This window comes from Rhododendron vialii, chromosome 6a (genome assembly GCF_030253575.1).
Source record: "Rhododendron vialii isolate Sample 1 chromosome 6a, ASM3025357v1".
NCBI classification, from domain to species: domain Eukaryota; kingdom Viridiplantae; phylum Streptophyta; class Magnoliopsida; order Ericales; family Ericaceae; genus Rhododendron; species Rhododendron vialii.
In genome coordinates, this window is record NC_080562.1 from 35411185 (window position 1) to 35533080 (window position 121896).

The 121896-nt window shown below is 38.2% G+C and overlaps 12 protein-coding genes, 1 long non-coding RNA gene and 2 other non-coding genes across 30 annotated transcripts; 6 read left to right on the plus strand and 9 right to left on the minus strand.

The window, feature by feature from the left end:
• Nucleotides 1-800: 800 nt before the first annotated feature.
• On the minus strand, nt 801-3347 carry LOC131329865 (nitrile-specifier protein 5). Its single transcript, XM_058363270.1, has 2 exons — nt 3059-3347; nt 801-1764 (listed from the first exon to the last, which is right to left on the minus strand). The coding sequence occupies exons 1-2, from the start codon at nt 3086-3088 to the stop codon at nt 814-816; spliced, it is 981 nt and encodes a 326-aa protein (XP_058219253.1). The 5' UTR covers nt 3089-3347; the 3' UTR covers nt 801-813.
• Nucleotides 3348-6865: 3518 nt separating this feature from the next.
• LOC131330286 (nudix hydrolase 2-like) lies at nt 6866-11148 on the minus strand. 2 transcript variants are annotated; one of them, XM_058363820.1, is made up of 9 exons: nt 11024-11148; nt 8887-9120; nt 8595-8660; nt 8171-8308; nt 7985-8062; nt 7829-7879; nt 7686-7720; nt 7492-7600; nt 6866-7380 (listed from the first exon to the last, which is right to left on the minus strand). In XM_058363820.1, the coding sequence occupies exons 2-9, from the start codon at nt 9076-9078 to the stop codon at nt 7201-7203; spliced, it is 849 nt and encodes a 282-aa protein (XP_058219803.1). In that variant the 5' UTR covers nt 9079-9120; nt 11024-11148; the 3' UTR covers nt 6866-7200. The 2 variants fall into 2 exon arrangements, with proteins under 2 accessions (XP_058219803.1, XP_058219804.1); XM_058363821.1 differs by lacking the exon at nt 11024-11148 and adding an exon at nt 9274-9575.
• Nucleotides 11149-17498: 6350 nt separating this feature from the next.
• Nucleotides 17499-80998, plus strand: LOC131330398 (acetyl-CoA acetyltransferase 2). Of its 4 annotated transcripts, none has more exons than XM_058363964.1 (15): nt 65223-65306; nt 65828-65898; nt 66899-66997; nt 67103-67276; nt 67363-67468; nt 68662-68800; nt 69057-69134; nt 69230-69295; nt 69472-69557; nt 69987-70086; nt 70214-70324; nt 70422-70463; nt 70568-70654; nt 70976-71073; nt 80988-80998. In XM_058363964.1, exons 2-14 carry the CDS (start codon nt 65850-65852, stop codon nt 71063-71065), a joined length of 1227 nt encoding a protein of 408 aa, XP_058219947.1. In that variant the 5' UTR covers nt 65223-65306; nt 65828-65849; the 3' UTR covers nt 71066-71073; nt 80988-80998. The 4 variants fall into 4 exon arrangements, with proteins under 4 accessions (XP_058219948.1, XP_058219947.1, XP_058219944.1 ...); XM_058363961.1 differs by lacking the exon at nt 80988-80998 and adding an exon at nt 79849-80039 and having other exon boundaries at nt 70976-71081; XM_058363965.1 differs by lacking the exons at nt 65223-65306; nt 80988-80998 and adding an exon at nt 17499-17509 and having other exon boundaries at nt 70976-71513.
• LOC131330396 (NAD-dependent protein deacetylase SRT1-like) lies at nt 18272-30219 on the plus strand. Of its 4 annotated transcripts, XR_009201109.1 has the most exons (15): nt 18275-18493; nt 20389-20418; nt 20517-20609; nt 21314-21433; nt 22149-22249; nt 23008-23116; nt 23754-23833; nt 26239-26317; nt 26910-26963; nt 27324-27423; nt 28388-28470; nt 28667-28734; nt 29067-29169; nt 29634-30008; nt 30039-30219. XR_009201109.1 is itself a non-coding variant. In XM_058363958.1 (14 exons), exons 1-14 carry the CDS (start codon nt 18395-18397, stop codon nt 29925-29927), a joined length of 1413 nt encoding a protein of 470 aa, XP_058219941.1. In that variant the 5' UTR covers nt 18272-18394; the 3' UTR covers nt 29928-30219. The 4 variants fall into 4 exon arrangements, 3 of the variants coding, with proteins under 3 accessions (XP_058219941.1, XP_058219943.1, XP_058219942.1); XM_058363958.1 differs by having other exon boundaries at nt 18272-18493; nt 29634-30219; XM_058363959.1 differs by lacking the exon at nt 18275-18493 and adding an exon at nt 18586-18706 and having other exon boundaries at nt 29634-30219.
• LOC131331632 (small nucleolar RNA snoR100) lies at nt 21692-21799 on the plus strand. Its single transcript, XR_009201441.1, has one exon. It is a non-coding gene; the product is annotated as a small nucleolar RNA snoR100 (small nucleolar RNA).
• LOC131330395 (protein ACTIVITY OF BC1 COMPLEX KINASE 7, chloroplastic) lies at nt 32646-41552 on the plus strand. The gene is made up of 18 exons (XM_058363957.1): nt 32646-32834; nt 33640-34336; nt 34482-34625; nt 34779-34904; nt 35208-35295; nt 35433-35526; nt 36527-36620; nt 36812-36866; nt 36975-37066; nt 37185-37355; nt 37732-37788; nt 37907-37990; nt 38659-38743; nt 40267-40328; nt 40425-40499; nt 40689-40793; nt 40961-41102; nt 41220-41552. The coding sequence occupies exons 2-18, from the start codon at nt 33656-33658 to the stop codon at nt 41291-41293; spliced, it is 2229 nt and encodes a 742-aa protein (XP_058219940.1). The 5' UTR covers nt 32646-32834; nt 33640-33655; the 3' UTR covers nt 41294-41552.
• LOC131330394 (pentatricopeptide repeat-containing protein At5g61990, mitochondrial-like) lies at nt 41777-45717 on the minus strand. 2 transcript variants are annotated; one of them, XM_058363956.1, is made up of 2 exons: nt 42238-45717; nt 41777-42118 (listed from the first exon to the last, which is right to left on the minus strand). In XM_058363956.1, exon 1 carries the CDS (start codon nt 45544-45546, stop codon nt 42475-42477), a length of 3072 nt encoding a protein of 1023 aa, XP_058219939.1. In that variant the 5' UTR covers nt 45547-45717; the 3' UTR covers nt 41777-42118; nt 42238-42474. The 2 variants fall into 2 exon arrangements, with proteins under 2 accessions (XP_058219939.1, XP_058219938.1); XM_058363955.1 differs by having other exon boundaries at nt 41777-42127.
• LOC131328684 (uncharacterized mitochondrial protein AtMg00810-like) lies at nt 52953-53333 on the minus strand. Its single transcript, XM_058361599.1, has one exon. The coding sequence runs from the start codon at nt 53331-53333 to the stop codon at nt 52953-52955; it is 381 nt and encodes a 126-aa protein (XP_058217582.1).
• Nucleotides 55592-57817, minus strand: LOC131330399 (uncharacterized). The gene is made up of 4 exons (XR_009201110.1): nt 57620-57817; nt 57406-57507; nt 56167-56254; nt 55592-55973 (listed from the first exon to the last, which is right to left on the minus strand). It is a non-coding gene; the product is annotated as an uncharacterized LOC131330399 (long non-coding RNA).
• A 1721-nt stretch (nt 80999-82719) lies between the features above and the next one.
• On the plus strand, nt 82720-86348 carry LOC131330244 (protein NOI4). Its single transcript, XM_058363753.1, has 3 exons — nt 82720-82903; nt 84756-84938; nt 86004-86348. The coding sequence occupies exons 1-3, from the start codon at nt 82898-82900 to the stop codon at nt 86043-86045; spliced, it is 231 nt and encodes a 76-aa protein (XP_058219736.1). The 5' UTR covers nt 82720-82897; the 3' UTR covers nt 86046-86348.
• A 1795-nt stretch (nt 86349-88143) lies between these two features.
• Nucleotides 88144-88360, minus strand: LOC131331674 (small nucleolar RNA U3). Its single transcript, XR_009201476.1, has one exon. It is a non-coding gene; the product is annotated as a small nucleolar RNA U3 (small nucleolar RNA).
• Nucleotides 88361-89739: 1379 nt separating this feature from the next.
• LOC131329578 (uncharacterized) lies at nt 89740-95804 on the minus strand. 3 transcript variants are annotated; one of them, XM_058362786.1, is made up of 7 exons: nt 95200-95804; nt 93088-93411; nt 92950-92998; nt 92540-92843; nt 90781-90856; nt 90422-90653; nt 89740-90114 (listed from the first exon to the last, which is right to left on the minus strand). In XM_058362786.1, exons 1-6 carry the CDS (start codon nt 95578-95580, stop codon nt 90471-90473), a joined length of 1317 nt encoding a protein of 438 aa, XP_058218769.1. In that variant the 5' UTR covers nt 95581-95804; the 3' UTR covers nt 89740-90114; nt 90422-90470. The 3 variants fall into 3 exon arrangements, with proteins under 3 accessions (XP_058218769.1, XP_058218768.1, XP_058218767.1); XM_058362785.1 differs by having other exon boundaries at nt 92540-92849; nt 95200-95803; XM_058362784.1 differs by having other exon boundaries at nt 89740-90118; nt 92540-92849; nt 95200-95803.
• Nucleotides 95805-97437: 1633 nt separating this feature from the next.
• On the minus strand, nt 97438-103850 carry LOC131329838 (ribulose-1,5 bisphosphate carboxylase/oxygenase large subunit N-methyltransferase, chloroplastic). Of its 2 annotated transcripts, XM_058363234.1 has the most exons (13): nt 103411-103850; nt 101864-102027; nt 101669-101752; nt 101451-101508; nt 100574-100627; nt 99989-100060; nt 99812-99892; nt 99173-99345; nt 98916-99018; nt 98709-98840; nt 98382-98504; nt 98025-98107; nt 97438-97764 (listed from the first exon to the last, which is right to left on the minus strand). In XM_058363234.1, exons 1-13 carry the CDS (start codon nt 103813-103815, stop codon nt 97758-97760), a joined length of 1539 nt encoding a protein of 512 aa, XP_058219217.1. In that variant the 5' UTR covers nt 103816-103850; the 3' UTR covers nt 97438-97757. The 2 variants fall into 2 exon arrangements, with proteins under 2 accessions (XP_058219217.1, XP_058219218.1); XM_058363235.1 differs by lacking the exon at nt 97438-97764 and having other exon boundaries at nt 98021-98107.
• Nucleotides 103851-105553: 1703 nt separating this feature from the next.
• LOC131328786 (uncharacterized) lies at nt 105554-112911 on the plus strand. 3 transcript variants are annotated; one of them, XM_058361689.1, is made up of 7 exons: nt 105554-106082; nt 106704-106849; nt 107426-107594; nt 107851-107949; nt 109886-109968; nt 110089-110220; nt 110830-111357. In XM_058361689.1, coding segments are annotated over exons 1-7 (1071 nt in total). In that variant the 5' UTR covers nt 105554-105641; the 3' UTR covers nt 110831-111357. The 3 variants fall into 3 exon arrangements, with proteins under 3 accessions (XP_058217672.1, XP_058217670.1, XP_058217671.1); XM_058361687.1 differs by lacking the exon at nt 110830-111357 and adding an exon at nt 111769-112911 and having other exon boundaries at nt 105555-106082; XM_058361688.1 differs by having other exon boundaries at nt 105555-106082; nt 111085-111357.
• On the minus strand, nt 112601-120238 carry LOC131328785 (long chain acyl-CoA synthetase 8). 3 transcript variants are annotated; one of them, XM_058361686.1, is made up of 12 exons: nt 120131-120238; nt 118035-118636; nt 117871-117951; nt 117458-117730; nt 117215-117346; nt 116961-117134; nt 116604-116833; nt 115256-115373; nt 114200-114331; nt 113990-114124; nt 113666-113872; nt 112601-112913 (listed from the first exon to the last, which is right to left on the minus strand). In XM_058361686.1, exons 2-12 carry the CDS (start codon nt 118545-118547, stop codon nt 112749-112751), a joined length of 2160 nt encoding a protein of 719 aa, XP_058217669.1. In that variant the 5' UTR covers nt 118548-118636; nt 120131-120238; the 3' UTR covers nt 112601-112748. The 3 variants fall into 3 exon arrangements, 2 of the variants coding, with proteins under 2 accessions (XP_058217669.1, XP_058217668.1); XM_058361685.1 differs by lacking the exon at nt 120131-120238 and adding an exon at nt 119966-119989; XR_009200508.1 differs by having other exon boundaries at nt 112870-113488; nt 113570-113872.
• Between the last annotated feature and the right edge of the window lie 1658 nt (nt 120239-121896).

Here is a 121896-nt window from a genome sequence, read left to right on the forward strand (position 1 = left end):
TAAATTAGAGTCGGAAGCATTGCATGTGTTGCTTTTCACAAGCAAGTTTTTGAAAAAAAAAAATTAATTCTCCAAAGCTGTTTCTGAAAACTGGAAGTAAATATAGCCGCTCGTGAGTTTGTCTTTCTCTAAGATTTCAAGGCTTGACATTCAGATGGTCTATTTTCGTGTCATTCTGCTTCCCATCTACCGTCCCATCTTGAGTGAATCTGTGCTTTTGTCGTACAGCAGGCAATCTTGCATCATGCAAAAAGTGTCAAGGTTTTGGACTTAGTGGAGAAAACTAGCCCAAAATGGCTTCAAGAAATTGTTTAAACTCCTCAAAATTCATGCAGCATTTGATCAGGACTACATTATGAAGGGGTATGCACGCATATTCTATCCGAGTATTCGAATACAGATCGAATGACCTTCGGCTGAAAAGGTACCGCGAGTGATTCAGAGAGAAGAGTCATTGCAGGATCAAGAGATTCAAACCGACTTTGCATTGCCAAAATCAGCAAGTGAAACAAAAAGGCTTGGTGCTTGATAGAAATGCAAGAGGAAAGCATTGCAGCAGATCAGATGAGAGCAGTTGGAGAATCAATTTAGAGAAGCATTCAGTAGCTTTACAAAGTAAGCACAAAGCAGCACATTCATTCTTATTTGAGTAAAACACCTCTAAGTTTTAACGTGACGGTTACAATAATTCATAGCTAACATAAGGAGGCAAATACCACAATCACAAAGGTTATATACAGATAATCACCATTACTTCAGCAATCACAACCACTGTGGCATCCATCAAAATCCATAAACGACCATTTTTCCGTCTCAATTCAAGCAAGGAGTGAAAAAGAAAATGTCATCAAGCCTATCGTTACTAGGCGAGTTGCCACCATACACCAGCAACCCAAGTTGGCCATTTCGATTCCCTGGCGCGAATGCGCACCACCCACGTGGCCCCGGATGATCATCGCCGGAGTTTGACTGGTCATCCAATTTTGTCCACACTCCTGTCTCAGTATCCAACATGTAGAAATCGCTAGAGAATTTCCCCGCACCAAGGTGTCCTAGGTCACTAGGATCCACTTCCCCACCATACACGAATATATGCTTCCCAATCCCAACCGTTGAGCACACACTGCGCGCCGTTGGTTTTTCGCCGCTTGTCTCTACCTCGACCCACTTTTCATCAACCGGATCAAAGCAGTGGACATCATCAAGCTCCACACCTGAGAAACCATACACAATCCATATTTTCCCCTGAGCCACAGCTAGCCCAGGTCCACCTCTAGGCTTGCAGTTTTCCCCTGGAACTGGAAACTTGACCCAAATTTTCTCGACAACATCATAAGCCCATAAATCATTTAACCGCCCAGTAACACCACACCCACCAAATACATACACCCGCTTGTCATCTGCGGTGGTTGAGTGGTAGCTCCGGTCAGGAGGTCCTGTGTCCCCACTAGAGATAAGGGTCCACTTGTTTGAATTTGTGTCAAAAGAGTATAGCTCATTGAGCTCCTTGTGTGTAGCGTCTCTACCACCAAATACATAAATGATCTCACCAACGGCCGCCATTGAGACACCAACACGAGGTGGAGGGACATCACCGGTCACTTGAGCTACCGACCATGTTTGTTCATTTAGGTCAAACACGTGCAGATTATTATCTACTGGTACGCGTGGTTTGAACTCACCTCCAAAGGCATAAGCTTTTTGTCCAACAATGGTGATGGCATGTGAGCTTCTTGCTCCAGGTCCAGTTCCATTTTGATCAAGCTGCATAAAACCGATTTCGTGTGAGAATTACCATTTGGTTTTTTCTGGCCTTCTATCGAACTAGATGGTTGTAGACTCTGGTCACTGATCTATAAACCATTCATATAACTTCTTTCTGTTATATTCGTCGTACAATCAAGATAGTCCCCCATGGTAATCGGAAGCAAAGGTTGGTTCAACACTTGACAAAGTAGTATCAGAAAATGAAGGTCATTTTTTCCGAATGTCTAGACTTTTTCAAACTTAAAGATCTAGTTATAAAGACAAATAAATCATGCTCCAAACATTTAAAAATTTGGCTTATTTGTATCTGAATCAGTTGGATTTTTTGACTTGTATATTATGTTTGGATCTTGGATTTAGCAGTAGGGTAAGAGAAAAGTTTATGCTTTCCCCTCCTTTTCCGTTGGATTAAAAACTGAAAGAAATTTAGTACTAAATGTTTGTCAACAAAATTCATATCTTTGTTTAATTTTACCAAAAAAAAATCGATAGTTCTTACAATTCCCTCTCTGTGACAAATCCAACATTGAATCAACCAAAAGAGTTCACCAGAAGACAACATGATTTCCAAAGGGACAACATATGTGTTACAGTATCTTACATGTATGCAAATATGTCTCCAACAGTGTATGTGTGCTTCTATACAACAAATAAGTAATAACAGTGGTTGTTAGGAAGTCAAAATGGGTATTCTGATTAGAACAGGATCCTCTCCCGGTCCTGTCTGGATCAAATCTGGGTCTTTCCTGGGTCCGTTTTGATGATCGAGATGCAAGACCATATAGTTTCTCCTTTTCGAAACTATATTAAACGATATCCTATTAACATAAATTTTGGCGTGCCTAATGTCCTCAACTAATGTTCTCAACGAGGTCTAAAATATAAACGGTCCTGATCATTTGATCATTTAAAACGACTCAGTAAGGGCCCGAAAATGGCCCGGACAGCAGGAATGACTCAGGAAGAGCCCGAAAATGGCCCGGACAGCAGGACAGGACAGCCCAATCCCTTAAAGAGAAAGAGATCTAAAATATAAACGGTCCAGATCATACAAAGGACCAGGAAGGGCCCGAAAATGGCCCGGACAGAACGGTCCAGTCCCTTAAAGAGATTGGACAGGATACTGTTCCATTCTGATCTAGGGCTCAAGCAAACTAAGAAATCATAACCGCGAACAGAAAATGAAACAATTGAGGGGATCAGTCGGATTCTGCGAATATTTCAAGTAAAGATGTGGGCAAACAGAGGTTGGGATTCAAGTGCTTATACCAGAGGGAACAGAGAATCAAACCTTAACCCATTTGCCTTGCGCCAAAACCATGGCTGAATTGAAGTCTGATGGAAGATGACACTCTCACTCTCGGTGACTTTGGAGCCCAAGTTGGGTTTTTATTAGAGGATTTGCTATCTGGGTTCACTTTACTAGTAGCAATGCAGTTAATTTTTCTTGTTTTTGCCAAAGCTGGGGCAGGTTTGCTGTACTTATATAGTACTAATAACTGAGATTGGTTAACTAATGGAGTATTATCAAGAAGATGTGTCAGGTCCCTTGAAGGGGAGGGCATTTGCATGGTTTTTGCCAAAGCTGGGGCAGGTTTTCTCGGACTGATAGAGTAAGGGTAAATTAAACATAATCTGATAGTTTATTTTTGTAATTTTGCCAAAACTGTGGGCGGGTTTGTAGTATTTAATTGATTGATTAGCTAATGGTTACTTTTTTTTTATACTCCTATTAAGGATATATATATATATACGGGACGGTTCCAGGGACCCTTAAAAAAACCTCTAAAAAAAATTTCAAAATCTTAATCTCATAGTTCCCGATCAAATTTTGTTGATCCAAGCCGCTCAATATGTTCAGAACGTGATTTTGAAAGGTGTCTGCGAAAAATTGGCAAAAAAAAAAAAACCGAAAAGGGCTTGATTTGAGCAGTTTTTTATTGAACAGTTCAATAAAAAAGTTCGGATGAAACCCTTCCTAGTCATTTTTTTAGCTGATTTCTCGTGAGTACCCTTAAAATCACGTTCTGATTACATTGAGCGGCTTGAATCATCAAAATTCGATCGGAAACTTTGGAGGTTTTTTTTAGAGGTTTTTTTAGGAATCTTCGGAACCGCCCCGATATATATATATATATATATATATATATATATATATATATATATACACACACACACACACACACACACACACTCCAGATCAAGTCAGGACTCCCTGATATAAGCTTAGGTCCAGATCTGTAGAAGGTTTATGACCGGTCATAATTAACTTTTCTCCGAAAAAGTTTCATTAAAATCTGGACCATTAATTGAAAACACTTTCCAACGGCTGAGTGATGGTCCAAACCTAAGCTCTAGTCAGGTCGCCCCCAATAGGAACCAAACTGTATGTATATGTATGTATGTATGTATGTATGTATGTATGTATGTATATATATACATACAGTCCGGATCTCCTAAGGGATCCCGCATGGGCTTACCATGCGGGACTCCCATTTCCCGATCGAATTACGACGATCCGATTCGCTCAAAGTGATCATAACGTGATTTTAAAGGTACTCGCGAGAAATTAGCAAAAAAAATTATCGGAAAAGGCTTCATCCGAACAGTTTTTTATTGAACTGTTTAGTAAAAAACTGTTCGGATCAAGCCCTTCCCGATCATTTTTTTTGCTGATTTCTAGCGAGTACCCTTAAAATCACGTTCTGCACACTTTGAGTGGCTCGGATTGTTGCAATTCGATCGAGAAAGGGGAGTCCCGCACGGTAAGCCCGTGCAGGATCCCTCATTGGATCCCGAGTGTGTGTGTGTGTCAGATTCCATTGAGGAGATGGTATGGCATGGCTCGTGCCTTCTTTGTTTATTTGAAACAACAAAAATTTATTAAAAAACTTGATAAGAGTACATTAAGTGGGGGAGAGGGAAGAAGGACCTAACCAAAGGTTGAAAAATGGGCCAGGGCCCAAACACATGTAGAGCATAGCCTAAAAAATGGGCCAAGCCTTGCTTACGTGTAGAAGACGTAAAAAGTTTAGGGAAAATGACGGCCCAGGACGTGTTTTGATAATTAATATACACCGAGGATATTTTCAGCATTAACAAATGTTCTCAACATGTTCTTGACGGGTATTAATTATCAAAATACGTCCTGAACTGTCATTTTCCCTAAAGTTTAATTAAGTTTTACTAAATACTACTAGTATAAGGGTAATTTAAACATAATCTGCCAGTTCATTTTTGTAATTTGCCAAAACCGTGGGCTGGTTTGCAGTATTTAATTGATTGATTAAGCTAATGGTTACTTGTTTTTTATTAAGAAAATATATATACTATGTCAGATTCCATTGAAGGGGAGGGCATGGCATGGTTAGTGCCTTGCTTACCTGTAGAAGACTTCAAAATTTAATACTCCGTATTAAGTTTTGTGGTGTCTTTGTCTTCCTATGTATTTTACCTTTTTTAAATTAAGAAGATTATCGATGCAAAAAAATTAGGCTAATCAGATATACATACATGGCCACAAAGGCAGTGACGGCCAACTCGGTATTGATCAGATGATCCTACCACATTTTTTTTTTGGATAAAAAGCAAGATATTTGGTAGTTTATGGTCTTATCTTTTCAAAGAAAAAAAAATGATTTGATCAATGTCAACGAATGCCCAAGTAGTTTGATAGTATTTGGTATATTCTGAACTGACCTTCTATATGGCTTTCCATGTGGGCTGTGATTTCACAATTTTGTGAACAGTATGGTGTACAAAAGCTAGTAAAATTGTTGCATCCAAACACGTTATAAGTTTATTGGAAGTGTTGGACCTGGAGGCTCAATGAAGGCGGGCGCAGGGGCACTTATGTCAGTTCATCTGTTCCCCAAGTGGGTTTTCATCGGATCTATCAGTTGATCTAAAATACTAAGGTTGCTTCTGCGTTTCGAATCCATGACATGCATCCAGTTTATGAGCCAAGGTCCATTATGATGTGAAATATTAAACCCACACAGAGGCAAATAATATAAGTAATACAAACTGCACCGCTTGGACTAATTTTGGCCACCTACTTGGATATATAGGAGGATTAGACAAGACACAAGTCATGTACTAAATTCACGAGCAAGAGGAATCATCAAATCCATAGGGAAATTTTGATCTTGAAATTGCAAATAAAACAAAAAGTTCATATATAGCTGATGTATTCCTGAAAATATGATCAGTCTTCTTCTTCTTCTTCTTCTTCTTGTTCCAACTTCCTTCACTTTTCGTGCAGCAGAAGATGTCTATGTCTATGCCTATGTAACTGTGTTATAGGTCTCCGGGGTCCTTTCAAACGTGGAAAACAAGAACAAAGAGCAAGAAGCCGCTAATGACAGAAGGCGTGCGTTGTGCCCCCGAATAGTTGTTGTTGGGAAAAGTGGTGTAAGGCGTTGGAGGTGGATATTGGCAGCACTGAACAACCGTTGGCGGGCAATTGCCTCCATAAGCAGCTGCTGCTGGTGGTGGCGCACCGTATGATTGGAATCCTGGTGGTGGCGGTGGTGGAGCACCGTATGGTAGGTATCCTGGGGGTGGTGGCGGTGGAGCACCGTAAGATTGGTACACTGATGGCGGTGGGGGTTGAGGGTGGCACCACAAGTACTGCCAGAGTGTACCGTTGAAACAAGCATTCGGTGCAGAATTCCCACCACCATAAACTTCCTGTGCTTGTGCACGGTAAATAGTAGAGAGGAACAACCAAAGTGCTAGACCTACAAACTTCACCAGCAACATCTTCCTTGTAATGACAATTGATATATGGAGAGCCAAAGGGATGTAGATCTAAAAGAACATGGATGGGTGTTCTTATTTCTTAACCTTTGTTCCTACCATATGCATGTGTATTTTGGCCTTTTCGACTAAAATTCTGGTACAAACGCCACATCAAAAATAATGTGTCACAATGTGGCAATAGAAACAAGAGTAAGAGGTTGATGACTTGTTTGCACCAATCCAACATACAGACAATACACAAATTGATAGATGTATACAAGAAGATAGAAAAAGCAGCAAATGGATCTAAATTAGCTAGTGTCACAAACATTTCAAAACTCAGAAGGCACCAACAGATCATGAAATCAGCAGCTTTTATTATTTCCTGTTTTTCTGATAACTCATGTGTCTGAGCAAGTTTACGCGCACCTCAACTAATCCTGGGGACCATCCATTATAACATCGTCATTTTACTCAGTTATATGGCTGTCAACATTCATCTTCAAACTGCTGTGATACAAAATCTTGACAAAAAAGAAAATGAAAGGTTTTGGGCTGGCACTTCTTTGTGTAGACAAAAGTGGTTAAAGGGGTTCCCGGGCTAAGAGGTAACCACGGAAGCTTCCACCGAAAGAGTTGTTCTTGCAATTATTCTAGTGCTATAGCACAAGGTTTGCCACTCGTCCACTACTACAGATCCTTGTGGATGTACAAAAAGCTCCTTTTACTTGAAAAGCCTGTGGTTGTAGGCACGGCAGAGAAGCCGGAGTAGTTGTTATTTTTCTTCTCCAAGCATATGTCGGCAATGCTTTTGAATATCTCTTTTTTCTGGACAAATGGTTGGGCTGCATATTCGTCAAAGGGCATCCACTGAAATCCAGAGATCGAAACAAAAAACAAAATGGAATCACAGTTGAGTACCAAAGGAAATATTTGGTATCATCAAAGCCAACTTTTAAGCACTGGGGTTGCAGAAATTACTTTTGCTTCAGCAATCTCCGAGTCTTGTTTCTGGATATCGAAAGATAGAGCTCTTAGCATGCAAACAAAGAACAGATCTGACTTCCCAAAGAATGATTTGTGGCTTTGCCTGCAGTTAATCAAGTCAGATAAGTTTAGAAAGCACCCAAATTCTGAATGAGATTCGAGAGCGATATATCTTGCCCGCTTCTTACCTGAATGCAAGAACTTCCACAAATTCGGTCTCGACCTGAACCCAAAACCAATCAGTCTTTAGATATACAGTATTTTCCAAAACCACGAAAGCATGTTGCATTTCCTAGCTGTATAAATATAAAACTTTGCGATAGGAACTTACTCCTGCCTCTTCCTTCACTTCTCTGATAGCAGCAATACTGATGTCTTCACCCTGTGAGTAAAATCTTAATGGATGGTGACAATGATATAAACTGTACTTTTTTTGGTTTCAACGGAAGCCATTCAATCGATTATATACTGAAAAGCAAGGACTCACCTCATCGACGACACCAGTAGGAAATTTCCACACACCTGTGCCTTTGAATTTGCCACCATTTTCCTGGACTACCAGAACCTAACAAACAAAAAAAATCGCAACTTCAGAGGATGAACTTGTTTACTGATTTCTTGTCTAAGGTATACGAAAAAGGGATCATGAATATATGCATCTCCGAAGAAGTACCTCCCCCATGTCATTCATCACAAAAGCACCAATACCAACTCGATGGGACGCATTTGCAGGGAGAGTATCAGCAGTTTCAGCAATCCATTTCACAAGCATCAAGTATGATGGTTCTGCATGATGATACCTAAACCCTTGCTGACAAATCAGCACAGCAGGAAAAATAAATTTTCAGTTTATAATTCCAACTAACTGTAGAAACAGTAGAACATCAAAGTCAGTTTCTCAGGCCGAGAGGCCTTTGGCTCAACGGCATTGGGATTGCACTTCAAGTGCCAGGAGAAAAGAGGTCAGGAGTTCAACTTCTCTTTCAAGATGCTAATATAACTATTATAACAATACCGACTTTTGCTGATGAAAAAAAAAAAAGTTTCTCAAAAGACAGTGGACATTGCTGGTACAAATTTAATCCTATGGTTCCTACCTTAACTGCAGCTTCAACAAGATTTACACTTTCTATTGCCAGTTTAATCCAAATGCCCTTCTTTCCCTGCAAAATTCACAGAATCCTTATTCGAACTTGATAGGAATCAGCATACGGATAGAGCTACAAGGCCTACTCGGAATTATTTGCGCTTCCTGTTTTCTGTTTTTGTTTTAAGAAAATCATCAAATGGGAAACAAATACAGTCTTTTAATTCATCTACTGATCTTCCAGCATGAAACAATAGAATTTTCTGGTCAAAAAAACAGAAAAAGATTAAGGACAAAAAAACCTGCTGGATCCACAATGCTATTGAGGCTCTAAGCAGAGAAGCAAAGGCCTTAGAATCCATGGACTCCTTCAAGTCCACCATGACTCCTCCATAGGCATCCTCACTCGAATCGAGCAGTTGAATCTTCTCGAATCCAGATTCTGTTTCCATTTGTTTCCCATCCCACGACAAACTACTCGTTGGAGTTGACATGAAGCTGATAAGAGAAGAGACAGAAGCTCAATTCTTTGGACCCTGAAACCCAACAAGGCACAGAAAAAATATGGTAGAAAAACCTAGTTCATGTAAGTTGAAGTGTCACATGCAAGAGTATACACCAGAACCCTCTACAGAAACATCCCTCCCAACATATAAGAAAAGAGTAAAATCACTATATCATGCCCGCACCAGGTTTATTCTCATCGCAACACAACAAAAGGAGGAATATATTCTGTCTTCAGCAAGGCTATTTGCTGTTAAGGAATAGATTCAGTTGCCTTCTTAAATACTATACAGGTTAGAACAAAATCGTGTGGGAAGCATATACAAACAAGGAAGATTGGTCCCCCTATGCGCCGAATTTGATGACCTCAACTGTTCATCTTTTTCGGGCTCGCTTGGAAGATTGGATTATCCATGCGAGCAATCAAGTTGATAAAATATCAGCTGTATAGTCACCTAATCGAATCACGTTTAGTTTTAAAGGGTATGGACCGTCTATATTTTACTATCCACCATTCTTTCTCACTATAGGTTGTCAAATTCTTCCTTGTTCATATTGGTTATGCTGTATGAAAATGTGGGGTAGTAGTACATACTATTAATCCGAATAATAACCTTTGAGCCATGTGGTTAGGTTTACATAGCTATTATTTGGTTGTATGTCCATTCGGTATGGCAGGAGTGATTATTCAACACCCACTCCGATTTTGACGCTCTGGTTTGATCTGAAAACCAACATTGGAACGACTAGTCGACGACTAGAACTGAGTTGAAACGACCATCGGAGCATAGACCGGAATGACAATGGGATTCTGGGAACAAGACCAGAGTTGATTACACGCCTGAGAACGAAGGGACCAAGGACTAAGGGCTACAGTGACTCGCTAGAGGTGACGAGTCATTGTAGCAAAGGAGGAACTCGCAAGGACGAAGGAGAGGCACAGCTGGGAGTCGATTTTGGGAGGTTTGGCTCGGCAAAAGCTCCCATGGGAGGAACTGCCGAGGCGTGATCTAAAGTATACAAGTGCTTATTAGTACGACAGATAGATAAATAAATTTCTATAGCTATTGTTGCATATATAGACTATAGTACCTTATGAATCCCCAAAATACAGTACAGAGAGAGAGAGAGAGAGAGAGATGAGAGGGGGTGGGGGTGGGGGAGGGGGAGGGGAAGAGAGGGAGAGACGATTATGTTCGTTTTGAGATTTTGGATTTGAAATTATAAGTAGTAAGTGTATGGAGAAATAGGATAATGATTGAAAATATGGTTAATAATTGGAGAGAGATAGACAGTAATGATTGATGAGAAATATGGTAATGATTAGAATCTAAAATCTAAAATCCAAAACCCTTAAACGAACGGGATCAGTTTTAAAATGGCAATATTGAAAAACGTAGCATTACGAAACGTAGTATTACGGTCATATATTGGCCAATCTCACGTAGTATCGGCATGTATTAGCCAATGTATATGCAAATAATGGTATTGGAAATCCAAAACCATATGAAGCACAAAGTACAATAGAGAGAGAGATGGGGGGGAGTGGGAGAGACAACCAAGGTTTTAAATGGCAATATCGGAAATGTAGTGTTACGGTCATGTACTGACCAATATCACGAGCAAGTATTAGCCAATGCATATGCAAATAATGGTATCGGAAGTCCAAAATTCTGATCACCAAGTACAATGTACTCCTTCCGTCCCAAAAAGAATGACAATTTTTGAAATTCGGGTCATTTTTCATCGCTTATATCTTTTAATCTATAATATTTTTCATGAGTTTGAAAGCTTTGTATAATAGAACTAATCGAGAACTATCAAACAAGATCCATATTGTATATTTTTTGAGATCCATATTGAAATATATAAGGAATTGAAATCGGTACGGATATCAAAAATCGACATCCAATTTGGAACGAAGGGAGTAATTACCTTTGTTTAAGAGGCTAGTGCCAAAACAATAGCCTGTTTGTTCCGACAAGAATGGAAAACTCTATTAACACTTGATGCTTCACATATGCATTAACGTGTATATATAGAGGAGTGGCGCTCCAATCAATGACGACGGCTGGGTGACGAATATATGGCCTCTTCCAACTACTCAGAATTAATGCTCGAATTCCGAAGCAACATTGAAAGTTTCATGAAAGACCCATACACATTCGATTGAACTGGTTTTTCCGAAGCAACGTTGAAAGTTTCATGAAAGACCCATACATATTCGATTGAACTGATTTTTTAGGACTCCAAACAAAATATTTTAAATACAGAATAAATTGCTTGGATTATTTTTGTGAAATTCGAAATGGTTCCCAAATGTTTTTGAATGCTCGGGTACAGATGTGAGATCTGTACCATAGCAGGCCTGTTGTGAATTTGGCGGGGTGGTTAAGTGTGAATTGGGCTTTTTCTAAGGAAATGGATCCTCTCCCGTCGATATTTTGAACAAGAGGACACAATCCATATTGGTATAGTTATTTGTTGCAATCATAGTTTGAATGTATTTTTAAACTCTTACTGATAAGAATTGATGAGCAAGTGCGAATTATTGACTATACCAATAGTTGGTCCTGATCTGGACTGTTTGGTCATCCAAACCCTTACTCCAAAGAAAATGGTGTGGTCATATAAATTTTTGGAAAATGACGGCAAATGACATGTTTTGATAATTAATACCCGCTAAGGATATTTTTAATATTAACAAGTGTTCTCAGCATGTCTTTGGCGAGTATTAATTATCAAAACACTTCATTGACTGTCATTTTCCCTAATTTTTTTTGGCAACTCTCTATGTTTCAATTCACAGTTCTCGTTACATTTTATGCTGCGAAGAAGCATTTGGCCCAACTTCATTAAGAGTTCTCATTCTGTATATTTTTTGTACATAATCCCGTATGTTTTAATCATCTTGTAGACTGTCCGAATAGTTTTTTGATTGTTCAAACCAACGAGAATGATGATTTTGGATTGTACGTAGTGGATTTATTTTTTGTCCCATACTCCCCCACCGCCATCCACATTATGATATATTATATTTGTATCCTTATTATTTCATATAGGATTTTTAAACATGTGAAAAGTCTCTTATATGCAAGTAGAGTGGAGTGCAGTTAACCTCCCTTACATACTCTAATGCAATTGGGCAGAGTACGATCCCCGTCAGCCCCTTTCCCCAATTCCCCAAGGGTAGTGTAGATTCGGATTAACAAATGACAAAAAAAAAAAAAAATCTCTTATATTTATCTAGAAAAGATATATCTTTCACTATAATACTTATATGACAAATAGGTCTTTAGCTTGAGGTTTCTATTTCTTCACGGCAGAACTCTCTTTGACTTTAGCTCTACTAATTATTAAATTAGTTTTATTGGAACCTCTAGTGTAATTAACACTTGCTCCCGCATTAAAAATCATTTTTAAAATGGAATAAGATGCTTGATCAGGCATGATGTTTAGTATTATAAGCGTTTCTTCGTAAAAGCGTTTTTCTTTTCTTTTGCATAAGGGTCACCTCCTACAAATAAATTTTAAGTATCTATATTTATATTAACAATGATATTGTTTATCGACTTTCGAATGTTTTCGAAAATTTGAAGTAGGTGCAAATTATCCCAATTTGTGACCTACCATATCATCTGTTATATAAATAGATAATTTTTTTTTTCATTATGAATAGCAATAATTGTTCTAACAAAATTTTAAAAATATCTCTTTTTACGCTCTCATCCTTGATCTCTGCTTTTCATTATGAATAGCAATAATTGTTCTAACAAAATTTTAAAAATATCTCTTTTTACGCTCTCATCCTCGATCGCCGCTCTCGAAAATTTTAGCTGTACGAAATTTTTTGAAAAACACTTTCACGATTATGCTGCCACTCTCACTGGCGTACACATGATTTGACCAAGTTTGGATAACGTACCGATGTGGGGAAAATAGAATAAATTTTCTTGGAAATTCCAGTAGTATCTGATAAGTCTTTGTTTATGGGCTGGGGCGTATCTACGCAGAAGGGTCCATATTGTGGAAGTTAAAGAGGAAGCGCCAAATACTCCATATCTCAAGACTGAATAATCAAACCATACACTGACTCACCAAGAATATAAACCAATTAAAAGGGTGAGACCATGACTTTCATTTTATTTTATTTTAATACAGGGTGTCTCGGTCTAGTTTGCGTTTTACATGCACCTCAAACTAATATCTACAGTTGGCATTTCATTTTCTGATGCTTGAGGAGGGAGGTGCCCCAGAAATTTCTCATAAAAATCGATGACTGAACCTGAAATCTTAAGAAGCAAACTCGTTTGTATTTTAAAAGAGACCAAAAATCAATATATTTTTGGTCTCTTTGAAACTCGTTTATATTTCTCACAAATATATTTTTGGTCTCTTTGAAACTCTCTCAATGCATTTATTTTCTCCTATTGTAATCAAAGAGTCTATTCTAAGAAGTTTCCTCCCATCTTCCTTTTCTTTTTTTAATTACACCTAAAATTATCGTCCTTTTTCTTTCTTATTGCATGTATCTTGAAAGCTTCTAGTATCATAGAGGTTCGCTTAATTGTATCCGGAAACCTCTTTTTGTTTCGTATTTATTGCATTTCTCAATTAGTTGTATTTGTTTGTATTATTGTTCTTTTATCGGCAAATTTTTTTCGTTACAATAGGAAAACAAATGCATTGAGAGAGTTTCAAAGAGACCAAAAATCGATATAGATTGTACATAGTTATCGCTGTATTTCTTTTCGCGATCTTAATATATTGTATGTATAATAGGTTAGATATGGGGGCAGAGTTCTCCGAGGTGGAGCCCAACTTGAACAATTTCGGCCTGAAAAAGATTTTTTTCTAGCCCAATTCAATAATCGGAACTATTCATTTTTTTGAACTCGTCTAGATCATCAAACATGCCCAAAATCAAGTTGATCGCATTCGTTCAATTATATTTCGGAACACATTATTGCAAAAACTGGTTGAAATGGGTTTTGATCCAATATTGCACTCTTATTCGTGCAAGAGTGCAATATTCAAAAATCATATCAAATGATGCCAAATCAAATCCGTTTCTGGCATATTCGATGTTCTCAACAAGTTAAGTAAAATGAAAGGTTTTGATCATTGAGTTGAGCTATGATAGAGTCATTTTTGGACTAAAATTGTACTCTCCAATTCATTTGAAGGATTGGCGACAAGGGATGAGGAGAGGGCAAAAGTGGTGGGAGGCTCCGAGGCGGCGGGGCGACAGGATGGGTTGTGGAGAAGATGTATGCATGTGAAGAAAAATTTTGTTCTTGAAGTTACGAATTTTATTCTTTATGCTATTTTAAGGGTAAAACTGGAATAAATATAACCATATCGTTTGGTTGTTCTCAAGAGAAAAGTTAGGCTCTATTTGAAACTTGTGAAAAAGAAGCAAAAATAGCAGAAAATGATCAAGAGAAAAATTAAAGGTTAAGAGAAAGTAGAGAGAAGTAGAGGAAAGTTGAACTTGTTTTTAGAATCAAACAAGGGTTACCTACTTGGAAATGCTAAAGTAGGTGACCAAACCCCATAATGTTACCCCTCTCTCTCTCTTTTATGACAAATGTTACCCAATTTCGTGATGAATGTTATGTGCGGGACATCGTAAATAAAGAGATGTTCAAAATGTTATGCATTTTTGTTATAATTTGTCATGACACTAGCGTATGCCCGTGCCTGAAGGCACGGCTCGAACAATTAGCACACGGAAATAAATACTGAACTTGCGTGTAATATACAGCTCAAATAATCACCACACACAAATTAATACTAAACTTGCTTGCAATATACAAACTCGTGTCCAACAGATTCAACTATGCGATAAACAATAACGCAATATATCCATTGATAAATATCACAATCTTAATGAAAAGGAAATATAGGTAGCAAATATACAAAGAATGATTGAAGAACTCACCTCAGTGGTTTCAGTGAAGTAGATTTTGGTGGTATTGAACTTCTCGAGAGAGAGAGAAGCGGGGGGGGGGGGGGGGGGGGGGGGGGGGGGGGTTGTGTTTTTGTAAAGAAAGTAAAGAAGAAAAATGTGAAAATGATATGAACGATGTATAGAAAATTCTATTTTCGGTGATTTTCGTGATATACGTTTGACAGCTTAGAAATAGAAAAAAGAATGTTGACTTTGATTTTGGTGATCTCGGTGGTTTTGATTTCGATTTTGTACAAAGGTTATATATGATTTTCATTGTCATTTGAATAATGCCTTAATGGGTGGTTTTAAATACAATGCCTTACTGGGAGCAATTTATGAGAGAGAGAGAGAGAGAGAGATAGATATGTAGGTTAATACATTAGGAAACCTTCATTCATTCCTTAGGTTAATACATTAGAAAACTTTCATTCCTTTAATCCAACGGCTATAACCCTCACTAAATACAATTGAACGACTGTAGATGAATCTATGTTTATATGTATAGACATTTTCGATGGAAAACCGCTCTGTTTTATAATATAGATTTTATGATATTATTTTGTTACACAATTTTGAGATTTTTGTAGCCTCATTCGTGATTTTTTTCCGTTACCCTTCTTTTGGTTTAATGCCTTCATGTGGTAAAATTCAATGGGAATACAGTATCCATGTCGTGATACTTTAGCATTCCTCTACTCTCTTTCTATTTTTTTTTCCAAAAGTTCCAAATGTAGCCTTAAGAATGGATGCACGTTACAAGCAAACTTCTATATACACGTTCTTTTTTACTTGCACCTACCTCCGCAATCAATCCTATAATTCTTATGAGCCGGGTGCAATGCTCTTTGAGGAATAAATGATGATATTTCTTTAGGATCACAAAGGATGTTTTCTCAGGGCCGGCTCTGGGAGTTCGTCAATGAAGCAACTGCATCGGGTTTCAGATTTTGAACCCAAGAAAGGGGCTCCAAATGGTATTAATTATCTACATGTATTATAATCTTCGTTATGTAACTTGCGGAGCACAAAAAAAATCTTCATTACGAAACTTGCTGATAAAAAAAATGGCTTACGATCAAACTTGCTATGACCAATCGGTACTATGGGACCAATCGGTCCCATGATAATCGATATCATGAACCAATCACGTACGGGTAATTCATAACAAGATCAAGCTCAATGATCAAAAGAATATGGAATATATATATATACACACATCCCACCGGCAAAGAGATTTGAAAATGAAAGCATATCGTACACCGCCAATTACCTCCCGCTACGATCACCACCTTTGCACATGTACGTGGATCCTAATGCCTCAGAATATCATAACTCAAGATCTGGATATGATCGAACAATATCTCCATGCTCAAGTGAAGGTCCGCAGAAGGTACACCGAGTCAAGCTGCAAGAGTTAAAAAAATGGTACACTGGACTTGTGTGTCCAACACGTCCCGGATACGGGTACAAAGGTCAACACATCATTGGGCCCTCGAGAAGTTGCTTGGGCATGTTTTTTGGATAAAAATGGATCAAAAGAAATGTTTTCTAGCGGGCCTTTTGGACTCGGATTGCGGGCCTATTTTGGCCTACCAAACATCGGAATCGAAAACTTATAGCATCTCAAAAAACAAAAAGTTGTTGAAAGTTGAATTTTTTGTTCTAACATCACATGGAAACGTTATGCCCAAAATACTGAGGGCTGTCCAGGAGCAAAAACAGGACGTTCGGTTGGATGTCCAGGTCTCAGATCCGATAATTTTTTCAATGTCGGGTAGGCACGGGCCACGTGGTGCTAAGCACGCATCTCGGCCATCCAAATGTGTTTTGGACGGCCCAAATCTGTTTGGGTGTGCCCATCCGGCACTGACAAATTCCTCCTCAGATCCGGTCGCATGCGTTCGATGCTCCATTATGGCAGCAGCCCTGCAACCTTTGTTGATCCGAATGCAAACCATTAACTATCAGTTAGCCGAGAGAAGATAACTAGTCTCTCACAGAACGCCCCCTCAGGTCTGGACTCTGGAGCCCCTTTCTCACGAGTTTGTACTGCCTCCAACCTTTTTTTTTTGCCTAGCCCAAAAAAGAATTTGGCGTTTTGTAACCTTTTTGTTTTCAATTTTTGATTTTTGGTTTGAAGTTTTTGAAAACTAATGAAGAAAACTCGTTTGGCAACAATTTTCTTCTCATAAACTTTTTTAGAGTTTTTGTAAATTATGAAAACTATAAAAAGGTGTTCTCTACAGTTTTTTTTTTTGAGAAACACAAATATTACCAAATATATTTTTGTTTTTGCTTTTATGAAAACATAAAACTGAAAAGGTTATCAAACACAAATATTCACTTCCCTAAGAACACCGCCACGTGGTTCTCAAATTCCTCACCATTGATTGATGTGGCTTTATACATTCGATCTTGGGCCCAACATGTGATTTGGAAGCACTAAGTCTAAATCAATTACACAAGTTCACTGCAAACTACGTGGGGCTTACTTCTGGCCTCACAAAAATATAAAAATATTTGTAAATTTTAAAATATTTTTTTTATGGAGCCATATAAAAAATTAGTTTTTAACGGATATCAGTAGATATGTTTTCTAAATTTATAGGAGCGAAACTGCTCTTGTACTTTTGTGGAGCCGGAGTAGGCCCCACGTGGTATACGGTCGACTTGTGCGGCAGACGTAGCATGCTTGATACTCCTTCTGCCCCAATTTAATAATAGTCCCTTTTGATAGTTTCCGTGAGTTCTCACCACTTTTTAATTTAATTAATTATATAGTGTAATTTATAATTAACAATATAGTATTATAGAATTATACAAAATATATTAAACAAGGTTCATATCGGATATAAAATTTATTTTTAATTTAAATACCTAATTAATTTTTTATTCAATTAAAATGGAACGAATGACAATTAAATTGGGATGAATAAAGAATTAAAAAGGCCGAAGTAACCACTTGGCAGTGATGGGGAGAAAATTTTCAGTGCCGGGTGAGCACGGCCACGTGGTGCCTGTACACGCATCTTACTTGTTTAAATGCATTTTGAATGATCCAAATTTATTTGGATAATTTATTTTGGACTGCCATAATGAGCGCACGGACACTCCGTGGCCGTGCTCACCTGGTAGTGAAAAATTTCTCGTGATGGGGACGATTGCGCGATCTCTTAACTAAATAAATTTTTTTTTTAAAAAACACCTCTTCAACGAAAAAGCGGCCTTGTTTGGTTATTGTCTCCTTTTAAAACCCAAATGTGCTTCTCTCTCCTCTCTCTGTGACTGTGAAAAAGTTCCAGCGAGGGGTGGTTAAGTGGAATTCTTCGAAGAGAATCCAACGTATACGTATGTCTCTGGGTTACGCGGAGAAGCTCTCTTACAGAGAGGATGTGGGCACCGTTGGAATGTCCGAGATTTTCGACCCACCCGACGCTTTGCAGCAAAAAGTGGGTTTTTTTTCTTTCTTTACTCCTGATTACGTTTGTTTTTTACCGTTTTTGTTTTTCCATTGTTGTAAAGCGATTCACTGGCTCATATTATCTTTGGCATACACTTTGCGTTCGCCTTTGCATGACTGTAAGACCCAATAGAGATCAACATATGCTTATTTTCTGGTGATTTTGGAGTGTCTTTGTTGGGTCTAAAACTGCTTTGATTAGGTAGGTTTCTATTTTATTTTGTTTTGTTTTTCGGGTTTTTACGTGTGCATTGTGCTAAATGGTTGTATTACTTGTTTGGTTTGGGATTTTGGATTTGGGAGGAGAGAGAGAGAGAGAGAAAGAGAAAAAGAAATGAGAGTAATAATTAGTGAGAAAAGTTTTTGGGGACTGCGCAGAGAGAAGGTTTGGGTCTAGAGAGTAATTATTAGAGTTTTTGTTGGGTTCATATATCTGTGAAGATAGTAATCCAGATGGATTGTAGAAGAATTTTAGGGTAGAGATTCTGTGAATATTGGTGGGATAGTTTTCTTTTTCAGAAGTAATTTATTCCTTTGCCATATTTATACAAAATCTGCTTCAGTGTCCAGTAGATGTGTTACTGAGGTATTCTGCTAATTATGACCACTGAGAATGGAGAATCGAGAGATTTGATCGACTTTGATTTTTGATGTTTTTACTTTAAATATGTTTTCAGTTTTGGAGACTTGGCATGGATTACTCTCTCATGTGAGGCTTATGGGAAAGTGTTCACGTCTTACTGCACCTAAAGAATTTGGTGGTCTTAGAGATTATAACTCAGAGCTCATCTTGTTATGCTCTTATCTTTCTTATGAGCTGAGATGACTTATGAAAGAAACTTAGATTTCAGGGAAAAGACCCTGATATGTACATGTTTACGGGTTGTAGTGTTGTACAAAGTGGGAACACCAGAGTTTACTCTCCCCTAGCATGCAGTATGCACCCCCGTCCCACCCCAAATGTTGTTGTCATGTTGTGGCCATGGGTTTTGTTAGAATATTATTAGTAGTCGTTTGTCTTGCCCCACATCAGTTAATGTATTCTTGTATCAAGAGATTACTAATATAAATAACAAGTCTTTATGTTAGGGTTATTTAACACCCTACACACTTTTTCTTATCTCTGACGACGTGGTATCAGATGCGTATGCAGTATATAGTTCAATATTATTTGGTAATTTGTTGCATCATTGAAGGAATGTACTTGAAATCGAATGGTATCAAAGAAACATGTGAAGTTTCTAATTTTCATCCATGCGAACGGTTACAATTGTTTGTTTTTCTAGTTAATGTGAGTTTCCTTTTCATCAAAAAACATTAAAGGTGGAGAATCCAAGTACTAAATTGGGTACAGGTGTCGGATCACATATCCCACACCCTTATCCATGCGTAGATTGTCGGAAACCGGTATCTACATATGTTTACAAGGGTACATGTGACAGAGAGTATAAGCAATTTATCTCGGAGTTTATGGACTTGGAAGTTCTTTTTGGTTCCTCTTTGTTGAATTACCTAAGCAATTGGAATAGATTTTTATGATTATTTCAAAGCACCCAAGTATATCTTTGTGCTTGCTTGCTTATTTATTTATTACCTGTTTTCGGGGATAGGCATACAGTATCTGTGCAAGTTTTTCGATGGTTGAGTTTCTCTGTGTTGTTCAGGATGTGAATCGTCTCTCGTACTCTGAAATTATGTCATAGTATAACTTTGGTTTGCTCATTTGGTATTGATACTGAGAACTTGTTACTATCACCAGTGAAGATTATACAAGTTTGAAGTTTCACATGTCTAGTGATTTTCTATTTTGTATGCTTTCTTTAGAAAGATGTTCTGAGATTTTGGTTCAGTTCTATGTTCTGATTGTTTGACCGTGCAATGCAGATTGAGCAGCTTGCAATGATGATACATAAGGTCTAATTCTAAAGCTTGCGTGTCTCATGTTCTTTTACAGCGCGGATAACATCTCTGCTAGATTAATTGTCAGTTAACCTTTTTACCTGTACGTGCAGAGTAAGCATCTAGTAGTATTTACAGGTGCAGGAATATCAACTTCCTGTGGGATACCTGATTTCCGAGGTCCCAAAGGCATATGGACACTTCAGGTGAAACCCATGATTTCTTACGTTTAAAATTCCCCCCTACAAGTAATAGGTATTAAATTTAAATGACATCAATGGGGATGCAACCAAGGTACAGTACAAGCTCACAAAACAAAACAAGGCGAAACCAAAAGGTTTATCGAGACTCTGCGGATAAAAAAAGGAAGAAAAATGTCTATTGACTCTATGCAATCAAAAAGCCATATACCAGGCTCATATGCAAGGAATTATTAAAGTCAAGTACTTGGTTCAATCTAGGCAAAACAATTTCCCAATCCCAACTTTGTAAAATAGAAGGAAACTTATTAGTCTTTCACCGGGATCGAGGTGCTATTATGATCCAGAAAAGACCGGGGAAAATACCTGGATTGCCTATAGAACAGATTCTCCCTACCACTTATCCATTCAAAGACAAGTCACTAAGCATCAGGCATACACTTCCAGATAATTGCAGAATGACGGTGGGCAGACGATCAAGGCCTTCGTGTATGATGCTTTTATGGTTATCCCTACTCTAGATAGAGATAGTGGTAACCCCAACTATTGATAGTCTGGCCCAACAGTAGTCCTACTATAGCTACAGAAAGGGGGTGGCCTCACCACTAAGCATTTCCCCTGTTCTTCTCAGCATCTCCAACCACTTCTGTAATCTCTGTAGTCATATTGTCGATCTAGTGGTTTGTTTGATCTGGTTATGTTGACTGCAGCGTGAAGGCAAAGGTGTGCCAGAAGCTTCCTTACCTTTTGATCGTGCAATGCCTAGTATTACACATGTGGCTTTGGTTGAACTTGAGAAAGCTGGTATCTTGAAATTCGTTATTAGCCAGGTTAGTTATTTTTTAGTTTACTCGCAAGTTTTCAACGTTGAACTTCCTGAACTCAAGGATGGTTGATGAGATCTCTATAAATTTCAGTCCTATCATTTACCTAAATAATTTAAACTTTGTCCCTGAATCTCTTGTATTCTATACGTCCAACACTTGATGGAAAGAGCATTTGTTTCTCAAGCTCTTTAGATTTTCTTTTTTTTTTTTTTCAAGCCGGAGATGGATTTCGCAATTGTGCATACCTATGCTCTGGACTATCAATGAAGGAATGATGGTAATGTGCACATAAATTGATTTGGGTCTCTAGGCCTGCCCTCTCTGATGCCATTTGGCTTTGATTTGGAGGCATGGTTTTACAACAAAACGTCCATGTAGCTCCTCGGTTCTTGGAGGTTTTGGGGGGCCATTATTTTAGTGGTATTCTGAGAGCAGCCACTTTGTGCATATATTGCCAAAGGTTAGGTCTGTCTCCAATCATCCCCGCCCATACCCCCAATGATTGGGGACTAGATGGGTTATGTTATGTTGTTGTAGATGGATTTCGCAAGGAGTTTGTGCACATTTCTATGATCTTTGCACTTCCGTCTTGTCAAGTTCCCTTTTATCTTAGCAATCTCCTATTAAGTCTTGTATTCATCAAATGGGCTTTCATATGTGGATTGTTAAGTCTCTCTCTTGGCTTTTTAGCTGATTGTTGAATCTTGGTATCTTTTAGAATGTGGACAGCCTCCATCTGCGATCTGGAATACCAAGAGAGAAACTAGCAGAATTGCATGGGAATTCGTTCATGGAAATTTGCCCCAAATGTAGAGCAGAGTAAGTGTGTTTTGTGTTGCTTATGAGAAGCTCTGAATTTAGAGTCCGTAATTTCCTCGGTTCCAGGAATTGCCTACTAGGTTGAGGAGTCCACTCCGGAACCTCGTTTCGGCAGCATAAATTAGGTTGCGTAACAACTGTGATCCCACCGAGATATGGTCATTGTCTTCTCGGATGGGATCGCTCAAATATATGAATAGGGTGAACAAAAACCTACCAAAAGCTTTAACAGCCATCAAATTATGAAAATCTTCATACTTTTGGAGAGAGAATGAAATAAAAAGTGTAACATCAACTTCAGAATGAAATTAGTACTTACTCTAGTAACATCATATTCATTGAAATTTACAAATCATATGAAAACAAAGTTTGCAGTCAATACCAATCTTATAACTAAGGATAATATATGGTCCTTTCGTCTTTGGATATATGATATTTTCAAAACGCTCTCCTAGGCACTCCCAACCGACGCTTCTTCTATGTGGCCTGCCTCTGTTAGCCACCGCCCCTGCAACTGGAATTTTAGACCCCGTTCGTTTAAGGGTTTTGGATTCTGGATTCTAATCATTATCCTATTTCCCTTCAATTACTCCTCTCATTTTTCTCTCTATCTCTCTCCAATCATTATCCCTATTTTCAATCCTTACTCTATTTCTCCCTGCACTCATTACCTACACTCCTCTTATAGTCTGGATTCTGGTGTTAAGATTTAGAATCCTATAATTAGTGACTTTAATACGTTTGCTTGATGTTCGAAGGTATTTGCGAGATTTTGAGGTGGAGACAATTGGGTTGAAGGAGACATCCCGGCGCTGTTCTGATGTGAATTGTGGGGCGAAACTGAAGGATACGGTTCTCGATTGGGAGGTAACTATGAGCCTTATTTCGCTGTTTTTCATTCTATTTAGTAGCAGAGAGGTACATGTGCCCACTCTCAGTTGTTGGTTATCTGAGAGAATGCCTTGTGTCGTGGAATATTATCACATGGTTCCCTTGTTTTCGTCATAGGTTGCATACATTGCAATCAAAAGCATGGAAAACCTTCATTCCAATGCTGATGATTCGATGAATGTGGTGACCTTTGTCTTGTAGTACATGCAACCTTCTGATGATTCGATGAATGTGCAGTGTTCTAAAACTCACTACTCGCTCGGCCAGGAACCTTGGAGCGAGTACTCGGCGTTAGTCGGCGAGTACTCGGCGAGTAATGCCCTACTCGGCGAGTAATGCCCACCGAGTAGGGGATCAGTCCCCTCGGCCAGGCACCTTGGAGCGAGTACTCATCAAGTACTCGGCGAGGAATACCGAGTTTTAGAACACTGTGAATGTGGTACATGTGCCTACTCTCAGTTGTTGGTTATCTGAGAGAATGCCTTGTGTCGTAGAATATTATCACATGGTTCCCTTATTTTCGTCATAGGTTGCATACATTGCAATCAAAAGCATGGAAAACCTTCATTCCAATGCTGACGATTCCATGAATGTGGTGACCTTTGTCTTGTAGGATGCGTTGCCCCCAAAAGAAATGAATGCAGCTGAGAGACATTGTCGAATGGCTGATATAGTGTTGTGCTTGGGAACAAGGTAGATCACTATTATTACATACCTGCATGTTATTTCTTTACTTGTGTTGATTTTCCAGTTTATGTAGTCCTCGGCTACACCAGACAAATGAGGAATAGTAATTGGTTATTGTTTTTGTTGGATCGTCGAATGTCGTCTTTAGTGGACTTTTAGGGTTATGGAGTCCCATTAAGGGGTTTTTACATGTAGCTCCTGTTTGGACCCCCTCTTCCCGCACACTCCAGAAAAAAACCGGAAATGCACCGTTAAGGATTTCTGGAATATTTTCTCAAAATTGCCCCTGTAAAAGTGTCTAAATCACAAAAATCCTGTAATAGGAAAGTGCACCCTAAACCCTATGAAAGTGCCTAAACCCTAGGGTACCCTACGCTACCCTATAATATGAAAGTGCACCCTAAACCCTATGAAAGTGCCTAAACCCTAGGGTTTAGGCATTTTTATAGGGTTTAGTGAATTTCGTGAATTTTAATAGTATTTGAAAGGTAAAAGGGTAATTTTATCATGAGGTTGTACTTGGAGGTAAGTAAAAACTGAGTTCATCCTTAATGGCAATTAAGTGCACTGTTTCTATCCTTAGAGGTAATTTGCTGTCCCATTAATGGATGATGATACTGTTGTGTTTGTACCCATTCATAGGTCATGTTTAAGGCTTTAAGCATAGGATTGGTGGTAGACAGTAATTCTGCTTTCTGGCTTCTCTAGGATATCTGTTTTTATTGACACTGGAATGCAAGTCTGGCAATTTCTTCCACATGCTTGATTGTCGGCATCATGAATGACTTGTAATGGCTACTTATTTAAGCCTTTTCTCATTTGAGTCTATCCTAGACTTTTTTGCTGAAATGTTTAATAATGCTCGAAAATGGAACAGTTGTGGAAATAACCTTTCAAATCTGTCTTATTTTGCCCATTATGTTTTCCCCCTTAAACAGATAGTATTATATATAATGTGAAAAGCTTATGCCCATAAAACATCAAGTAACCTTGTGCAATGGAGTCATGTCGCATGATTGTCCGTTTGGTGAAGAACACGAGCCTGCATGCTGGTCTGTGTGGCATTTAAGATGGCCTTATGGTATGTGCTTTGAGAGGCATAACTAAGGTGAGGGATGACTTTTGAAGATGCATCTCTATCAATGCGGGTATTGGTTGTCGGGTTAATTTGGGCAGTATAATGGGCACTAGCCTTTGGGAAAATCTTCAAGGACCCATTCAGATTTCTTGCTTGAAAAGTAGTGCCATCGAAGGCCCCTCCAAGGGTAAAGTTCACTATGGATTTGTGTTGTGGAAGTAATTGTTATCTTGTACTGCATTACGTTGTACCCTTAGTTTGGGAATCCATTATTACAAATGTTGGTTGTAGCTTGTGTTTTCCTTGGGTGGGGTCAGGTAAGGTCCATAAGGACCTTTTTGCTTGGGGATGTCTGAGGACAGGTAATAGCAAGGCTTGAACAGTAGCTTTTTTAATGCCTCGAGAGAGAAGGAAACTCAATTTGTGCTGTGCCAGGAATGGTAACGTCATATGATTTGGACTTAGAAACGTTATTCTAACGGTAGCTTGATAAACATAACATATTTGTTGAGGCTGTTTTAAAAACTTGGAAGCAATGTTTTAAAACCCAGATTGGACCGGCAAGATTGGACAGGCCAATTTGACCAGTTGGCTCGTTGACCGGCCACCACTCCGGTCCGGTCACCCCTCAAAATCTTTGGCTTTAAAAAGTGGATAAACCCGCTTGAACCAGTTGAGAACCGGCAAACCGGTTGGATTTCCATAGAACCAAGCCGCTTTGAAACTTGGAAAAGTCCAATTTCTTAGGCCAGCAGCGCCAGCTGGCATTAAATGACCTTATTAAGGTTTGCCCATTTATATAGAAAGGCAACTTCAGCCTTTTGATCTCTTTTGCTGACGTGGGATTAGTGCGTAGGGAGAAAAACTTTCAAAGACCCAAGGAGTAGTAGTTTTTTTGGTTTTCCAGTGTAATTTTTTCTTTTTACATCTATAACTACTACATTAGTTATTAATGTATTTTATTATGACATCACGGTTCAATTTCGGTCGATCCGCGGTGAACGAGTGACCCGTCCACCCAATATATTTTCCGGGTAACTCTGGTTTCCGGATTTCAAAACATTGCTTGGAAGCACAGTACTTTCAGAAATCACTTGCCAATTGAAGAAAAACACTTTCAGAAATTACTAAACAACTTGACAAGTCGTGGCCCCTCATCACCTTTTCTAATGCAATTTTATATTGTCTGTCACAAAATAGGGACTTGGTTTATTTACCTCATCGTTTTGCACTTTTGCTTATTACAATATGCAACTTTAGTTTCTGCTTCAAGTGTCTTTTTTGCTCCCTTCTATTTTCCGTCGAATGACTTTGTGTAAACTCTGGTGTGCAGTTTGCAGATCACTCCAGCTTGCAACCTCCCTTTAAAATGTCTCCGCCTGGGGGGAAAGATTGTCATTGTCAACCTTCAGGTATTTCCTTTCTTCCTTCTGTTTATTCTCTTTCTTTCTTTAACGGCAGTCATTCCACCCGGAGAAGAGAAGTTTTGACTGACTATACGAATTATTATTGCCTTTAGTTCATATATACCTACATAAGTTAGCCAGATAGGGATTGAACACGGTGCAAAATTATGCTAAGTGGACGGCAAACAGGAACTCTAGATGTATAAATGCATTATCATGAATTTACGCATGTTGTGTAGGAAATTAAGGAGTAGTCTGGGAAACAAAATGTCGGAATTGATGCAAAATTTCAACGGATGTCTCTTCTTCTTCTCCTGATTACATTGAAATTTCAGTTAAAATCCAAAGAATAACTTCAATTCTTATGTTGTTCTTCTTGCTTGCGAGGGATTTGAAAATGTGTTCTGTATTTCTATGCTATAATAATACAAAGATCCTAGCTAATCACTCGTTTTCTCCGTATCAGCAGCATAAACACGTAGAGAATACAACTATGCATCTGCATTATTATTGTTTTTTCTTCATATTCGCGTTAAACGTTACTATCATCTGTGGTTTACCTTGATAGCTACTTACGAGTGGTCTTATGACTTTGTAGCAAACTCCAAAAGACAATAAAGCAAGTTTGGTGATTCGTGGGCTCGTTGACAAGGTACATACATTTTATCCAGAGATTCAAATATCTAACCTTGAGTAATTTTGATTGCATTGAAGTTGTTAACACTGGTGCGTCAATTAAAAGGTGGCAATTGTATGAGTTTGAATGCCATTCGTTTCTATTCAAAGTGTTAGACCAAGCCTCCAGTGTGCACTGCTTTCAAGGGTTTCAGGCATCCTTTTTTCCACTTACCAAAAGAGGATGAATGGAGGATATCATTTCATTTTTCTGAAGCAGTTATATTTGTTTCAGAAATTAAGCATGGACTATATTATAATCAACATGCAAAAAAACTTGTTTGTATTGACTTGTCCGTTTCTGCCAAGAGTTGGCAATTGACTTGAGCTAGAGCAGGTAATTGCAGGGGTGATGCACTATCTTAATTTGCGAATTCCTCCGCATGTTCGGGTGGATCTCTTTGAAATAATTTTTACTCAATTTCACCGCACTTCAGGTATATCTCTTTGCCTGTATTATGGCTTGCTACTATTATTGTCATTCATCCATATAACTTCGCTTATTGCCCGACAACTTTGTATTTAGTCTATTGACCCTATTCCATGAAAGACACCAGAAGGGGTGAAACCTCTGTATGCCGTTGGAAATGTATCGTCAAAAGGGATGGATTGACTATTCTCAATACATCTAGTCTTAGGATTAGTAGCAAACTAGCATGAAAATAAGATTGTGAGTCGTTTTTGCTCTGGAGATTCGTCTTTACAAAGTTACCAGATTTGAAGGAAGCCTCTCTTCCAGATGCTACCTTCTTAGCTGATTCAATGTGGGCCCTGTTTGCGAAGACTAATAGCTTTGGAAAATAGGGAGGTAAAGTTGGCTGGCTCTTCTCCTGGTATGTTCAATGATCTGGCAGATTGAGGTGTGAGATGGTGTCCCTTGTTGGCTGTTGCCCCTGCTGGGGATGTAGGGAAGAGAGATTCCTTTGGAGACAGCATTGCTCATCTGGTTAAGCTGTTCTCTCTGCTGCTAATTTGAAGAGGCATTTTCCTCAGGGAGATGTGGAACCTTATGTAATTGGTGTTTCTATTACCTTGGTTTAGCAGACAAACAGCCTGTGATCCGCTAATGAGTTGAATTAAGAGCAGTGTGGGTGGAGAGCAATGTAGGTAGGGTAGGGAGGGTCAAGTTGTTCATAATGAGGTATACTTGGAAAGGAAGGAATCAGGACTCATGACAAGTGTGGCGCTCCGTGTTTCATAATTTGAAGCACTTGCTTTTGATCACTTAATTGGCTCTCGAGTCTTTCCCTGCTATCTTCTCATTCAGATTCCTTTGCAGATTTGATAGATGATGACTACATCTGAATTTTGAATATATGGTTATACCAAATAGAATCCTAACTGCTTGAGTATCAACTACCGAATTTGTGATAGTGTACTGTCATTTTACATGCAATGCAGAGAAAAAGTATGCCAAATGGACCCTTAAAGTGGGTAGTGTACATGGGGAAAGAGCTCAAGTGCCATTCATTAAATCAATAGAGGTACATTCCTCTTTCTTTAATTGTACGTGTGTTCCTTGTTGGAATGATTTTCTTCATAGACATCTCATATGTCTGATCCGAAATTTGATAAATTTCTTAATCTATTAACTATTTCAGTACCTAGATTCTGTCTTGTTTTTCAGCAGAGAAGTTTATGGACCCTGTGGCTTATCTATGTCTTGCATTTAATATCCAGGTCTCTTTCCCAGGGAGGCCAAAATTGAAAGAAGCTGTGTTACATCAGCAACCATTTGTGCTGAAAAGGTATGTTCATTGGGACAAGCACTGCAACTGCTCGAAGTAATTTGTTTCCCTGTCCAATTTTTAAACTTTTCCTTCTGGAGTTGCTTAAGACTTGGACTTGCTTAGTTGCTTATGTTTGGCTAGCATTATGATGCACCAATACTGTATGTCCATGCCGAGGCGTTACGATCCCAACACATTTCTAGCACCATGTAGCCCTTTTTTGGCTGGTGAAAGGAGGAAAAAGAAAAATTGTCATTGACAATCAAATGTAAAATTCAGTTTGTATGTTGTATAGACCTGTGTAATTACCATGCTTCTCTGATATCTGTGTGTATATATTGATATGCCAGGGAATCACTTAAAACTAGCCCATTGAAAGTATTCTTGAAGCTTAATTTCAGTGATGGTTGTGGGTGTCAGTGCACCAACATTGAGGTCCCAATTAACTTCCGAGTAAGAACCTGGACCCTTAAGCGGTTAAGTCTTTTCCATTTCTCTTTGTTTTCATTCTGTCTGTCACGACTGCAAACTAACATAGATTATCCAAACATGACATATTTGCGGAGATTCAGCTCTTATGCTTTGGATTTGTCTGCTGTTCTTTCCATATACAAACCAATCAGATCAGCACCCTTTATCTTTCTTGGGTACTCTCATTTCATGTCAAAATAAATAGTTCCTGTTATACTACGATTTTATATCATGGCCTCATGTAGCAGTTTGACCTTTCAAATCAATGCGAATCATGCCTTACCTCATCTGGATTCCCTTTGTTAATCATGCCATTCTTGCAAAATTAATTCTTTTCCCATCCTTTTCATGACTGCATATATTGTCATTTTTTTAATTTTAGATGGAAAGAAGAGCTAGAAAGAAACTGACTATTATTCACCTGTTGTCATGTTTCTGCTATTCAGGCATCATTGGACAATTTTAACCAAGACAAGAATACTGTGACTCGGAAACTCAGGGACACAGCAATTCAAGATCAACGCTGTGGGCAGTTTTTGGTAGTTGAGAAAAGAATTCAATCCAATCCGAAAAGGGAAATGACCATATATGCTGTAGCTACAAACATGGTCTGTTACGATGGTTCCCTGTCAAGCTCTCATTTCTCTGAAGCCCGTCCTGAAAGCAAATACAACTTGTTGAAAATGCAAGATGATATGATTGCCACTGAAGTGCCTGTGAAGAAACAGAAAATCCATTAACTTCATTTTTGCTCTTTCTGGATGCTGATTTTTGTGACCACTATCACTTGTCAGGATTTAGGGATGACTTACCATGTTGATGATATAGATATAGATATAGATATAGATATAGATATAGATATAGATATAGAAAGTGGATGCTAACAGTTCGGGTTCTCAACCGCCACAAATATGAAGGGGGAGGGAAGATGCATGTCACTTCTCCTTTCTTGTAAATTTGTGTATAGTTTTGGTTAACACTATTCATGAAAAAAATGGTTTTTCAAGATGAAGGCCTAAGAGCTTTTGGATACTTTTCCCGCTTGCTAGATTGGAAGAATGGCTAGATACTGTAGTATTGTTTTCCTATTCTTCCTGGTACACCGTCATTTCCCTTTTTTGGATATGGTAGTAAAAGTTTACCTGCAAGCTAGGTTTAAGAATGGTTGCATGGGTTTGTTTTTTTTTACATGCAAGAAACCTACTCTCACTTAATCTAAGGAGGTAGGGAATGAGTCAATGAGATCCTTAAAGTGAGATTCGAACTCAGGAATTTGTCTTGGGTGGGGGAGATGTTCTAGTTGGACTTCCTCTGGTGAATCTCTCTGGATTCGGATCTGGACTAAGCTCCTCCCTCCCCAACTAAGTCTACAAGACAGGATGCCTAGCCGGCAGTAGTCGACGGTAGGCATTTTGATGGCTAAATAAGTCCTAGATGAAGGAGAACGGAAGTACAGAACTTAGGATGGGGATGGCATACCGCTTTTAGGTTGAGTACTATACATTATATATAGAGAGTTGCATGCCTTGGCCCTTGGGCTCCAAGCTAGTTTGTGCTTAGCACTTCTCTCTTGTGATGTCACGAATAACTATCTCTAGGTCTGATGTCATCCATGACGATTGCTGAGTGTCACGGTGTCGTGGAGCACATAACCAAGCCACATGGCTGGACAGAAAGCAATGTTATGTGGCCGGACATGACAGTTAAATGGACAGAAAATAATGTCATGTGGCCGGACATGACAGTTAAATGTGGCGATCCTCCAAATCTGACCCTACACATTGGCCCGCTTGCAAAAGTCCTAGGCTGGGTGACCCATATAGTCGCTAAGAGAATCTCTAATAGTGGTGTTAAAAATTGTGTTATATGACGTAAAATATAGAAAGTGGATTCCTATTTTTATTTGTTAAGAGAGGGTAAATTTAGAGAATGAATGTGTATTGTAGTAGTGTAGTTAGTATTGTAATTATATGACCAAAAAAAAAATGTAAAAAGTGGGTCCACGCCATTTTTCTTTTCATCAGCCTCTTTATTTTCTCTCTCCTCTCTTTCTTTTCACCAGCCGGTCCCTCTATCTCTCTCCTCCTTCTCTTCCTTTAACTGTGATGCTACAATTAAGTCCAACAGTTAATGGAATTTAAACTTTTAGTACCATTTAGCAAACTCATTAAAGTGTCAAAAACTAAAATTTGTTAGTTATCTCTCCCATGTCAGATAGCTTATGACAAAACTAGGTCCTTAACTCATCTACTAGAGATGCTCTAATGGGCGTTGGCTGTCAATTCAACTAGGCCTTCCTCAGATTGGACTTGTCGGGTAACCCAATTGACCGATCCGCTCCCGGCCCACTATGTATTTGTAAAGTAAATACCTTAGGACTTGGGTTACCCTTTGTTCTCATAACTTCATCATATTGGTTTTGCATGTTCCTGGTCTACGGTCATTTCTCTTTTGGATATTGTATCATGCCTGGCATATCCGGAAGGAGAAATGACCATTTATATATCCCATGCAAAAAAGTTTCAATTACCTCTACCTGGATAGTAAATTTTCTGTATTGGTCAAAGAAACAGATTGTGTGCCACAAAATTGACCAAAAAAACAGTGAGTTTGAAAAAGTTCACCAACCACTCCAACACACAAACAAAAGAACAAACAAAATGTCAAAATTTTACTCCTACTATAGACTTCTCATTTCAGCTTAACCAAACCAATTGCACATGCTCTCTTAAAAAGGAGAAAAGAAGAAGAAGAGGAGGAGGGTAATGTAGTCAATTTAAGGAAAATTGGGGAAAAGGACATTTTTATTTATTTTATTTTATTTGATCATTGACATCTATTTTACTCCTATATTAAAGAACACTAATTGATGTCTATATTATTGTGATACTGGCTCGCACTTTTATATTCCAAAAGTACCCACAAGTTAGCATGTACAGTACATGTTTGTAGGACAAAAATGTAAACCAACACAGTAAAAAAAAAAACTCCGCACACACCGCGTACCCATCGCATGTGCCCGGCCTCTTTTTTACAGTGGGATGAAATTAAACATAGAACGTTTCTAGGTAACCGTCATAGGACCACTGACCAACGGGCAATTGCCACCTCATCAATGTATATGTGTGGTCACAGTGGTGCTGCTGTGAACAGGAGATCACCACAGTTCCCTCTTTTTTTTTTATAAACCAAACTACTTACTGGAGTACTATAATAGTTCAATGACAACCAAGCAAACTCTTGAATGGTGGAACTCCAGGATCCCACCAGTTTTCAGTTTTGTCGTTAACCCAATTATATTCTCCAACGCGAGCGAGCGAGAGAGAGAGAGAGAGAGAGAGAGACGCACGTTACAGAATTGAAAACTAAAGGGGAGTGAGGACAGTTGGTCGTAGTAGTGTGCACGCCAGTTTGCTCCTCCATTTCAAGCTTCTTGATTCTGATTCCCTCTCTCTCTCTCTCTCTCTAAAAAATCATTGCTACACTCGCCAGTCCAATGATATATAATTTTTTTTTGATCCAATGATATTATAAAATTCCCTCTTACCCACAACCCACCTCTCTGTATTTCAAGACCCAGATACAGAATACCCGTCTGTGGAATTTCTCGCTTAACAAGAATCTAATACCAGATTCTATTCTATTCTGTAAGTACTCCCATCACTCATATCATCGAAATTTTCATTCATCCCTCTATCATTCTAAGTTTGTAATAAGTAGTATATGATCACACACCTCATAGTATATATGTTTCTTCTTCCTTTTTTTTATGTGGGTTCAGTTTTTCCTGTTGCCTTCCTTCAATCCACCAAAGGGTCTGGTTGATTGACCTGATTCGATTTCGAATGATTGGATTGGTTGGATAGCCATTAGTCAACGAATACCACAGAATTATATGGGTTATATTTAAACAATAGCTTTGGATATGTTGCAAATCGACCCAATGAAATGACTAATCAAGAGACTAATCCTATTGTCTAATAGCGGGAGCTCAATTAAAGTCGAGAAAAAGCCCCATGTGAACTTTGCGGAATTCATAGAATGCGAGCGAGAGGCAACCTCAGACCAAAGGCTGTAATCCCTTCCCAAGCGTTAGTGAAACTACTCATCCTATGAAAGTACATATCCCCATCTTCATTTATCCGACTAATTGAACATGGCCCTAAATATCCATTTGAAAAAAAGCGATGAATAGATAGGGCGGAGCCAGCTGAAGGAAGGGCACTAATGCGCCCCTTGTTGAAAACTAAAGCAAGAAACGAGAAAGTTGGACTAGGAGTTCTTTGGTAGGTTAGTTGAGCCAGTGCTGTTAATTGACAGGTCTTTCTTACCCAAAATCATGTTTTTTTATTTTTATGTTTATGTCATGGTCCTTGTACTGAAATTGTAATGGGTTCGATTGTTTTTGGCTAGGCTTTATCAATCCATTTATCTACTTGCCAAATTATGCAGGTTTTTATTGTCCTAAATGGCGGCAGCGATAGCTAGCTATAGCTGTTATTGCCGCGATGTGGAGTTGATGAATCATGGAAGATCAGTTCACCATCTCAGTCTCGCTAGCTCAATATCACTTCAGCAACTCCCAACATCCAGGAGACATAAATATAAATCACGCCCCACTGATAGATTCTTCCGGTTTCAAGTCAATATGAAACAGTCTGAATCGCCAGCGAAACTGGGTAGTAACGGCAGAACTATTAAAATGGTGCCTACGAGTGAGGTAATGAAAAGGAAAACTCCGTCATTAGATAATGCAGATGTAGTGAATGGTTCCAAGAGGGTAGTCAATGGTTCAAACAGGGTGGTGAACGGTTCAATAGGGGTAGCCGATGGTTCGAAAGGGGTACTGAATGGTTCGAAAGGGGTACTGAATGGTTCAAAGGTGGTTGTAAATGGAACAAGCATTGTTAAGAGAGATACTGCTTCTGCCCTGGTTAAGACCAAAAAAACTGGGGGCTCTAAAGAGCTTCCACCAATTGAAGAGCTAAAGGTTCTTCCATCAGATGAGGGTTTCAGTTGGGCCAGCGATAATTATAATTCGGTGCAGAGATCTATAGATGTATGGACTTTTGTGCTTTCTTTGCGCGTCCGTGTTCTGTTTGACAACGCGAAGTGGTCATATATTGGAGGCTTCACAGAAGATAAGCAGGTAGAATTGGCAGTCCAAAACTGCTTCCTTTTCTTTTCATGTTTCCAGATTTGCCCTCTATTGCATTTCTGACTTAGAAACATTCCTGTTTCTGAGAGTAGAATCATCTACCAAGTGTGTTACTTAGAAACTCTAATGTACCCAGAAAAACAGAAGAAGAAGAACTGCATCGTGGTTAAGGGAATGTGTACTGCAACTTGGTCCGACTTTTATCAAACTTGGACAATTATCGTCGACAAGGTCTGATCTATTTCCGCGTGAGTTTGTGGACGAGCTTGCCAAGTTGCAGGTACTTATTTTTCTCTCCGTGTTTAGCCTTACAAACAACTTGCTTACAATTCACATTATAATTTGTGAGAATGCAAGCATTTGTAAGATTTTGTCTAGATATAGGCATCATATGCTTATTGTGTTTAAGGAAAGTGCTTGATATCTTATTCAGGACAGAGTACCAGCATTCTCACCAAAGAAAGCAAAAGCCTTCATTGAAAATGAACTAGGAGCTCCAGTTGACATATTATTTAAGGAGTTTGAAGATCAGCCAATTGCAGCTGCTAGTCTTGGTCAGGTAGGTGCTCGATATACATATATAATATATGAAGCCTTTGGGGAAGTCACATTGACGTCTTTTACACTATCCAAAGACCAATCAGTTTCTACGTTTTGTTAATTGTTATCATTTTCTGTTATCTATGGATTTTTAAGCATCCGCATCATCACCGGCATGGCCACCAATCCACCACTGTTGTCAGTAGACTCATTACTATTGTGATACCAGTAAAGCATATTGGTGAAAGTTGTCTTGTTTTTCATTCCTTTGTTATTACTTTTCTTCAACCTCTTCTGATCGAGTTTGAGGAGTTCTCCTTAGGTGCATAGGGCTATCTTGCACAGTGGAGAGAAAGTTGTCGTGAAGGTCCAAAGACCTGGCCTCAAGAAACTTTTTGATATCGATCTACGTAAGTATTGGACATATGCCAAAACCCCTATCATTTTCAGTTGGTGGCCATTTATCATAACGGAAAAATGTTCTTATTATGTTTTGTATGATTCTGGAGATTTTGGTTATTTGACTCAATTATGCACCTTTCATCAGGAAATTTAAAGCTAATTGCAGAATACTTTCAGAGAAGTGAAACACTTGGTGGTCCAACCAGAGATTGGATAGGGATATATGAAGAATGTGCCAAGTAAAGAGTTAGCATTGGGCCTCTTCTTCCTGTTCTTTGGTTTCTGTTTTTGTTTCCTGTTTTAAGGCACCAGGCCCTCGTCAAGAAAACTATGATCGTTGGACGACTTTATTTGGGGAAATACCATTATTTCTTGGTGTTGGTTTTTCATAGAACGTGTATTTAGTAATGCCTATCACATTGGCCGGAACTCTAGCCTCTTAGGCAACAACTCATTAAAACTGACTACTTCTAGTTTACTTAAGTCCATGTTCAATCAGACTGGTAAATTTTTTTGGGTCAGTCCATAATTGTTATACAGATTGCTATGGAACGATATGCTCAAAGTGTATCGTTCCTTTCTTCACCATCTCAATTCAAATCAGTTTAGCCTTCCTCTTGTCGCATTGATTAAACACTTCCATCATTGCATATTAGTTTTGCTTTCTTTCTTCAACAGGGAGGGGGAGTGAGGGTGTTTCCCTACTCTATGTTATATTTTGCGTAATTAAATTTACATGGGATGGCTCTTATGACAGTCGAAGGTTGTTCAATTGGAAAAAAACTAAAATGAACTGAAAAGATGAAACGGAAAGAGAAATCGGTTCTGGTAAATAGGTATCTACGTGCTGCAGTATAAAGTACTTCGATGTATGGTCTCTATGTGTGCACTCACTGTGATCAGCTGGATCAAGCAGTGGAGGGGCACAACTCACTTACTTGAACTTAGTAGACTAGGTTCAGGCTCTACCGAAAAAATAAGGCAACACTCGTGCTTCAACAATAACAACAATCGGCAATCTATAATTTTTAAGGGAAGAAAGGGAGCCAAATAGCTTACTTGAAGAAAAATCAATTTATAGGTATCTTGTGGGCACTGTTATTGTCAGACCACTGTTTTGTTGATTGACTTTGTTCTTAGTAACTAATCGTGTCATTATCTAGGAGAAGTTTTGTTGCTTTCTTATACAATATTGAAGGTACCACTAGCTAATTTTTGTGGCATTTATGGGAATTTCAGGATTTTGTATGAAGAAATTGATTACATAAACGAAGGGAAGAACGCTGACAGATTCCGCCGGGATTTTCGGAATGTGAAGTGGGTTCGAGTACCTGTATGTTTCTTGCTAAAGTACTGCAAGTTGAATATCATTCAGTTCGAATTTCCTTAAATTAATTTAAAGATGGTTTTCAATCATCGTACTTCTGATTTTCCATTACCCTTAAATGGCTTGCACAAACAATGGAAAATAAGATCAACTCTCTAATTTGAAATTCTTTTTGTTTTCCTTTTCTCCATCTGTAGCTGGTGATTTGGGATTATACCGCGACCAAGGTATTAACATTGGAGTACGTTCCAGGTTTCAATCTGAACCAGTTTTTCTCTATGTTGAATAGTTGAATCATCACATCCTGCATTAAAAGAGAGCATTTGTCCTGTGTCGTGATAGTGGTAATTCTGTGAGCAGGCATTAAGATAAATCGGACTGATATGTTAGATGCGCGTCGTTACAGTCGATCTCAGATTGCCTCTCGTTCTATTGAAGCATATTTAATCCAGGTAAAGAATTTTACTTGTCTTGATCAATTGGACTACTCGGCTCGTTACAAATCCAACGCAATGCAACTTTTTCCTTTTACTGATGATTTTGCTACATCCTTGTATGACCTTTTGCCAGATCCTCAGAACTGGTTTCTTTCATGCTGATCCTCACCCTGGAAATCTTGCTATTGATGTGGATGAATCACTCATTTATTACGATTTTGGTATGATGGGAGAGATCAAATCTTTTACAAGGCAGAAATTGCTGGATCTATTCTATGCAATTTACGAGAAAGATGCAAAAAAGGTGCTTTATTTATTTCAGCATTTATCTAGCAGTTTGTCAATCAAATGAATTAGAAAACCGTAGAAAATGTCTGTGCAGTCATCATTAGTTCATTACTTCCTCGGTTCGTTTAATCAAGTCATATGTTAAATGTAGTGCAAGAATACATGTTTTTAAACCGCAACTTAACTGAATGTTGATGAAAACATCTAAATTACCTGAGGTATAATTTCTGGTTTGTGGTCTGAATTTTATCCGAGGAGAGGTGTGATCTGGCAATTGGAAGTATGGTAGTAGACCGAAACAAAAGATCAAGAACTTGAGGTTGTTCTTGAGATATTAGTCTTGCTTCAACAGCTTGATAATTTTTTTTTGGCAAATCACTACTACTCTGCAGGTTATGGTTAGCCTTATTGATCTTGAAGCACTTCAGCCCACAGGAGACCTGTCATCGGTATGTATCTAAGCATACAGCAGCAAATCTCCTAACAGAAAACTATCAGAGACTGATTCATTTGCTAACTAGGGAGTCTTTATTGCTTTCAGTTCTGATGGGATATTTGTGCTCCTAGGTAAGGAGATCAGTGCAGTTTTTCTTGGATAATTTGTTGAGTCAGTCACCAGACCAACAGCAGACTTTGGCTGCCATTGGCGAGGTATGCAAATATTCGCTTAATTCTGTACTTCGAAATAATTGAAGCTTCTTTATAACACAGGCATGTGTAGATATCCAAATAGTTGCTCATATACGTTTTCGTCTGTTAGTTATTTCCCAGATGACAAATATTGTCTACGATGAACGAACAACAGTCATTTCGACTTGCTTATTTCACAAACTCCTGAACCTGATTTCATACCTAACAGTTGGTGATAGCCGTTTTTAGGATTTTCCTCCAAATGCTATCTAAAAGATGTGAAGCCGTTTCTCCAGAAATTTTGAGACTGCCCCTTTCTACTTGTTTCCAGACCCAGTACTAGTCGCCCAAAAAACTTTCCCTTTCACAACAAAATAGTAATGACGCGAGTTTAATACTTTCGTTCAGGTGGATTTCTTGATTGTTAAAGTGGTTCTATGACCATGAAAAGCTAATGAGCATTGAGCTAATATTAGCCAGTAAAGAAGGCACATAATTTTAGAGGGATTAAAATTACCGAGCAAATGGATGGAAGAGATTTAAAGTCATTGTAGCTCTCTTTGTGATATCCTTTGCTTAGGCACTCTTTCAAAACTTGCTATATTGAAGTGTCACCCAATTTTCTTTTATAGTTTCACTTGACCCTTCAATCATCAGAACCAGTAAAACTGCAAGGAATTTCTTTGCAGGATTTGTTTGCAATAGCTCAAGATCAGCCATTCCGGTTTCCATCCACCTTTACGTTTGTGATTAGGGCATTTTCAACACTTGAAGGTTCTCTCTCTCTCTCTCTCTCTCTCTCTCACGCACGCACGCACAAATTGGTGCTACAATGTTCACAATAAAGTGATTGCAAAATTAATTAACTTTGAAATAAGTCGCAGAAACCTGCTTGGTGTCTCAAAAATATTTTATGATCATCCTTTACCCTTTCTAACTTACAGGTGGTATAGGCCTTTATCTTGTACCCTCCGTCTCTTTTTTAGAGTCTAGTATTTCATTTTGGGCTGTCCCTTAATAAGTGTCCATTTTGTAAAATTAGGGGTAAAAGTTGGTAAATTTTCTATTTTTCCCCTAAAAGTAGATTCCATTTTGAAAAGTTAGTGAGTAAAAATGTAATGATGATGTTTCCATAGAGGGTAATGAGGGAAAGTGGAGGTAAAAGGTGTAATGATTGTCTTTTTAATAAGTTGAAATTACGAAGCAGAATACTTAAAAAGAGACGGAGGGAGTAGAACATTTTAGTTAAAAGCAAGTATCTGGTTCCACTGTGCGAGTTTCGGATTGTATCTTATTATGGACCACGGAAAGAGGATGCTGATGATTCACCCGCAAGGTATATCATGAGATGCAAGGCAATGGAAATGCATTATCATTGTTGCCTACACAGAACAAATCATTTAATGTGAACTTTTTTCTGTTTTTGCTCAACTGAGTTAGGAATTAGTACCAGTTCACGAAGGCACTGCCTGCGTTGCTTATCTGAATTTAACAATGGAAGGGGTTTTGAGTCGATCATTTGTAGTTCAATCTGGAATTTTGGGAGAGAACATCCTTGGGGGCAAACTTACCTTTTAGTTTTAGTTGTACAAACGTCGTAATTTTTTGTAGTCTTTTGGCATTTGGTTCTCACGCAACCTCCAATCAGCCTATCATAGTTCTTGAGACCTATGTAGTACAGAAATGGACCCAGGACCCGGGACATGACAATTCTAAAAAAATGGGGACATGGACAAAGCAGGAAACAAGGGCAATAGTTTGTTGGCATTTTTTTTAGTTATGCATGCCTACATTGTAACCATTAAATATTTAGGTCAGACTAGAGCTTCTATCATATGCGTTTATCAACAGATGGGTATGGTTTTATCCGAACACATATGTATTATGTTACAGTAACTATCTACCTCCAAAAACATTTAAAATCTATAAAAGCCACTCTACCGTGTCCCCATAGTGTGTCCTCACCACATGGCGTGTCCCTGGCATATCGCGGGTCAGACCCGAATAGAGCGACCTCCTAGGTGTGTCGTTGCTTCTTAAGACAAAAGAGAAATGAAAAGAAGAGACAGAGAAGGGATTAAACCGAACCTTTTAGAAATGTAGTGAAAAAAAGTACGCACCTGTCCTTCACAATTATCACCTGGCATCCTAAGTGAAACCTTAGTCTTGTAGAATAATAGCCAGCACTCGAAGTTAAAAAATATTACTCTTATGTCATCCTCATAATTTTACGGGGCTAATTATGGTACTAAATGACAGCAATTGTGTTGGTTCTAATCATGACTGCCATCTTACAGGAATTGGCTACACGCTTGATCCAGATTTCTCGTTTGTGAAGGTTGCTGCACCTTATGCCCAGGTTATATATATTTTGACGCATGAATTTGACCATGAATTCTCTACTAATAATTCATTGAAAAAAAAAAACCTAATTCAATGGTCCACTTATCTACAGGAGCTGTTGGATCTAAAACAGAAGCAGCGGACGGGGACTCAACTTGTTCAGGATATAAGGAAACAAGCTGATGATGTACGGTTTATAACCTATGTCTCCCTTATTTCAGTTTGTTGATTTTTATCCTTCTCATATTGATAGTATTGTTTATTTTGGTACTCTGCTAAATCAGTTTTTTTCAGAGTGCTATCTAGCACAGGCATTAAAGTCATTAAATTTCATTTTAGGATTAGTAGATGAAGGGTGTTGCATCTATGATTTCAGGCCAGAACATACACAATGTCCATGCCATACAGAGTCCAAAGAATAGAAGAGTTCGTGAAGCAACTTGAGTCAGGAGATTTGAAACTCCGTGTTCGGGTGCTTGAGGTATCCATCCTTTAGCTTTTTGCAGAGGTTAATTAATAGGAGTAGATTACACAAAGACTAAGTAATCTTACTTTTTGTTTGAATCGTAGATTGATAGAAGCATAATTGATAGTTTTTCCTTATGGTGAAATTTCTGTTTCTTGAATTGCATGAACTAAACTCATCAGTCAGAAAGAGCAGCTCGGAAAGCAACAATACTGCAAATGGCAACAATGTATACAGTTCTAGGCGGTACTCTACTAAACCTTGGGGTCACATTCAGCAATCAGGGCACTCAAGTAATCGCGAATGGATCATTTGCTGGCGCAGGTTATCACTGAAATACTACTATTGAAAGGGGTTACTTTTGTACCAGACAGTTTTGCTTTTAACCTTGGTTTTTTCATTTTCCATGACTCTCACTGTCGCTTATTCAATAACCTGCAGGCGTTTTTCTGCTGCTGTTGATTAGGTCGATGCAAAGGGTGAAGAAGCTAGATAATTTTGAGAAACAGATATGATAGCCCAAGCAAGACATAACAAATGCCTGCTTATTTCCTGCCATCAAATCGGCTTTCCTTCGTTTCCATTTTTCACTGGATCATTTGGCCAATAGCTATATAGCTTGTATAGGCAACACAATCACATAGGGGCATTCTTCTTACCCATGTAATTCACGGAAATTTTATGGTAACTCAATATTCAAAATTGGGTGAAGTCAATTTTAACAAGTTATAGATTAAAACATAATTGTAATAAGATTGTAATACTGTTCTTTTTTGTTTATCTATCTTTTAATAAGATTGTAATACTGTTCTTTTTTGTTTATCTATCTTCATCATGTGTCCTTAATTACAGTAGCAACGATGGTTCTATGCACTGGTATCAGAATCATTTGAACAGTAATGTCAACCGGTCCATTAACTGAAGACCACAATGGATTGCATTAAGAGAAAATCTATGTGACAAGGCATTCTTGGATGAACAAGGACCATGCTCGTCAATTAGACAAAAAATTTAAAGAACCTCTTATTACTCATGATACCCAAAAGGGAGAGGGAGAAGACAAGCAGAGTTTTTTTTTTTTTTTGATCCGCGACAAGCAGAGTTCAAAGCTAACATTTCTCATATCTACAACAGGCTCGAGAACATACCACAATCAGAGACAGATCATATTTGCTCCATCTTGTCAGAGTCAAATAATGAAAAATCAGGTCGGGATTCTCCATCAGTACCACAATCAATCAGAGATTCAGAATGTACCAGCTTCAGAAATGCTCGGCAGGAAAATGGAGGCGAATTATCTTCCCTTCTCACAGCTGTGCTGGGTCAAATAAACAATTCACCTGAAAAGGCTGAAATGTATCTTAATCAGTTTCTGAACCAGCGGCAGCAATAATCATGGTAAATACTAGTTTGGATCTGGCACAGATAAAACGTGAGCATAGAGGCTTCTGTTATTTACCTTTCAAGTCTCGAACCTTCCGATTGCAGTTAGTAGCTCCACCAATTTGGTTCGAGAAAGTAGCAGCCCGTTGAAGTCAATCAAGAGCTATATCATGATGGTACATACTCTTGATGCCCTACTTGGTTCTTGTCCAAACGCCCACATACAGCTGCTGAAGCAGCCCAAAGGAGCTCTAAATTACTTTTCTGTTGTGAACCATTTGCTCAACAATTAACAGCACCAAAGCCCTTTTATTTATCTTGTTAGACTAAGGTCCTCAAAATCTTCATTGTTCAGGTCACCCTGAAAATCCGCATCAGTCAGGTTACCATCAACTAGGTCAGATAAACACGTGGATTTTGAAACCCATCTGAACCTAATTATGCCCTCCAAAAGCTTCACAGCCTTATCCATGTCACCAGCTGTTTGAAGACCCCGAGCTACAACACTACATGTAGAAAGATTGAGCTTAAGCCCACTTGACCCCATTTCATAAACCAGCCTCAGTGCATCTGAGAAGTCTTCTTTCTTGCACAATGCCTGTATTAGAGCTTCATAAACATTTGTGCTCATTTGCATGCCCTTCTCCAACATCTCATCCCTTAACTCAAATGCCTCCACCAAATTTCCTTCTTTGCAGTGTGTATCCAGCATTATGTAATAGGTAATTTTATCAGGCTCAATCCCCTTAGTGACCATATCCTGAAACAACGCAAAAGCCTCTTTTCTGTCACCTATCATGTTGTAACCGTGAAGAAGTGTTGCGTAAGTTATAGTGTTAGGGATCAGATTCCTCCCCTGCATCTCCAAAAGTAGCTGTTTCGCTTCCTCCATCATGCCCTTCTTGCAGTGGTGGTCAATCAGAGTTGTGTACGTGACATGATTAGGCATCACTTGCTTTTCTTGCATTAATTCCAACAACTGTTTTGCTTCTTGTAGCTTCGCAATCTCACAAAGTCCCTCAATCAATGTATTGAAGGAGAGGGTAGAAGCAAAGCCCTTCCGCAACATTTCTTGAAATAAGCCAAGAGCTTTTTCCAATTTTCCTTCCTTGCAGTAGCCGTCTAAAAGGACATTATAGACATAACTATCTGGTGAAATGCCCTTAAGTGGCATCTCATTGAATAATTCGCACGCTTCGTTTAGATTCCCAGATTTGCAATATACATCTATCATTGTAGCATATGTTATATTATTTGGAGTCAAACCTTTTTGCAAAACGCCATCAAACAAATTTTTAGCTCTTTCAGTTTCACCAGCCTTAAGTAGCCCATTGATTAAGAAGTTGTAATTAACTATATTAGCAGTAATCCCTTTTGCAACCATCTCGTCATGAAGTTCAAAAGCCTTCTCTAAATCACCTTGTTTACAGAAACCAGAAATGAGATAGTTGTAAGTAAAAACATCAGGAACCAGACCTTTTGCACAGAGTTCTGAAAATACCCCAACAGCTTCTTGCAATTTTCCAATCTTTGAGAGGCATTGGATGAGCACACTGTAAGCTTGAACATCCGGGAGAACCTTTTCAGCAAGCAATAGCATACGTCGAAAAACTGAGAAGGCTTCTGTGATATTCCCCATTTTGCAGTGCCCATTGATCAACTTTGTGTAAATTACCTTGTCTGGCTTTAGACCACAACCAAGCATCTCATCAAAATCTGCATCTGTCATTTTCCCTATCTTGATATATCCGTCAATAAAGGCTCCATAAGTATAAGCATTTGCCTTAAAGCCTCTCCCCAACATTTCAATCAAGATGGTCCTTGCTTCTTTCATCTTCTGAGCTTTGCAAAGGCTGGATATAAGAGAGTTATAGCAGATTACATCAGGCATGATTCCTAGCTGCTTCATTTCGTCAAAAATCCTTCTTGATTCTTCAAATTTACCTTCTCGACCATGAGCTGTCATAAGAGTCGTGTAGATTATGGCATTGGGTTTCAATCCTTTTGCAATCATTTCTTCAAGAGTGTCATTGGCCTGTTGGAGATTTCCACTACTACATAGCCCATTGATTATCACACTATAAGTCATTAGTGTAGGCGCCAAACCAACACTCTTCATTTCTTCAAGTGCGGTAAAAGCCCCAACCATATTGTGTTCACGACAATAGCCCTCAATCAACGAAGTATAACTTTTGGAGTCAGGTTTTGAGCCCCTCTTAATTATCTCATTCATGAGTTCTTCTGCCTTGTCCATCATACCAGCTTTACAAACCCCATTAAGCAGTGTGTTGTACGTAAGCAAGTTATCCCCAATACCATTCGAGACCATCTCATCCCTAATACTAAAAGCTGCCTCTATATCCCCTTGTCTCATGAACCCATCAATTAACGCATTGTAGGTTATTATGTCAGGCTTTAGACCCAGATCAGTCATCTCCGCTAATACCATTTTTGCCTCTTGTGATCTCTTCCATGAACAAAACCCATTGATAAGAGTGGCACAAGTGTACTTATCGGGGACTAACCCGTTCTTAACCATAGATTCCTTCATCTCAATAGCTTCATGAAGAAGCCCGGCTCTACACAAACCTCCAATGACCACATTGTACGTAACCGCATTAGGGTTGCAACCTTTGTCCCTCATTTCAAGAAGTACCTTTTTAGCCTCCTTGACATTCCCAACCTTACAATGAGCATTGATCATATTGGTATAAGCATAAACATCACACCTCATACCTGCCTTACACATTCCATCACAAACCTTCCAAAACAATCCCAACTCACTAGCCTTCAACAAATCGCTCAGTAAACAATTAAAAAGCAACAGACTAGGAACATATTCAACATCCTTATTAGCACCTAAAAGAACACCAACAGCCTCATCCAATAGACCTATTTTCCTATACTTGTCAACCAGTATATCAAACACTTTTTGATTTGAGCTGGACCCATTACAGTTCTTACAACAGCTAACGACTGAACCCAAAATGGCGCGTGGGGAAGAAGAACAAGTCTTGATCATTCTTTCAATTAGATCACTTGTGGGCCCATAACAGTGAGAGTTACAGAGATTAACAGCTAAGACAGACAAGATATCCAAATCTTGGAGGGCACCCATTTTGTGTTCGTACCAGTAGAAGAAGTTGAGGAGGAGTTTGGAATCACCCACCTGGTTTTGGTGAAGGAAGGTTCGAAGCACATCTGGGTTTAGCTTCTTGGGTATGTCTGATGAGTTTAAAAGAAAGTTCCAGTTTTTGTGTTTGAGTATGTGGGTGATTTCTTCTCCGATTGAGTATTGGTTTTGTGTGGTGGCGAAAGGTCTTGTCTTTGCAATGACAGATTGTGAAGCGAGAACATAAGACTTTCTTTGGGAGAGTCTCCACATGGTTAAGAGGAATTGGGGTGGCGCGCGCTCTCTCTCTCTCTCTCTACCAGTAGAAGAGGCAACGGAGGAGAGATACTGGATCACTCTACTCCGTGTGCAGAGAATTTGGAAATTTTTAGCCTGGGTAAAACCCTAGGTTTCATTACTCCCTCCGTTCCGTTTGTTGGTGCCTTTAGGATTCCAAAGGAGAGACTTTTTTTTTTTTTATGGCTTTATTTTCTAATTTTATCCTTCAATTATTAGTACTTTTTCTTATATTTTGTTCGGTCTTACTATTGTTAGTCCAATGGGCTGACGATAAATACACTATAAAACAAGAAAAATATGCATTTCTGTATACTTTTTATACTCTTTAATACACATTCACACTCCCACTATTGTCAGCCCACTAAAATCAGCCCAGTGGGCTGATTTTAGAATTTTCCTATTTTGTTTTCTACTACTACTAATTAAAAAAATAAAGGGTAGAAGAGGGAATTCATTCAGGCTTTGTTCCGGAACAAAAAATAAGTTCTTATTTTTTAAAAAAACAATTTCAAGCTAAAAAATGATGGGTTTATTGAAATATAAAAATATGCAATATGGATCTTGTTTGGAAGATCGATGAGATCTTATATACGATACAAAAAAAATTGAAAAATTATTTTTCATTTGCTTTATTTTTGAGTTTGAAAATGTGAAATAAACTGCTTATTTTTTAAGAAGGTTTCTGGAACAGAGCCTTCAATATTGTTCATTAATTTTGAGGTGAGACAATCTTTTTGAGACGGCAAAAAGTACTAGCTGAGACCAACAATTGAGGACGGAGAGAGTATTCAATCTGTTTTTTGGTCCCCGTTATTTGAAAATTGTTTCCATCTTCCCCATCAATATAACTCTCCTCTGGTCTTGCATTACATTACTGTCTCTTCTCAGGAGAAGTTTTTGGGGGCAAATGGGGTATAAGACACGTGGTACTTGAGCGTGTATTCGAGCTGTCCAAACGTGTTTTGGACAGTTCAGATCCGAACACTCTTTCTATCCATCAGCTGAGTACCACAAGTCCAAAACACATTTGGACGGCTCGGATGCACGCTGAGTACCTGTAACGCCCCCAATTTTGGGTACGTTAAAGAAGGCATTTTCATTGAAAATCTAAATAGAGTCTGGCTCAATATTACAACATAACTCTCCCAAAGAGTACTTTATTAAACAAAAGGAGAGTAGACTAGGGTTCCTATCTACAGCTCCTCATGCTCCTCCATCCTTGCCAGCTCCTCAGCTCCAAAAGCCTCCACGGTGATCTGCTTACCTGATTATCTACAAAATCTGACACATTATACCAGCGTCACCACCGATATAATATGTCAGGGTCACCAAAAAGGCAACACCGTGAGCTACAAAGCTCAGCAGAGTAATCCCATACCCGCTAACCCATAACTTACAAACAAAGCTATAATACAACATCAATTTCCACATGATACATATATACGCAGTTAATCATTGACACATCCACATTCATTAACCATCTATCGTTGGTGTCCAAGATTTTCGGGTTTCTCCTACGCAACTCATCGTAGACCGTGTCAACATTTTCACATACCAATTCATCTTTCAAAAATCATTTGTTTAACTCACACAATTTTGCATTGGCTCCGTACCGCGGATAACCAAGCTACACACCCAACCTCACAATGGTTCCGTTTTTCCAGGATCCCATTGGAACACACACAAAACACACTCCACACAATGGGCTACCACGTCCGGCCACATTGCGGTTTCCAAAACATTTCCTTTCAAACCAAAATTTGTTTTTAACACACCCAACCTCGGTTCCGCCGCGCCGGTCTCCCGAGTATCCTCACAATGGTTCCGCCGCACCGGGTTCCCATTGGCACACAATTGCATTGGCTCCTCTCCGCGGATAACCAAGCCATACCTCACCATGGTTCCGCCGGTCCGGGTTTCCATGGGAACGCACACAACCTCACAATGGTTTCGCTATTCCGGATCTCCATTGGAACACACACAACCTCAACTCACATTATGCCACCAAAACCGGTCATAATGTAGTTTCAAAAATATTTCCTTCCTCGGAAAATATTTTTCTTGTTAACCACACTCTAGGTGTCATGTTTCTATTTTCTCGATTTTCGTGTCTCGTTCTCATGCATAGACTCCGCGGTAGGACTTTTCACAAAAGTAAACATTCATAAATCATTCCAACAAGATCATCCAACTCAATATTGCTAAGCATGCTTGAAAAGATCAAAATATGATTACTTCAAATCAAGCGTTAAAATCTTCTTTTTCGAAAATCGTTCTATCTTACTTTTTTAGAAATTCAATACAACATATGTTTATTTAAGACAAAGTCATTTATCTAACATGCTCATACCTCCATTAGTGAGATAAACTTATTGACAATCATGCATTTTAAACGATAGATAACCTTATCTACTTGAAACTAAACAATAGATAACCTTATCTACTTAAGGAAAACGATAAGGATATTGATACTTTGAATCAAGAACATTCTACTTTCTAACGTACGATTCTATACTATACGTAGAGTTATTGGACTAGAGTTTCTACTTATACTTAGGGAAGTGAGTAGAGAAAATCTACCTTGATCCGAAACTAGTCGGGGCCGAATAAGCTAGTTGGAAGATTTTCTACGGGCGGTGAAACTTGCAAATCTGGACCGAACTTTGGATGGCAGTAACTTGGTCAATATTTGGCCGAATACGATCGTTCTTGGGTTGAAGTTAAAGCTCTCGAAGTGCTCTACGACTTTCGTAAAGGAAGTTGATCCTAGAAACTACTTTAGGCAGGAGAAAAATGGTAAGAAAGGAGAAGACAGTATGCTGTCTGGAAATAGGAATCCGAGATTTTTACTGAACTTCGGATGCCAATATCTTTGTCATTTCTTCACCGATTGGGATGGTTCTTGGGTCTAACTTGAAGGTTTCGAAGTGCTCTACAACTTTTCCGAAGGGAGTTGGTTCTAAAAATTACTTTAAGCAGGAGAAAAATGAGGATTTTCAAAGGGCAGTAGGCTGCTTGGAAAAACAGAAATGGTTTCTAGAGAGAAGTGAGAGCAAGAAGTGAAAGTGTGAGTTGAAATGCTTGGAATGGCTTGCTATTTATAGGCAAAACTTGAGCTCCTCCTCCCTCCTCTATGGCCGGCCCCCCCTTCTCTCCTTTCTCCCATGGATTTGCTCCATTGAGTTGTCATGTCCAATCAAGCTTGAAAGCATGCCAAGTCTTCCATGACTTGTCACTTCCATTTGTAGGCCAAATCTTAGGTCATCATGAAGGGTTTTGGACTTGTCAAGTCTATGGGGAGGTTGCTTGCAAGAAAGCACAAAATCATTGTACTTTGGAAGACTAGAAATGGGTTGGCATGTAGTAAATAGGCTTAAGGCTATAAATGTTGCTTGTGTAAGGAATCAAAACTCATGCACACACTCCACCCCACTCTCTCCATCCGGCCTTTCTCTCTCTCTCTCTCCATCCGGTCCTCTCTCTCTCTCTCTCTCTCTCTCTCTCTTGTATCTATATACATCCAAGAAAATCTAGGAAAGTAAGTCTAGGATTATTAGGTTTAAGACTAGAACATAGATGTGCATGCATGGCAAAGCTAGCCTTGCTTCCCTTAGAAGCAAAATGATGAGATTCCAAGTATGACTTGTCTTGTCATGCTTATTGGCAAGTCAAAGGTCTATTAACCAAGGGACAAAAATTCTCCTAACAATTATGGACCAAGGGGTAAAGGAATATTGGGTAATGATTATGAAATGACTAGTCATGAAAATCTATTGTCCAAGGGATAATATTTTCCCTAACATTTATGGACCAAAGGTCAAAGGAATATTGGGAATAATTAGGGTTTGAAATGACTTGTCATGGGAGTAAAAATGATTACTCCTATGGTCTAATGGTCCTATAGGGTTTGGAGGGTTTCATAAGGTTCAAAGACGGTCAAAAAGGTTCATTTAGGGTTAGGGAATTGTAACTAGGTGAATCGGTGATCCGGTTTCTCCAACTAATCGGTTGGGAGCTAATTCTACTGGCCAAGTAGGATTTCTAACCAAGAAATATAATTTAAAGATTTTATCTAACTTGTTAGGAAAATATACAAGTGCTTTTATAAGCATACTTGTTTTTAGAAAATGACTAGATTGCTCGGCGTGAAAGATATAATTTTATAAGTCTCAAATCTAATTATGACGGATTATAAAAATTAAAAAGAAAATTTTTTAGTAGCAAATCCAAGTAATTAAAATAAAATTTAAATATTTAACGAAATTTTTATTTACCAAAAATCAGGGTCGTTACAGTACCGCCACGTGGTATCCAATTTGCATCCAAAAACTTCTCTTTTTCACATCAGTTTTTTTGAAAGAACATGGACATCTCCGAGCATCTACAATACATTAGACAAAATTACCCTTATTTTTGTGTCATTTGCCACCCGGTTTTTTCCGGAAAGATTAGTGGTTAAATATTTGGAAACTGATATATTCCTACAATTCAAGAAGGAAAAAAAGAAAGATAGAAAGAGATTTCGTTGTGTGACGATTTCTCCGAGTCTTATCCTCAAGAGTTCAAATAACGGTCAAGTCCATTTTGAATAGGCCTTTAATCAAAGTTAGATCTTTGAACTCCTTCTGAGATGAGGGCAGGGAATAGAGTTTACCCAAAAAGGTGCGCGTATGGTGCATTGGACACCTGAGTAACTGAGTTGTTCCAAAAAAAAAAAATTTAGAGTTACCCATAAAGGAGCTCAAGTAATTCAGATAACTAATTGGTTAAAGTTAACCTCTGAAGTCATGCCATTGTGAGAGACTATTAAGGGCCTTTTTCGTGTGGACCACTTGGGCTATGCTTGCAATAACCCACTGGGCTTTGGTTCCACTACCCAAGGTCAAGGCCTTGCTGAGCGTAGACCTCATCAAACTAAACACGATAGTAGAAAACTAGCATGGCCCGCGAGCAACTGAGCAAGGATGATATGCACAAATTGAGAAGGTCGAGCAATGATACCATAAGCATAAAGCATTAGTGAATTGAGAAGTTGATGAAGCAGCTGAAAGAAAGAGCCTCAAATTAATGTTGAAATGAAAAGATGTGTACAAAGAGGAAAAAGAGGGCTACGTCCATGAGGTATGATATAATTCAAACTTCGTCATTCAACGTTGTTAATTTGGCTTTGAATTTCTTTTCCTCCCCTCACTCTTCACCAGGCACCGTCCCTAAGATTAGTCGAGATCTGCGTAAGCTGACCCGAGCACCTGAGTTTGAAAAAATAAATAAGTAATAACAAATGAACTTTTCACGAGTTGTGAGGAAGGACTTAAAGTATTACAAAGTCTATAAAGACAAATCAAGCGGCCTAGTAAGACCTGGCCCCAATCAGTCATGTGAAGGGAAAATGACAGCCCAGGACGTGAATAATGACAAAGCCCACTTTCAACTTGATTATAATTGATGCCATGGGTTGTTGGGACTAGGCTAGGGTTAAGATCCGTACACCAACTCTTTTTCTATATAGATTTTAATTCGAACAATGAACGGTTTAGATCATTAGGAGCTCAGATTAAATTTGAGTCGTCCAAGTCGAAATGGACGGTCGGATCGAAAACCCCAATCCCTTCCTATATGCTACACATTCTCTTGTCACTCATAGAGGCGAATTTTGTTACCAATGAGAAAAAAACATGTGGTTCAAGCCGGCCGATAATACAAATTGTAGGCGCGCCATTGATTTTGACCCATAGGCAGGGTTGAATTGAGTTTGATCGTTTCTCTTCTTCCTGCCCATTCATCAGTTATATGTATCAATTTCAATGTTACTTGGACTTAATTAGATAAAGAATGGGAGGTGCGACCGTGCGAGTATACTTGTTTAAAGTGTCCAATTCGGCAATTTGATTGAGTCAAAAGACGTCTCCAGTGTTGACTTTTGAATAATAATTTGCCCAAAATGATACTAGCATCTACAATTGGGGTCCAATCTCTTCTGTTCCGAAAATTTCTGTGCCTCTGTGCCAAGAGATTTTTCGGCTGTTGGATTGTGTTTTTTTTTTAATATTTTAAATTCGACAGTCGGAATTGAGTATGTAGGATTTCAAATAACAAAACAACAATTGGGTGTATGACTTTGACTGAAATGTTAGCCTTCAACTCACCTTGTCCATAAATACGTACAAATTCAACGCAAATGTGCACAAGCATAAAAACTAATGGGAAATTAGAGTTTGTTGTATGCGATGCCTTCCAACCCCATGACCAATCTCGTTTATGGACATGGAAATCGCATCATTTCACAGGCTCCACAGTTGTTTTTTTTTATTGGCAATTGTCGGGATATGGCCGTCGTAGGAGATCCTTTTTTAGGATGACCGAGCGCAAATGTGAACGAGACCGGCCAATATCCGCCCACGCAATAACCTGCCCAATTAAGCACGAGTGAGTGGGTGACGCAATTTGTGATTTCATATACCGAGAAACTTTCCAACAAGTTTTTGCTTATTTTATTAGCGGCAACCTATGGATTGCATAGACATCATGATTATTTTGGATGCGAACATGCGGGGTTATGCTAGGGCTTGGGCTTGATCTGTTAATGCATATTCAGAAAGGATTAAGCGTCGTCAAATTCTATCTTGTATCTTATGTTGTCTCTTTTTTCAAGTTGTTTGGTTATATAAGAACAGGTTTTAGACGTTTTTTTTTTTTTTTTGTTGAAGGGTTTTACTGTCATAAGCACTCTTTGTAATGTGATGTTACCAAACATAAAAAAATAAAAATAAAATAAAATTCTTATGTTGTGGGGGTTGACTGGTAATATATATTTAAGTCCCGAGCCAAAAAAACTATTATATTGAAGTTTATTTTCGATCCGCTTTGCATTATGAATGCGTATATATACAATGCAAGATACAACAATTACAATGAGGTCCTAACTAATTAACTATTTACATACTAAGGATAAATAATGAAACTCCATACAACGAACTAATTCAATAATCTAACACTCCCCCTCAAGTTGGTGCGAAGATATCAATCAAGCCCAACTTGAATGCAATAGGGTGGAAACTCTTGCTGCCAAGTCCCTTTGTGAATATATCAGCCAACTGATCTCCAGATCTCACAAAAGGCATACATATCGAACCCTCGCTCAGTTTCTCCTTGATGAAGTGTCTGTCAATCTCAATATGCTTCGTTCTATCATGTTGAACAGGATTATGAGCAATGTTTATAGCAGCCTTATTATCACAGTAGAGTTTCATGGGACCACTGTCAATGAAACCCAAATCACGCAACAAGGTTTGGAGCCACAAGAGCTCGCAAACACCATGAGCCATGGCTCTATACTCTGCCTCTGCGCTAGATCTAGCAACCACTGATTGCTTTTTACTTCACCAAGTAACCAAATTCCCTCCAATAAAGGTACAATAGCCAGAGGTAGAGCGTCTATCATCCACAGAACCAGCCCAATCAGCATCAGTAAAAGCCTCCAACCGCAAATGACCATGATTAGAGAACAGAATTCCTCTTCCTGGAGCTGATTTGAGATACCTCAAAATACGATAAACTGCATCCAGGTGTGAAATACGAGGATCGTGCATAAACTGGCTAACTACACCCACTGCATAGGTAATGTCCGGTCGGGTGTGAGCTAAATATATCAGTCGCCCAACAAGTCGCTGATACCTCTCCTTATCAGTACGTTCGCCCATATCTCCACTCAAGTGATGATTTAGCTCAATAGGAGAATCTGCAGGTTTACAACCCAACATGCCTGTTTCTTCCAAAAGATCAAGAACATATTTTCGTTGAGAGATAAAAATACCTCTATCAGATCTTGCCACTTCCATTCCAAGGAAGTATCTCATCGCTCCCAAGTCCTTAATCTCGAATTCTTGGGCAAGTCGAGACTTCAAATTATGAATTTCATTCATATCGTCACCTGTCATTATTATATCATCAACATAAACAATAAGGATAGCAATCTTACCATCACTCCTCTTAATGAATAGAGTATGGTCAGCATGGCTCTGTTTGTAGCCGAAACTCAGCATGGCCTTTGAGAATCTGCCAAACCAAGCCCTAGGTGACTGCTTCAAACCATACAATGTCTTCTTCAATTTTCAATGCCCGTGCCTGAAGGCACGGCTCGAACAATTAGCACGCGCAAATAAATACTTAACTCACGTGCCATATACGGCTCGAAAAATAAGCACATGTAAATAAATACTGAACTTGTGTGCAATATATCATCCCTTGTCTTACAAATTCAACTATGCAAAAAATAATAACTCAACAATATTCATAAAATAATAGAAGTACCCGAAAAGAATGAAAGAATCATAAAATATCTTCATGTAAGAAAAAATAGTCCAACTAATCTTGCACATATTTATGACAACTCAGAAAGAATGAAAGAATAAAAGTATCTAAAAACAAAAAAAATAATAGAGTTTCATTGTTTTATCCATGCCTAAAGGCATCCATACAATCTGTCAACTTTAACTGACTACCGTAACTACCCATAATTACGACCCAGCAATCCTATCACGGCTATTATGGTCTTCAAAATCAATCATACCTGAAAAACCAAAAACCAAACCAAACCAAAATAAGAACTCTTCTAGAACTAATGGATTGCATGAATAAAGATTGAAGTTGGATAGTAAACGATTTAATAGCAAGACCCTAGCTAAGCATCACTACAAATCTCATTAATGGAAAATGGATGTATGCAATATGCATGTCCTCGGTATTTTCAAAAACAACACTATGAAACTAAGATTACTAAGCTAGTCACTGAACTAAGGGTTGGTCATTGAAAATAGGCATTGCTCATCTATACACAGTCAAGTATCCAGATGTAGTTAATCTAAGCAGAACACTAAACATAGTTGAAGCATTAAGACAATTAACATCAATAAGCCTCAGATAAAATTAAAAGTAATAGGATAATTTTCTTGACAGAGCAGGAATAAAATATCGAATCAGCAGTTGCGCTTAATGGTTATCTGCCATGCTCATCGAAAGAGCCGTTATGTTATAGCCATAAAAAAGTTTGAATAGTTGATCTTCCAGAGTTAAAAATAGACACCTTGATTGAATAGATTGAGGCTCATAATCAATGCCCAATTAACATATTAGGATAACAAAGTTACCAATCAATAAGAAGGTTGTCCGCTGTTGCTAATGATAAGGTGAGGATTATCAAGGCCCTAAAACTTTTGGATAGAGAGAGCTTTGTTCCCGTTAAATCGATAAGATGTTGTGCTGGAGCTCTTGGAGAGAGCTTTGTTCATGGGTGAGGATGTTTCAGAGACAGATTGTGTTGTAGGACATAAGTCTACTCCATAATCAAGAAAAGAAGAATAAGCGTATTCTACAATCATAAATGTATTACACAAAAAAAAAAAATTGAAGCAGAATATTACAGGAGGTTATAATAGAGGGGCAAAACTGGGCCAAAGGCATATGAATCAACCATGTCAACAGAAAAAAAGGTTATAACCCATAACAAATAGGATTTTCATGAACTCACTGCTACTTATACTCCGGAGTATTGGAAACTATTTTCAATTGCATCAAATTACCACAATAGGATTTTGATGATACCAAAGAATCCACCAACATAGTTCAACTGAGGTATTGACAAATGAAAAAAATGGACCCTCAAAAAAACTTATACGGCCTGGAATGCGGTAAAAAAAAACTCAAAGGTTAAACCCTCAAATGGAATTTTAAAGCCATCCATTCCGACTAGAAATTAAGAGAAATGAACCCACAAAATCATTAGGGTTTACCAGAAAGAGGGAAGATAATGGATAGATTAGTAAACTGAAGCTCACAATCAATGCCCAACATAGAGTGCGATTAAAAACTTACCCATCGATAAGCAAAGTGCTGATCTTTGCGCTGGTGATGACAGTATTGGATGGTTATTATAATCAACCAATTATACCCGGTAAGAGCTGAATTTATCAAATGACAAATGTTAAAGGTGGGAGAAAGGGATGATTTTTCTACTTATGATGTGCAATTTGTCCTTGCCTACTCAAATTACATATAACGGCTTCAACATTAGACACAAACCTATTGTTCTCAAACCATTAAAAACTCCTATTTTCCAATTAGATCCAAATCTATTCTTCCCATTAGACACAGAAGATCACTAAATTTATAATTTGGGAACAGACCGATCAAATATCCAAAGAACTTACTGCCAAAAATATTATATGGAATGATCTTTCTGTTCGCATAGTCCCATAAATATGACAGATTATTGACCTACTCAACTCTTTGAATCATACCCAATTTTTCTCTTTTCCGTCGGAACGAATTGCCTTATCTTTTTCCTTGCCTTTTGTGGTTGCATTTTGTCTTTGTTGAGCCATTTCTCCTTGCCTTCGATTTTTCTGTTAATAATTGCAGAGTAGAGTTCATAACATCAAAGTTGTTATAAAACTGTGTTGTACCTATTAAAATAGAAAAAGAAAACTTGGCTACCATTTTCCTCAATTCACGTATCTTTGTTGAGCAATAAAACTGTGTTATTGGAAAATTATATGAAAGCAATTTGTTTCATTACAAAATTATAGAACATCTTACCTGGCCAAAAATAGTCACGTTATCCATGTCGGCAAGTCGTTGCAGACTTTTGAAAGGAGTTAAAGGCTAGATTGGCATCCTTCACAATCTGCAAAGTGGGTAGTTAACAATGATTAGGTCCTCTTCTTTTCTATAAGCTAACGAGAGAAAGAAGGTAGTGAAAACAAACCAAATTAAAAGAAATACAATTTTTTCGCAAAGACTAAGGAGAAGGAAACGCAATCTTCAAGCATCAACCAACTGGGAACTGATTTTTCCAATTGGAAACTGATTTTTACAATCTTCAAAGAGAAGCATTGGTTCACTAAACAGAAATCAATACAATAAAAGCAATTCTAGTATAGTCAGATAAGTGTAATGAAAAGGAAAGCACTTTGGTAATGCTGGTGGAAGGCTAGCGTTCTTTTGATTTCGGTGGTTCTGTAAGGCGTCGCTGGTTGTTGTAGCAGAGCTTTGGGTGGGGGTGTGATTTTGGTGGTTGCGCGGCGCGGTGGTTGTCGTAGCAGAGGCAAATCGTACATTAGTCGACCTTAGTCACAGAAAAATGGTACATTACTTAATTATAGCAATGCTTTATGTTCCTCAACTAACATAGTAGAGAATGGATTCCATAAAAGAATCGACTCCCCTCTGCTAGAACACATGGTCAGTGCTTTTGTAAATGTTCTTGAATCTTAAGGAGTAGAGGCAAAGATGTCTCCTAAGCCATGAAGTATGTACATGTTCTTAGAGCCCATCCTAAATGGCTTGAAAGTTCCAATGGACTTGGTTAATTCCAAAGCTTTTGTCGCCAGATGAAATTATCAATCCTAAAGAAACACTTTTGCATAGATTACCTGCATAAAAACTACTTCGTATCATTTTTTCAAAAAACCAACTTAGTGCAACACTCAACTTCAGTCAATGTTGAGCAGGAAGAAACTAAGCAAGGGTAAGTTTCCAATTAGATTCAAAGAAACATGAAGCCAGAAAGTATGCATAAGCAAGAATAAAAAACAGTAGAACTGAACGCTAAGCTAACTTATGCTCCTCATGTTGAAACAACAGAACTGAACGCTAAGCTCAATTAAAACTCTAAAAACAACTTTAAAAAAATTATATTTGGTCTTATTTTTAAGGATAAAGAAGCAGAAAAAAACCCCCAAAAAATCAAATCTTTACGCAAATGGAAAGCGATAATGAAAAATAAAATCCACATGATACCCATTTGTTTACCAGTGATGGTGGAAGAGTGGTTACCTTTGAGTCCTTGACCTCGGCTGTTCCACTACTTTAGCGGTGCTTGAAAATAGAAGAAATCCCTTGGAAAGAGAAAAACCCAAACCTGAGAATTACTCGTACCTACGACAACATGAATCAAGTATGTAATCGGTGCTTTTTCAGTCTATGCGATGGGAATGAACAAACCCTAAACCCGTACTTTTTTTAGTGAAAGATGTGAAGATCTACAAACCGTTTGGGGTGAAGAAGAACTACATGCCATCGATTCGAACTCTGGGAACCTCGAACAGTGGTGGTTACAGTGGTGATCGTTGCGCCGGTCGGTGGTGTTAATGGTGTCCAATCGGGATCGCCAGAGAGGAGCGACTGGGATTCGGTGGGTCTATGGTGGTGGGTCGATCGAAGAGAGAGAGAGAGAGGGAGAGGGAGAGGGAGACAGCAGGAGAGACCACAAAAAAAAAAAGGCCAGTGGGAGAGTGAGGGTGCAGCTAGGGTTTCCCACGATATGCGGTTTATGATAACCCTTGGATGGATCAAATATCTACCAAAATGCCATTGTAGAATGGAGGGCATTGATTTATGAGAAAGGAGGGGATAAATCTGGAGCGTTGGTTGTCTTTGGATTCAAACACAGCTCTGTTTTATTATATAGATAACCCGAGTTTAGAATGCTGGTGAATACGTTTATATATCTAAGCGAATGTTAAAAATATGGCTTCTTTTGTTGGACTATAATAAGGGATTAAAAAAAAAGTAGGAGGAACCCTTATAATTTGTAATTTTTTGGAGGCCTAAAGCGACCGCAACACTTGCTTTAGCTCAGAGCCGACTCTATATATATCAATCAATTTTGACAGTATTATCTTGTGTTAGACTGGTTCTATAGACTTAATCCATTGTGATGAAATCAATATGTTTCTTATTGGAATGCTTAAAGAAAAATATATAGAAAAGCCAAAAAAGAGAGGGAAACCTGATAACGTGTACTTCAGAAAAAACAAATAATTTATGAATAGATTACCTATAGAAATAGGTAAAACAAATTTTCATAGTTGGGTTCATTTTCAACCTTGGTAAAGTCCATCGATCTTGTTGTGATAGAAATAAACAAAGAACAAATGAGTTTTAGCTAAGGTAATAAAGATACACATAACACATTATTGTTCCAAAGATTCTTCTTGCTTTATTTATTTCAAAAAGCTCAGCAACGAATATGTTCGGAATAGCAAGATTCCAACCCATTCGCACTCATAATTCTAGTTGAATAACTCTAAAATAGCTCAAATGAAAATCTTTAGGCATTTCATTTTTTGAGTGGTCTATCTTTAAATTCTTTTTCATTTTGTTTGTCTCGTTAATTTACAAATCTATTTGTATTGATTTTTTTTCCTGATCTAGTTATTGAGACAATTGAAAGGGCGTTTCCTTGTTATACGATCCTTTATCTTTTCTTTGTTTTAAATCATTGGGTTTAGACATAACTTCGTTGATTTGTAATCCTTCCAAAATGACAGCAACCTACTTTTTTTTGTGATTTTTTTAGAGTCCTGCTATAGGGACCGACGAAGTCCCCACCGAAATCATACCGACGGCCACACCAAGCCGTCTTCGGCCATCGGACAGCCGATTCGATCTGTCCAAAAATTCTTTAAAAAAAACTGAGTGGGCTCATGCGAGAATCAACAGCATCTGGCGTACATAGATACTCGATCCAAACATCTCTTTTTTTTGTATATACATGTATATACATATATACACAAAAAATAGGGTATTTGGATCAAGTATCCTACACACATCGGATGCCATTGATTCTTGCGTATAGGCCCCCTTGTTTTGTTTTTTTTTAGAATTTTTGGATGGCTTGGATCGGCCGTCCAGTGGCCGGAGACGGCCCGGCGTGGCAGTCGATACAATTTCGATAGAGACTTCGTCGGTCCTATAGGATTTTCGATTTTTTTTAACGGTAGGGGTCATTGCTAAATCCATGCAACTTTTACATGAAAGCAATTGAGGGTTTTTTTGTTTTTTCAAATGTTGGAAGAACTCACACTACTCAACATCTACGGGCAAGGGAAAGGCGAGTAGAGGATGTGGAATATTTACAACCACTGCAACACTACAACGAGGTTTAAATCCGAGACCTTTTGATGAGAGGTCAAGGAAGTGTGATCTAGACTAGAGTCTATTCGCTGAAGGAATGTTGGAGTTGGACAAGTCTATTTTTCTTCCATGATCGCCTAATGTACACATAGCCCCACTAACATGGCCCCAATAGATGGATCCTCAATCAAGAGTCAAGAACCATCACATTCATTGTCCTCCTTGCTAGGTGTTGAAAATGATAAGCTTAAAAATATGTTTACTGTGTTGCAGATCGATTTATTTTAAGGTCAAAGAATTAGGACTCATTCAGTTAAATAAGTCATTTGGCTTCTCTCTTTTTTTTCTTATTTAATTTTTTTTCGCATTTGTTAGTTTTTCGTAGATTTTTTGAGAATTATTGCTTTGTCATGACGAAAATAATATAAAAGTTAAAAAATTACGATCGAAATCATTTTTTTAATATAGACAAAAAAATTGGCTTATTGGCTTATTTTCGTATTTATTCAAAAAAATTAGATTTTAATAGTAATTTTTTACTTTTTAGATTCCACTTGTCATGATAAAGCAATAATCCTCAAAAAATCGACGAAAAACTAACAAATGCTGAATTTTTTTGAATAAGGACAAAAAAAAGAGAAAAGCCAAATGGCTTATTTAGCCAAATGAGGTCTTAGTCATTTTTGTTAAAAAAGATGAAATCATTCAGATCCTTATTTTTGGAAAAAAAATTCAACTTATTTATACAATTTTGGGGTTTGTGAGATAAAATTCACAACAACAAAAAATGCTTTGACATTTTCACGTAAAAATGGCTAGATCTTCTCATATTTTGCATAGAAAGGCGATAACTTCAATAAAGTGACTATGGTATACCCTACATCAATGTGTTGTACAGCCAGAGATATTACACGGCGGTGCACCAAGAGTGTTGAATAATTTTTCGGACTAGGAGACCTGAAATAGACCACGGAAATCCTTTTTTAGCATAACTTCTAGCTGCTGGCATCTTTACAAATCCATTATGCACCCACATGCGGTTCTTTTATGTGATGCAAAATAAGATTCAATTCAATTTCATTCCATGATCCAAGCCATTCTTTTTATAGGTTTCAATGCATTTTATATCCGTGCAAAACATCAAATCGATCAAACATCAGCGGCCGAATGAAAAACATATTTGTGTGGCATTCGTTTTTCTTCTGACAAATGTAATGAGACCAAGCCTTTGCCGGCATTCGATCAACTTTGTTTAAGCATGACTGTTAAGCAAAAACATGAGCGGCTTGGATGTCGAAGGAGACCTGATGCGTCTCGTTTTACATCATGTAAGGGATCACACATGAGAGATCCATAGGCGGCTCCACATTGTTGATTAGATGGTCAATTGTGAACGCCCTAAAAATATACTGTAACTTTTTTTATTGTACATGTAGTAATCATGTTATTTCATGCTTTATTTGAACGCTTAGTCCTATATTATGAACACCCACTAGTCCAGGTAATCAAAGGCGGCTCCACGTTGTTAGATGGTCAATTGAACACCCTAAAAATGGAATTTTAATTTTTGCTATACATGTAGTAATCATGTTATGTACTTATTTTAGTTAGTGGAGATACACCCATAAAAGAATTGAAAAAATACATTGAGAAAAAGAATCTATATCATGCTCTAGCCTTTCTCTAGCGGCAATTAACTCATATCTCCAAAAACAAGAGCATATGTTCAAACAAATCGGTGCAAACTTATTCGTCACATAATTTCATACAAAAAAAAAAATAATTAGTGTATTAATGCACCGATTTACTCTTGCTTGGCTCAAAATGGGGGGAAAAAAAATCGCCAACAACGACAATTGTAACATCTTATGTATTTTTGTATCTTTTTTTGGTCACATTATTAGCACTAATGCATGAAATTTGTGTGTAGATGATTGATGAATGGAGTTAATAGAGTTAACGTAATTTTTGAACATCCTATTAAAATTTCCTGGAGCTGCCACTGGATAGATCATATTAGTGGGTTTTTTTCAAACTAGCACACATTAGGATCTTGATTCTATTGTTATTATGCAAATAATGTACTTAAATGCGTGGCATATAAATTTTTTTAAAAGGAGTAACATTTTTCTATAAATACTTATTCTTATGAAAATGTTGTTTGATATCTTTTGTTCTAAGGGCTTTTTACTTTTAGGTCCAGAAAATAGAAAATAACAACTCAAACCGTTGTAGAACACAAGAAATGACCCTAAAAAGGGATAAAGACAATTAAGTTTATAATTTACCAAGTTTAAAGGGGAAGAAAAAACATTTATTGGATGTTAATATATAATATATTAGACTTGGATTTAGATTTTCTGCAAGTAATTAACCTTCTTCTATGTGACTGATTAGCACCCAAGATTGTATAATTTTGGGGCTTAAATCCTCTAATTTGTAGCTTTGTTGCATTTAAGTAGTTGTTTTTATCCCATTTTGCACGTAAGGTATTTGTGTGTGAGTTTCAGGAAAAAACATGCTAATAAGGCGGTTTTGAACGCCAAGAGACGTTTCGGAGTGCAACCAAGTGTTCAAGTGCCCGTCGGTATGCATTTCATTGTCACCGGATCCTAACGGCATCACAAGAAGCCTCGGAGATCCTCCGGAGGTCAAGGTTGGCAAGGAACGTGCCAAAGTGGTTCAAGCGGGCCTGATGCATCGAGGATGGTTCTCAATGGTATCCGAGAGTCCAAGTGCCCATGGCATATGTCCGCCAAGTCTCGGTGATCAAGAAATCAAGCAATGAAAGGCCATCGGGTTACGCCAAGGCATGATAGCCCCAGCTGAACCAGTTCTGCAGTTTTTGCAGCAAGGTATCGGTACCTTATTTTTGAGGTACCGGTACCATTTCTCTGATATCGACAACAGTTGGTTTGGTACCGGTACCATGTTTTTGAGGTACCGGTACCAATGCCCTTCGGCCAGTACCTTTTTGCTGAATTGTTCAACCTTCTATTAATGGAAAGTTTCTACTTTAGGCATGTTTCTGGGATATTTTGGGGGCCTTTTGGTCTTTTGTATGGCTGATTGTTTAGGCCTATAAATAGCTTTTTATGCCTTATTTGGCCATTATGTAATCTTTTACACTTTAAGTCTTTTATGTTTTAAGAGCTCCTTAGTTATTGCTTTCAAGTTCTTGCATTCAATTCCTCAACAACTCAAGTAAGTAGTGATTGGATGATTAATTCTCAAGTGTTAATGTTGTAACTTTAAGTGGGATCTCTATATAAATCAAGTTTGTTTTCAATTCTATCGGTTAATCATGTTTTCATTTCTTAGCATGCTTTCTAGTCTTTTTATTATGAGCGAGTAGTTAATCGGTTCGGTCATGGGGTGAGGTTCACCCTATGGATTAGTCCATTAAATAGTTTCTCTTAACTTTAGCTTAATCTCAAGGTTTTGAATGAATTAAACCCATGATTTCTAGCTTTGATCATGGGGTTGGTGGCTTCTTTGATCAATGAAGTCTATCGCCTCGTGCTACGAGCTCGATAATCCTACGCGTGCGAACGATTCTTTTTCGTCTCTCACCTGCGTTAAATGAGTTCAATTTGAATTAGAGCTTTGAATTAAGTTATAAGTAGTCTTCAGCTTTTAATTCTACTAGTGGAATCCGGACGGTTTCGGTCCACTCATGAGTTAGATGAAGGAACCGTTTGATGGCTAAGTCGTGGGCAATCGATCCCTTTGACTTGACCATTTCTAATCTAGTTTATTTCCAAGTTTAATTTCGTCAATCGAATCAAAACTCCAAAGTTGGCTGCTTGAACGCCGCAAACTTTAAGCAACTTCTATTCCAAATTCGCTAGAGAAGATTTCTCTGTGGGAACGATCCGGTCTTCCGGTTTATATGCTATCAACGACCTAGCCCTACGCTTGGGGTGTGAACCTTTCTAAGAGGTTAGGTTGCGGCTAAGCAGTGACTTTCTTTCTTCTAGCTTCTTTAATTTTAGGGAATGACTTCGGTGTCCCTGGTCATTTTGGGGACACCGTAACTTTTGGCATAACAAAACCATTATGAGTAAACCAAAACCTATTATGAGCATAACCAAAACCATTATGAGCATAACAGAACCATAGCAAAGTATAACTTGTTTGTTATGCCTTGATTGGGTTTGGTTATGCCTTGGTTGGTTTTTTGGATATTCCTTAGTTATATCTTGTTTGGGTTCGGTTATGCTTGTAATGGATTTTAGTTATGCTCATAATAGTGAAGTTATGCCAAAAATTACGGTGTCCCCAAAATGACCGAGGACACCATAGCATCATCCTTAATTTTATCATGGAATTAGTAAAATGGGTGTTAATACATACTGTAATTAATACAGGTTTTTTTTTTTTTACTAAAATGCTAAAAATACCATGACCATAAACATGATTGAAAACATTACCGAAAGAAAATTACACATAAAATCATGTAGTCATCAAACCCTATCTAATTCAACCGGTTTGACGATTCAACCGCTAGGTTTGGCCAGGTTTTCCGAAATGGTAGACCAGTTTTGTTGTGCATAGAAAGATTTTGGGTGGTTGACCGGACAGGAGCATGAACCAGTCGACAGTTCAATCTATACTGCTGGTCCAAGCAGGTATTTAAAACATTAGTTTCTACTTTCTTGATTAGCCTAAATCAAGAAACAACCCTAATTTTATCATGTTTGACTTGGCAATTTCTCAAAAGGCACACTAAGATGGAGTAATATTATAGGAGTAAACATTTAGAAGAAAGGAAGGACGGATAGAAAAGAGAGAGGATAATTTTTTTTTAAAAAGTGGAATTCAAATTGGTAGAATTAAAAGGTTGGAGATAGGCTTTTCTTCCTTTTAAAACCTCTCTTTTAAATAAATAAATGAATATTCCTTCTGATACTGATACAATTCCACATATTCTGGGGATGACCTTGCTAATCGCACTATATATATTTTCAAATAATAAATCAACGTATATATCCTTAAACCTAGTCACGTGATAAGAAAAAAATTGAATAATGTAGATCGGGTGTTAACATAAATTTTCGCAACATCTATGTTTACATTTTGAAAAAGAAAGAGAAATTAAATAACAATATATTTTTCCATTCGTACGCGGTTGTTACTTCTGAATTTCGGCAAAGGAGAAATATATATTTCCTTTCGTATGTGATCGTTGTTAATAACGTTCAATATTTGTTAGTTTTCCTTTCTCTCCTCCTTTTATTTTTTTGAACATACCTCTCCGACTCTCTGTTTTTAGTCTTTCTTTACTTCTTTTATCAATCAAACAAGCAAAATTTACCTCTTTCTCATTTCTTTTCAATGCCAAACATAAAAATAATAATTCGTCTTTAATTTATTTACTTATTTTTTCTTTATCCAAAAAATGATGAGTTTCGATCATAATTTTTTACTTTTTCAATTTCTCTTGTCGAGACGAATCAAATAATTCAAAAACATTTAACGCAAAATCAACAAATGAAAAAAAAATTATAAAGACAACCGATAACTTATTGGTTGGATTAGTTCAAAACGAGTTTTAGCGGAGTAATTGTTAACCAGCAATTTAAAAAAGTCGGTCAATAAAGACAGACGGTCCACGGGGGCTTTCCCGTAATTTTAAAAGCCTTTGTGTTCCCCGTGTTCTGATGGGGCAAGACCTTGCCCCACCACCTGGTCCACCTCTCTCTCTCTCTACAATGTCTACATATACTTGCAAGCCACTTGGATTTCCTCCTCAATTTCCCTCTCTCTCTCTCTCCTCTCTCAACTTCTGTGGATTCCACTGCATCTCAATTACACAGGTAAAAACGCACCTCTCTATTCTTGAACAGAAGACATGCACAACATCTTCGTAAAATTTTTGATCCTCGAGCTCAATTTTCCTCTACCAGTTTTGCTTTACCTGTTCATTTCCCGCGTTTTCTTCTCGTTTTCCGCTGATCCTATTTCTACGGAGATTATCAATTTGGAAGTTCTGTTTTCCAATATGTGGAATCCATCATTGATGAGGTTGTAGACTTTTGTATTAATTTGATCACGGTCTCTCTAGATTTAATATTGGGAGATTTTTTAGTTGATTTTACAATGATTACGACGAAAATGCTTGGCAAGGCTATATTTCTTATCTCAATTTTCACTTAAATCAATTGGGGATCAGAGAAATCACGTGAGAATATACTTCCTGGCTATGCGGACTTGGGGAAGAGAGTCAGCAGTTTTTACGGATCGCACATTAAGCTTGAGCTCAGAAGTTAGCAATTACGATGTGCTTTGCTCTTATTTTTAACTTGTTATCTGAGTGGGGGTCATTTGAATGTTACAGCTATTGAAGTTTATATATCACCATGTCTCCAGCGGCAGCAGCAGTGTGTCCGGATTCCATAGAGGCTAGAGGTATATGCCCCGCTTGTATTTACTCAAAAAATACAGTGCAATTAGCTCTAATCAAGCGATGGTGAATTTATGATTCCATGCATTTTCCATGTTGTATCCATAATAGGTCACTAGTTGACTGGGCTTGAAGTAGTAGTCAAGGCCTAGGACTTAGGAGTTTGCTCCTTCCGAAGATCTCTTCAGTATCAGTCGAGATGCGCGTAGGCTAGCTTGGACACCTGAGTTATCAAAAAAAAGACTAGGCTTGAGCTTGAAGTATCATCTTCGGCCCTTACTCAAATCTTGACTTAAACTGAAACTTAAACTTCAGTACAAAAGCAGCCAAAGCCCTCTCCATGCCTGTGCTCAAACTAAGGGAGACACTTATTTTACTCAAGTATTCAAGGGTACTTGGCATCTTATAAGTTTACCACTTTGCCATTGATGAAGGTTTTAATCTTTATCTGATGTTTGTATGTTGGAATGTTTCATATCAAATAAAGCTTACTCGAACTAAGGAAAAGTTTGCATTAAGGGCTGGAGATAACGTCATGTGTGTTGATTATCTTCAAGTATTTATGCTTGATGCTTAAGTGATAATGAAAAGAGATCTTGTAGGCAGAAGGAAGTTTGTTAGTCCTTGAATGTGTGTTGCTTATGATCAATCTACCGTAAAGTTAAATATATGTGCACATTTACCTGCACAACACTTTCATATAATGGATATTCATTTAGGTTTCTCAAAAAAGAATCTTTGGGGAAAAAAATTATTTTCATGCTAACAGGAAAGATTAACGTAAAAAAATTATTTTGACCACTGAAGTAATTGGAAAACTGAAAAAATTAAGTAGTTTCTCGCTTTTTGAGGAGATACCGTTACTACTTGATCTGTTGGTTATTAATTGAGTTAAATTTTTTGTCTCATTCACATATTGCAACAGTAGTTGCATGTGTGTTAGTTTTGGATTATGGCGGAACATTTTCTACTGTTTTGTTCACCTTTCTTGGTTGATATCTGCAGATGTTTGTATTGTTGGTGTTGCGCGTACACCAATGGGTGGATTTCTGGGTTCTCTTTCATCTTTATCAGCCACTAAGCTTGGATCCATTGCTATAGGCAGTAAGATTATAACCTTTTCTTGTCTCTATGTTATTTTGGGACTCTGTTACTACAAAATTTTATCTTCGTGGTAGGTTCAATTGTTCTTGAAATATTAATCTGTAGGTGCTCTTAAAAGGGCTAATGTCGATCCATCACTTGTACAAGAAGTTTTCTTTGGGAATGTTCTCAGTGCAAATTTAGGACAGGCTCCAGCTAGGCAAGCAGCATTAGGTGCAGGAATTCCTAATACAGTGGTCTGTACCACCATTAACAAAGTTTGTGCATCAGGGATGAAAGGTGTGACTTCAATATCGAGACAACTAGTATCTTTTGGAGAAAGAAAGATTGGTACTCTTAACGGTACTTTATTTTGGTCATTGCAGCAACTATGCTTGCAGCACAGAGTATTCAATTGGGCATCAATGATGTTGTTGTGGCTGGTGGCATGGAAAGCATGTCTAACGTCCCCAAGTACCTAGCAGAAGCCAGGTTAATATCCCCTCTGATTTACAGGAGATGTTCATAGACATCTTCTGTTCTTCTCATTAAACTCCAGTTGAACTTGGTACAGAGCAATATTATTTCCCTTTTCATACAGATGGTGGGGTGCATTCTTATGGTTGGTAATTTAGCTAAACAGATGATGCTTAATTAGTTATGCTGTTTTGTCTAGGTCATTCTGAAAAAAATTCGCTTTCATTTCCAATTTTAAATTTGCTTTTGTTTATAAATCCCCACTAGGACACTTGGACTTGTTGTTCTTCATGTAAAAGATAGCATTTCCAGTTTGTATTATGGGCACAAGGGGCCCATCACTAGATTGATTTGCCTTGAAATGCTGCAAGTTTTATGTTTTTCTCTTTTTATTCTCTTTGTTGTTGGAAGTTTCAAACTTTCTTTGGGGTTTAGTGTTTGATTGAATTAATTTTCTGATTTGGGTTTTCATATGGCTAATTCATGGGGCACCAGGGAAACAGATTTTCACATCTTTCTAGGTATTATGTTCCTAACTCTCGGATTGAGCCACTGACACTCAGCAAGTTGCCTACATTGATTTCATGTTGGATATAATCATTAGGTCTTGTACGGTAGCCATAGGTGTTACCTTAGTTTTTCACCAATATTTGATCTGCCATACCATATGCAGCCTTTAGAATTAGGACTTATTTTCCAAAGTGTGGCAGGTGATATTAGACTTATTTCGATTTTGCTTATGGATGTAATATAAAATGCCCACCGCATGTTGCTGTTAGGTTAACTGCTTTGATAGTTTTTGATGAACCATGTATATCTGCAAATCCTAAAGGACCTAAACTCTCACTCATAGTCTGACTTCAACATTATGTGTTAGACGTTATCCCACATGGCTCATCTAAGCCACCCAAGCTTAGTTAATGTATTTTAGAGGTTACTCCACCTATTGCCAATTGGTTTTAGGTTGGAACCCTCCAAGAAATCTAACATTATGCATGTACCAAATTCTCACGTCTTACAATGAAGATAGTGTCAAGTTATTGCTTCTCTAATTTTTTTTTTTTTTTTGCACGAAAATACTATAGGATTTCTGGACTGCCTGATTTTCTATTCCCATTTCACTTTGAAGACCTGAATTCTAGATGGCTTTATAGGTTTTTGAACCTCATATGTTGCAACTTGTGCTGAACTTTCATTTTTAATTGCAGGAAGGGATCTCGACTTGGACATGATTCTCTTGTTGATGGCATGCTCAAAGATGGACTATGGGATGCTTATAATGATTGTGGAATGGGAGTTTGTGCTGAACTATGTGCTGAACAACATAAAGTAACTAGAGAAGAGCAGGTTTGCAATAGACCCACATGCTTGTTTCATGAGAAATTCAGAGAGTTTCACTTAGGTGCATTATACCGTCTCATTTATTCGATTTTCATATACTAACGCGTGACATTAATTGTTGTCATTGGGTCTATGTTCATGTTGAATCACACTCAATTTGCAAATGACAAAATTTTCTATTTGCAATTACTCATTAACTTGTAATCCCGCTTGTAAGAATCATGTGGAACTTCTATCACTGATATAAGGATGACTTGTGCAGGATGATTATGCTGTTCAGAGCTTTGAACGTGGCATTGCGGCTCAAGATGCTGGTGCCTTTTCATGGGAAATAGTTCCGGTTAGATATCTTGTTCTAAATTACTAGGTGCTGCCAATTAGTTGTAGTTTATTTGTTACAAATCACCATGTAAGCCATAATCTGGTGCTGAATAGGTTGAGGTTTCTGGAGGAAGAGGAAAACCATCAACAATTGTTGACAAGGATGAAGGTCTTGGAAAGGTGAATAGTTTATCACGTTGTCTATTTTCTCTTCTCTTGCACTGAGCCATACTTAGTTCAAGACTTATGTCTTCAGAAAAAACAGGAACAGAAATAAGAAGAAGAAGATGTGGAATGAGTTGGTATTATTTGCCTTAATACATTCATATGTGACCATTTGTTGCTTTTGTTGCCAGTTTGACGCTGCAAAGTTGAGGAAGCTCCGACCCAGTTTCAAGGAGACTGGAGGAACAGTTACTGCTGGCAATGCTTCCAGCATAAGGTTTATTACTTATCCTTCTCCTGCATTTTGATCCTTCAATTTTCTTTGTTATATTTCCTTTGCATGACTGAACAAGGGACTACTTTTCGCTGATAGTGCTTAATATTGCTGTAGTAACCCGAGCAATGTATGAAAGAAGTAAAGAACTGTACTATTGTAGATTATCATAATGGTGCTACAGGGCGCTATCAATGAGTTATAACTGGTTCAATCATTTTGTTTTCTCATTTTCATCAGTATAAGTGTTTGCATATTTTGGGATGGATATAGACATATTGTAGTGTCCTTTGTTCATTTGAAGAGGTAAAATGTTTTTCATTTTGGTTGTGCAAGTCTACTTAAGTATTGAACAACATTTTGCTGAATGAAAACTACTTGCATTTCATTATTGAACAACATTTTGCTAAATGAAAACTACTTGCATTTCAGTGATGGTGCTGCTGCTTTAGTATTAGTGAGTGGAGAGAAGGCAATTAAGCTTGGGTTGCAAGTGATTGCAAAAATCACAGGATATGCTGATGCTGCTCAGGTACTTGCCTCTACTGTTTGGTAACAAATAGGATATATAAACTTTTTCTGAGTTCTTTCCTTTTTATCATCTGGTGGGTTCATGTTCTTGCCTTCTTGGTGTTGAATTGAGATATGTGCTATGACAGGCGCCAGAATTGTTTACAACTTCCCCAGCCATTGCAATCCCAAAAGCTATTTCAAATGCTGGCTTGGAGGCTTCTGAAGTTGATTACTACGAAATTAATGAAGCTTTTGCTGTATGTTTTCCCTAAGCACAAATATTCTGGAACTAGCAACTAGTATGTCACATACGGGTTTTCCACAGCTTTCTTATCTATCATGTGGTTTGTGCAGGTTGTGTCACTTGCAAATATGAAATTGCTCGGACTTAATCCAGTGAGTTTATTAATATTTGGTCATTTCGATTCTAAAAGAATTTCATTGGAACTAGGGTTGGTCATGTCCTGTTTATTTAATCACCTTCCTAATTTTTATTGTAGGAAAAAGTCAATGTAAATGGTGGGGCTGTATCTTTGGGCCATCCTCTAGGTTGCAGTGGAGCCCGTATTTTGGTCACACTTTTGGGGGTACATTTCTACTGAATGCTGTTTTATGCTACTCTAATGTTTAATGCATATCTGGTATTGATACATTGAAAAGGCATCTCTCTCTCTCTCTCTCTCTCTCTCTCTCTCTCTCTCTCTCTCTCTCATATGCATTTTGTTGATATGTTTTTGCTACTCATCTTTTAATTCTTGGGATTAAGGGCTTATCTTTTGCTTTGCATTGACTCAAGAGTCTCTCTCTCATATGCATTTTGTTTATATGTTTTTGCTACTCATCTTTTAATTCTTGGGATTAAGGGCTTATCTTTTGCTTTGCATTAACTCAAGAGTGTGATGTTATAGGTGTTGAAGCAAAAGAATGGGAAATATGGAGTTGGTGGTGTTTGCAATGGGGGAGGAGGTGCATCAGCCCTAGTTGTAGAGCTTCTGTAATTTTTTTTTATGTTTGGTAAGTCTCACACGTATCTAATTAAGTTAATATTCCTGTCACTCCCAATTTTTTGAAGTAGCTACAAAATCGAATTTGCAATCGGTTTCATTTTATGTAGGGAGTTTAAGTTCATTCTGGTGCTAGTTTAGCATCCAGGCGGAGTAAGGAAATTTGAAGGATCCTAGGAAATCTGTAGAAAGGATCCTTTCATGTGATGATCCATCTTGTTCCTTCATGTGCCTTGTAATGGGCACACCATGGTCTCACTCAGCGATTGGAGCCGTTCAATTTGTTGATTTGAGGGTGTAAATCGTCTACGCGAAAATCAGAAATTCATAAAGGCTTGGCCGAGTCGTATTTGTTTTTAGAGCTATGGATGTCAAACTTTAATTGTCCGTTGCACTTAAAGACACATATTGTTCGTTCAAATGGATGCCAATGTTCAATGAAGTTGAGTTTTTGTGTCGATCATGTGCACATGAATACCTAAAAATGAACGGTTTGGATCCTCGAATAAGTCCATGGTGGGTATATAAGATATCATCTCATCTTGATTTCATTCTTGTTGAAAAATGTATGCATTATAATTTGTGAAAATTTATATGCATCTCTATTAATTATTTTGATGATTAATTCAATGATATTTTTATTCGGCAAATACAAAATTATCGAAAAGTCGATTCCCGAATTAAATATTTTCGTGACCTTGAAATATAGCATAAAGTCTCTTGGATTCATGATTTATATTTACAAAGACTTTATTGAGCTCAATACATGCTTTAACGGTTTATTTAGATGAAATTGTGAGCCACAGGTTGACGAACCGGCTGACAAGCCGGCTGTCTGAACAGAAAGCTGTGACAACCGGACGACCACCCGGATGACCACTCTATCAAACGGCTAGTTTCCAACGGCTAGTTTCCAACGGCTAGTTTCAAACGGCTAGTTTCCAACGGCTAGTTTCCAACGGCTAGTTTCAAACGGCTAGTTTCCAACGGCTAGTTTCAAACGGCTAGTTTCCAACGGCTAGTTTCCAACGGCTAGTTCCAACGGCTAGTTTCCAACGGCTAGGAAGCATATGGATGGCTATATAAGGCATCAAGAACTCATTAATGAGGACATACACACAAGCTACAACATTCCATATTATTGCAAGAGCAAATTCTCAAAAGATCAAAGCCAAAAATTCTCATTGTTCTTCCACTTTTATATTATTCTTGAGAGAAAATTTGTACAAGTTGTGAGCGATAATTTTCATACCTTCTTCACATACTTGTATTTCCTAAGTGAGTGTTTGAGTCAAACACTTGAAAGCTTAGAAGACCAAATTCGAGTTGGAATTTGGGTGTTATTGTTTTTGAGAAGTTTTCGGAGAAAATTCTTGCGGTTGTGCTAGCTCCTCGGGAAAGCTAGAGGCATTCGGTTCTTGTAAGCACCCGCAAGACTTACAAGTTGTAATCTTTTAAAGATTAGTCTAACCTTCAAGTAATTGCTTGAGGAGAAGTGGAGTAGGGCCGGACCGTGGACAAATCCGGACCGAACCACTATAAACGGGTTCTATCTCTCTATCTCTCTATTTTGATTGCATACTTATTGTTTGCATATATTGTTAGAGATAAATTTTTATTGGTAATTATTACTAGCAATCCTATTCACCCCCCCTCTAGGTTGCATAATTTGGGTAACAATTGGTATCAGAGCCTCGGCTCTTGTTTGTAGATTTAACCATCTAAGAGTTAAGATCCATGGCAACCACTAGTAATGTTTCTTGTATCGAAGGTCAATCGTCCAATAGACCTCCCTTGTTCACCGGAGAAAATTACTCTCATTGGAAAAATAGAATGATGATCTTTATTCAATCCACGGATTATGATCTATGGAAAATTATCAAAAATGGTCCCATTATTCCTACTAAGAAAGTTGGAGAAGAGACTATGCCTAAACCAGATTATGAGTGGAGTCATTTGGAAAAGGCTTCAATAGAAAAGAACTATAGAGCTATGAACCTTCTTTTTTGTGCTATTACTCCCAATGAATATGATTGTGTTTCCGCATGTGAATCGGCTAAAGAAATATGGGATAAGTTAGAAATGTCACATGAAGGAGATAGTCAAGTTAAGGAGTCCAAAATTGATATTCTTGTGCATAGCTATGAGCTCTTCAAAATGAAACCGGATGAATCTATATCTCAAATGTTTGCTAGATTTGCTAGTATTACTAACGGTTTAAAAGCTCTTGGAAAGATTTACAGTCAATCCGAAATGACAAGGAAGGTGCTCCGTTCCATGCCAACCAATTGGGACACTACCACCTCCATCATCCTACAATCCAAAGATTTCTCAACATACACGATGGACAAGCTCATGGGATCTCTCATGACGGAGGAAATGCATCACAACCTCAAGGGTGAAAAAGAGAAGAAAGTTAAGGATCTTGCCTTCAAAAGTACAACAAGCAAATCAAAAAGCAAGGAGGATTCAAGCAACGAAAGTGAGGATGATGAAATGGCGCTCATCACAAAAACGTTCAAGAAACTCCTCAAAAATAGAGCATCTCACAAAGGCAGAGGATTTTCAAGAAAAGATGGAGGCAAAGAAGAAAATAGTAAAAAGGATCCAATCATTTGCTACGAGTGCAAGAAGCCCGGCCACATCAAAAGTGAATGTCCATATGCAAAAAAATATTCAAAGAAGGACAAAAAGAGAGCTATGATGGCCGCATGGGACAATAGTGACGATAGTAGCTCCGATGAGGACGATGAGCAACAAGAGGTCGCTAACTTGTGTTTCATGGCCATCGAAGAAAACGAGGTAGATCTCGACTCATCCTATTCCTTTGATGAATTATTTATTGCCTATAAAGAGTTGAAAGTAGAATTTGAAAAGGTTGTTTCTAAAAACAAATTTCTTAAAAAGGTTGCTAAAGATCTTTCACTAGAAATAGATGATTTAATTGAAGAGAAAGATATTTTGGAGGAAGAAAATGAAAGTTTAAGAACCTCTTTGGAAAAAGAAAAAGAGTATTTGAAGGATACTTCCAAAAACGAATCTTTAGAAAAACAAATTGATGATTTAACTAATTCTCTTTCAAAACTCACTAATGGAAAAGAAAGTTTAGACATTCTTCTTGGAAAACAAATGGTTTCTTTTCACAAGGCCGGAATTGGTTATAATCCCACTCAACACAAAAATCTTTTTGGAAAAGATGTTCCTCCTTCTAGCCATTCTAAATTGACATGTCATTATTGTGGTAAAATTGGTCATATTTCTCCTACTTGTCCTATGAAAGGATACTCATCTTCTAATGCAAAAAAGGTCTGGGTTCCTAAGAACCGTATCAATGCTAACCTTCAAGGACCCAAGATGATTTGGGTACCAAAAGTCAAGAAATGATGTGCTATTGTAGGTATGCTTCAAAAGTTCTCTCAAGGAAGGAAGTTGGTACCTTGATAGTGGATGTTCAAGACACATGACCGGTGACAAGAGGGCTTTCAATTCTCTTTCGCCTAAAGATGGTGGACATGTCACATTTGGAGACAACAACAAAGGCAAAATCATAGGAATCGGTGATATAGGTAATTCTCCTATTATTGAAGATGTTTTACTTGTTAGTGGTTTAAAACACAATCTTCTTAGCATAAGTCAATTATGTGATAGAGGAAATCGTGTTATCTTTGAAAAATCCAAATGTATCATTGAAAATGTCAAAAGCAACAAGACACTCTTCGTTGGACAAAGACTTGAAAATGTATATGTTTTTAATCTCAATGATTTAAGTAATTGTGATATAAAATGTTTTTCCGCTTTGAGTGAAAATAGTTGGCTTTGGCATAGGCGCCTAGGACATGCAAGTATGGATGCTATTTCAAAACTCTCTAGAAAAAATTTGGTAAAAGGTCTTCCTAAAATCAAATTTGAAAAAGATAGACTTTGTGGTCCTTGCCAACAAGGAAAACAAACCAAGGTTTCTTTTAAGTCCAAAAATGTTGTTTCAACTTCTAGACCTTTGCAATTACTTCATATGGATTTGTTTGGACCAACTCGCTCTCCAAGTCTTTGTGGAAACTATTATTGTCTTGTTGTTGTTGATGATTTCTCTAGATATACATGGGTGATGTTCCTAGCTCATAAGAATGAGGCTTATCCTAATTTCACTAAACTTTGTAGAAGAGTTCAAAATGAAAAAGGATTTGTTATTTCTAACATTCGTACGGATCATGGAAAAGAACTTGACAATTCTTTATATGAAAAGTTTTGTGATGAACATGGTATTGGTCATAACTTTTCTGTACCTCGTACTCCTCAACAAAATGGAGTAGTTGAGAGAAAGAATCGTACTTTGGAAGAAATGGCCCGCACTATGCTTTGTGAAAACTCTTTGCCAAAATATTTTTGGGCGGAAGCCGTTAATACCTCATGCTATATTTTGAATCGAGTTTTAATTAGGCCTATCCTCAAGAAAACTCCTTATGAGCTTTGGAATGGTAGAATACCCAACATTAATTACTTTCATGCCTTCGGTTGTAAATGTTATGTATTAAACAATGGAAAAGATGACTTGGGTAAATTTGATTCAAAATCGGATGAAGGCATCTTTATTGGTTACTCTCTTACTAGCAAAGCATATAGAATTTATAATAAGCGCACTAATCTTGTTGAAGAATCTATTCACGTTTCCTTTGATGAATCTAATCCTTGTGCTACTAAGGCTGTTGTTGATAATGATGACTTAGAAATTACACATGAGATTCATGACTTGAAAATTCAAGAAAAAGTTGATGGTGATACTCAAGTAGAAAGCTCTCAAATCAAAGAAGATGAAGTTATTAATCAACCTCAAGATGCCATGGGAGACAACCAAGATCTTTCCAAGGATTGGAGATTCGTGCAAAACCATCCAAAGGACTTGATTCTTGGAGAAGTTTCGAAAGGGGTAACCACTCGCTCGTCTCATAGAAATTTTTGTGAAAATCAAGCTTTTGTTTCTCAAATTGAGCCTAAAAACTTTCCGGAAGCTCAAGATGATGAAAATTGGATTTTGGCCATGCAAGATGAGTTAAATCAATTTGAAAGGAATAAAGTTTGGGTATTAGTACCTAAGCCTCTTGATCACACTATTATAGGTACTAAATGGGTTTTTCGTAACAAGCTAGATGAATCCGGAAATATTGTTAGGAATAAAGCTAGACTTGTTGCTCAAGGTTATAATCAAGAAGAAGGTATTGATTTTGAAGAAACTTTTGCACCGGTAGCTAGATTAGAGGCTATTCGCATATTACTTGCCTTTGCATCTTTCAAAAATTTCAAGCTTTATCAAATGGATGTGAAAAGTGCATTTTTGAATGGGTTCATAAATGAAGAAGTTTATGTCAAACAACCTCCCGGCTTTGAAGATCATGTATACCCCGATCATGTTTTTAAACTCTCAAAAGCTTTATATGGTTTGAAGCAAGCACCACGTGCATGGTATGATAGACTTAGTTCATTCTTGCTTGACAATGGCTTTACTCGTGGAAAAATTGATACTACTCTTTTCATTAAAGCCAAAGGTAAAGATATGCTCATTATTCAAATATATGTTGATGATATTGTCTTTGGTGCCACTAATGATAATATGTGCAAAGAGTTTGCTAAGTGTATGCAAGGTGAATTTGAAATGAGTATGATGGGGGAGCTTAACTTCTTCCTCGGACTTCAAATCAAGCAAACTAATGAGGGGATCCTAATCAACCAAGCCAAGTATGCGAAAGAACTTATTAAGAAGTTTGGCATGGAAGGATCAAAGCCAATGAGCACACCAATGAGCATATCAACTAAGCTAGACAAAGATGAGAATGGTAAGGCCGTCAATGAAAAGATGTATCGAGGTATGATCGGCTCATTACTTTATCTCACGGCAAGTAGACCGGATATAATGTTTAGTGTCTGCATGTGTGCTAGAATTTAGAAGTTCGGGATGCAAGTGTAATATGCATGGGTGTATAAGTGAAGGTGTGTGTAGGGGATAATTCTCCCCCACATATATTTCTTTTCTTTTCCGGGCAGACACACACACGTTTCTCTCTCTCTACTCCCTCGACCGACTCTCTCTCTTTCTCACCTCTCCTCCAAACTTCTCTCTTCGATTTCATCGCCTTAGAATGAGATTTCGGAAAAATCCCAAGTACTAAAGTTGTTCTACGCGACGAGATCTTCCTATTGATCGAAGAAGAATCATGATCGGAGCACTTTGAGGTTTCCTCCATGTTCGGGCTTGCTTCTAACCCTCGAGGTAGGGATCTCCTACCTTCTTTACATGTTTAAGTGTTGGTTAGATGTACAAGAATCAAGTTTGATCATTTATTTTGAGTCTTGAACAAATCTGTTATATGCTGATAATTTCGTGGGTTTTTGAAAATCTGTCTTTTGGGAGCCCTCTGCTAGAAATCACTGGCATTTGTCATGATTAAGACCTCAAGGGGCGGGTCAGGGTCGTGACAGTCAGTCGGATGTCCAAGCGGATGTCCAACCGGACAACCGTGAGGTTGAGACTTATTCAAGCTTTTGCGTTGCTAACTCTGATTTATTAAGTCTGTTACACTTAGTTTGTATGAACTTCATGGCTTAGTGCTTAAATTGTCTCTTATATACTTCGCCGATATGAATTTCTTGTCTCTAAGCTTGCAGGGATAATCATTCTCGGTAATACCCCTCGCATTCTTTAAAAAGCTCTCTTTTAGGGGGAGCATGTATTAAGGGGACACAACAATAAACACCCGAACACAATTTTCTTCCCATATTCTTGTCCTATTCGGCGCCGCATCCCCTATCCTATCTCTATTCGGTGCCGCATCCCCTATTATCTCTCTTTCGGCGCAGCAATTCAATCAATTCGGCGCACCATTTCAAACAATTCGGCGCACCATTTCAAACAATTCGGCGCACCATTTCAAACAATTCGGCAATCTCATACTCTATAAATTCAACAACACTCTCTCTATCTCTTCATCTATCTATCTTTCCTTCTCTCTCGGCCTAAATCTCTCATCAAGCAATGGCAAACATACCGCAAGGGTTACCGTTTGAGTTTTACGAAAGAGATGCCGAACGAGCAGAGTTCAGGTTGTTTATCCAAACCATTTGGATGCAACTCTTTATCTTCATTCTGCTGTGTGCGTTACTTACAATGAGAATACCACCATGGTTCGGGTGGAATGTAAATGTGGATACTCTGTGGTATTGGATTGGCATTGTAGCTGCCGTTGTAGCAGCCATTATTCGAGAATACGAAAATCAAGGACGCCAAGCTCTCAATGAACGAAGATAGAGTGCTACAGGGCAAGAGCGGCATGGTGCTGGAACCATGGCCCTATTGTTTTTCTCTTTTTAGTTTTTTTTTATGATGTCACAGGGGGAGAAAAAGCCAAGTTTTAATTGATCTATCTTGCCATTTTGGGCAAATTTAAAAAATTGCTTGCTATGATCTGATGATTATTGCTATTACTCGTTGATCATAGATAACTGCTTTGGTGCATGTATTAAGGGGGAGATTGGCATAACTCCTACTTGAATAAAAACTATCATTTTGTGTCATCATCAAAAAGGGGGAGATTGTTGAAAAATGTATGCATTATAATTTGTGAAAATTTATATGCATCTCTATTAATTATTTTGATGATTAATTCAATGATATTTTTATTCGGCAAATACAAAATTATCGAAAAGTCGATTCCCGAATTAAATATTTTCGTGACCTTGAAATATAGCATAAAATCTCTTGGATTCATGATTTATATTTACAAAGACTTTATTGAGCTCAATACATGCTTTAACGGTTTATTTAGATGAAATTGTGAGCCACAGGTTGACGAACCGGCTGACAAGCCGGCTGTCTGAACAGAAAGCTGTGACAACCGGACGACCACCCGGATGACCACTCTATCAAACGGCTAGTTTCCAACGGCTAGTTTCCAACGGCTAGTTTCAAACGGCTAGTTTCCAACGGCTAGTTTCCAACGGCTAGTTTCAAACGGCTAGTTTCCAACGGCTAGTTTCAAACGGCTAGTTTCCAACGGCTAGTTCCAACGGCTAGTTTCCAACGGCTAGGAAGCATATGGATGGCTATATAAGGCATCAAGAACTCATTAATGAGGACATACACACAAGCTACAACATTCCATATTATTGCAAGAGCAAATTCTCAAAAGATCAAAGCCAAAAATTCTCATTGTTCTTCCACTTTCATATTATTCTTGAGAGAAAATTTGTACAAGTTGTGAGCGATAATTTTCATACCTTCTTCACATACTTGTATTTCCTAAGTGAGTGTTTGAGTCAAACACTTGAAAGCTTAGAAGACCAAATTCGAGTTGGAATTTGGGTGTTATTGTTTTTGAGAAGTTTTCGGAGAAAATTCTTGCGGTTGTGCTAGCTCCTCGGGAAAGCTAGAGGCATTCGGTTCTTGTAAGCACCCGCAAGACTTACAAGTTGTAATCTTTTAAAGATTAGTCTAACCTTCAAGTAATTGCTTGAGGAGAAGTGGAGTAGGGCCGGACCGTGGACAAATCCGGACCGAACCACTATAAACGGGTTCTATCTCTCTATCTCTCTATTTTGATTGCATACTTATTGTTTGCATATATTGTTAGAGATAAATTTTTATTGGTAATTATTACTAGCAATCCTATTCACCCCCCCTCTAGGTTGCATAATTTGGGTAACAATTCTGTTTAGGTACTTAAACTTGAAAGAGTTGGATTAAATAGCTAAAAAAATATTTTGCATCTGAGAGTTGTTTTTTGATGCAGGCCAAATGTGAGGATGGATTCCTGTGAAAGACGGATCTCTGTTACCTTAGTTAAATGTAGTGCAATTTTCTCTCCATTTCATTTCCATTCTTGTTTTCTTTCTCCAATAAAATAGAAGATGTATTTATTTAGATGCAAGAGAATAAGATGTTTTGCAATATTTGCCTCAAGTATCATTCCTTTAACCAGTCCCCGTCTAGCGTTGATCAGAAGATTTGTTTTCCTGTTTGAATTTTCTTAATCAAATTAGCCCAAATGACAAATGTAGTCGAATGTGAGCGTTTAGTATTGGATTAGTCTTGCGTTGACTTCCTCCCTATATAGGAGTATCTAACATACCAAATATCTTGTGACAAAATAACCAGAGGGAAAGGAAGTTACTTGATGAGAGAAAGAAATCAAGTATCATCTCATGAACACTGAACTCGCACACACGAGAGAGAGAGAGAGAGAGAGAGAGAGAGAGCAGCAGCAGCAGCACTATATTTTGTCAGGAGGGAAATGCTCTGCATGAGCCTGACTGAGGAAGGGCCCTATATCAAAAGCGTAAAAAAAAAGAAAGAAGAAGCATCCCAAGCCCTCCAAACTTGATAAATGAACCAAGTTACTCGAGTTCGAGCTCGTGTTTGTTATAATAACCAAGCTTAAACAATTTTTTGAAGCTCATGAAGCTTTCGACCAAAGCTCGAACAAGTTACAAATCTTGGCTCGTTAAACTTTTGATGTGTGGAAAACTTAAGCTACTCGAGGTCGGTTTGTCTCATAAATAAGATAACTTTGAATATATTTTGAAGTTCGTTAAGTTTTCAAACCAAACTTAAATAATTAACTTTATTTAGGTGCTTCGTGATAGCACTTGAACAACTGCTCGGCTAGTTCGATTCCTTTATCACCCCTAATAAGACCTACAGAAAAACCTTATGTCGCATCTGTTTTCTTTAATAGCTGTACTACTGCCATCTATTTGGAAATAAAAACAGCATGGTGATCCGAGGTCTACTCGAGTTGTCCATGGCCACCAGACAAGAAGTCTCTTTTTTTCATAACAGATGTTCGGGTAGCTTTGCGCATGCTTCAACTAATTTCAGAGTCTTGAAGTTAACAACTGGACAAACTCTCCAGTGGGCCCAAAATTTAGAATGTTTGGCCTCCGTGAATTTCGAACATGAGACCTCAAAGCATTCCCACTTGGTCAAATCCTTCCCTTGACATCTCCTTTCAAAATTTGGAGGAATTCTTTTTGCTTTTCTCATTACTTCAAAAAATTCACTTATGTCGAATAAATTCGATTACATCTGTGTCTGAAATATGTGCACATGACTTTTTCATAGGTAGGGTTTTTGAATTGGATCAGGCTTTGCTTGGCACTAGATCATCCAGTTGTGTTCTTTGAGAGTGTACCTATCTCTATTATTCAAATATTTTATCTGTTATATCTTACTAATTTATTATTTTTAGACAAATCTTGCATTGAGTTGTTACACCATAAAGAATTAGATAATCAAGATAACCTGGAAATTGGAGGCAGACAATTAAATTTGGGACAGGAAGGCCAGGTTAAAATGAGCTGGGCTTGTCCATAAGCCAGCTTTCCTGAAAAGAGCAGCGCAGCAGCCGATGCACCTAAATAATAGTACTGCTAACAATAACAATAATACTACGAGGAGAGTGTGGATCATCTGGGCCATGTTCGTTTTGAAATTTTAGTTATAGAATATTGAGTAATGAGCGAAGAGAGATAGATAGGGATATGAGAGTAATAATTGAGAGAAATTTTATTGAAAACCGTGCACAAAGAAATAATTCCAAATTCAAAATCTCAAAACGAACATGATCTACTGGTGTCATATGTTGTCTAATTTGAGGCCAAATAAAACTCATCATGGTCTTGTTTTTTAAACTTTTGAGTAGTTCATTTGTAGGCCTCACTATATGTTCATCCTTCATAGGAAGAATTATACTACAGTATTTGATTATACAATAAAGTCGCCCTTGAGTACGGTTCGATCAAGTTCTTATTGTTAATTGTGTGATTTTTCCTGCAGATAACAAATACATCCAAACTTACAAAATAAATAGATTAAATTGTCAAATAAAACCGTGGTGGTGGATCTTAATGTGCGGCACGTGACGGTCACGTGAAAAGATGATCATCACATTTGTGGCTAGCTATTTTTTTCACCAATCTAAAACAAGGGGAGAACCTTAATGCAGAGCATATACAAGATATCAGTTCGGGGATAATAATAATTTGTTTTCTAGTCCCTTAATAATAGTGGTAAAATCAACTTACTTGAAATTTTCGTAAGGAATAATCAAATGACAATGGCCTCCATTCAGAATTTTAATTAAAAAATAAATTACTTTAATCACGCATGTACCAATATCCAATCGTGTTAATTTCTTAGTAAAATGGCTGAAAAGTTTCAATTATCATGCGGGTCCTGCACACGCTATGTAATGTTCATCTTATGTCACATAATGTGTGTACACGCGTGAGCACGAGTCCAAGGGTGGAAGTGTCCTTCAAAAACAGCACAAACTAATAAAATCCGCTAGATCTACTCCCGAGTACACGAACATCGAGCAAGGGAACAGGGAGACTGAGAGCACAAAGGATGAAGCCAGAATTGAGAGCGAGAACGCAAGGTCCTGGCAAAAGAATTACTACTATGTGCCAGAGTGTTGATCCACTGATAAACTTTGTAGTATTAAGATATTAGTGCACGTACGAGCGGACATCATCCGATAGCAGGGGATCACTGCTTCCTTCGAGGTCGACGTAACGGCGTTTATGCCGCTGTCCGATCACGAAGGGCCCCACATCCCTCTTCTCACATGGCGTACCTGGCCTCACGCCCCGCCTCTCCAGCCAGCTGTAACCCTCTCTCTCTCTCTCTCTCTCTCTCTCTCTCTCTCTCTCTCTCTCTCTCTCTCTCTCTCTCTCCCCGAACCCCATTAAATAAGCTGGCGCACGGATGTGCAAGAAGAAGAAGAAGAAGAGGCAAACTCCAATTTGCTAAACGTCTTCGTTTTCCTCTGCGAAGACATGGCGGTATTCTCTTCTCTCTCTCTCTCTAGCGAGCAATTTTTCTATTGCTTAGATGAATTGATGATTTCGCGATTTGGTACATTTCTTTCAATTCCATCTCGACACCTCCAAATTTTGCTCCTTTATTTTTCTGTTCACATTTTCATTTAAGTGTACAAATGGCTTTGGTTCTTAGCTCCGCAATTCACATATATGTATGTATATGTTGGTGATTATAATTAGAGAGAGAGAGAGTGTGTGTGTGTGTGTGTGTGTGTGTGTGTCTGCGAACACAAAAACATGCGCAACATTTTGCACGTGCCTATGTTTCACTGTTCCATTGGCAAATGGATGGATTGCTAGTTTTCAACTGCCAATGAGACACTGCCACGTAAGCATGCTGTGCAAAAATATTTTGCGTGTTGTTGTGTTTTAGAACCCCTGTTAGAGAAAATCTGTCCTATATCGCATCGAAGAGCGATTTAAGATGAAACTGTGCCTTCGGATTTATTATTGAATATACAATATTAAGCATAAGGATTCACTTTATTAAGTCCTTGATAACTGCAATATTGTCTCTGCATCTTTCTTTTTCGTAGCATATGAAGCTTTCTTTCCCATGCTGTGCGGTTTTGCTATTATTCTCTCCATTTTCGGTATATGCAGTGAAGAATGTATTTGTTCATGGTCTCTGTTTAGAGATAAGCAACAATGCTAGTTTGTTAACTACAGTCTACACTTCTTTTTTGGTGGCATTTTAGAGTGGGTGAGAAGTTATTTGCTTTGAGCCTAAGACGAGCTGTAGCTCATTCTATGGTAGATGGAGTTTGAAAGCGAATTTGTATTCTAGACTTTCCTTATTGACACTTTCTATAGTCTTTGTCTCACCACCATTTTATGTGCATGTGAAATGTCAGCCCACTCAATTAGAGCTATAGACAGATGTTGCCAAACTGAGACTGTCCTCAAAGTTAAAATGAATTAAGACTTTGAAATCACATGAAAAACCTTTGAGCTTGTTGGTAGAACTTGGCAGTCACATAGCCAGAAAGAGAGAGCCTTGTACAGTTAAGTTTGCCCTAAATGTTTTCCTGCAGGATAACGGGACTGTACTGTTTGTCATATGTGCTTTGATCAGATTACTACTGTAACAAGTGCATTTTTGCTTTCGAATACGGATTTTGTAATTACTGTTCCATTGGGATGTTATTTCTGGAGTATTTCCCAAGTTTCCTCTGTTCTAAACAATCTCTTCAACATCTACGTTTCCATCAGAAGTTATGTTTGAACTGTTTTGTCATAAGTAGTGATCCTGGTATGAGGAGTAGGTTTGAACTTCACCGCAAAAGTTATCGCTTTCCTCTTGATACGGGTGTCAAGAATTTTTTAGAATTTGCTCTTTCCCCAATTGGTTGGGATTCAAGGCTCGGTTGGGTTTGGTTATGTTGGTCTGGTTAAGGTTCATGGACTGTTTTCAAAGTGCCACAATATCTCAGCACGGTTAACTTTATCTTCTATGTTATGGATAGGTCTATCTTATTTTCTGGTTATTTACAAGTCAGATTTAAGCATACTATCAAATTGCACAAGCTTTCAGTTTCAGCTCATAGGATTTTTGGGCAAGTATATTATGATTTTGGTAGTGAAAAGCTATTTTGTTCTCCTTTTTTCAATCTGAAATTGGTTAGTGGATTAGGTGTTAGTGTTAGAGGGGAAGGGGAATGGCCATGGGTGGGACTTGAACCTCACCATGTGCATGGGAGCATAGAGCCACCCCACTGGGCTGGCACTCCACTTGCATAACTATTTTATTCATAGCTTTCATATGTCTTGTGATAGCTGCAACAATGATCAAGTGAAATCTTCAATTCCACAGGATAAAGGTCGACCATTGCCCAAGTTTGGTGAATGGGATGTCAATGATCCGGCATCGGCTGAGGGGTTCACAGTCATTTTTAACAAGGCCAGGAATGAGAAAAAGACTGGAGGCAAGCCCGAATCACCAACAAAGGAGGAATCTGCATATAGGCCTGGAGCGACTCTTGGGAAGCCTCAGTCTGTAAGTTGCGACGGCTTTACTTCTTCTTTAGTCCTGCCTCCTAGGTTTGCTTTGAAACTGTCTTCCACCTTTTCCTATCTTTAGGAGCCGTCTGCATGCCATGATGCGTCAACAAAGAATTTTGGCTATAAAGTTAGCATCGAGAACTTCTAAGAAAGTTTATGAGAATCAATCATAGATAATGGGGCATATAAAGAAATGGCATCAGATTGAATTGGATGTGAACAGTATTCCTGTGGTTAACCTTAAGACTAAACATGAAGTCTCGCGAATTGAGAGAATAGTGATCAACCAGCACCATTGTCCAGTAGAAAGAAGTGCTTCTTCTCTTTTTCTTGTCTAATGATCCTTTTTTCCTCATGAGGTCTAAGTCCAACACGTGGCTTGCCCACGTTGGCTGTTTTGCCCATAGAATTTGGAGTTATGTTGAATGTTCGGGCTTTGGATCCTTAGAAATACAGTATGACAAGTGCATCTAGTAGACTGACATTTCATTTGCAGTTCCCCACGATCCTACTGGAATTGCTTCAAAATTCCTCATCACTATAATGACAGCATATCATCCTTTTTTTCTAACCATCAATAACCTTTTTCTTCACATCATCTTTTTACTTTTCCATAAGTTAGATTCAATGAGTTCTGCATTTCCAAATTGCCTACATGTTTTTTTGAAGAGGAAAATTGCTTACTTGGGTAACTGCTAAATGTTGAAATTCCAATATCTCGGTGGCTGTTGACATGCTTACTCCTTGCGGTTTCGGATATGAGGACATCCGAGGCTTTTCAAGGATTCTTAGGTTAGCAATCACCAATACTAAACTAGTTGGGACGTGTTGCCGGTTTTCTTTGTTGCTTGGTTACACAAAATATGACATTCGAACAGTATTGAACTGTAAGCAAGATATTCTTCTGAATTACCATAACCACCAGTCCAACAGCTTGTCAGATGTTTCTTACACGTCAAGTGCTGTGATTGTTTATGGGACTACTGTTTTACCTATTTGAGGATTCTCATGCAATAGACCTATTTGCTCTCTTCTGATGTTCTGCTTCATGATTATGCAGAAAAAATGGTTTTGCTGTGTATCTTCCCATGCAGAATCTTGAGGTTCTTGAGCTGGTACGGCTTATGATGCGCTGCCCCACCATATATTCCAGTAGACTGGAGCTGTGGTCAAGCTGTGATGGGTTATGCTGGAATCTGTTCTGATGTGATTTAAAATTGATGACATTTTGGGCTTGGTCGAGGAAATTATTAAAAACTATTTTTATTTTGTGTTTGATTGCGGGTGTTATTTGTTTGGTTCTGCTTCTTCAATTGTTTATTCTTTCACATTAAGCTGCGACTTCTTTTTGCGATATTCTTTAGCCTGCGTCGATGAAATATATGATCGTATTACGTTATTTGTATGCTGGGTATCCCTTTCCTGTGCTTACAAGCTTCGTTGTAGCTAATCATTTTGCTTAAACCATGCTCTGATAAGGTAACCTATGCCCCAAATAGCAACTATTGCTTTACTACAATCATCAAGGCACAATGTAGATTATACTCTGGACTCTCGTTGATTGGGATTTCCGACTGCCGTATCTCAGGTGTCCTAGCAACCATGTAGCCTGAAAATGTGGCAAATTTCCTTACGCTTATGGCTTTTTGGTTATACACAGTCTAGCATAAGCTGATGAACTTTCTGCTCAAGTTGTCTCGGTGGCTCGAGAACTGGCATGATCTCTTTAACGACTAATTCCTTCTACTAGCTATAATGGTAACTGGAAATGGCCTATGCAAAGAACTACGGGTTCCTGCTACTAATGGCTTTTTCTCAGTAGTTTTTGGAATGCTTCTGAGGGTGCGCTTGCACGATATTAACAGTTCCGCATTCATTCTTCTCCTCATTCTCTTTCCCCCATTTTTTTGTTGTACCAGTGTTCCGTGCATTTCCCCAGTGTAGAGATAGATGGGACAGAAGATTTGAGCTCGCTCTTTCTTTTGCTTTGTTGCTCAAGTAGAATAGCTACCAAGTACCTACGACAGACCATTGGAGCGGTGGACCGTCTGAGGACGAAGTGACCTACGAGAGAAGTCTTTTCGTTCCTAAATGGTAGTCCACTTGGGCAACAAAGCCGAAAAGACAGTACCCATAAAGAGCGAAAACTAGAACGCCTTTCTTGTTTATTGGGTAAGCTTTCAAACACTAATGTGTACTACTCATTTTAAAAACTCTATTTGTGCTCTATGTTCCTAAATGACCACTACGAAAAATCCGTGTACATCGTTTGTGGCCGGAAACTGGAAAGGAGTACCTACTTTTTCAAAATCAAAGCAAGCTAAAAATCCTTACAACTTTGAATATGTGTTTAACTGTATTGAGCAAGATGTAAGACGTTTAGGGTCAGTTATTGGGAGATTGTATTTGTGGAGGACACCAATGGGAATTGCCAGGAATTTCTCAACCAGATTTCTGAGTCACCACAAATGACAGAACTAGATGAGACTAGCAGACTTCTTCCCTTGTACTGCTTGTTTCCTTTCTGGGATCGGATACGAACCATTGATCGTAGCATTGGACGGTTTGGATTACAACTGTCTTCTCCAGCGAAGAGTCTTTGAGAAAGACGCGCTTCCTTTCTGGAAATGAAAAATTCTATTTTACCCAGAAGGCGGCAATCGTTCATATCTCCTTCCACACTAACGACCATGGAGGAGCAGCGAAGAATTAGTACTAAAAAGAAAGAAGCGAAGACAGCGTGTTCAGCTTCATGACCAACTGCCCCAAGAAATGTGATGAAAATGTGGGAGAGAGAGAGAGAGAGAGAGAGAGAGGCTCAGATCTAGGCACCATTTGGCAATAAAGGGTTAAAGTGAAGGATGAACAAAGAATCCCAAACAAAATTCATATTTCAACCATCTCAACCTTTATACAGAAAAACAAAAAGCAACAATTACAAACCTAAATAATTTGAGACTTCCACTCAGCCGCTTCATCTGCACCTTCATCTTGCATTTACAATTACGAACCTAAAATCAAAATCTAGAATCTGCTCTTAACCAGATATTAATCAAACAATACTTCATCAAAATCAGGCCTGTGTTCTCTGAAATTGCTCCTCCTAGGGTTTCTGTCCCGGTTCTTCACATGCTCGCCAAGGGGAAAAAAAAATTGCGAAAAAGAAGTTTTTTCTTAGGAAGTGGCAAAAAGGATGGTGAGGTCTGTCAGAAAGCCGCACGACCATCCCCTGCCACCGTAGACGGTGGAGGAGAACGATCCTCTACTGCTCTGGGGGCTGAGGACCCTCCAGAATTGTTAATCACGCTCTGATCATGCGGCCGTGTTTCATCCACCAGACTTGGGGTCCTGTCTCCTTAGTAATCAAGGATACAGATGTACGAGCCTATAGAACAGATCCTGTTCAAGTAAGGTCGTGCTCTTCCACTTCGATGTTCGCTTGTAAATACTCTCTTCTCTTCTCTACATTTGTCGATGTGGGACTCTCTTTTATCATACAGCTGTCAAGCCCCCCTTCTCTATCCCTCCCTCTCTCTCTACACATCTTTTACTCAATTTTACTCTTTATAAAATAAAAAAAATAGGGACACAAACATATATATATATATATATATATATATATATATATATAATAAGTACAAAAGAACACTACTGATCCGAAAATAACAAACAAAATACAAAAAAAAATAACAAACAAAATACAAAAAAGACGTCTGGAATTAAAACGCCGGAGCTGGACCCATCGATCACACTCATAAGGGTGGATGGAGTGGCCAAGTATGGGTAGGGCTACTCTCAAAGGTTAGTTTTTTAATATCACATGATTTCAGACGAAATGGGAATGCATTTGACCAAAGTCAGTGTGTGAAAATCAATTTCTATTATTTTCTTCTCACCTCTAAAATCACCAAAAAATATAAAATATAAAAATACCCTCCAACTTCATGTTTGTTTTTGGCCAAAACCAAACAAAAAAGAATTGATTGGAATTTCCATTATAATTTCTCTCACTTTCTTTTTCTCTCTCTCTTTTAAGTCCAAACATAACGCAAAATTCTTCGTCCCAAACAGCACAATTTTGTATTTCTACTTGTAGTTACTAGTAAGATGCCGACGCGTCACTGTATTGATTGAGAAATTATAGTCATATTTGGTAGCCAAGCTGACATAATATGTAACATTACTCTCTTTTGTTCAAATCAGATCAACTCTATTAAAACACATCACTTTCATTCCTTTCACATAGATCATTTGCCCACATACGGATCCACAAATCTTCCTTCACTTCTTTCTGCAGACAAGAAGTTTCCCTTTCATTTTTTTTTCTTTCCTGTTCATAACAACGAATGTATTGCTTCAAATGAAAAACATTAAACTCATTGCAAATTACTCTTAAAGCTTAACCCTGCGCCATCTAACTAAACCTATTCTAAAGACCAAACACTCACGAGAGTTGCAGCTATCAACCGAAATGGATGTCTCCGTATCTGTTTCTGATAGATGTGCACATATAAGTGAGATTTAGAAACCTGTTTGCAAAGGATGCTAGGAGCATCTCAATCAACCTAAATGGATGTCTCCGTATCTGTTTCTGATAGATGTGCACATATAAGTGAGATTTAGAGTACTTAGTTTTAAACTTCACACATTCATCCTGCCTAACGAGAGTATCAGAGAATCTAATCTGATCCCGCTTACCACACATACCGGGCAAGGACCATTGGAGTGATCCCAAATAGACCCTGGAAAGACATCCCTGCAGCAAAATTTCTTTTCAATTTTCGCCATACGCAACAAGCTTCAAAGGAGAACAGTGTATTCCATCATCTCTTTTAACTCGAGACATTCTTCAGAATAATACTTTTACAGCCTTAAGAAAAAAGGATTCACTGCCAGGCACGTGTATTTACAACATTTGTATCTTAACCTAAACTACGCATTGAGCACCTCTCAGTTCCCATGCCTTTTCAGCTGTGACAATAATGAGAGCACAATGCGATACCGTATATGTACGTATATCAGCTGAACATTTACGACGTGTTAGTTGCGGATGTCCAGAATGGCTACGAAGAGATGTAGACATGGTGGAGATTGGTTGGGTGACTGAAAGCAAAATAAACTTGATATCTCTGAATACAAGAGTAGTCATCATTGCAGCAACTTTGATCAATCTGTCTGAACATACAAGAGGAAAACATAGGCACAGACAGTGATATTACATTTGTACATGCTTCAAGGACTAATGAGAACACAAGAACAGGTTTATGCATCTAAACATATAGATAATTTTCCCCTGAATTTTCCCGATTAAAATTATTTTCTGTAAACTTAGGGCAAGTGAGTTGTGACCCCCAGTAGATGGCAGTCACAACTAATTCCTGAATTAAATTCATAGCAGGTGCCATCAATCTCAACTTGCGCCTTGTTACAACAGGGCTAGGCAAAATAAAGCAAAAAAAGAAAGAGAAAAATACTTACCTCAATGTAATAACACGTTTCCCAAGACCCAAGAAGTTGCTTGTGGTAGCTAAACTTCACCTGATGGCTGCAAGATCATTTTCTCCTCCAAGACTAAACTCTTGTGAAGTCCCTGTTGGTGTTCTACAAAATCCATGAATACTTCCCTTAGACGCTTGGCTCTGTTGTATTCTTTACCGCCTCTTTGTTCAACCTTCAGTTCATCATCGATACTTCTGCTCTTGAACTTGCTCTGCAAATTGTAATTTCCAACTATCAGTAGTTTGAAATGGTGATGAACAATGGACATGAAAACGTTCCACAGAGCAATCCAACCACCAACAGTGTTCTGCCACCAATAACAATAGTACCAAAGTTACCTGAGATATTGGCATTAGGCTCCCAGTAGCCCTAAAGGTTCCACACCTTAAAAACTTTTCGGTTATGAACCAAGGCCTGCACAATAATGAAGTAAAATCGAAGTGACTCGCCATTTGATATGACGAAAGCACCACACATTACACACAGAGCCAATACTTTCACAGTAAATTATGAGAAAAGTGTACTTATAATGTGGAAATACTAAGGCACCTCCCCAACTATCAATTGAACAAGAAAAAGACAAAATTGAATCATGTGTTTGAGGCAAAGCTTCATGCAGTTCATTTGTCTAAGGCAAGAAGAAATAAGAAAAATGCCCTGGAAGGAAGTATATCCCAAATATGGAAGTCAAATAAAAGGCAGGAACATAGCTATATCAGCCAGTAAAGAAGATTTTAAAAAGTTGGGAAGGATTGATGCATAAAATGCATCTCTTCAAAAGAAAAAAGTTCCAAAATGCAACAGTTCAGTAAGAAACGGCCCCCAAGAAGACAGCTCGTTTCAGAAAACAATGAGAAAAAAGAAATTCCTGGTAAAATGAACCTCTGATCGATAAGGAGTAACTAAATTTTAAAAAGATCCACCATGTTATTCTTTCTTATTGTGACTCATTAATCAAAGTGGTGTAGAATAAAGAAGGATTAACTTACGTCCAAGGGTGAGAATAATTCACTGTTTGTATCAGAGAATTATGTGGAACATAATCTCTTAATATATATATCTCCTCACACTTTGATATGTTTCTATTCAAAGAAAAGGTTATACCTGATGCATCTAAAAAAGGTGTAACAATTCAACTAAAGTATTACAACCAACAAGCAAAAACTCCTTAAGCGAATGAATGAGAAGCTCTTCACCCTCAATAGTTAATAAGAAACTATACTTTTGAGTTACCAAAGAAGAAGTTTAAAATCACATTTCTTAGCGCGTCCTTCATAAATTAAGCCATCAACATACTGAACATAGTAATGAAAGCTCGACCCTTCATTACTTCCATGAGTATTTTGGAACACGAGTGTTTTTCTTTTTGTTTTCTGTGTCCTCTCTCATCCTAAAGAAAACACTCGCTAAAGAAATAAAGGAAGAAACCATTTGGATCACTTTCAATTGCTAGATGTGGTGTTTTAGGACAAAATTGTACCACTTTTCAGGCTTCAAAGTGATTTATAGGCTACCAATGCATCATGGTCATCAGTAGAAAAAATGCCAACTTAAAAACAACCTACTTCATGAAAAGATATAATAAGAGGCAATGACTAAAAATGCTTAATGAACTCCAAAATATGCGGAGCACAAAATTATCATTCCATTTTTTAATTTGGAATCACAATTAGGAAACCAATAGATTAGTTTGGAGCAATGGAGCCAGAATCAATCTTCATAGACAAAGTAAATGCAACATTAAGTGTGGAGTTCATTCAATAAAGTGATGTAAAAATTATCACAGGATCACACACTCCCCTGAAAATTTGTAAATTGCTATAACTACGAGTACAACACGACTGTAAGAGCATAGTCTTTATACAAGGACAAACTTGTGGCAAAGATTAGATAAGACCAGAGGACATAGTAAATAAACAAACACAATCTAAACAGAGGTCAAATAAGAACAAAATATTGCTTACAGAAGCAACGAGAGAAAAATTTGGAACTTTTGGACAAAATTAAGTGAAGCCTTTAAACACGATTCTTTTTTTTTTGTTGCATAAATGTAATTTGTTGCATACTTTAAACGCGATTCTTAATGTCAAGGCATACCTTCCCCTTGATGACGTGACAATGTGATCAGGATTATTCAAAAAGTCATATATCTTCTTAAGCTTCTTCTTACATTCCACTACAATTGCCCCCCTCGTGAAAGATTCTGATAATAGATTTGGAAATACGTATGCTTCTGTTGAGATAGACGTCTGCTTATGAATGAATTCCATAATTGATGATGGGGACAAATCTAGCTCCAAGTTCTCAATTAATATAAACTGGTGGTTGCCAGTTTCTCCCATATTAGATCCTCCTAAATCTTTATCTTGACGGTTTGCTTCATGACATTTTCTGCTGTTTCCTGTGTCTCGCAAAAGAATAAAGTACAAATAAAGTCAGCAAGAAAAAGGACCACAAACTTTGACGTAACCTAATAAGTTGATAATTATAGTAAAAATTGGAAAAACCTTCTCTTGTCGGTAAAAAGCTACCAGACTGCCTAACACCATTCTTGATCTGCAAACAACCAGATGTCAATGGGGGGTTTTGTGCTACGATGCTAACAACTAGAAATTCCAAAAAAACGTAAAAACAATATTACTTGCCTGGAGTCCATTTTGAGATAAACTAGACTTCCGGTCATTTGACAAATGATTATCTTCTTTCTCAAGCTTGACATTTTTAAAAGTTAAAGCATTAGCATCACAAACAGAACCTGATGCAAATGAAGTAACCTTAACTTTCTCCTTTGCCATCTTTACAAAGGATGCCAGGGTAGAATGTAATTGCGAAAAATGCTGGATTAGGGTAATGTCTGCAATACTGCCAGACGTTACGTTACCCTCATTTGGCCCGTGTTGCCAGAATAGCAAGAAGGAGCACAAACATTCCTCCTCTTCTTTTGCAAATGAATGCTCCACATAGTGAACCTATAAAACCAATTATTAAACTCAAAGAAAAACAAAAGTTTGAATGGATAATCACTGCTAAACCTTCTCCGCAAATAGAATTTCCTCAGAATCAAAGCACAGATAAAATACTAGCTTCATTGACTCCTTTTCCTTCATAACCACCATTACGCATACGGTTCGAATCCAACCAAAATCACATCATTTAAACTTCTTCACCCCTCTTTTCTTTCTATCTGCTCTTTGGTAATCAGCAGAGTTGATTTTTGTAAAATTACTCCATCCATTAATGATAGATCACACCAATATAGTACCTAAACTGACTATACTTCTGCAACTGGTCAAAAGTCAAATTTTCAACTTTCTAATAAATTTTTAAAAAACTAAAACAGTATACAACACAAAATTCGAAATCAGCTTTCATTTTCTTCATCTCAATTTCATCAACAACCAAATTGGATCATATTTCCAACTAGTTACAAATCAATAACTTCCACACCACAAAGTATATCAGTTCTTAGAATGCATTCCCATAAAAGGATATCCTCATTCATATCTACATACCTTTAGTTGGTTCAACACCGACATCAGTTATTGATTACAAACGAAGTTTAAAGTAGCTCAGTTTATCCTTTAATACAATAACAAATACGTATAATTCGTCCAGTGGCATTCCAAGTTCTTTTGATCCTCAATTGTTGTTTTGGATCACACTTGTCTCAAAAAAAATACATAGTAAGGTTTTAAATAATAGTACTGGGACACATAATAATAACAATCACTGTGTAACAGTATCGAGGGTATCTAACAATATGTAACAGGAATCGGTTGTCGTGGTCGTGCATTTTTTAAAATCATTTTTTTTTATATAAAAAAAGAACTGTTTAAGTGCCTAAATCACCCATAGTAGTTGAGTATCTGCTGTAACAGGTCCATAAATCAAACCCCAAGGGGTTTGGCCAAGTGCGCACGAGAAAGCAAATAATTACTTTTCCTCCTGAAGTTGCATGTTCAAATCCCATGAAAGCCAGACATTCCAAACCTTGGGCCATTGGAGGGTTTACCCGGACATTAACTTATGGTCCCGGAATCAGTGAGGGGGCGTGGGGCACACAAGCTGACACTGACATCCGGTCATCAAAAAACAGGTCCGTCAATCAGTATGTCCAGTATCAGCCACAGGGCTGAAAACGAACTGATCTGCTCGCGAGCATCTCATGGCTCGGCTCAGCTCGACCCGTTCAATAAACGAGCCAAGCTCGAGCTCGAATTTTAGGCTCGTTACTAAATGAGCCGAGCTCAACACTTTTGGAGGGTCATTAAGTAAGCAAGCCGAGCTCAAAGCTCTAGTTTTAGGCTCGTTTAGCAAATGAGCCAAATGGGAACACTACGAAGCTCGGCTCGGCTCGGCTCATTTACACCTCTAACCGGTCGTAACAGGTCCGTGAATCAGTATGCTCATCATCAGCCGTAACAGGTCCGTGAATCAGACACAGCGAGGAACAATGGCACTTAGTATCAGCCGTAACAGGTCCGTGAATCGGAAGCAAAGCCATGCACAACGGAACCAGCCAATACGCATGTGATTTTTCATCTCACGGATATTCAAAACCTTGCTACGTAGCCTTTCAAGTCATCGATGTCCGTATCCCGCAATGTATTTAAAATTCAAATAAGCATGATAAGAACAACACCGGAGAAGGAAAATATTTACTGTATATTTAAACGAGGAAAACGACGGCGTTGTAGAACTTCATCAAATGAGGGGGGCGGGGGGGTGTTTGTGGGGGAAAGCCCTAATAAACTCACCGCTTCAACAACGGCGTCGTAGAATTTGATCTCGTCGGTTACGAACGTAAACGACGCGCAAACCGTCATCCCTTCGATGACCCTGGAGCACTGGTTGTCCTGCAACTGCTGCGACAGCGGCCGTACTTTCCCGAGGAACTCGTCGATGGCCTCGGCGCTGCGAAAGTCCCCGGCGGAGAACCTCTCGTCGTTCCACTCGTAGAAGTCGAGGAACTTCACGACGAGCGTGTCGGGGGCTTCGAGCACGACTCGGGCGGTATACCACGCGTCGTCGACGGAAGAACGGAATTCGAGGTCGTAGGGCGGGTCATCGTCGTGCGACGTCGTGGTCGCGTTTCCCGGCGGGGCCTTCGTGGTGGCCGTCGCCGTTTGCTTGTGCATGTATACGGATGCGTACGCACAGTATGAGAGAGAGAGAGAGAGAGAGAGAGAGAGAGAGAGAGAATGATACGCAGAAATGTGCGGTGTAGTGTCTTTCACCTGTGGAGGGAGAGAGAGAGTACGGTGGTGGTGTGCGTGGTACAGCGTCGGGGTGCGAAGGGCATGGGGAGGAAAGAAAGCGACACGTGGTGGCGTTACAGCTGGATTGGTGTTGGTGTGTTTTCCTTCTGTGTATGTTCTCTTGTTAGCGAGAAACTTATTCATGGAGTTTACAAGCCGCGCAATTTCAACTATTTATTTGTTCACTTAATAGTTGAAGTTTATTTCTAATTATGATCAGTCATAATTAATTGTTATAATTATTACCGATTATAATTAATTGTTACAATTTTTAATTCGGACCGTCCGAAAACACTTTGGACACGGACAATTGGCCTTCGTAATCTCTTCTTTACGGAATGTTCCGCAAATAAGATTTTCTACTCTTTTTTAGTATGTAGCAACCTCCGAAAAATGTTTTTGAAATACGTTCTCGCTCTCACGCTCTTGCCCCGGCTTACATACACACATTAGGGGGGGGAAAGAGTAGAAGAAATAAAGAAAATGGAATGGTACGAAAAAATACAAATGACGAAGCAAGCAATTTTTTTCAGATTAAAAATTTGAAAGGAGAAAAAAACAAAAGTGAATTTTTTATTTTTATTTTTGTTGATTTCTCCCCTTTCATAGGAGTTCTATCACGTGTTTGGATGTGGAATGAAAGGAAAAAGAGGAGAAATTGGCCAAAGGAAAAAATGAGAACTTATTGAAAAGTTTTGATGAGGAGGAGGGATCAAACAAAGAGGACAAGATTTTCCTAAATTATAGGCCTTCTTCTTGCTAAGTTATTGGTTTGGTATTTTATTTTAATATTATTTATTTTTTGTAATTTATTTTTTAGTCTTCTCGACAATTTTTTGTGATTAATCAATTCGTATCGACAAGAGAAATAAAAAAATGTAAAACATTTCAGATAAGATGACACTTCAAACAAAAAAGTTTGAGAAGATAAAAAAGACAACTGGTTCAAAAAAAATATCGTCTTTAGTGACCTTCTAAAGACCTTTTTTTCCTCTTCGACCCTTGGTCATAATTTTTATTTTTAGACTCCATTCGTCGTGACGAATAAAGAGTACTTCAAATTTAATATAAATCTAACAAAAAAATCAAAAAGAACAAACAAAAATGCCAGACCAATAATTTAGGAAGAAGCTGCCATACTTCCCTTAAGAATACTAATTTTTGAGAATGAGTGGTGGTCCTTCCCCGATTGTAGTGGCCAATTCTAGAGGAGTCCGAGGGATAAGAGAATAAACAATACCCCCTCTCTCCCATTTTTCCTCGGTATTCTGTTAAGGAATGTCCTAAATCGTTTCCACTCCTTGAAAAGTCAAAGGAAAAATATTTGAAGTTCCACAAACTAATCCTAATAAAATGATGAAAAATATCTCTAAAAGTAAATAATGCTAAAGAGTAATGTTGAAAAACTCATTGAACATTTAATGAAGACATGAAAATTGAATTCCCCTAGAAAGCAAAGAATTGGGATGGGGGAGTATTAATTTGGAGAGGGTCATGTGTCGGGCAAACTCAATGTTGGAATTTACGGCAAGGTGGTTGGAAAATTATTAGTAAATGACAAATGTTCCAAACCCCTAGATTGATTTGTCATGGCCAGAGGGTGATTTATTCCTCATCCTCATTATTGCTCATTGCAAGTGGACAAGGAAATGGCAGTCCACCCCACGTGAATACAGTGCATGCATGGGGATTTCGGCATCAAGAATAATAATTGGGACTATAAATGAGACGAGCAAATGAATAAAAGAGTTATGGCATGATGAACCTTAGCTGGTTCTAGCAAAAACAGAAGGTTTTCACCATGATGTTCATTCAGAAGCTGGAATTCGAAATCATACACAAGCAGAGCTGGTGAACAATCTTTAACAGGCTTACGGCATAAAACCGAATCGAATGGATGTAGAGGAGACTTCACAGCAAGTATTTGCCTGAAAAATTACTGCAAAAAGTGCAAGGTTTGCTGCTCATTTGCAAAGCAGTTACTTGAAAAAGCTTCCTGAACCCATCAAAGAGATTAAGAGCTCTCAGTTCACCACTCCTTATATCCCTTAATTTCCTCAAAATCTGTTTCCATCCATGAAGGAAATTGAGCAGATTAACCGGATCAATCTCATTGCAAAGAAGATGGAAGAGAGAGTAACTTAAAAAGCATGTGTTTATGCATGAACTCGAAATGCATGTTCGATAGACAAATGCAAGCAATGATTATCACTTGTTCACAAGCAGAAGGAGGAGAGTTTTAAGTTAGGAGTAGCAGAATAAATGAGCTCAAGGAACAAGAAAGAATTGTAACAGAGAGATTAAGAGCTTTCTAAAGCACTTACTTGAAAAGCTTCCTGAACCCATCAAAGAGATTAAGAGCTTTCAGTTCACCACTCCTTATATCCCTTAATTTCCTCCTCAAAATCTGTTTCCATCCATAAAGAAATTTGATCAGATTAACCGGATCAAACCTCATTGCAAAGAAGATCAAAGAGAGAGTAAAGTAAAAAGCATGTGTTTATGCATGAACTCGAAATGCATGTTTGACAGACATATGCAAACAATGATTATCACTTGTTCACAAGCAGAAGGTGGAGAGTTATGAGTTAGGAGCAGCAGCATAGACTAAATGAGCTCAAGGAACAAGAAAGAATTGTAACAACCGTTAATCTTCAAAAGCAGAACAAATTTGTTCTTACATATTGGGAGCGAAACAATATCCTCCTTTCACTTGTACAAATGTCGACAGCCAACTGTTTGAGAAACAACTTTCGATTCAGCTGCTTAGGAGATGTCACATCCAAATCCATTGATCCACTTTGCTGTTCAATGTGAAGAAGATACCAAGATTTAGTTATTCAAATCATAAAGCACTAAGTCCAGAAAGAATGTTTATCGTAGTCAATTGAGAATGTTTATCGTAGTCAATTGAGAAACTTATGGGAGAAGAAACAATTTATTTAGTCATAATAAGTTCACTGAAGAAACCGAATTGAATAACCTTGTAATTTAAGAACATCCATTACCTGAATGAATTTGCTATATTTCGAGATACTTGATTCACAACTGTCCAAAATAAACTGTAGTGCTTGTTCCTCTATTTCAGGATATCTGATATCTTTCTTGGATGTTGTCTTGTTTGATGCCACAGCAGCCATCTGGAACACTACCATGTGAGATTCCCGATGAGGTACTGAATCGTATTTCTAAGGTTAGAAAAGTAACAGGCAAACCTCGTCAAACTTTCCACTCATACTAGGGGGACTAACAGCTAAGTAAGCATATGCCATCAACTCCAATGGCCAACCGGTGATTTGTACAGGATAACACTGTGACCTGTTTATAGCAGCTTTAGTGGAGATGAATAAAATAATTATGCTATTATATAACCATGCCTAGTTTTGTTGATATTGAGGACTATGATGCAGAGACTAATTAAACAAAACGTAGTTATTCTGTTAATTACTCCATACAACTAGCAGGTACTTACGCTGACAAGCCATGCTTCCTCAGTGCTTCAAACTTCTCTTTATAACATTTGTCAGATTTTTTAAGTGACAATGATAACTGTACTGAATCACGAGGGTTGGTGCCCTCCCTTGGAACAAATCCATATGATAGCAACAGCTCTCCATTAGACTTTTTGCCGTATGAAATGAAAACCTGTATGGCATTATGCAAGGAAAAAGGTTAAACTGCCGTGAGAGTTTCTAGTCACTCAGGTAGCCCACATGATTCTGTTAATCAATACAGGACATTCACATCAAAACTTAACCATCTTTCCCTTCATGTACTAAGAGAGGAAAAACACCCTCCTTTTCTGCATCTTTCTCAGCAATTACAAAATGACAACAACTTACAGAAATTAGAGACCATGTAGGTGCAGAATTTGAACGTTATGAGATGACTTTTTAATCCCAAGGTAAAAGCTTCCCTTACATTCCAGAAAGTTGTTAAAATTGTTTCCAAACATTTTTTAAGAAAACGAGAGAAGTTACACTATGAGAATTAATCATAACACCATTATTAAGGTTTGAGTTGGCCAATTGGAATTCCTCCGACAGTCCACCACACTATTCTTGCAAACTATAAATACACGTCAACAGCAGAATTCGTAAATTTGGTTTACCTGCTCACCTGGCTGATATGGCCGATCTGTTGTAAAGACAACTCCCTTTGATGACTTATCATAATCCAAAAATGTATCCACCTTAGCCAATTAATATGATCTGCCTCTCGTCAGAAACTAAAGAATGTATCTTTATGTAAATACTTTTCATTCTAGCCACAAGTGCCTCATACATACCTCACAGCTATGATTTAGCATATCTGCCCATGGAACCAAGGCAACCCTTCCATCCATTGAGGGTAATCGAACCTGCAGTTTATTGATGAATAAAATCTATCTTAATTACTTTCAAAGAAATATTTATTCTCAAGGAACCTTTCTTGGGAAAAAAAGAAAAAGGTTCTTCGTCCATGATCCACACTAAATTAGCAAATTAAAAGCTTTAGTCCAAATAAAGGTTACCGAGAATGATATAGAGCAAGCATACTAGTTTCAAAAGGAACACTAGTATAAAAGAGCTACTTTCCTAAGTAAATAAAGTTTAAAGTGTGCCTATTTGTTTCTAATTAATGGTAATGAAGCACTAATAGGAGAACAGAGAGATACAAAAAAAAAAAAGAAGAAGAACACAAGGGACTCAAAAAATCAAAAGATGGCATGTGACAACAGTTAAGGGATAGGTTCTTTGTACATGAAAAATCTGTCTATTCACACTTACGGTTATCTGCATAATAATATACATACATACAGTAGTGTAACACTTAATCTAGCTTAAAAATAAATGAGGAAAGACCTTATCAAGTACACTGCTAAGAAACTCACCAAGCGTGAGAACAGAATGCCAAATGACCATTTAAAGGTCTCCATATTGAATACCTGCAGCAAGCACAGCCCAGGCTAATGAAACACAAAGCATGTAATGTAGCAGAAAAAATAGATAAAGCAACGGTTAAACCGCATGATAGCTTTCAGAATACAATGTCCTAAGAATCAACGCTAAATTCACACTAAAGAAATAATTTTCCAAATCCTATTACTCCCAGGAACAGCTGCAGGTGCAAGACCACGAGTGCATTAATGAATCCAGATAAAATATCAAAACATTCACATGCGCAACCACCATTTTGTGGGTCAAAACTTAGAATAACCATTGAGTTTGGTGAGAGGTGGCAAGTTATGTGATATTATCAACAAATTCCATGACTCTAGCGAATAGTGCTAGGAAAGATACTAACACTGATGAATCACCCAAAATGACCATATGGATTGGAGCAAAAAACAGAAAGATTTGTAAGCTGACTAAATAGCTGAATAACTTCTGCTTGCTATTTTTGTTTGTATATGAAGTCCCTACAGTGATTTAAAGTAGTCCGACTTGAGGCTGATACCAGATAGGATACCGGGATACAGCATTCGCACTGACTATGGGGGCTTGATGTTTTTGGGAAGAAGAATCATTGTCCTAGAACAGTGGGAATGGTTATGTCTTGGAAAATTGAACTTCAGGAATTGCTTTTAACAATATATCTCCTTTTTCCTAATCCCTATCCACCATAAAACCCTGGAGTCCAGCAAAGTGATGGTTAATCAGGTCCAATGATAATGCCAATAACTAATCCTTTCCAGGATTCTCCATACATGGTCCTAATTGCACTTGAATAAACAGTAGTACAATAGTCACAAAAAATGAAATAGGTACCTCTTCAGGAAATAAATCAGGATACTGAGAAAATATCCTTAGTCTTAAATCATTGTATCTGCAAAAGAGGTTACATATATGATCAAAAACCGAGTAACATCAAGCTTTCTATTGAGCATGTAAAAAAGTAAAGAAATAAAATAAAATTCTAGCTTTAGCCAAATGAACTGAATAATACATAGATACTAACACATAAGGAAGATAATAAGAGGCCATACGTTCCAGTAACGTTATTGATCCTTTCAATTGCCCGCTCTCTAATTTGTGACGCTTCAAGATACTTATCTAGTTCTGAACGTGTCCTGAAATGACACAGAGAGGCTGTAGGAAAAAAACCGAGAATACATGGTTTACTTCATTGCAGAAGAAATACTCTTTTACAATGTCAATTGCAATGTGGGAAAAAAGCTCACCAATACAAAAGTGAATACGGCTGTCTAGGCAAGGCTGAAATGTAATTGCTCCATCTCGAAGACTTCATGAGACTTGCTTCACTAATAAGATAGGTTGCGAGCAATGGCCAATCTGGTACACCATTCCGTTTTAGCACCTCACCAGCCTCTGCGCAGCTCCAGTCCTGACTTCCAAAGGATCCAAGGGACACAAAGGCGAAAAAGAGTAGGCATGAGCTCCATGCATTCATAGTTGAAACATGTGATAGTTGATTCAAGTAATATTTCTTTGTAACCTGCTTAACCCTTAGTCTAATCACATGGCTCAAAACCTCGAGTTAATAGTAGCTAGTCGGCCTTTACTTGTATACTAGCCCATACTTCTCTAATTTTCCAATGTGGGATGGGATTCCACATTCTCCTAAAACAAAAAGTAAAAATTAACTCCAGAATTCAGAAGTACATTCTTTTATTTTGTATTTTGGTGCTTCTTCGTATCACTATTTTTATGTGTTAAAGAATGCCCTTACCCCTTCCAACCTCCGACCCAAATACAGTGTTACGAAGGAATCCAACGACAATAAACAGAACAAAGACACAAATGATTAACAAGGTTTGGCAAGGAAGCCTATGTCTGTTGGCCAGGACTAATCTCACTATGAAAGACGACAATACAGTGAGTCAGCTATGTCCCGTAACACTGAGAACATAACCCTAGAAACCCCCCCCAAAAAAAAAAATCTTATAGAGAAAATACTAGAATACCAAACTGGACCAAATATAAGGAAACCTCAGTATTTGCTTCTTGTGGAACATCAACGGCTTATTATCAAAACCGAGTTCATCCGCAACACATTCAAATAGGAGGTTACAAATCCTAGATATTAATCGCAAACTATGAAGCACGAGTACTTCTAAAACCTCATTGTACTTATCAACGTAACCTGGTTCTTGGCATGGTACTTCTAAATACGTACCTATGAAGCGAAGTCCCACATTATCTGGGTACCAAATTAGTATGAAGTACATAAGCGTGAGAGCACCCTCACCTCATGAGCTAGCTTTTGGAGTTGAATTCTACCCAAGACCATGTAACATGGTATCAAAGCTAGGATTTCAAAGAATAACACCCTTCTCTACTTCACCTCAACTCAAACTTAAGAAAACACAATTAACACACACCCCCTATTATATCCGTAAATGTAACAGGATCTTATTATGTTTCCTGTTTTTTTTCTTGATAACTCAGGTGTCCAGGCCCGCTTATGCGCATCTCGACTAATCTGGGGGCCCAATCCACCGCCCACTTGCTCTCAATTAAAGCCGGAGCAAAACTCGGCATGGGCCACCCGCCTAAGAGGTTCCGAGGAGCAAATCCCTAAGTTCCAACCCTTCACCACTAGGCCGGATGTTTTCCCAATTATTTAGGTTTCTCAATCACCGAGTTTGTAGCCTATATAAATAAAGGCATTCTAGTGCTATGTTTTTTTTTTTTTTTGATAAGTAATTCTAGTGCTATGTTCAATGAATATAGCAGAAATTTGAGAAAATCATCAAAGAACTTGTACCGAATCGGCCGTGATGAACAGAGAGGGAGGAACGAAGAGCAACTTCTCGCCCTTCCGGATGTTTTTCAGGGCGACGAGGCCTCTCTCCCCTACTTCCACCCTCTCTATGGCCATCTTCTGCGGCGGGAGTCCGGAGTCCGACAGCCACTTCTGCAAGGCCGAGGCATTTTCAAGCGAGTCGACATCGCAGCCCCACGGAATCGTGCTGTTCGCGGCGGCGGCGGTTCTGGCGGCGTCGCCGGCGGTGGAGATGGAGCAGCGGACGAGTGTGGCGGTGCGGCGGGAGTAGTAGTGCGAGGTGGTTGGGTGAGAAAGAGAGCGAGGAGAGCAGCAGGGGATTTTGTGAGTTGGAGTGGAGAAGTTGGGGACGAGTGTAGTGTGGAGGATTCTGGAAGCTTCGGCCATGGGTGGAGAGAGAGAGGGGGGGGGGGGGGGGTGTGTCTGAGTATGAAAGGGGGGGGTCTGAGTATGAAAACCTTATCTGCTGAAGCTGGAGAGAGAGTACTAGGCAATGGTTGGTCGTTTTAACGGTTGTTAAACGGCGCGCCTTTTTGGCGCCCGTATGAGAGGAGATTGCCATGAAGCGACGCCGTAGTATGACGAGGGGAAAATTATCAAAAAACCAAAAATATGTTTAGATTTTAGGAGGACTGCCAGAGGTACCAACCAAATGGCTACCAATGAGATACCGCAGTGGGGTCTATTACAAATTTCGCACGAATGATTTGAGTCGTTTAATAATTTTAAAAAAGCTAAAATTTGAATTAAAAAAAATGAAAGATTGGATCGACTATCTACATATATTGAATTGCACTGAATTTTTACGGACCCACTCGGTTTTCTTTTAAATTATTAAACGGTTCGGATCATCTATGTGATACCAGAAAGTGGACCCCGCGGGGCTATCGGTGCCCCATCGGTAGCCATTTGGTCCGGTACTCTTATCATTTCACACATTTTATAGTAATGAGTAATAAAAAATTGGTACTGTTAATTTTTTTAGTTTAACGGATGTCTGAGCCAACTTACGCGCATCTCAACTAATTTTCTTTCCTGATCAAAGGTAAGTCATTCACATTGATACTAGAGAATTCAAAAGAAATTACCTCCTTACTGTCTAACCCAAAGACATCGAACCTTGGACAAGGTACTGTTTAATCAATAAATTAAAAAATAGTGAATCAAAATGTTCAATACAGACTAAAGGTAAAAGAATCATTAAATTTCGAAGAGAAATAGAGATATTTGATTGGGGTAAATACGAGTAAAATGTTTATTAAAAGCATATTTGCCTATTGTTTTTAGGAATTCTTTTACGTTGAACTCCACTAATATGATTGGCACATAGATAGGGCACGTTGGTTTCTGGAGTGTGAGCAGGATTGACAAAGCTGAAATTAAGATTGAGAAGGCAGCGCTGCATCTCACCGTCCAAATATTTTTGAATGGTCCAAATTTTAGAAAAAAAAATTTGTCGAAAAAGTATTTTTAAAATTTAAATTATTGACTGTCGAGACGGATGGACAGAATCAAGTACTGCAACTTGCAGTGCGCTAGGGAGCGCTGCACGGTCCCAAGGTCCTTAGAAATAAATTAGTTGTACCTATGTTTGATTAGGGTGAGATAAAAGAATAGAAATTACTTATATTTTATCGTTTGGATGAGAAGGGAGTTCAATTAGGCAGAGCGGGACTAGTTAATATCATCCTCTAAGTGAAAGAATCCAAAGGGAACAAATACCGGACTATAAATAAAAGAAGAAACATGTGTGATGTTCCACCAATCCCAATTCCTCATCTAGTTTGATTTATCAACAAATAATAATGTCAAAACAATTTCTGTTAGAAAATTGATTTCGGCACTCCAGTTTTAGCTATTAATACTTCATTTTGTGTTTTAATCATGTGAGAAAATAAAATTAAAAGTGAAATGTCATTAGCTAAAAGTAGAGTATCAAAATCGCTCTCTTTTCTGTTAATGTTAAAAAGTTTAATTGCATATATATGACTTGTACCATGTATAAAAAATATGACCTTCTAAATGCTCTAAAATTTTGACATTAAAAAGGATTGACATTGTCATTTTTCAAAAATATGACATGGGATTGTAAAATCCCGATATTTATCATTAACAGAGAAATGGGATTTTATGATAACAAAAAAAATGAAGAACAGAGAATTGGGGTGGAGATTCTCCAATACAGAAGACAATTCCGGGAGGGAGAGACAGAGATGCACACTCTGCACCTTTATCCTCTCGGTGTATATTTCTATTCCCATTCAAGAAAGAAGAACATGTTAGCCAACACGAGCCTCATCTCCTGCAACTTTTCCTTCCCGCTAAAAATTAGCACTGAAGTCAGAATCCCAACCCAAAACCCAAATTGGAAAACCTCAATTCCTTCAAGGTTTCTTGGACTTGACAGTCAGAGAATCACTATCTCCAATTTCCACAAAAAGGGTGTGTTGCAAACATGTCGGAGTTCTATCAACACTGAAAATTCACAAGACCCAGTTGTGGATAAAGAAGCCTCTTTGGAGAGTGAGGTTGTTGGCAATGGGAGTAGTAATCCTGGTGGGGAGGGTGGGGACTGGACGACATCGTTTTTGCTTTTCTTGCTGTGGGCTGGACTCATGTACTATATCTTTAACCTCACCCCCAACCAGACCCCGGTAATCATTTTGTTATTATTATTATTATTTCTTTTTTTTTCTGTTTCTTGGTTCATTTGACATGGGTTTTGGTTTGTTTGCATTTCTTCACTAATTATCAGTTCTATTTTGATTCTCAATGGTGTTTGTCTATTGGTTACATTATTTTGTCTTTTACGTTCTGGTTGCTGATGGTTTAACACAAAGGGATCTTGGTGATACATTATGGGAAAAAATGTTTTTTTGTTTGTGAACAGTTGTACACTTTTGCTCCCGAAAACCTAGACTTGTGGTAAGAAGGTGCCAGTTGACCGGCTATGTGGTTAGCTTGCAGTTTCGTAACAGTGAATCACTCTTTGTGCACGCTTTATGGTGCTCACAGAATCTCTTAAATAGGTAGTATTTACATAAAAACCATGTGACAACTACAAGTATAACCTAGAAGAACACTTTTAGTGAGCAACCTTTGGAAAGTTCGGTAGCAAACAGCCTCTTGTAACAAAATTTCGGTATCTATACATGTAGGTGTATTTGGGCGCACTCAAGGCTAAATGAAAAGTTCCTTGTTCAGATTTTGTTACAATTCTGTTAAGTGGCTATAACCTCAAGACTCATACTGGATTGACTTTTGGATATTTACAGTCAAGGGATGAATATTTCTTGAGAAAGCTTCTGAATTTGAAGGGGGATGATGGTTTCCGAATGAATGAAGTGCTTGTTTCACTGTGGTACATCATGGGTTTGTGGCCTTTAGCTTATAGTATGTTGCTGCTTCCGACATCTAGAAGGTACAATCGTTTCCCAATCTTTCCTTTGTTTAAATCATGCCCCCAGCCTCCCCTTCCCCTTCCCCTTCGCGCATGCTGTACTGCTTGAAGTTAGTTTCTCTGTTTAAGGATGTTTACATTAGTAAACTTTGTTGTTTTACAAGAATTTATTATATTTGATTTAGCGAGCTACATAGAGTAAATTTTGGAGAGAGCATGTAGCGAAGCCACACACCATTACAGCTTTTGGGTTTGCATTTTCCTCAATACTTGAATGTCTTTCTAATAGGGTGAGTCATAAGGGTTGTAAAACAAAAAATATGTCCCTATCATTTTTGTTTGGTAGATTTGTCCTAGGAACTTTCCTTCTTCTTATTCTTTACCAATCGGGGGTGTTCCCCACCCCCCCTGCCCCCATCTTTTTGTACATCAAACTTCCAAAATGGCCCAAGTGTCGGGTTGCATGATGTACATAGCAGTTGCAGTTACTAGGGCGATGGCGGATAGCGATCTGTTATACCTACATTTTTATGTTCCCATTTTCTGAATACTGAGGAGTTTTAAGAAATTTTATTGAAGAAATCGTTGATTCTACAGCTCAAAAAGTAAAATTCCGGTCTGGCCATTCCTCATACTTTCATGCTTTGGCGGTGCATATGCTCTTCTTCCTTACTTTGTTCTTTGGAGACCACCACCTCCGCCTATTGAAGAAACTGAACTCAGCAGATGGCCTCTAAATTTTCTGGAATCGAAGTTAACTGCTGGGGTAAGAAATAGTTTTACTCTGTCAAAATTAGCACTTCCCCATTATGACTTATGAGGATTCTTTCAGTTGCTCTCACACAGTGGGGGTTATACTTGAAATAGCTTCTGGACAAACTCTAGATTGCATATTTGAAGTTGTTCTTCGTCCTATTGTTTTACCAAGCCTTTGTCCTGTTTCATCCAATCTAAGATAGGCATATACATTTCGTCTGATCAGCAAATTTAATTACTTGGAAACTTTACCAACTGTGCACCAGGTATCACTTGCTGCTGGACTTGGACTTATTATTTATGCAGGTTTAGCAAATGGGGAAGACTGGAAGGAGTTTTTCCAGTACTTTAAGGAGAGCAAATTTGTAAGTGCTTCTATCCTTCATGTGTGCGTCTCTAAGGGAGCATGTGCATGGTCAAGATACTTTTTATGACATCGATTTTGTGAAGGATTATGGTTGTTCATGCAAGTATACCATATAATCCTACCATTGGATATCATCTCTAGTTGTGCAGCACTTGTGCTCAATGGTTGGACAACCTGTGTCAGTTTAGTGTCTAGATTTTAAGTGTTTGGCAACCCATTTTTTGCCTTTTGCTTTTCCACTTTTCACATTATGGGTGTTTGGATGGTCCATTTGAGAACACATTTTTGGAGAATGAGTTATCAGTTTTTTAGTTTAGAGGGCAGAAGTGAGAAAGAGGCTGAGAGGTACTTTTGCATTCTTGGATTTTCTCATTCTCCCACATGGTGTATAAAATGACCATATTACCCTCCGTTGTTATGGGAAAATCCTAATGTATTGTTTTAATCCTTTTCCACATACCCGGTTGTAATCCTCATATAAGTTTAAACATGCCCCAGTGTTAACGCATACTTTAATCATATCATTCACAGCCTATAGCAAAAAATAAAGGGCAAATTTTCGTAGTCGTCTCTCTAATTTTACGATCGTCTCAATTTCATCCCTCTAGTTTCAATTGTCTCAATTTCGTCCATGTAGTTTGTTTTACGTTCCAAATTGGTAAAATCGTTAACACCGTTAATGAAACTAACGGAAAAAATATTATTAAAAAATTAAGTACTCCAATTTTCAATCCAGTTGAACCGGTGCGAAGATCTTATTTTTTTGAACATTTTTATCCTAGATGGTCGTAATGAATTTTTGGCTCTAAGGCCTTTCAATGAGCACCCGAAGACTCCTTATTTAGTTTCAGGGCTTTCTTAGGGTGTTCATTGAAAGGCCTTAGAGCCAAAAATCCATTATAACCATCTAAGATTAAATGATCAGAAAAATAAGATCTTCGCACCTGTTCAACCAGATTGAAAATTAGAGCACTTAATTTTTTAATCAAATTTTTTCCATTAGTTTCATTAACGGTGTTAACGATTTTACCAATTTGGAACGTAAAACAAACTACAGGGACGAAACTGAGACAATTGAAACTAGAGGGACGAAATTGAGACAACCGTAAAACTAGAGGGATGACTACAAAAATTTGCCCAAAAATAAATAAATAAATAAAAAGAAAAGAATACCATGGGTAATATTTTTAATCATTCTTCCTAATTAGCAAAAAAAAAAACATGGAGACTTTTAAATATGGGATATAAGTATTTGTTAAGTGGAAGAACCGAACATTATTTCACACTATAATATTAAAAATACGAACATTATTTATACACATTACAATACAGAATAATAAAGAACCAAGGGCAACATAGTAAAAAATCAACTCATAATTCATTTTCATTACATATATCCCAAACACTACTCCAGTTGTAAAATGCATTCTGCATATATCATCCAAACACTCTACCAGATTCAAAAATACATTCTGACCATAATTCAAAAAGCTAAAAAGCCAAAAAGTAGGCTCTCAAACACCCTTAAAAGTGTGCCTTCTAGATCTTTATTGTATATCCCTCACATACTGCCCTAGCAAAATTCTTGACATTTTAAGGATATCACTGATTTTCAACTGACGTGACCCTTCTTCGAGACCATAGGTCCCAAAAATTACAATATACATGGAGAGAAACCTTGCTCTCTTGCGATGAAGCACATGGGTAAACGAGGAAGTTCCAGCAAGTTTAGCGGATAGTTATGTGATGTGTTTTGGTTTATGTTGAATGAGTATAATAAACTTTCATTTAGATGGGACTATTACTTGAAACTGTAAATCCCTTGCGAGTTCAGTTCATTTGATGTGTGCGTGCACCTCTGATGCTTACACTTATCTGATCATGTCCTTTGGTCTAACTTGGTACTTACTACTGAGCCATTTCCTATGCTGCAGATCCACGCCACCTGCATTGATTTTACCCTGCTAGCTACTTTTGCTCCTTTTTGGGTTTACAATGATATGACTGCTCGGAAATGGTAAGCTTTTAGTGACAAGTACATGTTATGCTGCTTCTTTTTTTCTTTTTTCTTTTTGCAAATTAAGATCTCATTGGGGATTTGTGAAGAATCATCTTTCACGTATTTGTTCTTTTGCAGGTATGACAAAGGCTCTTGGTTGGTTCCTGTGTCATTGATTCCATTCTTGGGTCCCAGTTTGTATCTTCTCCTGAGGCCTTCGTTACCGGCAGTTCCTGTTTCATTGAGCCCTACTTCTTCAGAAGAGAACTAGTATGTTAATTCTTTCTTTAGTTCTTGCTTCTGGGTTTTCATTTCTTAATCCAAAGAGGTAGCAAGGCAGTCATGCCCAAGCTGACCACGGCAGAAGATGAATAGGAAATTGTCAAATCCCATTCTTACACACACATATTAGCAATGAAATTTCAAGTAATACGTGCTTAGAAGCTCCTCCATTCTTCCCTTTCAGTGGATGTGGTTGCACAAAATGACAAGTAATTTACCTGAATTCTCTTTCAGTTAAACATTTATAATAAGATTCACAAAGCTTGCTATAATAAGATTCACAAAGCTTGCTATATGCCTAGAACAGTGAAAATTTGCTTCTGGTTTAGCCCTTCTTCTGTTTGGCCACACTGTTGGAAAAACTGATACACTTTTCATGCAAGTACACAACATATGTCCCTGTTATATTTTCTAGTTCTTTATTTCCTTCCATTCTTTTATGGGGTCAGTACCCTAGTTGGTCATCGAATAGTGAGAGCATCTTTACAAGGGTGTTTGGAATTTCGTCCCTTATCAATTCCTGGATGCATGTAATCCTCATTCTCTTGAGATTGTTACTCCTATAACTTATCTGCAAGAATTATCTGATATTGGTAGGACATGGGGGATATCTGTATAGGTAGTCTCCTCCTAAGTCTTAGCACGAAGTTTGGGTTGAAGTAGTTTGAGCTCTTCAATCATAAGATCTGCAAATTGATTGGCGGCTAATTTCTAAAGTCTCTTCACAACTTTCTGGGAAGATTCTATATATTCCACATTGCCCTTGAATATCTTGAATCATGTCTCCCCTTCTGTGGCATCCTCATATGCAAGTCCATAATGAGCCATCCATTGCTCTGCTTCCATAAACAGATGCATCTTGTGGAGAGCGAGATGTGGCTTGACCCAAAGTGAATAGTGAAACCAAGCAAATGTGTTGGTACTTGTTTGTGGAAGCCATTGTACTTACTAGCAGATGGGGTCTACGGTTTTTAGGAGATGAGAGGAACATGGTAATGATCAGCTTTGTATGGACCGAAATCTGTCCAACATTACTAAAGTTTGATTTTGTTTGGAAATCACTGCTCTACTACTTTCCTGATAACTTGCTCTGATACGGACGTGCCTGAATCAGCTGATTTGTTTGCGAACTCTTGCCTCCTTCATTCATATTTGCCTCCTCTTTACATATCTATTACTGCTATTTAGTTGTTGCTCAGTTGATGAATTTTTGTGGTCTGGGATTGAGACCTTTTGGAGTATATGCTCTCACCATGCCATTTTATTCATCCTGATAAGCGCTTCAGAAAGACAAAAACATTTGTTATGCAAGGCAGGGATTTCATTTTAATTTTTGACAAAATGGCCACATATTAAGAAGGGTTCGAGTGAGGGCTGTGCTTGTATTGAGTGGCACAGATCATAAATATAATTACTCTAAGCTTCTGAAAACTACAATCAGATATGCCCAGTTTATTTGAAAGCTAAAGATGGGCTATTAGACACACCTTCTCTTTGTCTGTCCTTATTCCATGGCCACCTGGTGTTCCGTTTCAGGTCTATGCATTGTTTCTCAGTCTCGGTAAGAGTGAAGAAATGATATGGATACTTGGTAAGTTCAGTAGCAAAAGAATTCCAGAATAGAGTGAGAAAGATTCCTTGGGCAGTCATTATTTAGTACATTGGAAAGAAAGAAATTACAGTTTTTGTAAGGCAGTGTTTGGTCAAGGATTTGTCTGACGGAAAAGAAAACGCAAGTTCGTTCTCAAAACACACTGAAGGTACATTTCCCACTCTTGTTACTCAATGAATCCCTCCACGAATCCTTGATCCGATCAAAGCCTAAAGGTATCCATAGAATCCTTCACCCTTTCAGCCTTAATGGATCCAAACACTCTCACTCCAGATCTGTCAAGGCCTCTGCGCTTTATGTCTTAGTTTCTAGGAATTGGTTTATTCCCCCTTTTTGTCATTGAGCATCAATATTCAATGGCAGTCTTGTTTTATGAGCGGAAAATGCCAATAGAGTTGTCTTAATATTGATTTTAGGGGGGGAAACATCGTTGAAGCCTTGTGACAACATCTGAACGAGTTTTCACCATGCAGTGAATATATTAGTGGTGCTTAGTTCAACAATGTGATGTTTGTGTTTGTCCCAAAACGCAAACCAGAAACAAAACCAACAATAATGATCTCAAACACCTGGTAGAAGCAACAGATGCACTGATGTCTCTATTCATCACAACTTCACAAGCGGAAAATATTGCATTTTTTTTTCTTTGATTGGAAATTGCATTTTTTTTTCTTTGATTAGAAATTGCATTAAGCCCATCAATTCTCGCTTGTAACTAGTTAATTCTCTATACAAAAAAAAAAAGACCACTTAATATGAAAACAATAGCAGATCAACCCAAAAAAACTTGAGGAAACATGGCGATAATCAGTGATGGAGTTTCAATGTGTTTAAAAACCATGACAATATACATAATCAGAAAGAAGGCATAACAGGGGCGACTGTGTAATTGATGAAAAGCGCTTCACTCGTATAGTTTCTGCAACTCATCTTTGAACTTGGCCTTCAGTTGTTCCCTCTTCAATTTGAGGGCAGCAGTAACCAATCCCGACTCGGGTGTCCAGGGGTCCGGCATCAACTTGATCTTTGATGGAATTTCAAACTTTTCTAGTTTTGCATCTTTCCCCACCTGCATATTACCATACACATGAATAAAGTGCTCAAAACTCATAACAAGGTCAATCTTTGACATCTAATTATACGAATAAAATTTAGTAGCTATTAGTATTTTGAGCCGTAAAATTCCTAACAAGCCCCCTTTCCAAGTATACCTGTTTTAGTAATCCAATAAAAAGAGTAAACTGTTATGGCAATGCATAGAGGCACACAGGTTACGGATGCATAAAGGTATATTGCAGAAGCAGAAATGGAAACGTAGATTCACCGTGGGATAATCAAGTTCAATAAGTTGTGTAGTTCAAAAAAGCTCGACAAGTCGAAGAAAAAAAAGACGGAATGTATACATAACAATAAGAGGTATTAGTGACGAAATGGTTGTAATGATGTACTAATTTTAGTAATAAATGACAGGCATCCTGTTTTATGGAGAACCCCAACCAACCAAATTGAGCCTTAGGCCTCAATAATTGGGGTCATCTATATGAATTTGTTTCTTCATCTTTTCTAAAACTCAATCCCGGGGAAAGAAAAAAAAAATTTACCCCATTGGTCTTTAAGATAAAATATTAGATGTCTGGACTTGTACTCCAAAGTCCAAACATAAGTCTGCATTTTCTGGTTGGTCAAAAAAAAAAGAAGTCAAAACATAAGTAGTAACGACAACACTTCTAATTTTATGAATCCACTGACAGTTGATATGTAAACTTGGCTACTATAATATTGCTACGAAATATCAGCCGTCAAACGTAAAAGGAAACAAACCTTCGAAAGAGATTGCTGGATCTCTTTTACAGCTTCCACTTTGTTACACAAATCGGGAAAACCTTCGTAACTGATGCCAGATTCTTTGGCCCATTTCTCAAGGGCCTGCTTTATGGGGACGACTAGAGCTACACAGAAGTTGTGGAAAGGATCTACATATACCATGATATTGTCTACATAGTTGTTTGTCATCAAAGCTGCTTCAACCTACAGTAAAGCATGATAAAGGCATAAAGCACAGGGCCGAAAACCGCAAACAACCAATCGAATAAAAACGAAAGATAAGGTAAATCGACAGTTAATTGGGGGCAATTGTTTGCACACCTTGCCAAGGGAGACGTACTCTCCATGTTGAAGTTTGACTATATCCTTCTTTCTGTCAATAACTTCAAGGCATCCATCAGGGTGAAATCGTCCAATGTCACCAGTATAGAACCAGTGCATGCCCTTCTCATCAACCTGTATTCAAAAAGAGGATTAGAGGCATGCAGTTTCAAGATTGCAGTCATGGCGTCTGCAGTCTGAAGTACTTACCTTGAACACCTCTTTTGTTTTTGCTTCATTGTTGAAGTACCCAGCAGTGACAGTAGCGCCTCCTACTACAACCTCTCCTCGAGGCATTGGGGTGTCAGATGTCGTGTACCCACCTTCTTCCCAAGAAACAAGCTGCAATGAAGTGAAATGTATCTTTTTAAAAGGTTGTTCTGCGGAGGTTTGAAGGGATAGCCATAATAGGCTGGGGAGTAAGGTCAAATTCTTGTACTTCCTATCCAGGATTTTAAGAAAGACCTTTAAAACCGCGAGCAAGACTATAAGCGTATGCGATAATGTTACATGTGGATGTGGATGGAACTTGACATGGGAACACATAGGACCTGAAATCTAAAATACAGTTTTTTTTTACGAGTGCTTTAAACAAATAGTTACAGTGTGTATCAAAAGTTTCATGGTGATGATTCATGGCACACTGCCAACTTACGGGTTCAATTGTTATGGAAAACACATATACACGTATGGAAAACACATATACACGTATCCACACCCCTCTCCTTTCTCTCGATTCTCCCTCAGTAAATTATGAAGCATTATTATTACAATGATTCAACCATAACATGCTGCCATTGTGGTATTAGAAAGGCTGACAAGATATACAAGCAGATACATACAATGGCTATCGTCTCTATGAGGACTGTCACATTACAGTACTTGTGACTAGCCAACCATGAAAGTAGGTGTGAATTGAGAATCTTATCCAATAGACACATGCTAGTTTTTGCGTGATTAGTAAGCAGCCCTTTAAAACGTATGACGACACGATAATGGTCGCAGAAATCAGAGTACAGTGTACACTTGTGCTCTTGTAACCAGGTTTCCAATACTTCACCTCTATCAATGACTAGTCCACATAACTACCACTAGCGTTACTAGCGTACTGCATTAAACTTTCATTTCCAGGAGTTACCTACTCTTGATATTCAGTTTTTTGACAACGGTACAAACTCCAATTGACATAAACCCTAAATCGAGGAAAAGATTGTAGTTTTCTATCCTAAAAAATGCATCCTTTCTGACCGACAGAACATGAAGTACCTTGATGTAGCAACAAGGAAGTGGCGGACCAACACGCCCAACTGAAGTGTCATCCGCCTCGCTAAAAGCAGCTCCAGCACACGTTTCTGTGAGGCCATATCCTTGACCAATAGGAGCCCTGAGTAAATATCATGCACCACAAAACCAACAATAAATGCACAGTCAAAAAAACAATAAATGCATGTGTCCCTAAACTAAATAGAACACTTGTATGTGTTTATGTATATTAGCAAGCTATACAGAAAAAAACATAAGACTCAGATCTTGAATAGCTTGATATGCATTATTAGTCTCATTTCCTAACAGCTTGAGCTTTGGGACTACTGGTAACTTAGTAGTGTGACAAGGGTAATGCATGCCCTGAAAATGCTTGTTTGTTCCTTAGGTGTCCCTCCTTACGTTTCTAGTTATTCCCCTTTTCTTTTTTATGCATCTTTTTTCAAGTCCAACTAGAGATCTTACTGTTAGCCATGTTTTACACCACGATAGTGAGAATCAAACTTAAGTATGATGGTCCTTCACTTCAATCTCCAGCATTCCAACCATCACTTGTAATTATCCACAAGAAGACAATCAACTAGTTTACCTTTGAGCCATCAATTCCTAGTGTTCAAGATTCACTCTGAAAATAATGTGACCAGCCAGCAAAGGTTTAAAAACAAACATCATCTGACATCACCATGTTGGACAAAACCGAGGAAATCCAAGACATCATGCAAAATCCTCTGTAGCACCACAATGTTCCAACTTCTTAACCTACCGAGGAAATCCAGATATCATGCAAAACCTTCTGCAGCACCACAAAATTACAACTCCCGACTCTTTGCATATAGGCATGATGCATCTTCACCTGTCTCTTTATAAATGGAGATTCTGCAGTTTGTTTACGAACTAAACCATACAACTTAGTCGACATCTTTTTTCTACCCTGGTGACTTCAACTATCACAGAAGAGTGACTAACTTCTTTAACACTGTTCTTAGACTCCAAGACCTCCTCATAATGGCATATGGTACAACACATTGTCCTGGCATGACATCAGAAATTCAGACAACAAAAGAATACAGGAGATAGGATTCCGTTAGACTGAGCTCCTAATAGCTTGACTAAAGTTAAGGCTCACAAAATGATCCTCAAAGTTATCTGTCTCAAGCGTTTCATCTTGATCAACAAACTAACTATATTAGGAGAGAGGACCAACAAATGATTCAATCTCATGACTCATACAAGAAGTGAAGAAACTTCCAGAAGTGTCAGCGTAGCACATTTTGTTCCTACTACCGGGAAGGCGATTCAGGAAAATGGGTTATTCTATTGGATTTGTATCAATTTATGGCAGAACAGTTACCCCATGCAGATGTTGATAAATCGTTGTGTATCACCGGATAGAGGAGCTCCACCACAAAGCATCATCCGGATGTTCCCCCCAAGTACAGAACGTATCTTTTTGAAAATGATGACATCCCAGAGTAATCTCTCTACTCCCCAGGCTCCAAGCCAGCTGCCTTCTATAGCAGCCAGCTGACGCTTGTATCCAAAACTGAAAAGTTTCTTAGCAAAACCTCCCTTTTCCTCAACCTGCGATTATAACAAAAAAAAAAAGGAGAGCTAATTCATCATCATATATATCCAATACAGGAAAATGCACCAAAGTAATGCAGTAACTATTAAAGATGAAAGAATAAATTGTCATTCCTGCTCAAACCTTCTTTGAAACTCCATCTCGAACACGATCTAAAATTGCTGGAACTGCAGTCATAAGTGTGGGCCCTAACGCAGATGCATCTCCCTTGGTTCCCTTCTTGATTTTGTTAGAAGTGTCTGTTAATGTCATTGCCGAACCATAACCAATGGCAACACCTGCAGCAGTCATGACAATCTGCACGACCACAATGTTTCAACAATTGCATTAGTAATCACTATTCATCCCACGAAACAAAAGTTCATGCATGATAGTACCTCAGCCTCCAATTCAAAAACATGAGCCAGAGGCAAGTATGCCAAGAAAACATCATTGCTTCCCAGGTTTGGAATCACTGGCATAACTGCAGCAGCAGTGGCTACAAGGTTACCGTGGGTCATCATAACTCCCTGCATCACCACAATAAAATTATACGCTAGAGTTCTGGCATTGGTAGAACAAAGGGACAACACATGCTCACAACATTTAAAAAAGACCGTGAACTAACAGTTAGATCATACCTTTGGTAGACCTGTACTACCACTTGTATACATGATAACTGCAATATCCTTCTTGATAGGTAGTCTTGGAAGAACAGGACTTCTTTTCCCCGATTTTTCCACCTCAGAAAAAGGAGTAACCTTCCAAGTGCTCAGATTTCCAGATGAGTTTAAGTCCCCTCCAGTGTCATCATCTTCAAAATAAATGATGTTCTTTAGAGTTTCTAGGCTCGAGCTTATTGCAGCCAACTTCTTCAATTGCTTAGAATCGCAAATCACAGTTGATACTTGGGTCTGCAGGATTTATGCAATAAGTCAATATTATAACATTGCAAGTACAATAGCATCTGCCAGCAAGCCGTCTAAATTCTCTCCTAATAGCAAGGAAATGGGGATGGGTTCAAGAATGGCTCCATGAACATTTGTCTTCCTACCTCATTGAGTGAGTGGATCAGGGCACCCTCGCCTAGAGAAGCATAAATTGTAATTATCGTAATGTTCTGCCGGAAGCAACCCTGAAACATGAATACGAGTGTCATCTCCTCCCCAGTAAAACATATAAGTGGAAATTGTACGAGGAGATGATTGGCAAGGTAACCTGAAAGGCAAGTAACCACTCCGCCCGAGTCTCAGAGAAAATGGCAACACGAGTATCCACATCATGACCTAAATTCACAATTCCTGATGCAAAATTGCAAGTGCGTTCAAAGGCCTGCTCATATGTCTCCCATTGATATTCTCCTAGGTGTAGCTTCTCAAACTTCCTGCCATCACTTGCAGTAACAAAGTCCCTACTAATTAGCTTTCTCGTTCCAAGAAATCGTTCCCTTGAATGCTTCTTACAAGACTGCTCAAAAAGAGCTGCCACAGTAGTGGCTCCTTCCCAAGGAACTTCAACCAATTTGGCGAATCTAGAATTGCGCATTGCAAAACCAGCCTCACCACCAACCTGTACAGGAACCCCTCTCTGTTTCGCCTTTTTCTTCCCCACAAGTATCACAGACAGAAAAAAAGGCACGGCTATGGCTACAAGGACAGCACCAACCATTCCATATGAGCCTTGGCCTTTGAAAATAGAAGAATAGACGCGGTCATCCATTTTTTCCATCATCGGTGAGTTTGTAATACTTCCCTCAGATTCCCCTATTGAATATGACTATATCTGAAAACTAGCATTCCTCTTTTGAAACAGACACGCTCCTGAGATGGATTTGAAGAAATACTGTAATTCAATACCATCAATGATGATCTACGCATGAAAAAAGATAGTTGTGTTTGAATATTACATCATTTGAAAGAAACTACTAACCAACCTCCCACTTTTAGTTCGATGATTAGCAGAAACTCAGTCATGGAATGAAATTGGACTTGGGACCTTAGAATGCTAAATTAATTTGTTGTAGACTTGTTTTTTACCTTTTTCTTCACGCCTAAACTTTAGATAGGCAATTTTATGAGCTAAAGTGGAAGTCAGTGCAAACTTATAATGCACTAAATCTGGTAAACGAACAGTGGGGGTTGAAAGAATCAATTTTTTGTTATTAGTATTCTCTTTCGGTGTTTTCTTTTCTCTTTTTTTTTCTGCTCTAATTATGATCAGATAAGACTGCCTTCCTAGTACAGCTATCATTTTGTGGAACCATAAAATCAGAAGATGCATCCATGAGAAATTATTGGCACTTGATCGTGTGCATGAACAACCTATTTATCCTGGTCATATACATCATGATGAATCTAACCAGACCTACATTACCTTCACTCATTGAGAAACTACCAAAAAAAAAAAATATTTCAAAAGCAATTAAGCAGATAAAGAAAGAAAGAAGTAACAATACAAACTTATTTATATCTCATCGAATTAAATTAGATTTCTTACTTGTCTGTTTTTGCCATTTCCTTGTACTACAAAACTGACATGGTGTATATATATATATAGTAGTATATAGATTTTTTAACTCAGATGCCTAGACCAGCTTACACACACCTCAACTAATCATAGGTCCAATCCCACCATCCCCCAGAGGAAGTCCAATTAAAGCCACAACAAAGCCATGTATGAACTGGCCATAAAGGAGGCGATAGCACATGAGAGATTTTGAACCTGAGACCTTAGGATGGAGCAAACGCCCAAGTCCACCACGCCAACCCCTTGGGGTTCTAGCATGGTATGCTTCAAACTCAAAATCCCAAAAAGTATGAACTCCTCATTCACTTACACCCGGTTCTAGTTGTAAGAGAGCGGGAAAAGAAACTAAGCAAAGAGATAAGAAGACAAACAACCATGTCGTAAAACATGCAAATCGATTCGCATTTTTGCGTCGAATTTCACCAGTTACCGCGATAATTCATCATCACAGGGATATTAATATATTATGTTCAGCAACACACAAAAAAATACTACTTGGCAACTAAGACGTGATCGCGATCACGAATTCACCACGACGATCAAGCCAAACCGAAACAAAAAAAAAAGTCTCATCATCCAGAAACCCGTTCTAAGCCCTAGGAATCACGCTACAGTAAACTCACCACGCAACAACCAAATCAGCTATATAAACAAACTCCCACATAAGAAAAGAAACTGAAAACGAAAAATGGCGCCGTTTCCTTTCTACGGAAAAGAATTGTTCGAGAAATCATTCTGTCGATGAATGAATCGAATTTCGTTACAAGGTCAAAGATCGGATCGTTTACCTGGAGAGAGAGAGAGAGAGAGAGAGAAGGAGCAATGTTGGCGTGCGAAGTATAACTGTATTTGTTGAAGAATCGAGAAGAATACTCGTATATATACGGGGGGACAGGATTGGTCGACGAGATTTGAAAACGGGCCACTTGGACGTTTTTCTTTGATCGTCAAGGACGTTATTGACTACGACTTTCGAGCTGGAATGAGGAGGGGCCGTTTCGGTATTACGTTTCCGACAGTATAACTGATGTCTTAACTTCCGTATACGTATACGGGATACGAGTGGTGGGCTTGGTAGAAATGGCACGTGTTGGCTTGCCTTGAGGAGTCAACACAAAACCAAATTAGTTAATTTATTAAAATTTGTAATTTTGCAAATCAGATAAAAGATTCAGATCACCAATAAATGAACGGAGGGACCCGTAATGATGGTGGTAGAAAAGTGACAAGTGAAAACTAGGGGTATGCACGGGTCGGACGGGTCGGGTTCGGTTCCTAATCCGAACTGAAGGAGTGGGGGTAACTGTCCGCGTGCCCGATTTTTTGGTCGGGTCGGGTCGGGTCCGACCAAAACCAAAGTAAACTATATGAATTTATTGCCGTTTTGGTCGGGTCAGGTAAGGAAAAACAGCACCCCGAACCGAAAACTGATTTTTTTGGAAAAATGTTCCCGACCGAACCACATGTTCGGGCCCCGCCCGAAACCCTTCGAGTCAGGTCGGGTCCGTCGGGGCTCGATTTTTTTGCACACCCCTACTGAAAACCCATAGTTTCTGTTGCCGGCAAAAGTAATTTTATCTCAAATACTCTAGAAAACATTAAACCCAAATGAAAAAGGGTAAAATATGAACATATGCTGCTACGCTCTTTTTTGGCTCCGTTCCGCTAAGGTTCATATTTTTTAAGTACTTATTTTTTGAATTTTCGCTTTACAAAATATGTCATTCTCTCACAATATATCGCATTTAATTGCCATACAAAATGTGTTGACTTGGTCCTCCCAATTGTGTGTAGAGGATTATTTCCCCTTAGTGTCGGCAGTGGCTTGGCCGCTTGGCCACTAGTGTCGGCAACCTTCGTGTAGCCATTAGCTTTGATTGAAGCCTTGACCGATGGCTGTTTCCAAAATGGAGGAAGGAGGTCTGGTAGAGGCGATTGTCAACAGTAAGAATTTTAAAAAAATATAATTATTATATATTAAAAAATAAAATTATTCTCAACTTATATAAACTCGTCATTGTTAGATTTTTTTACTTATTTTTTTGCTATATGCTATACTAGTTCTAAATTCTAAAATTTTTTTTTTAAAGAAAGGAGACTCAAAATAGTACTAAAGTGAAATAATATAAAGGATGAGGTCTAATTAAAAAAAAAACTCCACACTTTAACATAAAATAGCTCAATCTAAAAAATTAAACAAGTTAACCAAAATAGTCGGCGCTGCGCACGACTCAGCAGTAGTGGATTTCTCGTTTAGTGGACTTCCAGATTTCCAAATTTCCAATTTCAGCACGGTGTAAAAAATCATTTATTGTTAGGCATTTTGTGTGAATTTCTCAAACTTCATTGGGGAAAGGTCAATTTTCTTCAATTTTTGAATATTCAATTGAAGTTAGAGAAATTATTGAATGTTTTGAATCCCTTATTGAGCAATAGATGTAACAACTCGCGTCAGCTCACCTGCTAACCCTTAGCCTAATCACATGACTCAAAAGGTTAACCTCAAGTTAATAGTAGTTGGTCGACCTCTACTTATATACCATGTTACTTTTCA

What these genes read in the sequence shown, in the direction of transcription:
- LOC131329865 (XM_058363270.1), bottom strand. Translation starts at nt 3,088, where the DNA reads ATGGTTTTGGCGCAAGGCAAATGGGTTAAG. An exon ending in CGCAAGGCAAATGGGTTAAG is followed by an intron (nt 1,765 to 3,058) that starts GTTTGATTCTCT and finishes GGTTTTATGCAG; the next exon opens with CTTGATCAAAATGGAACTGG.
- LOC131330286 (XM_058363820.1), bottom strand. Translation starts at nt 9,078, where the DNA reads ATGTCAACTCCAACGAGTAGTTTGTCGTGGGATGGGAAACAAATGGAA. An exon ending in TGATGAATGACATGGGGGAG is followed by an intron (nt 8,063 to 8,170) that starts GTACTTCTTCGG and finishes TTTGTTTGTTAG; the next exon opens with GTTCTGGTAGTCCAGGAAAA. An exon ending in CGGAGATTGCTGAAGCAAAA is followed by an intron (nt 7,381 to 7,491) that starts GTAATTTCTGCA and finishes TCTGGATTTCAG; the next exon opens with TGGATGCCCTTTGACGAATA.
- LOC131330396 (XM_058363958.1), top strand. Translation starts at nt 18,395, where the DNA reads ATGTCTCTGGGTTACGCGGAGAAGCTCTCTTACAGAGAGGATGTGGGC. An exon ending in AAGGCATATGGACACTTCAG is followed by an intron (nt 20,610 to 21,313) that starts GTGAAACCCATG and finishes TGTTGACTGCAG; the next exon opens with CGTGAAGGCAAAGGTGTGCC. An exon ending in CATTCATTAAATCAATAGAG is followed by an intron (nt 28,471 to 28,666) that starts GTACATTCCTCT and finishes TTTAATATCCAG; the next exon opens with GTCTCTTTCCCAGGGAGGCC.
- LOC131330395 (XM_058363957.1), top strand. Translation starts at nt 33,656, where the DNA reads ATGGCGGCAGCGATAGCTAGCTATAGCTGTTATTGCCGCGATGTGGAG. An exon ending in TTGAAGCATATTTAATCCAG is followed by an intron (nt 37,067 to 37,184) that starts GTAAAGAATTTT and finishes ACCTTTTGCCAG; the next exon opens with ATCCTCAGAACTGGTTTCTT. An exon ending in CCACAGGAGACCTGTCATCG is followed by an intron (nt 37,789 to 37,906) that starts GTATGTATCTAA and finishes TTGTGCTCCTAG; the next exon opens with GTAAGGAGATCAGTGCAGTT.
- LOC131330394 (XM_058363956.1), bottom strand. Translation starts at nt 45,546, where the DNA reads ATGTGGAGACTCTCCCAAAGAAAGTCTTATGTTCTCGCTTCACAATCT.
- LOC131328684 (XM_058361599.1), bottom strand. Translation starts at nt 53,333, where the DNA reads ATGTTGGGTTGTAAACCTGCAGATTCTCCTATTGAGCTAAATCATCAC.
- LOC131330398 (XM_058363965.1), top strand. Translation starts at nt 65,850, where the DNA reads ATGTCTCCAGCGGCAGCAGCAGTGTGTCCGGATTCCATAGAGGCTAGA. An exon ending in TTGTGCATCAGGGATGAAAG is followed by an intron (nt 67,277 to 67,362) that starts GTGTGACTTCAA and finishes TGGTCATTGCAG; the next exon opens with CAACTATGCTTGCAGCACAG. An exon ending in AAATTAATGAAGCTTTTGCT is followed by an intron (nt 70,325 to 70,421) that starts GTATGTTTTCCC and finishes TGGTTTGTGCAG; the next exon opens with GTTGTGTCACTTGCAAATAT.
- LOC131330244 (XM_058363753.1), top strand. An exon ending in CTCTTGGGAAGCCTCAGTCT is followed by an intron (nt 84,939 to 86,003) that starts GTAAGTTGCGAC and finishes ATGATTATGCAG; the next exon opens with AAAAAATGGTTTTGCTGTGT.
- LOC131329578 (XM_058362785.1), bottom strand. Translation starts at nt 95,580, where the DNA reads ATGCACAAGCAAACGGCGACGGCCACCACGAAGGCCCCGCCGGGAAAC. An exon ending in ACGACGCCGTTGTTGAAGCG is followed by an intron (nt 93,412 to 95,199) that starts GTGAGTTTATTA and finishes TTGGTTTTATAG; the next exon opens with GTTCACTATGTGGAGCATTC. An exon ending in CTTTTTACCGACAAGAGAAG is followed by an intron (nt 92,850 to 92,949) that starts GTTTTTCCAATT and finishes TTCTTTTGCGAG; the next exon opens with ACACAGGAAACAGCAGAAAA.
- LOC131329838 (XM_058363234.1), bottom strand. Translation starts at nt 103,815, where the DNA reads ATGGCCGAAGCTTCCAGAATCCTCCACACTACACTCGTCCCCAACTTC. An exon ending in GCATTCTGTTCTCACGCTTG is followed by an intron (nt 100,061 to 100,573) that starts GTGAGTTTCTTA and finishes AATAAACTGCAG; the next exon opens with GTTCGATTACCCTCAATGGA. An exon ending in TATTGTTTCGCTCCCAATAT is followed by an intron (nt 98,108 to 98,381) that starts GTAAGAACAAAT and finishes GGATGGAAACAG; the next exon opens with ATTTTGAGGAGGAAATTAAG.
- LOC131328786 (XM_058361689.1), top strand. Translation starts at nt 105,642, where the DNA reads ATGCACACTCTGCACCTTTATCCTCTCGGTGTATATTTCTATTCCCAT. An exon ending in TCACCCCCAACCAGACCCCG is followed by an intron (nt 106,083 to 106,703) that starts GTAATCATTTTG and finishes GGATATTTACAG; the next exon opens with TCAAGGGATGAATATTTCTT. An exon ending in AATCGAAGTTAACTGCTGGG is followed by an intron (nt 107,595 to 107,850) that starts GTAAGAAATAGT and finishes ACTGTGCACCAG; the next exon opens with GTATCACTTGCTGCTGGACT.
- LOC131328785 (XM_058361686.1), bottom strand. Translation starts at nt 118,547, where the DNA reads ATGATGGAAAAAATGGATGACCGCGTCTATTCTTCTATTTTCAAAGGC. An exon ending in GAGATGGAGTTTCAAAGAAG is followed by an intron (nt 116,834 to 116,960) that starts GTTTGAGCAGGA and finishes TTATAATCGCAG; the next exon opens with GTTGAGGAAAAGGGAGGTTT. An exon ending in TTCCTTGTTGCTACATCAAG is followed by an intron (nt 114,332 to 115,255) that starts GTACTTCATGTT and finishes ACTTCATTGCAG; the next exon opens with CTTGTTTCTTGGGAAGAAGG.